Source organism: Dermacentor andersoni, chromosome 5 (assembly GCF_023375885.2).
Source record: "Dermacentor andersoni chromosome 5, qqDerAnde1_hic_scaffold, whole genome shotgun sequence".
Taxonomy (NCBI): domain Eukaryota; kingdom Metazoa; phylum Arthropoda; class Arachnida; order Ixodida; family Ixodidae; genus Dermacentor; species Dermacentor andersoni.
The window spans coordinates 200,331,354-200,449,265 of NC_092818.1; the positions used below are offsets into that span (position 1 = coordinate 200,331,354).

Genomic DNA, 117,912 nt, shown 5'->3' on the forward strand with positions numbered 1-117,912 from the left:
ATTCATCTGGAATATCTCCGCTAAGAAGCATCTGATTTTGGGATAATATGGGGCTTATCAAGCATACCACATACTTAATAGGCAAAACTTTTAACCCGTCGTCGCCACAAGCGACTTGGTGTTTTAAATTTCCTATTATGTTTTCAATTTCATGAGGCGTTGTCGGGGCAAGCATGATTGACTCCACCAAGCTATTTACACGTACGCAGTCTCTGGAGGTGTCATGCCCCGTCCTGAATAAACACCCAATTTGACGAAGGGCCGATTCATTGCTTCTACTAAATCGTTCACAGTTAGAAGCACATTGTCAATGCAGATTTCCTTCACGCCACAGCCAGCTTGGTTTCTTCCTAATATGTTGTTTAGTTAATTTGTTGTTTAGTTAACGTTAAGGGATGAGAAAGGAGCAGATTGGATGAGGGAACAAACGCGAGTTAATGACATCTTAGTTGAAATCAAGAAAAAGAAGTGAGCATGGGCAGGACGTAATGAGGAAGGAAGATAAGCGATGGTCATTAAGGGTTACGGACTGGATTCCATGGTAAGGGAAGCGTAGCAGGGGGCGCCAGAAAGTTTGGTGGGCGGATGAGATTAAGTTTGCAAAGACAGCATGGCCACACTTAGCACATGACCGGCGTAGTTGGAGAAGTATGGGAGAAGCCTTTGCCCTGCAGTGGGAGTAGCCAGGATGATGATGATGATCCCGCTGCCCATATCCGCCGGGAGCCGACACGCTCTCGAAAGAACTAGACGTCGTTTTCCGTCAACTACAAACAAGCACGTTCCCACGCCCCACGAGGCTGCGCGTCATCCACCCCACAACCGCAAAAATATAGCATGTAAGAATCCAGTTATGATACCATGCCTGCCGTGGTGCGACAAGTATGTCCCAAACGGTGGTTTTATATGACTTTTACAACAGTTACCTTGATTTTAATCCGCTAAAGTAGGTTTGCTGACGACGAGTAGTTCATAATATAATATCGAATTTTTGCACTTCTTCAAAGAAACGATCGGCAGTAACACGAGCATTAGCACTGCAGTTTAGATTCTACCAGCACCACTTACTTCGTCAACTGCTTCTCAAAATTAGGTGGTTTTTCACGTGTTTATTTTAAGTGGCGGTAATTTGAAGTAAAGCTAATTGAGGCTTACAGCTGTTTGCAGAATACAAAAAGGAATGTACCAATATATATTGCCGTTTTGGTGTTACACGCTCAACTCACTTGAGCAATTTACTAGTGTTTGTTGCTTGAGGAATATACATGACGAACCTGTTTAGCGAACTGACACAGGCTGCTCGGCCCAAATATTTTAGTGATATATGCCTTATGGACCGTATGGCTGCAGCCAGAAAGAAGCCGAAGCGTCATCGATTAGTAGTATGGGACATATTGAATATGTCATAATTCGCTGCTGAAGAGTCAAAAATCAAGTGAAATATGCAAGGCTTGTGGTGTCTTCCTGTGGGGGTATTCTTTAGGAGTCCACCTAGTGGACTGTCCATTTCGGCCGCTGCTGATTGGCTAGGGCCGCTCGTCTCCTCCTCGCTCGTACAACTACATCCAGTCAGCAGTGGCCGAAATTGACAGTCCCCTAGACGAACTCTTACAGTATACCCCTCTATGAAGGTTCGCGAGGTTTTCTTTTATGTACTCGTCAAGCGAATAGTTCTCCGTTTATAATTAAACAGTGCTAGATCAAGACATGGTGAGGAAGAAGGTGCTTGCTTTTTTTCTTTTCTAGGCACCCTACGCTGTGCTGTAGTACCTCGAGTATACTTTAGGCATTGAATTGGCGCTGTAAAAAACGGTTTGGTGGTTTCAATTCGAAGTTGTAGTTAACTGATGGCTTTCGCGAACAATGCGTGCCTCGCCATAACGACAGTCGGTTGCTACAGTTGCGTGAGGGGTGTGCCATATTTTCGATAAAGCCTACTGAGGGCCACCATGAAACAATTCATGGCTTGCAACTGATTGGCTCTGCATCTTAACCACAAAATTTTCTTTCAGGTGATTGCCACTATGGCATTTGTGAATTAACTATACATGTAACTACTCTATATATAATAAAGTGGCCATATTTGACCATAAAAACTCACCAGAGTAATAAGAATAATGATGACAGCTTCGCTGGGCAGTGCCTTTCTAACACGGATAACACGTAGACACCAAATACCAAGATTTTTCTTCCATGTAGAATGCAATGTCTCTCATAGCTAAGTACTAAGGAAATGTTAACTGTTTAGCAAAGCGTCATACACAACTTCGCGTGTTGAATTTGGAGACATTCCTTTTACGCAAAATTTATGGACAGACACGGCGCATATATGCATTGCAAAACCAGTAGACCCCTTCAACGCTACATAGCTTGCGATATTGACGCCGCAAATTTTCTCGACTCACGCGCTTTTGAAGAAGGAACTCTGGTTCAGGCATGGCAGCAGAAAGAAGCCGACATATCCTTCAATATGTATGGCCCAAGCCGCCAATACTCCTAGCATACACGAAGGGAACGAGCTCGCATGGCAGCCGAGCGAGCCGGAGCGAGCGGCGTCCTGGCCGTGATGTCACTCGCGAGAGGGCGCCACTCCAAATTTTCTACGCTAATAGATCACCCAGCGGAAGCGGATGGTACGTAAATACAGCAGTGGGTGTATGCTCGTCGGAGCTATTCTCACTTTGCATTGGTGAGTGGTAACAGCGAAGAAATGCTGACGCACACGAACCTCGTTTAATCAAATAATTAGAAGTAAAACTCCGTATGTCTTGTTTAAAAAAAAATAAGTTATCGGGTTTTAGGTGCCAAAACCACGATTTGATTATGAGGCATGCGGTAGTGGGGGGTTGCGGAATAATTTCGATCAGCTGGGGTTCTTTAATGTGCACCTAAATCTAAGCACAAGGGTGTTTTCGCCCCCGTCGAAATGCGGTCGCCGTGGCCGGGATTCAATCCTGCGACCTCGTGCTTAGCAGAATAACACCATAGCCACTAAGCAGCCACGGCGGGTAACGCATGTTTTGTTACGTGAACGTGGAATCGTTGTAGCAAGATGCTATACTTTTTCCCAGCTTCCATTCTTTGCATTAGCATGCAAGGTGCGTTGAAGTGTCATCAGACCCATCCTCTATTAACAAACAAATAAACAAAATACAAAACACCAGCACCTTCTGTTCGATAGCCTATGGTCGGGCTGCGTTTAAAGGGACCCTGAACCACTCTTTGTCGAAGGGGACAAATGAATTTGAAGTTAAAATAGGCTATTTCAGAAATACTCTGCCGCAAAAAGTACTAGAATGCGTTCAGCAGAAGCGGAGTTATTGTCAATCAAACACGCCCTTCGCGGTGTTTCCGCTCCTTCTTCAATGCCTTGCACTGCGAAGGCTACGGCGGAGCCGGTTGTGCCTACAAAGTTCCCCTTACTGATCGTCACCGTGGCGCGCACTTGAAATTTGATTTTGGATGTTAGCGTACATACGCTACTACTTCCGATTTTGGGGCCTACGACGCGCCAAACGTTATCCAAACGTAAGCCAAGCGCTTAGGCGCAGTCGTATCCAGTTTTTCTGGACACAAGGGTTTAGTTCGCGTGAGTGCCACCACGTGGCGTACTGACCTTAAACTTTTAAACTTCCCGCGCTGCCGCGTGATAACGTCAACCAAAAAAACAATTAAAAAAATAAAAGCTATCCCTGCGCATTGAACTTCGCCACAGTGCTTGTCCCGCCGGCGTTATCAGTGTTCTTGATAAAGCGTATTTCCTCGTCGCCAAACATTACTCGTCATCCTAAGAGCGTTTAGTCGCGACGAGCAATGGTTGATACTGGGCTTTTGATGCGGTTCTCTTTTTTTCTTTTTATTCTTTTCCTTGTCTTTTACTTTTTTTTTCATGCTATGGAGCAAACAGGCTAGCCTAACCGTCAGAAGCACTTCGGGGCAGCCTTTCTTCAGTCGGTACACATTGTTAACGTCCGAACATCGCACAGCGTCTACTAGAAACGCCGTCGTGGACGGATTTTGATTTTCCCCTCTCGAATTCGTGAAGGTGCCCACAATTATTTCACTATAAACTTTGCAATGCGCACTCATGGGCTACCGCCGCAGCTGCAAATCTAGATGTGCTTAAGTATTAAGACATATACATGGATGTGTTGGTGTTTTACCTTGACACAAAAGTCACGGCACAAGAGTTGGGCAAACTGTCCCTGTGTCGTCGCAGGGCATGAGACTGGGCTAGTTGGTATTCCATGCTAAAGTGACTAGTGAAAGAGTTGACATGGGACACTAAAGAGACAAGGATAAGCGTAAACTTCCAACTGGGCGCTTGTCCTTGTAGCCTCTTTAGTGTCCCCTGTCCACTCTTGCGCTAGTCACTTCAGTCTGTGTCGTCGTCCGTTAGCGTGCTATGGTCGAAGCTGCTCGCAATATTACGTCACATTTACTGGCCACCAGGCCAGGTACACCCTTGTGTACGACATATACAGTACTTGCAGTTAGTTTCAAAAGTTGTCTGCTATGGCGGTTATCCACGTGCGTGAAGCAAGAACGCTATTTAAAGTTATTGTGCAGTAATATATGCGGGATTTGTATGTTCTCCACATTCTCTACCATGTTGCCGTTCCACCTTTATTATATAGCTGCAATGTAGACTAGCAGCTATCGAACGCTATAAAGGCTACCCACATACTCAAAGACCTCGGGCACAACTCCTGACGCTTAATTGTATTCAAGAGTTGTGCGACTGCCCAGGACATCCTTAACGAATGTTACATAACATATAATGAGGTTTTGCTTGCCAAAACCACGATTTCATTATGAGGCACGCCGTAGTGGAGGATTCGGGAATAATTTAGACCACTTGGGATTTTTTTAACGTGCGCCTAACCCTAAGTACGCGGGTTTTCACATTTCACGCCCATTGAAATACGGCTGCCGTGGTTGGGATTCGATCCCGAGACCTCGTGATTAGCAGCCGAACCCAATAAAAGCTAAGCAACTACAGAGGGGAAGGAATGTTGGCAGTAGGAGGAAGGTGACAGCCGGCACGTGAGGCAATTTGTTCCGATCCTCATTGCGCGAGAATCGGTACCATCTGTCCAAGAATGACGCCGTAGAATGCACTGTATTCAATGTGATGGAGTCTGCGTCCAATATTTCAGACCCGAATCATACTGTAACTAGTGACGACCAGGCATCTCGCTAATACGTGCAGTCACTTGACAGCTGCCGAGCGCTGGCGTCAGCCACAGGACCTACTTGACCTTTGTTCAACACTTGCCGACATTCTCGCCTTATTTCGCACCATTGCGTTTCAGCTGAACTGCTTCAACAGCCAATTTATTTGTGCCAAAATTTTGCCACACTGTCAACGTTATGGTTTCTTATTTTTAAGTCATCTTTTATATTTAGGCTAATCCTGTCCTGAAATTTCCAGCGCTTTCACCTTTCCCAAAATGCCCGCATTTTTGTCGGCCTCTGTTCATATTTTAGAGGATCTTTAATAGACATGGAAACCAGTGCGTGGCCCCCTGACCAAGCTGCTCAAAAAGTCGTTTTATATCCCTGAGGTCTTGTGCAAGCTTCTGCCTTCTTGCCGTTCATCAACCTCCTGATTCCCCTGTCAACTGTATCCCATTTCGACGACTCCAATCCCACGGAAGTTAGCATCGATATAATGTCCATGGGATTAAAGCCATTTGAATCAATTCTACTGTGGATACGACAGTCGCTTTTGGTCACTGTGAATAAAAATATTGCGTTAATGAGCGCCATTCTTAAGCATTTAAATTGATAGTCAAAAAATTATGCGGATCCCATGTGTGTGCGAATCGATGTAAGCAAAGCTTTCTGTGTTTGTTTTCATTGTTATACGTAATCTCCACAGAGTAGACAGGCACTCTCTAATGAAATGCTGTCAATGTTTGCCTGATGACGCCTGCCATTGTGATGCAAATAAACGGAACTTCAGCTCATTTTCTCAGAAATAAACGCTGAATGAAATGCTGACGTCATCCTAAACAACATCAACAAGTGCCGTAGTGCTCGATCTTAGGATGTCGCTATTCGTAAGCTTATATTCGTGATTTTTTTTTTTGGGGGGGGGGAGGAGGCGATGTGCTCTTGTACCCTAGAAATGTCCCTCGGACGTCTCCTATGTGCTCGTTTTTATTCTCAAGTACCCAATGAAAACTCTAATCGCCGCAACTTCACGATGTCCTGGTGGCAGGCCACCATGGCGTGTCACGCAAGTATGACCACGCTGATTCATTTGGGTTGACATATACTATTTCGTGCGTCGTACTTCGCCACATTCATTTTTCAAACTATGCCAGAGCTCGAAAAGGGCGGCCAACTCACTACGTCCTTTTCCTCTGTTTACTTCCGCAAAGTGTGTGTTTATCGCTGTGGTTACCAAATACGCCCAGCGGTATGCTTCCACTCAAGCCTTTCTGGCGGGTGAACAACTGAAGTCGCAGGGCTTATTCAACATGGCGTCGGCGTTCAATATGGCTATCCTCAATTACTTTCCGCGGACTTCTCTCACCGCCTCCTCGCCAGTGTCATCTCTTACACTACTACCTCCTTCTAGACACAACACAAACACGCAACGACCTTAATGAAGTATCAATTACACGCTAGTTGACGTGGTGTCGATGTATATTTCCGCTGAGCATGGTCCTGTCTATGGTGACATTATCCGTCTAGAGCCTCGCTCAACAACACCGCTCGTTACTCATCACGTTTTTTTCTTTCTTTTCTTTTTGTCGACAAGAGCATAGTGTATTTTCTCTGAATCTGACGACCGTTGTCGTCAGGATGTCGCCTCATTCTGAGCTTCGCAGTCACCAGAGAGCACAGAAAGCTGTCTTCACAAACAAACCACCGGGATTTCTAGCCCATCTCCCAAATGCACCATCTTGCATTTGGGAGATGGGCACGCTAACCGTTACGCTACCACCTGCCTCCGCCAATTTCTGTTTATCTTCCTTCCCACTTCACGTTTTTGCCGCAGGCGCAGGCAGAACGAATGCAGAAACGAAAAAAAAAAGTAAGGATTGCTTGAGCCGCCAGCTGACACATGACCTTAAGTAGAAGTAGTAGTTCCTTTGTAGCACTTGCTACGAACGGGTGGATGTCTGATTTTGCCTTTATTAATGACCTTAACTTTGGCAGGTTATTCTCATTGGAGCTCATGTAGGCTCGCGGCTGCGTGCAGATTGTGGGTAACCTCAGCTTTATTGTAAATAATCTTTCACCGACTCTTTTCAGCTAGAACTGAAGTGCCGGACAAAAATCACACCTACCGTTGAATATTTTTTTCTTGTTTTCTAGGTTTAAACCAAAAGCGCTCGTTTACACAAATAGTGATTTTTTTTAAGAAATGGCATACGGATACTATATTTCGCGATCATGTCGTTGTGTCAATACGGGCCGGCACCGCGTATCGACGAAAGGGCATCACAGTGCCGATGCACGCAGCAGGTTACTAAATGAAGAAAACAGGAAACGACTGTTTTTCAGTTCTCGCAACATATTGTACACAAAACACAGGGCACCCACCACCATGACATTTTATTTTTGACAACAGCGACACACAATGGCGGACTGATATACTTCCTAAAGGGGTTTCATTTTATTTTTTCATCGCAGAACCGCAAACACAGGTTTCGTCGCGCATATACCGCAGCCACGTACTGTGGCCGCGCTCCTTTTCCTCTAACAATGTGGCCCCCGGCGGCTTCACGCGCTCCCGTAGGTGGCGGATTGGACTGTCACTCCAGAAGTTTAAATACATAACCTCTTTGCATAGAAGCGACGGCATGATTGTTAACATATTGTTGGCTTGGATATGTTTGGCACGAGGCCCAAGACCCTGTCTTCTAACGCGTTATGTTTGCGTTCGTGTCTCTCTCTTGAACGGACGCGCACCGTAACATGCTGCAATGGTGCTTGCGTTGAGCGTAGGTAAGGCGAAAAACGCGGTTCTAAGATGTCTGTTCACTAATTTGTGCAGTAAACCCATGTTTATAGTATTCGCACAGAATAGTAGTAGTATAGTAAGAGTCACGAGTATGGCATCCGTAACCGCAAGCGTCACGTTATGGTCGTCTCTTGTCAGGACAGCGTAGTTGTAATCCACAGACCCTGCCACGAAGGAATACGTGGCTAGGCATGGCTGATGAATAAGTAATTGCGAAGATTGGTTTTCAGTAAAGGTTTGTTACCAAGAATGGCGGGAGCTTATACTGCCGCAAAGGACGGATGCTGGGCGGTAACTCCAATCATTTACTAGGCACATCACACATCTACACTGGAATTCAACTGGTTTCGCCAACTCTTGCTTATATTCTCTCGCCCCTAAGCTGCGATTTCGCCTGCCACCCGCGCCCCAGCTTTTCCTCTTTGTCCCCCGCTTCTTTCCCAATCTGCTGACACGTGCTTCCACTGATGCTTGCTCCTCCTTTTTCTCAATAAATGAAGGCATTCATTCATGCATTCCTAAGTTACTGCAGAAAATAGCGTGTCTTTATCTCCATAACCACCCTGTCTCTCACCTGGACTCTCCCATCGCAAAACAGAGTTGCTGTGTTGGAAATGGCTGGGCGTCACATATACAATTTTCTAGGAATGGCCAGTAGCACGGCGGGCAATTATCGGTGGGTGACGAGACAGTATATAGAACACCTTTTCTGCCATATCCACACTCAGTGCTCTGCTTCGTGAGCTACTATTAGCCGCTACGACGAAGTACGAAATGAAAGAAACCTAGCTGGGCTGGTCGCGGGCAGCTCTTTTTGGATTCGTGATGCGTCGATTTAAAATATACATATTTCTTATCCAAGCCTAAATGACAGCGATATAGGCGAGGTGAGCTACGGTAGCTCGTTGGTTTGGACTAACGACGCTCTTCACGCAGTACTTTTGTCTTATGCGTGTTTGCGAACGGGAATGAAAGACAGGAGAGTAACACGCCTTCCTGAAATGAAACATTCGGAATAACCCTTTGTTTGGCGGTTGGACATATGTCGAGGGTCCCCGATACGAACCACCTGCAAGTCTGTATCACCTTGCAAAGGGGAACTCAGATGAAACGTTGTCAAACGGATAGGCTTTTAATTATCATAAGTATATCTTTATTGAAATTCCTTACCATGAGGTGAAAGCCGACTAATAAGCATTAAAATCTTCTGTGTTATTAAAACATCTTGTTAATAAAGGGTTGCTGTGCTTTACAGCCCCCTAAATTAAGAAGTAAGTTATGAAAAAGAAATTGTTGCGGTAAATGTGTAAGCGCAGACGCAAGAAAAGGCCTAGTCCGTTTCCCAGTATTCACTCAATGAAGATGGAGCACCTCTATACTCTCACGTTGTAGTAATGTCAAGAACAAAACACTTCCAAAAGAGTCAGTCACGAATGTTACTCATTATAAGATGAGCTTGCGCTGGAAAAGAAAATAACACTCAAAGATACCGATGGCTGCGCGCAAAGTGCTTCCTCTGATTCTGATCTAGGGATCAAGGCGTCGGTTCGTCAGATTGGAATGCTCGTACATTGCAGCGCAATCTCGGGTCGTCAAATGTGATGGAGAATGTACGCCAGTATTCGCTTCACGCGCGCCATCTGATAAGATAACGCTCTTTCGTTATTGAATCCTTGACAACATACTGGATATTAGAAACACATGCAGGCGCATCATGAGCTAACTGATAACTTTGGAACTGTGGTTAGACGCTAAAAAAATCCCCCCCCCCCCCTAAAAAAAGAATACAGGTGCTTTCAATATTAGCTGAAACATAGTGCTTGTGGTTTAAAAAGGGCCCCCAACACTGCACAGCGGTGCCGACATACAGGAAATTTCAAAGACTTCTCACCGGCAGAACGGTGGAGCTCAGAGCCGATGACCTGAAGACTGACGAGAAGACATTAGGGAGCCAGGGCACTCCCCAAGACTCCGTCATCTCACCCATGCTATTTAACCTTGTTATGATTCAAGTTGCCAAGAGACTATGCCAGCTTGATGGACTGAAGCACACGATATACGCGGACGCCATTGCGCTGTGGGCGGACGGGGGCAGTGATGCCCGCATAAAATCCACACTACAGACGGCCGTCGACACGATCGAAGAAAGCCTGGAAGGTACGGGACTGCGTTGCTCCCCAAGCAACTCGGAGCTCCTGCTTTACCAACCGATCAAAACACACAAAATCAAGAAGCAAAGGATACACGAAAAGATCAAGATCCGCACCAGGGACGGTAACACAATACCGACGGTAAGCAAGATCCGAGTCCTGGGCATGACGATCGAAGCACCCCGCAGGAACGGAGGCACCGTCACCCGCATCAAGGGTAAGGCGGCCAACGCCACCAGACTGCTCAAGCGCGTCACCACCAAAAAGGTAGTCATGAAGGAGGAAAACTTCATCAGACTTATACACTCCTTCGTACTCTGCCACATAGTGTACGTGGCAGCCTTCCACAAGTGGATGAAAAGCGAAAAGAACAAGCTAGACATCCTAATCCGGAGGGCTTACAAGACACCCCTCGGTCAACCCGAAACTACCAACACGAGACGTCTCCTCCAGCTGGCCATACACAACACGCTCGACAAGATCGCCGAAGCGCAGAGCCGCTCAGTTGGAAAGACTGTCATCAACAAAGGCCGGCAGAAAGATCCTGTGCAGTCTAGGCATCGGTTATCACGCACAGCAGGGACCAAAATGCCCCGTCCCCGACCACGTACGACGGAACGTGCGGGTCGACCCCTTGCCGAGGAACATGCACCCGGAATTCAGCGAAGGCAGAAGACGCACGCGGAAGACACCGGCGCCAGATACGTGGATGCAGCGAATATGCCGGCCGCAACGGCTTCGCGATCGCGGTGGTCGACTCCGGAGGCAACGTGCGGGCGACCGCCAGCACATCGAGCAATCAAGTGGAGGAAGCAGAAGAAATAGCCATTGCCCTGGCCATCGTAGACCGAGAATGCCACATGATCCTCAGCGACTCCAGACAGGGGGTGAGGAACTACGCCAAAGGAAGAATTGCCCCAACGGCGGCACGCGTCCTGCTCCGACAGGCAGACCGCGACAAGAGGACTCGAATAAAGTGGTTCCCGGCGCACGCAGGACAAGCGTCGTAGAAGCATGCCAATCGCAACGAAACGGCACACGCCAGAGCGCGAGGACTAACCGACCGCGCCCGAGGCAACGGCTGCCCGCTGTGGTTCAGCGCCAAAGACCGGATGGCCAGCTATAACGAACTGACCAAGGCTTTCGGCTGGCCCGCAGACTTCTCCCGCCGCCCTGCAAAGGGCTGAGCAGGCCGCCGGCCGTGCTGTTCAGGCAACTACAAACGAGAACGCTTCCAAGCCCGGCGCTGTTGCATAGGATGTACCCAGAATCGCACCCCCGTGACAAGTGCACAGCGTGCTGCAGGGAGACAGCCACATTCGAGCACATGCCATGGGATTGCTCCAAACATCCAAGCGAAGCTCACTCAGGACGTATACCGCCGCAGCTTGAGGAAGCAACGCGGAGCGATGACCAAGAAAAACAACTTCAGGCCGTCCAGCAGGTCATCGAGGCGCTGGCTCAGGAGCCTGCCGAGCCGGCAACGGCGAGCGGGGATCCTCGCAGAGCACCCGCCACGATGACGACGTAGGCCACGTTCGAAGCGCGCCTTCGCGCTTTACTGCAGGCTCAATAAACGTTTTCCCAATCCAATCCAATTACTTATCCGCGTTTCTCCTGCTTGCGTCTGCGATGAAAACAAGACGCAGGTATGCATAGAAAATCTGAAGTTGTGGCGGCAGGTGGTAGCGCAGAAGTTAGCATGCCCAGCCCCTACACGCACTTATATCTGCATTGACATGGGATCGTGGTAGTGATAGCGACCATAGCTCTACTTTTTCTGCGCGCTCTAGCCATTGTGAAACTAAGGATGTAGTTAGCATGCCCAGCCACTGAATGCAAATTGCAGCAGTTACGAGTGGTGGAATCCCGCTGGGACTGATTGTGAAGAAAGCTCCCTTTCTCTGTCCACTCTCGCGATGGTAAAGCTAAAATGAGGAGAAGGCCTGACGGACACAACGTTGATGGTCACCATAACAGAATGGATGGACGACCTGAGGAAAGGAGAAAGCACACCAAGGTTTTAGCAATTGTCCTAGAGTAAAGCGCTACAATGGCTAGTATGCCCTCATGGGGATGGTAGACCGAACTGCTTCTCACTGCTAACACTGGACTGATACTAAGAAAATACTTCGTTCGCAGACACCTCGCTACACTGAAATCAACAAAACAATAACCGTTTATAAACTGATGGCGGCGTGAGTTATGAAGCGCTCGCAAATCTATGCCACACATCTCGCCTACGCCTTCTGGAGTACTACAACGCCTCATGGATAACTGGGGAGGTTCGTACGGAATGGAAGCTTGCGAAAGTCATTCCTATATTGAAACCAGCGAAGCAGCCAACAAATTACGCCTCCTTCAGACCCATATCTCTGCTTAGCTGCGTAGGGAAGCTATTCGAAAAAAATGATCTACAAACGACTAAATTGGTTCCTGGAAACTGCAAAAGTTTACCCGGAGGAAATGAATGGCTTCCGGCAAAATAGATCCGCAATTGATAATGTCATTGCCTTGGTCTCATCAATTGAAGAGGAATTGGTCTCTGGAAACATACCTACTGCATTATTTTTAGACATTAAGGCAGCATATGATTCGGTCTATCATAAAGCAATACTTGACGCTTTGGAAACCCTTGGTCTTGGAGGACGGCTCTACGCATGGATTGAAGACTATCTTCAAGGACGCCAACTTTTCATGTGTACCCCGGATGGCCCCACGGCGCTTTATGCCGTCGAGAAGGGAGTGCCACAAGGAGCTGTGTTAAGCCCGGTATTATTTAATTTAGTCCTCATCCATCTGAAAAAAAACCTGCCCCCTGGCGTAAAAATCACACTGTATGCGGACGACATCTGCATTTGGAGTGCGGCGCGTTCCCGCAGTACCACCCAACAACGCCTCCAGAGAACGCTAGCAAATATATCGGCCTACCTAAATCCAAGGGGTCTGAAATTGTCCCCCGACAAAAGCGTTGCCATGGCTTTCACGCGGAGGTGTATGGAAAAATACCCACTAGTGTTGGGTGGTCGTGCCCTTCCATACGTCAAGACGCAAAGGTTTCTTGGAGTGACGATCGATAGGAACCTCACATGGTCGCCCCAAGTGAAAAAACTGAGCGAGAAGATTTCCTCGGCGTCGCACGTATTCCGATTTTTAGCCGGATCACAGTAGGGCAGCAACTGTAGATCAATGGTGCTCCTCCATAAGGCCTACGTCGACGGAACACTACGATATTACCTCGCGATCCTGCACAAAATATCTCCCACAAGCAAGAGAAAACTCGAGGCAGCACGAAACAACTGCCTTCGCGTATGTCTTGGCCTTCCGAAGGGGTCGTCCCGCTCAGGGACTGTAGCAGAAGCTGGATGCCTGCCTCTGGAAGTGCTGTGTTCGCAGGAGACACTTCGGATACACCTCCGCCACGTCATTCATACGAAGGCTCACTTTTTAAAGGATATTTCCAGAACCCGTGCTACATCTAGCTTTGGGCAGGCCGTCGGAAGCATATCTATTTCGATTCCTGCTCAGGCGTCACAAATTATGCCGCGAAACATTTCACCATGGACACTGTCCCCACTGGAAATCGTGCCATATACACCTGGAATCAGTGCGAAAAAGAAAATGCCTCAAGCAGCGACTTATCAGATAGCTTTAGAATATATGCACAAAGAATACGCAGCCGCAACGCACATTTTCACAGATGGCTCTACAACTCCACATCGTTCATCATGCGGACTTTTTGTTCCCTCTACAGGGCAACGATTCTCGTTTCGTCTTGAGCGAGCGACATCATCTACTTCAGCGGAGCTATATGGCATTAAGGAGGCCCTTGTGTATGTACTTCGACAGCAACCGCCAAAGACATGGGTGATTTTCACAGACTCAAAAGCAGCCCTACAAAGTATGTGGAACAGGCACAAGCGTTGCAATAATCAACCATCAGCATTTGACATTGCTTATCTTCACCACAGGGTTAAGATTGCTGGGCATTGCATAAAGTTCCAGTGGATACCTGGCCATGCCGGCATTTCGGGAAATGAAAGAGCGGACGAAGCTGCCAGAAATGGACTCCAATACCGCAAGTTCAAAAGAACATATTTTACAAAAGCCGGCGCTTCAAACATGGCAAAAAAATATGCCTATCAAGAAAAAGACCGCGTCTTGAATCTGCCGCTTCACCAAGATAACTTCCTACGTTACATTGACCCAGATATGAGACCGAAAATTCCACGACCACTTCCTCGACACTTAGAGACATTGTACCATCGTCTTCGACTGAACGTGGCATACACGAACAATTATCTGTACCGCATAGGATTAACCACTAACCCATACTGTGATAACTGTCGCAAATTAGAGACAATTGAGCACATATTACTAGAATGCCCCGCGTACCGCGACGAGAGACAATTTTTAGAGCACCAAATGGACATGATTTGCCACGAACCGTTAACGTTACCGAGCATCTTAGGTCCAATGCCCGGCCCTTCAAAACAGCGACGGGTTTTGGATTTATTGTTCAAATACCTGACAGAAATTGGTCAAATAGGAAAGCTTTAAAAATTGCATCCTTCCTATACAAAAGCCTAAATTTACCCGCCATGTCACCTGTAAATATTAGTTTCAGGTCCACTCGGACATTTCATATTTACTTTTATCCTTTTTTTCTCCCACTCTTTTCTGGAATCTTTTCATCCCATTCCCCATCTCTATACAGAGTAGCATGCCAGCGGTTATATACGCGCCGGCAAAATTCTCTGTTTTTCTAATAAAGAGCCCTCTCTCTCTCTCTATAAACTGATAGTGTCAATTATCTGGCGTCCTTGTGTGTGTGGAGGGCATAAAGGTCCTGGCAATGAAATGGTAGTATCTTTGTTTTTGCTGCAGTTGCACACAGACAAAATTCGTTGAAGTGATCGGACAGCAATCTACCAGCGGAGAAGACCAACCCGCAAATTAAAAATAATTGCTGGTTTCAGATCTTCCAATGTACTTTGCGCTTAGCTACTATCTGTAATATTTTTTTTTCTTTTTGTGCTCTTATGAAGAGGAAAACTCCACATTACTACAATATCAACAACAGTACACAAGATAGACTGGCTTTGAAGCTGTGACCACGCACCGCACTTTTGTACATTCAGCAAATGTAGTATTGGGGCAACACGTTTGAGCAAAATGATTAAGCACTGTGACAGGCGGGAAGAAATCGTTGTCATGCCCGGTTGAAACAATACCATCTGAAATCTTATTTACTTATACATATTTTTTGAAAAATCACTATAACCCTTTATACATTTGCTTCGTATGAGTTATATACTAGCTTGCCTCGTCAATCTCAAAAATGTATTCTCTTTGCGGGAGAAGGCTTTCGTGAAAAACGACGCAACGTAACAGTAAAACATCCAGCAAGGTTCCTATCCAGATGATTGACGAAATTGTGCACTGAGAACGTGTCGACTAGCGTGCGATTGAAAGTTGAATTATGATCGTTGCAAGCTTGTGTTGCGTCTAGCACGAGCGAGTAGTGTTAGCGATGACATTGGTGTGAAAACGGTCAGCTCGGTCTGCGATTTGTTCTCGTGGATCTCCACATTGAACGTCGCAGTCGTCACGATGAGAGCACTCCTGTGACATTATTAGCTCAGTGGGCTGGGAAGGCTCGAGTGGTAGCTCACCTTGAGCGGTATTGGGTAACAATTATTAATATACGTACTTTGCGATGATAAAAATATGCAGAAACACCACTGGTGTTGTCTAACTATTCGTAAACAGGCCCCCAAATTTCAATTGGCCCACCCCAAACATTAAGTACGCCAACCCCCAAATTTCAAGTTGGCACACCCTCAAATTTAAGTTGGCCCACCCCCAAATTTAATGTCGGCCACGTCCGATTTTCTTTTCGCCCAGCCTTAAACTTCAAGTTGGCCCAATCCCAAATTTCAATTGGGCCACCCCTAATTTTCAAGTTGGTCCACGCATGAATTTCCATAAATCGTCCTCGAAATTTCGAGTCGACGCACCCCAAAATTTAGGTTGGCCCATCCCCATATCGCCCCCATATTCAGATTGGCCGATCCCAAACATTGCCCCCACATTTAGGTAGGACAAACCCCACCCCAAATACACATTGGCCCACCTCCACAACACCACCAAATTTAGGTTGGCCCACTCCAATACCACCTGCAAATCGAGGTTGGCCCACCCCCATATCCGCCCCAAACTAACGCTGGCCCAACCCTCGATCACATGAAATTTAGGATGGCCCACCGCAAATCACCCACCAGTTAAGGTTAGTCCACCCATATATCACCCCCAAATTGAGCTTGGCCCAGCCGCACAACATCACCCCCATGGTTAGGTTTCCCCTATTCATTTTTGATTGCCTTACGCCTGCCATACCTAGTTGGTGGTGCGGGCTTCCCCACTTTATTTTTCTTTCTTTTTCTTTATGGGGACACACAAAGCCATGGTTAGGTTAGCCCGTCCCCATGTCACCCCCAAATTCAGGTTGGCCCACCCCCATATCATCCCCAAATTCAGGATGGCCCACCCCCATATCAGCCCCAAACTTAGCCTGGCCCACCCCTCTATCACCTCGAATTTAGGATGGCCCACCGCAAATCACTCCCACATTTACAAATACAAATACCTTTATTTCAACATCAGGGATGTTAGGGGTGCATCCAAAAAGCCTATGACTGGCTTGACAGAGGGGCGCGCCCCCGTACATAAAAACCGGCAGCAACAGAACACGGACAGAATAAAAAAAAAGAAAAAAAAAGACTACAGTGCATAGGTAAACATCATATTCAATAAAAATTAGTGAACATCCTCTTGCAATAACAAATAAATGAAGGCGGCAGAATTACCACGAAACGCTCAGGAACACTAAAGAATGCAAAACGAAGAATAACAATAAGAAAAGAAAAAGGGAGAAAGGAGGCGCAAACTTGCAGTAAAAAAAAAAAACCGTATCGTTAGGTTTTCAGTGCTCATTGCGCCGATTAAGAGTTGGAATTATATGTCGGAGCATTTGACGACCGTAATTAGTTCGAAAGGATGACACATACCAGACGTCGTTGTTACGTGTTGGGTACTAATTAGCTTTGGGCCGTAAGTTAGCTGTTTAATCAAAGAATGCGTCATGATTTTTTCGTTTTCTTTCATATCGTTGACGTAGCAATAAATTATATAGGTGACTAATTGGTGTTACTTTAATGATGCGAAAAGATTTTAAGTTTAGGTCTACGTTTAGGATTTTAGGACCTAAAGAAATTTAGGTTAGCCCATCTCCATATCACCCCCGATTCAGCTTCGCCCAGCCACATATCGCCCCCATGGTTAGGGTGGCCCACCCCACATATCCCCCCCCAAATTTAGGTTCTCCCACCCCCGTATCATCCCCAAATCCAGGCTGCCCCCCATATTCCCCCAAACTTAGGCTTACCCACCCCTATATCACCCCAAATTTCGGTTGGGCCACTCCCATATAACTACCAAATTCAACTTGGTCCATCCTTCTATCACGCCCAAATTTATGTTGATGCCACTTCCAATTTCAAGTTGGCCACCCCAACCCTTTTTATAAAGACCTATGTATTGATATGGGAAATGCGTCAAGTTTTTTGGCGTTACAGACACGATTTTGCACGATTTTGCTACCAAATTGCTGGGGTACTGGCCAAAGAATGCTTCGCATTAAAAGCAACTGCACCGAACGAGCGACGCCATATGTTGATCCTAAATACTGACGGCTAGCCAAGCTAGCTTCTCTGTAGAGCGACCGGGGCACACACAGCACGGGACATTTATTCAAATGGTTTTTTTACGGCCACACCTACGGATTCATACCACTTGGCTGTAGGGAACACAATAACAGTAGCTATTAATCCACACGCTACACATCTTCTCCTAGTTGGTGCATTTCTTATTTGGATGAATCTAGAAATTATTAACGTTCGGGCAGCAACTCAGCTTAGCAGACCCTTTGTTCCGCACGAATGTTGCATACGAATGGCACTGGCCACCGGGTGGCATTGTGGCCCAGGTGGACCTGATTCGCTCGGAGTATGTGCCATGAAGGACAGGCGAATGTCGAAGAAAACGGACCTTCCAGAATAGCGCAATAAGAATAGCCATTTTGTTCTCCCAGGTTCCACGCTACAAAGCACGAAAGCTTTTTTTTGCATAACACAAAGCTATGCGCAAGCTTCTAGTTATAATGTCCAATTAATAAAATCTTCATAAATGCGATGACTTAACAAATGAACACGACACTGCTATGTTTTAGGAAGGAAGAACCACTGAAAAACCAGAACCGAAAGCAAATGTTGGGTTTTGTGTTTCTGCCATCTAGTGAGAGCCTACAAAACTAGGTCCTATGCAGCTTAACAAAAAAGTGCGAAGCGGTAATCGACCCGCGGCCACCGCGACGCGGGACTAAAGGTGCGCGCGATTCTACCACTCGGCCACGGCTTCCGAGGCTTCGCACAATCGTACGCTCATGTTTTTATAGATACCACGTGAATTTTCACGACAATGTTACAAAAAACGATTTTGGGAACAGTGTTACGCCATGTGTGGAGAGTCGAGATAGGCATCAATCGAAAGCTGAGTCTCCGGACTACATACGCTGCACTGGATATTACGATAGACGCCGTAGTTTAATCACAGGCACCGTTCTCGCCTCGAAAATCGAGTACAAATTTTCGTCGTTTCCATAGGCTTCCATTGCTAAATCTTTAACCGCTGTGGGAACAAAATTATTCGTGCCATAGAGTGATCACTACATTTGGCTCGTGTGGATTGTCTTCCAGAACACGTCTGCCACCTGCCTTTTTCGATAATCGACCTGCAGTTTTTGTTATTCGCGAAAAACCCGCTCGTTCCATTGAAAACGCGCTGGCTTCGTGCCGGGGCCGCTTGGGGCGCTAGTTTGTACGTGTCCACTAAAGCTGGATATGATAACGCGCTTAGCGCTTCATTAGCGCTTATTACGCGCTTAATGCGCTTAGCGGCCGCGGTATTACGGTACACAGCAGACCGGCGCCTATTCAACTGTAGTGCGCAGTATTTGCTTTGTGCACGCCGGGGCTTGAATACGTGCTCGCGCTCGCATAGTCGTCTCGCCGTGCTACGTTAGGGTACGTGGTGCGGACCGGCTTTGACCTTCACCAGCTTGTCCGACGGATAGTAGCCACATCCAACTTGCGCGTTTTAAAGCGCTATCGAATAAGTTTGTCCAGGAGTCTAACCAGGACCACGAATGAGCGCGGGCTGGCAAGAGCTATAGTGCGTGTGGTCTGAACTTGAAGTTTCGCGTCGTCCGGGGCTGGTCGAGCGTTCAAAACGAGTCGAAATTAGCAAGACCCGACGGCTATGACGCCGATTCCTACACGGGCGAACGCGGCCGAGCGTGGGCTTGGCTTCTTCCGGAAGTGCGTAATTATTATTAAAATTTCAAAGATTTTCCTTTACTTCAGCCTGTTTATTAAAACTTGGTGAACTTATTCAATAAGTATATACACGTATCCCGGCCACGGCGGCCGCATTTCGATGGGGGCGAAATGCGAAAACACCCGTTGTACTTAGATTTAGGGACACTCTATGGAACCCCGGGTAGTCAAAATTTCCGGAGTCCCCCACTACGGCGTGCCTCATAATGAGATCGTGGTTTTGGCACGTAAAACCCCATAATTAATTTTTTTAAATAAATATGCACAGTAGCAGTAGGAAAAAATACAATAATCCAACCACCCCTCTTGATTGACGTCAGCTATTGGCCAATAGTAGCTGCATATGGGAATCCGCTATATTAAGAAATAAAGCAACATGATTCTGTTGAAAAGAGAGCGTTTGAGAGAAAGGGGATTTCGCGTTCCGCTTGCGAGTTCCACGCGCTGCGCACGACTGCAAAACTTGGCTGCGATGTTCACAACAGCGTATGCGATCCCCGGACTGTTCTTTCAAAGCCCGAGGGGTGGTTCGGGAGCCTTTTAAGGAGTACAACGTGCTTACATTGCAAGTTGCATGAATTTTCTGTGCTTCCTGGTTGATTTTCCGGCCTTTCTTGATGGTCTTTCTCTATTTACGCACGATTTCAAGGTTGCTGGTCGTTTAAGCGCCGATAAGAGATCCCGTGCGTCTCTACATATATGTCAGGGTCTGAATACACTCTGCCGCTGACAAGCGGCGCTTGTGCTGCGCCCACGTTTTCTTCGTCCGCGTGTCTCGGCACAATTGCCTCGAAAGTGTGGTCTCCACGAACGCAGCACCGCAGATTGGCCGGCCTACACCAGGACGGAGCCGATGACACGCTACTTCACCGCCCGCCGGACGGTTACCAGGCGTTGGCCCGGAAAGTGCAAACCTCGCTTCAAGTGTTACCCAGGAAAGGCTCACGCCGACTAGTCAGGTGCTAGAGCGAGGCCCGTTCCGGCGAGCGGCCTGGCCCTCTGCTGACTCTCGGCGACAGATGGTGCCCCAGTTTCGGGCATGTTGTTGCAACTGTCACTTAACGATGCCATAGTAGGGAGCAAGAAACGTACAAGGGTCACCATGGTCTATTTGTGAACACAGCACTAATACGCAATTTTATCTCGTCCGAAACTACATATCTCTTATGTGATAAACGCATGCATTAAATAAGTTATTGTGATCACTTACGCTTTCAAGGGTGTTTTTATTTGCACTAAAGTAAGACTAGCGATTGGTTCTGCTACATTATGAACTGTAAGCGTGTTCCCACATTATGGAGCCATGACGCCATTACCGCATTCAGTCTACTTGCTTTCAGTGACAGTAGCCGCCTTTGCAGTCTGAGCAGCATGTAGCAGTTCTTTTTTTGTTGTTGTTGTTGTTGTTACGATTTCTTCTCTCTTATTAGTACACGCTGCTGCTACTGAAGCTCCTGCACAACAGTACATTTGAGAAGATGAAATAGAAATGATTGTCAGCATTTGTTCGACGACCTTGCCTTACTTTTTTAGGCCTTACTTTTTTGTAATCGTGTTTTTGTTGCTAAAATCTTTTGTATTCAAATACTTTGGTGCATCGTTTTAAAACTACGAGTGTGATCATCTCGCTAAAGAATCCGAATGCCTAGCCGGAATGTCTTTTCTTTCGGTGTTGGTTGGACCGTCATATTGGCACACGAACGTTGCTTGTGTTTCCGGTGGCCCTTTTTCACCATCTCACCACTGTTACAACGTTGTCGCTCGGTGCGGCACTCAGGTACCTACGCTCATCCGAAATTTCCAGAATGCTGGTATCGATTCTATGGTGAAAAAGTCTTTGCGATCCGATTGAGCACGCAACGCAAGCAGCAGCGTTCATTCTCGAACATGCACAACCGCTAGCGATTACACTGGAATGTACGATGGGTCATGTAAAAGTATATAAATAGCCGACGCACTTGACCCCCTTAAATCAGATTTTGACGAACGACGAGTGTTCTAGTCGCTGCCATTGAGCTTTCTTTTTCTAGGCAAAAGTTCGCCTAATAACGATTTAAATCCGTCATTAACTGTTTCGGTAAGGTGTGGTTCCTAATCGTCACGACAGCGTGACAATATCCTTAAATAAGGACGTCATACTGACGGAAAGCATGACATCGTTAAGCATGAGATATTCATGAGCGAGTATTCGATGTTACTAGTGCCTGAACTAAACTGAACGTTACATCAATGGAGAGTTTGGCTTCAACCAAAAAAGGTAGGCAAGTCAGGGAAACTCGAAGTAAGAAACGCTTAACGAATGGGGCTTAATTTATACTTCTGGAGCGGCCTATGTGTGGATTACAGGCTGCTGAACATTGAGCGTTACTTCGGAACGTAGGTGACCTGCAGTGTGTTCCGGTCTGCTTGGCGTGGCCTGCGTTCGATTGCTGAGTTTCGGGATGGGAAAGTAAGTACATCGCGAAAACTGGCTCCGTGGTTGCGGTCGTATCAATCAATAGTTCAAGTGAAGCCGAGTAAGACAGGCTAATAAGCTTTATATGGTGAGGCAAGGGCACAGTAAGACTACGCCTCTGTGAGACGTGTTAGGTCGATTTTCTTTTTCTTTCTTGCACTTGATGTCCGATGTCGCTGCGTACGGTTAAAATTCAGTTTTTTTTTTGAAGGTACCGGTCACCCTGATGCCACTGGTTGTACATAAGGTGATCAACATGGACTAACTTGCTGCATGACACCCTTTACTGCGTAATCATTTGGCCTCTGTTCGCCACTGCCTGAACCAACTTCCTAAGCTTTTCTCCGAGGTCAATCGTGTCAACGCGGTTTCTTACGACCTTGGGAATTAATCCAGAAAATGTTGGGTACTCTCGTCCATTTCAAATGCGAGAGCAAATTTCAAGATATATGGCATATCGCACGTTTACGAGATGCCTTCAAGAAGTCCGCTCGATCCATCGAATACGCGAGAAAGCATCTTAATGCTAACTGCATCGGTGTAGCCTGCTTCGCTTAAAGGCCAGGACAATGAAGTACCCATAGGTCAGTGGATGGACATCGTCATGTTTGAAATACGGATATGTCATATTCGACTCGTCATTGTTTTTCCTCTTTGCCTTAAGTGAAGGTCCAGACCCTCTAAGCCTTAAAAATGATGCTGGTAAGCGCCAGGGCGCCTCGAATAATTCGCTACTTGATTATTTTCCGCCTCATTTTCCGTACCCACGAAATGGTTGCATCATGACGTCACAACACACTGGATTGCTCTGTTAGTGCATGTTATTCCTGGGACTTCCACGCGGCTTGCGAGCTTACAAGCTAACCGCCGGTGAAGACAAAGTTCCAAGTCTGGGTCTGATCTCAATCATGAAAAGCAATCAGCCCGACTACGCTTTCGGCAGTCGATGGCTTGATCGAAAATGATGTGCAATACGAAGGGCGTGCCAGAGCCTTCGGAATCTATCGCGAATTTGCAACTCTCGCTGTCGGCAAGCGCTCCCGGACGGCGAGCAACAAGGGATCCACTCCTTACTCAGAAAAAAAGAATAACGCCATTGTGCCTGCCTACAAAGAGAGCGTCGCAGTGGTCCTCGGCCGTTCTACATACTATAGCCCAAAATGGAGACGCTACTTAGGTATAGCGCTTAATAAGCTAAAGCTGACGAGGACCCGACTAGGAAGGTCAAAATGGGCCTGCAAAAGCTCATATCAAATAGCATCTAGTTAGGAATTTCCCTATGGATAAACAAGCCTCTACCGTATTTACTCCGAAGTGCTCGCACCCCCAACATTGGCCATGAAAAAGTTTGAAGTGATGATTTTTTTTTTTTTCGTCGAGCAGTCATCGCACCTTCGAAAATTGCTACAGGGACAGTAGTCTGTTTGTTCTACGTGAATGCTGATACCGACTCTGCATAGGTAAGGCCGGAGCCACATTATTTATCCGTTCAGTGAGTCTAGGTATAGCTAGCGGCTACAAATAAGTCATTTGCAGTACTTGCTCGTGTACAAGCTGTGAAAAAGGCAAGTACCATGCGAAAATAATATTTTGGCTGCGTTCACAGCGGCCGTTACGAGAACCCGTTTTTCTATTTGGCAACTAGAACGTTCGCAGCCCCGAACTTTTCCGCGAGAAAAGGGCAAGAATATGCGAGTACATACCAACTGCTGTGCACCAATCGTTCTCCTCCCGCTATCTACGGCTTGCCAAAAGAGACCTTCGCAGATGTACGCCAGTGCGAGCAGCTGGTACGTCAAGAACAACGAGGCTTTCTAACGGAGTTCTCGCACCCTTCAAATGGTGCTCCTTGGGGGTAATCGGGTGGCACATGTTTCGACGCCGTCCCCGCAGGTCCGCCAGGAGATAAGCCGGCGATGGACTGAGATTAGCAGCGACCCCGGCGCACCCGTGCGCGCCGAAGGCAACGCTGATGATGATACGCTGGCGGGACGCTGACCGCACGGGAACATGAACGCTGAGGTGCTCGGTGTGCTTCAAAGCGAAGTTTATGGATACCAATCACTAACATATTTTTGAGGCTCAGAGATGTCAGCTGTCCAACACTAAGCTAGTGTACATAATTTAGGACTCATCGGAAAGCGGTGCTTTTGCGGGAAGAAAACGCGTTGGTATTAAAAAAATACGAACATAACTTCGTGGACAGGGTGGCCCTTAATAATGTACGACTGAAAAATAGTGCTTGCCGCCGCGAATTTCAACGAAACGGGTGTGCCTTAAAAATACGTCGACACCATTGAGCTTGTGTGCTGTAGGCAGTGCCATATAATCGTGCATTCACACTATAATCGGGGCCGGGAACGCAGCTCCTTGCGTTTGTTGTCGGTGGGCTTCCGCGTGGCGACGGCGTCGCCAAATTGCGTATTGTCTACCCGGGCAAAACAGCCTCCGTCTTTCTTTTCGCGTTTGAATATATTTTTGGTGACACAGTACCTGCGGTAAACCAAGTGAGCGAAACTCTTGCTCTTAGGAAGCGCGGTTCAGGCGCAGCCGCAATATTACGCGTCGTTTGCACGTTGGGTTCTCGCTTCTTGATTCTTTTTGCATACGTTATCTATTGTGAGCGTGAAATAAGGTTAGCGAAAAGTTCGAGGCACTGTAACCTGAAAGCGTTTCTGTGACCTTGAGGTTAAAGCTTTGCAGCTCACTTCTCCTTCGTCGCCTTTAACACGGCCTTTGACTGCACTGCTACAAAGACGGTGTTCCGCTCCTCCTACCACAGCACAGGCGAAGTTCTAACTGCTACGTATTCCTGGCACGCGCCACTTCGGCACTTGGACGAAAGCGCTCACTGCTGCGTTCCGCTTTCGTTTCTTCTCTCCAGCCAAGGACAGCAGCGCGCAAACACGTTCTCCAGATACAGCAAACACCGCTTGGAGCCTGACAGGAGCGCTTTGGCGAAAACCTTGTGTCACTGCGTTTTCGCGGCACGAATGGCAGAAACTCGATCGACCTCGAACCACGCCTGTCACACGATAGGGGTGGCATTAAAGAACTGATTGTATCTATGGCGAGGTGGGGGCAGAAGCAAGACGTCGTTTGGTTGCACGAACTGTCTTCGTGTGGCGCAACTTCAGCATCTATTCGAACCATCACTAAACTAGGAGCACTAAACACTGCCGTACAGCCGTATTTTATATAATCATCAGCAGTCGCCTATTTTTTAAGCCCACTGCAGGACGAAGGCCTTTCCCAGCGATCTCCAATTATCCCTATCTTGCGCTAACTGGTCCCAACTTGCGCCTGCAAATTTCCTCATTTTATCACCCCACATAATTTTCTGCCGTCCTCGACTGCGCTTTCCTTCCCTTGCGACTCATTCTTTAGATCTAATGGTCCACCGGTTATCGGCCCTACGCATTAAGTGGCCTGCCCAGCCCCGTTTTTTTTTTCTCCTCATGTCAACTAGAATATCGGCTATCCCAATTTACTCGCTGATCCACACCGCTCTCTTCTTGTCTCTTAAGGTTACGCCTAGCCTTTCCTTCCGTCGCTCTGTGCGCTGTCCTTAACTTGTTCTCGGGCTACTTAGTTAACTTCGAAGTTTCTCCTCCGTATGCTAATACTGGTTAATTGTAATGATTGTACACTTTTCTTTTCAACGAGAGTGATGAGCTCCCAGTCAGGATTTGGCAATACATGCCGTATGTGCTAAAACCTATTCTTTATTCTATAAATTTCCTTCTGATGGTCAGAGTCCCCTGTGAGCAATTGACCTAGGTAAACGTATTCCTGCGCCAGCTCCATGGGCTGAATAGCAATCATGAATGCCTGTTTCCTTACCAGGCTATTGAAAATTACATTTGCCTTCTGCATACTCATATCCTACCTTACCCTTACACTCTCTCGCATAAAGACATGAATTATATGTTGCAATTCATCCCCAGTATTGCTGAACAGGACAATGTCATCTGCAAATCGAAGGTTATAGAAATATTCGCCGTTGATCCTCACTCCTAATCCTTACCAGTCTCATAGCTTGAAGACGTCTTCCAAGCATCCAGTGTATAGCATTATAACCAGGCAAGCAGACACAGTCTGCTTGCCTGAACCGTTTTTTGATAAGTACTTTTCCACTTGTGGAAAATTAAGGTAACTGTGGATTCTTTCTGGATATTTCCCAATATAGTCACGTATGCTTCTTGTACTCTCTGCTTGCGCGACGCCTCCATGACTGCTGGTATCTCTACTGAACCAAACACCTTTTCAAATTCAGATTCATATTTATTGGTTACGAAAAAATAGTTATAACATCACAAATATGCAGACGAGGTTCCCAAAGTAAAAGAACTGTAGTGGGACCCTCGGTTAATCATACAACAGTACGTTTACTAAACATTGAGGGCGATATCTACACACAGCCAATAAATGCTATTATCGAATAACATCGACAGATTAATACGTTACTAGATATTTCATTTCAAATCAAGCAAACATGAAAAGCGCGGCCTCAAATAAACCCGAGAATAAGCATGGATGAAAACATCAATGAAACACAAAAAGTAACATGTTAGAGGGAAGTCTAAAATACACCACCAGGATCGTGGTATAGTTATCGCAGGACATTAGACACATTAATATATACAACGAAAAGCAAAAGACCTAGAACTGAGCCTTGTGGTACAACTTGGTCAATATATCATTTTACAGAGAAAGTATTTGCTACATGCACTGTGCATTGCCGGTCAAGTAAGTAATTTTTTAAGAATGTTAGCGCAGGACCGGTTATAGTATAAGACTCAAATTTATTAAAGAGGACTGGATGGTTAACCGTGTCAAAAAGTGAAGTCTGAAAAAACAGATCCGAATAAGTTTCCCGAATCAATATATTTTTCTATATAGTCTGTTAGAGAAAGCACAGCTAGATTAGCGGAACTTCCAGGGTGGAAATCAAATTGGTTGTTTTTTAGCAACTTAACCTTTAAGTAGTCATTACGACGCTTAACAAATTACTCAACGAGTTTAGTAAGGCACGAAAGAATTGCACTTGGTCGGTAATTAGTAACTGTTTGTTTGTCGCCTTTTTTAAAAGCTGGAATAATCTTAGCGTTTTCTGAAAATGAAGGGGATGAGCCGTGTTTAAACGTAAGGTTGATAATGCTACCGAGCGTGTCGGAAACTAAACGTGCAACCAGTTTTAAATGCCTTACACAACCTTTATCTAAGCCAGGCCCTGTATCTTTAATATAAGCAATCGTGGAAAACATTTTCATTTGCATGTTCAGCTGGTAACAGGAAGAATGATTGTGTCGTACGGCGTAAAGTATTATACAACCGCATGTAGGTCGTTATTAGTATGAACGGAAGAAAAGTAGTCCGAGAAAGCATTAGCAATTTTGTTGGGCTCAGAAAAAGTGAGATTATTGTAATTTATTTTGCTTATAGTTGTAGTGAAATGAGCTCAGTACCTGCCACTGCTTTTTGAGGTTATTCTGGTCAAATCTATTTCTGTAGTGCCTTTTCTTTCGCCTGTTTAAGTAAATTGTTCAATAATTTACACTACCTGTTATATCGTTTAGCCAGTCTAGCATAAAAAGGCTCACGTTTACTTTTTGTACGTGTTTTTATTCCTCCTCAAATTTTTTAAGAGACCTTCTGTCATCCATGGGTTTTAAAAAAATTATGGGGTTTAACGTGCCAAAACCACTTTCTGATTATGAGGCACGCCGTAGTGGAGGACTCCGGAAATTTCGACCACCTGGGGATCTTTAACGTGCACCTAAATCTAAGTACACGGGTGTTTTCGCATTTCGTTTTCGCACGTGTGGCTCCTACCCACGATGGGGGATTGGCCAAGAAATGGGTGGATTATTCCAAAATTATATAGAGCATAAATTTCCTAACATTCACTCGCGCCAAGGGCACAGACCCACTTCGTCGTCGTTCTCGCGGCGGCTCGTCTCTCGGGTATCTACCGATAATATCGTAATACTACCCCCCGGCGGCAAAAGCGCCGTCACGGTGCTTTTAAATATCCAAGGCACGTGGAGAGTTGTAGGGCTTGAGTTGGGTGACGTGGACAATGTCACTGCTTGTCACACCGGAGGACGTAGTAGGCGTGGCTAGAACAATTTCATAGGTGACATCGGTCAGTTGGCGGAGCACGCGATATGGGCCGGTATAACAGGAAAGCAGTTTCTCACAAAGGCCAACTTTACGCGATGGTGACCAAAGCAACACGAGGGTGCCGGGCGCAAAATGTACATCACAGTGACGGAGGTCGTAGCGTTGCTTCTGTTTGCCTTGCGAGACTTGTAGACTAGCGCGCGCAAGTTGGCGAGCATGGTCAGCATGGGCGATTGCATCACGAGCATAATCGCTAGTTGAAGCTGTGGCGAACGGAAGCACAGTATCCAGTGGTAGCGTCGGTTCTCGGACATACAAGCGGTAAAACGGGGAAAAGCCAGCAGTTTCGAGACGGGAAGAGTTTTACGCAAAGGTAATGTAAGGTAGAGCGAAGTCCCAGTCACGGTGGTCGTCTGAAACGCATTTGGATAGCATGTCTGTAAGGGTGCGGTTCAAACGCTCAGTGAGGCCGTTCGTTTGGGGGTGGTACGAGGTGGCAAATTTATGCTGTATTGAGCAGGCACGCATGATGTCGTCAATGACTTTGGCTAAGAACGTACGGCCAAGGTCTGTTAGCAATCGACGCGGAGCACCATGAATCAAAATGATATCATGCAGGAGGAAGTCCGCAACATCAGTTGCGCAACTGGTCGGAAGAGCGCGGGTTACGTCGTAGCGGTTCGCGTAGTCCGCCGCGACTGCAACTCACTTGTTTCCTGATGTAGATTCCGGAAATGGGCCGAGAAGGTCTAAGCCGACACGATGGAAGGGCTCAGCAGGGATGTCGAGCGGCTGCAGGTAACCAGCGGGGAGCTGCGAAGGCTTCTTGCGTCGTTGGCAAAGTTCACAAGCGGCGACGTAACGTTGTACGGAACGGGCAAGGCCCGGCCAGAAAAAACGGCGACGTACACGGTCATAGGTTCGATATACGCCGAGGTGTCCTCCCGTTGGTCCATCGTGAAGGTCTTCTAGAACAGTGGAGCGGAGGTGTTTAGGTATGACAAGTGGGAACTCAGAGCCGTCCGGATGAAGGTTACGACGGTACAGGGTACCGTCGCGGCGGACGGAGTGGCGTAGAGCAGCATCGGCCGGAGAGTGTTCAAAACGGTCGTTGCTCTGATGTAGGCGTCACGACGTTGCTCGTTGGCGAAATGAAGCAGCTGTGATACAGAGAATACTCAAGAAGCACTGGCAATATTGGAGGAGTCAGAGTCGTCAACAGGGTAACGCGACAAGCTGCCAACGTCTTGGTGCAGGCGGCCAGACTTGCACACCACGGTATATGAAAATTCTTGTAGCCTCAAAGCCCAGCGACCAAGCCGGCCTGTAGGGTCTTTTAGTGATGCGAGCCAGCAGAGAGCATGATGGTCAGTGACTACGGAAAAAGGGCCACCGTAAAGGTAAGGGCGGAACTTTGCTACTGCCCAGACAACAGCAAGGCATTCTCGTTCCGTAATGGAATAGTTGCACTCCGATGATGCTAGGAGGCGGCTCGCATAAGCAATAACGCGATCCTGGCCACGCTGAGGCTGGGCTAAGACGGCACCTACGCCCTGACCGCTGGCATCTGTACGCAATTCTGTAGGGGCATCAGGGTCGAAGTGGGCGAGAATGGGTGGTGAGGAGAGAAGAGTGACGAGACGAGAGAAGGCGGCGGCTTCTGCAGTACCCCACGAGAATTGTACGCCTTTCTTCAAAAGATTAGTGAGGGGTGTAGCAATTGCTGCAAAATCTTGAACAAAACGACTAAAGTACGAGCATAGCCCGACAAAACTTCGAACGCCTGCGGCTGTCTTCGGAACCGGAAAGTCTCGGACAGCGCGAGTTTTGTCGGGATCAGGCTGTACTCCGGAAGCATCAACGAGGTGGTCCAGAACAGTAATTTGGCGGTGGCCGAAACGACATTTCGACGAGTTAAGTTGCAGCTTCGCCTTTCGAAATACATCAAGTATAGCTGTTAGACGCTCAAGGTAAGTGTCGAACGTGGGCGAGAAGACGATGACGTCGTCGAGGTAGCAGAGACAAGTGGACCATTTGAAACGACGGAGCAAGGAGTCCATCATACGCTAAAAGGTGGCAGGGGCGTTGCATAATCCAAACGGCATTACTTTAAATTGGTATAGACCATCAGGTGTGATGAACGCGGTTTTTTCTCTGTCCATATCGTCAACAGCAATCTGCCAGTATCCAGAACGAAGATCGATAGAAGAGAAATAGCTGGAACCGTGGAGGCAGTCAAAGGCGTCGTCTATACGTGGGAGCGGGTAGACGTCCTTCTTAGTAATGTTGTTCAGATGGCGGTAGTCTACACAGAAGCGCCACATGCCATCCTTCTTCTCAACCAACACTACAGGTGACGCCCAGGGACTCGAAGAAGGCTCAATGATGTTTTTGTCTAGCATTTTGTTGACTTCGCTGTGAATTACTCGGCGTTCCGACGCAGAAACTCGATACGGTCGTCGGTGAATAGGAGTAGCATCGCCAGTAAGAATCCGATGCTTGACCGCGAGCGTCTGGCCTAAAGGACGATCCTCGAAGTCGAAAATATCTCTGTACGACGATAATACTTGGTAAAGGTCTTCAGCCTGCGCAGAAGACAGGTCCGTCGCAACCATTTTCTGTATCTTGGGATCGGCGGCCGAGGCTGGCACGATGGGCCTGCTAAGCTCGCAAGTAGCATCGGTTGATAACGCTGCCACGTGATGGTCGCCGAGACAATCAACGTTGGCAAGGCAAATACCTTGCGGCAGAATTTGCTTTGCCAATCCAAAGTTAAAGATAGGTATGCGAGTGCGGTTCGCAGTAATAGTAAGTATACTGTGAGGCACGGTAACGTCATACTGTAGTGGAATGTCGGGCAGAGGAGTAACGAGGTACTCGCCATCAGGGACTGGTGGGGAAGACAAGAGTTCAATATAGGCTATTGATTTTGGCGGCAGGCGAATAAAGCCGGTGGGGCGTAGGGGGCACTGGGGTGCGTCAGAAGGTTCTGCGAGAATCGGCAACTCAAGGCGAAGGGTACTGGCAGAGCAGTCAATAAGAGCAGAATGCGCGGAGAGAAAATCGAGGCCGAGAATGAGGTCGTGGGGGCAATGAGCAATCACGGTGAAGAGGACAGGAGTGTCGCTGGTCATCCTTCCTCACAGAGTGGAAGGGCACTGAGATTTTTTCAATGTTACACGATACCTCTCGATGTTCAACTGGCAGCGTGCCAAACATCTGAAATCCTGCTCTCCTGTCGAGCTTTCTCTACCGCGCGCGGGCCTGTCGCCTCGCATTGTAGGCGCAAGGGGGAGCCTGGCGACACTTGCGTTTCTCCAACGACTGCGGCCTCAGAGAAGCTTTGCGATTAACTCCAGCTGGGCACGCCTTAATTGCCAGAACGAAGCCGCAGATGCGCGAACACGACCCATAGCGACACATGGGTGAGGTTTATTCGGGGAAAAATTCTCTCCACTTCCACGTACCGCGATATATGGTGCCGTAGCGTACGCGTCGCTACTAAGTTTTGTGTCAACTCTTCTGTCAACTAACATCAATTTCTGTCCAATATCGGCTGTTTAAATTCCTGCGGCGGTCTACTTTTGGCCGGTTTGTTGATCGGCGCTGTGCACGCAGGCACAAATAGGATTTGAAGCGCAGGACTCGAGAACCGTAAAACGTGGCTCGTGTGAGAGTGCCGCACGCTTGCCGCTCGACTGCGCCCGGCGGCACCACGGCCGCCAACGCATGAACCCGTCGGCGCTCGAGCGAAAACGGCGTGAACGCAGCAGCAGCGGGGGCCGCTTCGCTTCGGAGGCCGCCGGGCTGAGCGGACCGGAGCGGAATTCCGGGCCTTCAGGGGCGGACTGCTGTGTCCCGCACGCACAAAACAAGACGTAACATCGTGCGAACAAATGCCTGCGCACATGGGATTGGCGCTGAAGTGAAACGACTCTGAGCGCCTCTGTGCGTGCTGCATAAATGTGAGCGAAAAGTTGGACTCAGAAATGATGTGGTGGACAGCGGTTGTCGCCAAGCCGAGGAGAATCGGCAAGCAGCGCTTTCCAGCCATACGGTAATTTGTTTAGAGGGGCGCGAGTATTCACACTTTCAGATACGAATTTGGCAATATATTCATTCAAGTATAGATTACGGCGCAACCTATGGCACCGCGCCGCTATTTTTCACAACCTGCCTGCCACGAGTGCTCATGTGTGTCCGTTGTAGACCAACTGTGAACTGCAATGACTATTCACTTTTTCCCTAAACTGTCAAGCTATCCTCTTGATCAAACTTCTGAGTAGCATTGCACGTATTCGATGAACTGAATAACATATTTTCTGTTTCTATATTATTCCCTTCCGGGTTTCGTTTTTTGCTACATGTGGGGCCCGTTGCTTTGTCAAGCTGCCATTGCGACTGCTTTCGCTCCGGCCCCAAATACAGGGTGTGAAGAAACTGCCAACTTTAGCCTCATTCCTTTCGTCAACGGGCAACCCTGTGCTCCTCCGAACTCGCTCGGCAACGGGCATCACTATCGAAATAAAGTTTAGTTGTTTTGTTCACCTCAAACGAAGCAGTCGGTTCTTTTTTGACCTACCATAATTTCCTCAATATTTGGTGCCGAAACCCGGGAGAAACGATCGAACTTACCATTGAGGCAACGAGGTCAACAGGCGTCGACACCACAACGAGCTCGGGGAAAACCAGCAACGATCCTCGGGCAGAAAACGGTCGACGAGGCGCGCCTTCAACAACAAGGCCTAACGACGCCACACCCAACTGAAACCGACACCACGACTCAAGCCCCATCGCGGTAAGCGAACTCTAAACATTGATGCCACGATGGAACGGCTCAAACTGAAAAGAAGTGCATTGAGAGCTCAAGTCACTAAACTGATTTCTGAAGCGGACTTATTCTTGGAGAGTCATGCAGACGAAGGAGCTCTTAATGTATTGTCTGCGAGGCTTAGCGCCCTCCAAATACAGCTAAACGAGGTGGACGCCGCCATCGAGCCCTTAGTACAAGACCAAGACGCAGAGCTAAATTATGTGCGGACCATAGAATACAACGACCGTATCGTCGCACACATGGCAAAACTCCGCCAAGAAGCAGAAAAAGACCTGCTAACAAAACAAGCAGAAATGGCGGCGACGCGGGCGCAGACCGACGGTCCTCCGGCGGGGGCAAAGTGCAAAGTGAAACTGCCGAAGCTCGAGTTACAACGATTTAGCGGCGCCGCCACGGAGTGGCAGTCCTTCTGGGAGCAGTTCGAGCAAGCGGTGCACGGAAACGACGGCCTCTCCAACGCAGAGAAGTTTTTGTACTTGCGATCGGTGCTTTCGGGAAAAGCCGCAGCGGCCATTGCCGGCATTCAAGTGACTGGGGCAAATTACACCACTGTCATCGAACTTCTGAAAGAACGCTTCGGTCGACGAGACGTGCTGATTCAAGAACACCTGACTCAGTTACTCGAATTGCCACCGGTACAGAACGAAAAGGAGCACATCGGCCTACGTCGACTCTATGACCACCTGCAACGCAATATCGCTGGTCTCACGGCGCTCGGAGTCAAGACAGACAGTTACGGCGCCCTGCTCTCCTCCGCACTCCTGCGAATGCTGCCAACGGATCTTGTTGTCGGATACCATAAGGGACTTTCCGCTGCAAGCAAAGATGACGCGATCAGCATCAAGAGTTTGCAAGCTTTTCTTAAAACAGAAGTAGAGAGCCGGGAAAAGGCACTGCAACCTGGTAATCTCGCAGCCAGAGAATCAAAACATCGAGACAAAGAAAAGAGCAAACCTCAGAAAGGGTCAGCAGCTTCTCTTTTTTCTGCGGGTGCTTCGAAGCAGTCCGATCCATGTGCATTCTGTGCTGCAAAAGATCATGCGACTCACAATTGTCAGGCGAAGATCTCATTGGATGAAAAGAAGAAAAGGCTCATTGCAGCTGGCCGGTGCTTCCGATGCTGCATAAAAGGGCACACTTCAAGGGAATGCCGCAACAAAAGAATAAAATGCAAGGAATGTGGCAGAAGACATCTGACTCAGATGTGTGACCCGACATGGAAGCCACCCGAGAATAAAGCCACAGAGTTGCACTCTTGGACAGAAAAGAAATCTGAAAAGGTACCAACTGTGCTGCTCCAAACCGCTCAAGTATGGGCAGAGGGACGAAGAAGAGCGCTCACTCGTCTACTCTTTGACGGAGGTAGCCAACGAAGCTTTGTCACTAAACGACTTTCACGGGAACTGCAACTAGAGGTTGTAGGGGAAGAGGACATCACAATCTACCCATTCGGAGGAGCAGGAAACATTATCAAAGAGAAGCGCAGAAGAGTAAAAATTTGGCTACGAAGTCAATACGACCGTAAAGAGCACTCTATCGAAGCTCTGGAAATACCTGAGATCTGCTCTGATCGGCTTCACGTTCCTGAGGACATCCTAAAAGAGGTGCAAGCGGACATGGATGAACTGGCAGACGTGACTGTTGCGCCAGCCCATTTGATGGGAAGCGGGATCGACATTCTTATCGGTGCTGACTATTATTGGACTTTGGTGTGTGGTGAAGTCAAGAAGCTGCAAGGCGCACTAGTTGCGGTAAAGACCGAATTTGGATGGACTCTACAAGGAGCGATTCCCAGCAGTAGCTCAGCTGCCTACTGCTCAACCGTGGCAGTGCTTCGTGCCGGAGTGTTCGCCGACACAACCAGCTTGTCCAAGGAGCTTAAATCGTTCTGGGAACTTGAGAGCATTGGAATCATCGACTCTTGTGCCCAAACGAACGAAGAAAGCGAGGAAGTCATGAGCACATTTTCGGCATCGGTAGAGAAAATGGACAAGCGCTATGAGGTAGCACTGCCCTGGAAACCCTTGAACATGCAACTCGCCGACAACAAAGCTGTTGCAAAGAAGCGCTTGACTAACCTCACGAAGAAGTTAATCAAAGATGAGGCGACACTGATTAAGTATGACGAGGCTATCCGTCAGTACCTGGAACAAGGGTTCGCAGAACGAGTTCCATCGCAAGAAAGCAACAACGATGTAAGCAGATTATACTACATGCCTCATCGTGCAGTTTTTAGACCTGACAGCCTTTCGACCAAGATTAGAGTAGTCTTTGACGCATCTTCTCACGATGCAGGTTGTATATCTCTGAACGAAGCCCTAGAACCAGGACCGAACTTGAATCCAGATTTACTTAAGGTTTTGCTGAACTTCAGAATTCATCGTGTTGGATTAAGTGCAGACATCGAAAAGGCATTTCTGCAAATTTCGGTGCAACCGGCTGATCGCGATGCCCTCCGATTTCTTTGGTATGGACATCTTCCAACGAAGGAAGACCCGGAGCCTCCTATTGAGGTCTGGAGAATGACACGTGTCCCTTTTGGCGTGACAAGTAGTCCATTCCTCCTCGCAGCCACCGTGCGCCACCATCTGTCCACGACAGAAGATTATCCAGAAATAAGAAAAACCATCAGCGAGAGCCTTTACGTGGACGACCTCATAACAGGAGCGAACACAGTGGAGGAGGCTACAGATTTCTACCGAGGGGCACTAGATGTCATGAATCGAGCAAGCATGACACTGCGTAAGTGGAACTCAAATTCCAAGAAGCTGCAACAGCTGTTCAATGACGAAGGAACCGGATGCGCCCTTGGCTACGTGGAATGTCCAACAACAGGTGTCTCACGGGTCCTCGGACTTGTATGGGATAAGGACAAAGATCATCTAGCATTTTCCATGGAGGCCATCTTAGATTTCCTAGACCGAAACAGCAACACCAAACGATTCATTCTTCAAGCATCGGCTCGTATATATGACCCACTTGGTCTCATTTCTCCGGTCACAGTTACAACCAAGTTGATGTTTCAAACACTGTGGGAACTGGGTATTGAGTGGGACGCCCCTCTGCCCGAAGAAGTCAAAGCAGCTTGGACGCAGTGGCACACCCAGCTACACCATTTAACGGACATAACAGTGCCAACACGATATGGTAGCTTACCCAACGATAGCTGGAAGGAAGTACACATCTTCACAGATGCCAGCCCCAAAGCTTACGGCGCAGTTGCATATTTGCGCATCTCCGCGGTCAAGGAAGCAAAGGTTACTCTGGTCCTCTCAAAGTCCCGAGTAGCACCAATTAAGAGAATTTCTCTTCCAAGACTGGAACTGATGGGCATGGTGATAGGTGCTCGACTGAGAGAATATTTGGAGCGGTCACTGAGCCTTCCAATAGCCAAATGGTATCTGTAGACTGATTCATCTATTGCGCTGCATTGGGTGCGAGGTCCCGCCCAACAATGGAAACCCTTTGTCGCCAACAGAGTGTTGGAAATTCAGCAGCGATCGGATCCAGACATCTGGAATCACTGTTCTGGGATCGAAAATCCCGCCGACCTTTTGACAAGGGGAGTCACACCTCAGGCACTCAAGTCGAGCTCACTTTGGTGGAATGGACCTGCTTGGCTTTCGAAGCCACCTACTTACTGGCCAAGGCATGAAGGCGCCGCTGACATGATCATCGCAGAGGAGGAAAGAAGAACGCTTCGCGTTCACAACGTGACTGTAAAGGAATCTGTCTTGCCTCTGCAGAAATATAGCTCCCTCTCTAGACTGGTTCGAGTGACAGCCTGGGTTTTACGATTTTTCCACAACGCCAGGCACCCCGACCAAAAATACGAGGGACCTATTACGACAGAGGAAGTTCAAAAGGCACATACTTGTTTGATTCTTCAAGTACAATTCGAGGCCTTCCAAGAGGAACTCCAGTGTCTTCGCCGCTCGACACGCATGCCAAGCGATTCTCCGATACGTGATCTCAGCGTCATCCACGACGACGATGGAGTGCTAAGAGTAGGAGGAAGGCTCAGTGCAGCAGAGTTGTCCTACAACGTGAAGCATCCTGCTATCCTACCGTCAAGGCATCCCTTCACAGAGCTAACGATCAGCGCAACCCACCGCCGTCTCCTGCATGCAGGCGCACTGGAGACTCTTACCGAATTGAGGGAAATGTACTGGATCGTGCGGGGAAGGCAAATGGTGAAAAAGGTGCTTAAGAAATGTGTGACTTGCAACCGTTTCAACAGCCGAGCTGCTACTGAGCCAGTCGCTCCTCTGCCTCGTGAGAGGGTGACACAAGCTCCACCCTTTGATGTTACCGGTGTAGATTTTGCTGGCCCACTGAACACAAAGGATCAAGGAAATAACCGGAAGTCTTACATCGTTATTTTCACATGTGCAGTGACCAGGGCAATACACCTTGAATTGGTGACCGACATGTCCACCTCAAACTTCCTGATGGCGTTTCGAAGATTTATCTCGAGAAGAGGAGTTTGTCGAGTGATCTTTTCTGACAACGCCAGGACATTCCAGCGCGCTTCTAAGGATCTAAGGCGACTATGGACTACAATAAGAGGAGAAGAAATTCACAACTTCTTCACAAGCCACCAGATCCGCTGGAAATTTATAGCTGAGAAAGCTGCTTGGTGGGGAGGATTCTGGGAAAGAATGGTTCGCTCCGTAAAAACATCGTTGAAGAAGGTATTGGGAAACAGCTACTGCAACTTCGAGGAGCTCACGACAATCCTAACTGAAATCGAAGCTGTCATCAACTCTAGACCCTTGACCTACGTCTACACGGAGGCGAGCGAACCCGAACCGCTAGCACCATCTCACTTTCTAGTGGGAAAGCGACTGACCACTCTTCCTGACAGTGGCTCCACTACAGAGGTGGCTCAGCCCCCTGGTCAACTCACTCGTCGTTGGCAATACCGACAAAGGATGGTCGACCAGTTTTGGCGTCGCTGGCAAAAGGAGTACCTGACGAGTCTCCGATCAGCACATTTTGCTGTGCCAAATTCGTCAAGCGCACTGAAGAAAGGAACTCTCGTTTTAGTCCATGAACACTATCTACCGAGGCAACTCTGGAAAACTGGACAAGTGGCAGAAGTTCTTCTCGGACGAGATGGAAGAATCAGAGCTTGCATGGTGCGCATGCGTAATGGAACCACATTGAGAAGACCGATTCAACTGTTGTACCCAATGGAATACATGGACGAATGACCTGAAGCTCATTCCGGGGGGAGTATGAAGAAACTGCCAACTTTAGCCTCATTCCTTTCGTCAACGGGCAACCCTGTGCTCCTCCGAACTCGCTCGGCAACGGGCATCACTATCGAAATAAAGTTTAGTTGTTTTGTTCACCTCAAACGAAGCAGTCGGTTCTTTTTTGACCTACCATAATTTCCTCAGGGTGTTTTCTCTTTTTTAGCTGCACCTAATTTTTGAAAATTGCCTGTGGCAGACAGCACAATTCTAATCCCCAATTCTAATTCTTGATCTCAACTACTCGATCAGGCGGTCATTACTTCTATACGACAAATCAAAATACTTACACCGGTAATTCACATGATTACGTTGATTAAAAATTTAATTATCAGGATTATGGCCCCTATTTCAATCTACACTGTAAACGAAAATAAACCCACCTGGAATTTTTAACAGGTGTGCCCTAAGATCTTCCCTCCTCGAATATTTACTCTGATGTATGGGAGCAAAACAGCGCCATTCCCTCGTTTCACTCCGTTGGCTAGCTGCGGGAGTATTAAGGCGACATGGCGCGATTTTATTCCGCATCAACTTCTTGTTCTCCTGTGAAAAACTCCGACAGGGAGTTTTAAAAAACTCCCCTCCTCCGACACAGGTTGGTCACGTGGCGCTTCCCATGAGGCTGTGCGCCTCGCCAGCGAACTGGCGCGTTCGGCATAGTCGGCAGTGCTCATGGCTTACGGTTTGTTTACATCTGTGAAGTGTCGTTCCGTGACATCATTTCGTAAATTTGTTTCCCGCATTTCCTTCTAGAAAATGTGATAAGTGTGCCTGAAGCTCACTGTATCTCAGCTTCAAGTACGTTAGCTCTGATCACTTCTTGCTTCTTGAGTATCGCGTGTTCGTCGGATGTCTTTCAAAGTTCTGCAATGGGCGTTCCTGAAATGTTTATGTACGTCATGATTTATGTGCCTTCATTGCCTTGCTTCGTTGAATTTAACGCGGTCTTGTGCGTATATTTCGAAATTTGAGCAGTGGCCTCTGCGTATGAAAATCTTGGCGCAAACTAACGCGGTACCTTTTTTATACTCCCGTTGCACCTCGAAAAAACTCCGTCCATCGCAAAGCAAAAGCTAAAAAAAGACAGAACAAAGCTCCCATGGTTCCGCGCAAAGATTCCGCTCGCACGGAGTAAAAATTCTTCTCCAATCATACCTCGCATAATAAACTTCCAACCGGGGGGGTCGCTAGAGGACAAGCATTGTACTCCCACCTGGCTGTTATTTCCGTTTAGTGTACGAATTATAGGCGGTGAGTTCGCAAGGCGTATCTACTTGGAACGAATTCTCCGGACTGCACCATGTTTCGAGATATTAATTTTCCAAGTGTCCGGCGAAGTGCATTGGCGTTCCAGTTACTTTTTTCAGGAAAACGCTGTTTTACTCATTCAAGCACACAACTAACTGGAACACCAAAGCATTTCGTCGGATAATTTGAAAATCAATATCTCGAAACTGGAGCAGTTCTGAGAATTCGTTCCAAGTGAATACATTTTGCGAAATCGCTGGCTATGATTCGTGGATTAAAACAGTGTCCGTAGCGTTAATAATTAAAACGTTTTTACCGTAATTATAATAATTTTTAAGTGTTTTGATTTATCGTAGAAGTAATGGCAGCCTGATCGAGTAATTTAGGTCAAGGATTGTAATTGTGCTATGTGCCACAGGCAACTTTTTAAAAAAATGGTGCAGTTAAAAATAAAAACCCTCTGTATTGTAAGACGTCTTGTAAGTAAACATTACATTACACTGCGTTATATTTAGGTGCGTAAGAATACTTGGTATTACCCGTCGTGTTAGCTTAGCGGCTATGGTGTTGCACTATTAAGCACGAGGTCGCGGGATAAAATTCCGGCCGCGGCGGCCGCATTTTCATGCAGGCGAAATTCAATAAACGCTCGTGTGCCGTGCATTGGATGCACGTGAGAGACTGCAGCGTGGGTCTAATTCATCTGGCCTACGGCGCGCCTCGTGGTTTTGGCGCGTAAAGCCACAACAACAAATTAAAACATTTGTTATGGGGTTTTACGTTTGAAGCACGTATTTGTCAAACACGCGTATTCGAGTCGGCTCGAGCTTTTCACGCCACCCTAGCACTACAGGCTTGAGCAGCCTGACAACCACTTGGCGTTCTTCCTGTGCAGACTGGAACACCTTCTCCCACGCCGTCCAGCGCATTTCCGGCCGACAGACGGATCAACGCTTTGCCGGCATTCGCTGCTGCTTGAGCTGCACGGCGGCACCTGCGGTGCTCCATTTGACGAAGCCGTTTTTCCGGCCGTTTCCAACCTCGACTGGCGCCGAAAGGAAACTGTACGACTAGGAGCGCCTTCCTTTCTATCACAACCGCGATTATCGACCATAGTGTTACATACAACGGTGGTAACGCCTTGTTTATGTGCGGAAAATGTCGCTCTTGGACCTCTCAACAAAAATTTCCTTTCCCCGAACATTCTTGTAGCACTTAGCTTAAGAAAGTCACAAAGTGAGGTGGCTACCCAACCTTCAATATATGAGCCGCTGCTCAAGGAAAACAACACGCGCAGAGAAGATGCACGACGCAGCACAGGTAGCCTATTTAATGCGAACGTGAAGTGAACGTGGGTATATGCAAAATAAAGCACGCGCTTGCAAACAACTTGAACACACGCGTGCACGTGAATGTGACATTAGACGCCAGTTCGTAGTCCTCTATGATAAAGAGCTTTGTTGTATGCAAAGGTCGTGTTAGCATGGCAGCACTGTTCTTGAGTCGCACAAAAGCAGGAGGCATTCGTTGCGTATATTTTGCTTTGAACGACTGACTAAATCTTTTCTTTCACTTTTTATTTCTTTTCTTCACATTACACCATCGGGTTGCTCGTAGACGCTGTGGCCTGCATTTCGCCGTGCGCTTCTTCTATGCCCTTACAGATGATAGATTGTCATTTGAATATTTGTTAGAGACAAGTGAAAGTAAGCCATGGCAGCACGCTCACGAAAGGCTGTCAGTCTGCCGTGTCGCTTTAAGACGAGTTAGGCAGGATGGTAATACATTATCGCTAACCAGTACGTGACAAGGGATGTGGGCGCGAGGCTTTATTCTCTTTGTGTCGTGCGTTATGTCAACGTGCCCATCCCATTTTCGCGCATATAGCATAATGAAGTCACGTATAGCTTTAATGGTGCTTTCTCTTCCTCAGTTAAAAGCCTGTAAGCCTGAAAGCACTGTAGGCGGATAGGAGACAAACAAAGCAGCGTTGTGCATTTGCTTTGATTTTGTTTACGATGAGTGTCGCGCACTTTCCTTCTCGTGAAATTGTGCCATTGCATCCGATTGTCCGTTTATATTTGACGTATCAACTTGCTTGAACGACACATCCTTTGCTTCCACGCACACAACTGTTATCATGCTAATCTTCGCAGAGGCCCGTGTTATCACATTTCAAGACAACTGCTGCGCTATTATTTTGCATATAATGCTGACAACTGTGCTTGTTTTCAGATTATTATTCCTGGGATTTTGCAAGAGCTGCGACGCTGCAGACTTCGTACTGTACAACATATAGTCGCCATTCACGTTCTTGTAAATTTTACTACTATTTATCTTACTTTTGGGCGTGTTAAAGAAATAACCACGACATCAAAATATCGAAAGGCTGCAGGGGTTTGTCAAGGCTGCGTGGTGACAGTGCGCACGTGTACTTCCCTACTTTGCCTGACAATGCGCGCCGCACTGTGCGCTGTTGCTCGCCGTCCGGGACGAGAGTCAGAACGAGGAGGCTGGGAAGAAGGCGTTCCGCTTCTTGTGTAAAAGTGCTGCTTTGGGCTACAGCTGCGCTCGCGCTCGTTGACCTTTTGAGTCGCGCGTCTTCTTGGCCCTTCGGTATCGGAACCACGATGATTTACCTTCGGCGTTACTGTAACATGCACACTGATCAGGAGCTGGGCGATCACCACCATGCTATCGCGTAGATCCAGCGAAGCTGTGGCAAATGAGCCTCTCTTTTCTCATCATAGGTTGTACCTTGATATGTCTAACTGTGCGCGTGCGTGCACCTGTGTTAAAGTGAAGATAAATTAACTTAAATTGTGGAGCTTAACGACCCGATATTGCGCAATGGATTATGGTGGACGCATGGTGTAAGGCTCCGGTTGCATTTCGACAACCTGTGGCTCTTCTATGTGTACCAAAAGCACGGTACACCAACGAGTGGTCGTGCGCTTTGACCCCATCCGGATGCGGCTAAAACGGCTATAGGACGGAACCCGCGATCATAGGCGGCGGCAACAGACAGCAAGATTCTGAATGAGCCATCTCTTACTTTCATCTCACAATGTGGTCAAAGTGTATTAGCGATGTCATGTTGATATTATTGGGATGATCTGTCTGTTTTGACGCTGAGGCTTAAGGAGAGACGCCATTCACGGCAAGACTTTTCTCATTTCTAGCCACTAGTCGGCGCCACAACATGAGCGTTGGTGATGCGTTCGCGATGCGCAACACAAGTCACATTCTTGACTGTGTAATGAAGCAGACGCGCCCCTGTGTATGTGGCGTCTGAAGAGGAAGACGAAAGGCCGTGCCGTGATCGCGAGCGACCCCCGTTTGTATTGACACGTGTACTTATCTTTATCGGGCAACCACGTTTCGCCGCCTAACAAATGTAATCGCACAGCATGGGACGCGCCTGCATGTATCCGAAGTTTCTGGAAAGTTATCGATGCTTCTATCCGCTGTCTGTTGTCGCCGAGACTTATGTTATCTGATTTCATCACCTGACGCGAATGGTGTAGAACTTTGTGGAAGGCACGCGGGTCCGAACGATTAGTCTGGAACATTCGACGACTGCTCTATAAAAGCCGACCCGCTTGACCCGCAGATCAGATTTTCGACGATCGCCGACTGTGTTCGCCGCTTTCGTTGTGCTATAAGTGTAGCCTGTTTTGTGGGCACAGGTTCGCCCAATAAAAGCTAGTTTTGTATTCCACCGTACTGCTTCTTTCTTCACCGTCACTACCACGTGACATCTGGTGGAGGTGCTTGTGCGTTCATGTACCGAACGCCCCCGCAAAGCCGCGATCCAAGCCCGAAGCCCGAGGACAAAACCGACATCGCCCAAGACCAGCGTGCTAGCCGCAGACTGCAAAGACTGCCCCCAGAGCACGGACTTCTGCTTGAAACGACAAAGAAGATCGCCGTGGTCAAGACAAACCAAATGGCTGCCCCAGTGTCCCCCGTTATCCTACAGCAACCTCGGGACCCACCAACCTTCCATGGAGCAGCAACTGAAGACCCGGAATCCTGGCTGGAGACGTACGAGCGAATCGCGACTTTCAACAACTGGGACTCCGACGACAAGTTGCGGCATGTATACTTCGCCCTAGAAGACGCCGCCAGAACGTGGTTCGAGAACAGGGAGTCGACAATGACAACATGGGACCTGTTCCGTACCGGCTTCCTGCGCACCTTTACAAGCGTCGTGCGCAAGGAAAGGGCCGAAGCTATGCTGGACGCCCGAGTGCAGCTACCAAATGAGAACGTTGCCATCTTTACGGAAGAAATGAGCCGTCTGTTCCGCCACGCCGACCCGGATATGGCCGAGGAAAAGAAAGTACGCCTACTCATGCGTGGTGTGAAGGAAGAACTTTTCGGCGCAATGGTACGAAGCCCACCGACGACCGTAGCAGAGTTCCTTCGCGAGGCCACCGGCATTGAGAAGACACTCGAAATGCGGAACCGGCAATTCAACCGCCGCACAAGCTCTACCCACTACGCAGGAATTCAATCACTGGCCACGGACGATCTGCGCGAGACCATCAGGGCCATTGTGCGCGAAGAACTGCGCAAGGTCTTGCCTTCGTCGCAGCCTCAAGTGGCCTCTATCGCCGACATCGTGAAAGAAGAGGTGCACCGATCCCTTGGAGTTCCTGAGGTGCAACCAGAACCACCGCAGCCGGAAGCAATGACCTACGCCGCCGTCGTCGCCCGCCGTCAAGGCCCCCCTGCGAGTCCGCGCCAAGGTCCTGCAACACCGCAATTCCGTCGTCCGCCGCCGCCGCCGCCAGCGCGCCCACCCGTCGCCCAGCGCACCTATGCGAGGAAGACGGACATTTGGCGAGCCCCCGACCACCGCCCGCTCTGCTATCACTGCGGAGAAGCCGGCCATGTGTACCGCCGATGCCCATACCGCGACATGGGACTGAGAGGGTTCGCCGTCAACGCGCCGCGTCCACAGCTTGGGGAGCGCCCACGTGACATTGCCGATTACCTAGCCGGCACTCAGTGGAACTCTCGACGACCATCCCGTTCGCCGTCACCAGGCCGCTACCTGTCGCCGCAGCGCCGTCCATACACTGGCCCAGCCCGGGGCCGCTCTGCGAGCCCATACCCGGAAAACTAAAAGCAGCAACCGATGGAGGTGCGGTTGCTGTTCGTCGAACTGACGAAGATCCTCCGCCGCCGACGAAGACGACGAAGAGACCATCTCGACGACATAACGACACGCCGCCGTCCCGACGAAGTCTGGAAGCCAAAACTACACCGACGAAAGACGACTTGACGACGCGACGTTCCAACTTCAGTTCAACACGACGCAGCCGTGATCCAACGCCAAGACCTAACTGCAATGCCAGACAAAGAACAACCGACCTCGACGTGCTTCTCGACGGCCACGCAGTCACTGCCTTAGTCGACACAGGGGCCGATTACTCCGTAATGAGTGGACACATCGCCGCCCAGTTGAAGAAAGTTAAGACCGCATGGGAAGGCCCTCAGATTCGCACCGCTGGAGGACACCTCATCACGCCGACTGGGATCTGCACGGCAAGAATAACCATTCATGACCGGACTTACCCTGCCACCTTCGTTATCCTCCAACAGTGTTCACGAGACGTCATTCTCGGTATGGACTTCCTGGACCAACACGGCGCAATCATCAACCTGAAGTCGAAGTCAGTAACGCTGTCGGAAGATAAAGCAATGCCGCCGGAGAGCCCTCGTAGCCATCACGCCTTGAGTGTGCTCGAAGATCAAGTGAGCATCCCGCCTCGCTGCAGCATTGTTATTTCGGTCAGCACCGAAACACCCGCTGACGTAGAAGGCGTCATCGAAGGCGACCAACGTCTACTGCTAGACCGTGAAATTTGCGTCGCAAGAGGGATCGCTCGACTGCATGGAGGGAAAACTGAAGTGTTGCTGACAAACTTCAGCCAGGAGTTCAAGCACATCAACAAGGGCACGACGATCGCGTACATCGAGGAAATTCTGGAAACAAGTAATGCGTTTGTCCTCTCGGATTCCGCCGCATCTACCCCGACGACCATGGTTCCCGAACCAGACTACGACATTAATCCAAATCTCCCTATGATTAAGCAACAGCAGCTCAGAAGTCTGCTCCGACGATACAAAGGCTGCTTTTCGACGTCATCGAGGATTCGACAAACACCAGTCGCCAAGCATCGCATAATCACCGAGGAATGCGCTCGACCACTCCGTCAGAGCCCTTACCGTGTTTCGGCGCGAGAACGTGAAGCTATAAGAGAACAAGTCGACGAAATGTTGCGCGACGACATCATCCAGCCGTCGAAAAGCCCGTGGGCATCCCCTGTTGTTCTGGTAAAGAAAAAGGACGGAACCCTACGTTTCTGCGTCGATTATCGTCGTCTGAACAAGATCACGAAGAAGGACGTATACCCCCTCCCACGGATAGACGACGCATTGGATCGGCTCTGCAACGCTAAATACTTCTCGTCCATGGACCTCAAGTCTGGCTATTGGCAAATAGAAGTCGACGAAAGAGATCGCGAAAAGACCGCCTTCATCACCCCAGACGGCCTCTACGAGTTCAAGGTTATGCCATTCGGACTGTGCTCGGCGCCTGCAACGTTCCAGCGCGTGATGGACACGGTTTTAGCAGAATTGAAGTGGCAGACCTGTCTCGTATACTTGGATGACGTCGTCGTCTTCGCCAGAAATTTCGGCGTTCAACTTAGGCGGCTGGCAACAGTACTAGAGGCCATCAGGTCATCAGGACTTACTCTGAAGCCGGAAAAGTGCCGCTTCGCTTACGAGGAGCTTCTATTTTTAGGCCACGTCATCAGCAAATCTGGAGTCCGCCCCGACCCGCAGAAGACAGCTGCCATAGCAAAGTTCCCACAGCCCATCGACAAGAAGGCAGTGCGTAGATTTCTTGGCATGTGTGCCTACTACAGGCGATTTGTCAAGAACTTTTCACGCATCGCTGAGCCGCTGACGCAGCTAACTAAATGTGACGTCGAGTTCAGGTGGGAAACGCCGCAGGCCGACGCATTTCAAGAACTCAAACGACGCATGCAGTCGCCGCCCGTACTTGCGCACTTCGACGAGCACGCCGATACCGAAATCCACACTGACGCCAGTAGCCTAGGCCTCGGCGCCGTCCTGGTTCAGAGAAAAGATGGACATGAACACGTAATAGCTTACGCTAGCCGGTCGTTGTCAAAAGCGGAAGGCAATTATTCTACAACCGGAAAGGAATGCCTCGCCATCGTTTGGGCTACAGCGAAATTTCGCCCTTACCTATATGGCAGGCCATTCAAAGTCGTCAGCGACCATCACGCCTTGTGTTGGCTAGCGAATTTAAAGGATCCCTCAGGACGGCTGGCACGGTGGAGCCTGAGACTACAAGAATACGACATCACTGTAACATACAAGTCCGGACGAAAACACTCAGACGCCGATTGCCTATCACGCGCCCCCATTGACCCGCCGCCGCAAGATGACGAGGATGACGACGCCTTCCTTGGAATAATAAGCGCGGAAGACTTCGCCGAACAACAACGAGCGGACCCGGAACTTAAAGGCCTCGTCGATTATTTGGAAGGGCACACCGACGTTGTCCCCAGGGCATTTAAGCGCGGATTATCTTCCTTCACGCTTCAAGACAGTCTACTCGTGAAGAACTTCTCACCAGTCCGCGCCAATTACCTTCTTGTTGTCCCGTCAGGACTTCGTCCAGAAGTATTGCACGCCCTACATGACGATCCGACCGCTGGACACCTCGGATTTTCCCGGACACTATCGAGGATACAAGAAAAGTATTATTGGCCGCGCCTGACCGCCGACGTCACCCGTTATGTCAGAACATGCCGAGACTGTCAGCGACGCAAGACACCGCCGACAAGGCCAGCCGGATTACTACAGCCAATCGAGCCTCCTTGCCGACCATTCCAGCAGATCGGGATGGACTTGTTGGGACCCTTTCCGACGTCAATAACCGGAAATAAGTGGATAGTCGTGGCGACGGACTACCTCACCCGCTTCGCTGAAACAAAAGCACTGCCGAAAGGTAGCGCAGCCGAAGTGGCGAAATTCTTTGTCGAAAACATTCTGCTGCGACATGGCGCCCCAGAAGTCCTCATCACCGACCGAGGAACGGCCTTTACAGCGGAGCTCACCCAAGCCATTCTGAAATACAGTCAGACAAGGCACAGGAGGACAACGGCTTACCACCCACAGACGAATGGTCTTACGGAGCGGCTGAATAAGACCCTCGCCGACATGCTAGCGATGTACGTCGACGTCGAACACAAGACCTGGGATGCCGTCCTGCCGTACGTAACATTCGCTTATAACACGGCGGTACAAGAAACAACACAGATCACGCCGTTCAAGCTGGTCTACGGCAGGAACCCGACGACGACGCTCGACGCCATGCTGCCTCACGTCACGGACGAGGAGAACCTTGACGTCCGTACCTACCTCCAGTGCGCCGAAGAAGCCCGACAGCTCGCCCGCCTGCGAATCAAGAACCAGCAGAGGACCGACAGCCGACACTACAACCTCCGACGACGCTTCGTGGAGTACCAGCCCGGTGACCGTGTTTGGGTTTGGACCCCTATACGCCGACGAGGACTGAGCGAGAAGCTTTTGCGTCGCTATTTCGGACCGTACAAGATCATCCGACGTATTGGCGCACTGGACTATGAGGTCGTGCCAGACGGTATTTCGCTATCACAGCGGCGCCGCTCGCGACCTGAAATAGTCCACGTTGTGCGACTCAAGCCCTACTACCAGCGTTAACGAACTTTGTGGCTTCGCGTAACTGACCTTTGGACTTTATTTCTTTTTTGTTACTTATGTTTAAGAAGTGTCCTTTTGTGTTTCGCTCTCTTATATTTGTAGCATCGGGACGATGCTTATTTTAAGAGGGGGGGTATTGACACGTGTACTTATCTTTATCGGGCAACCACGTTTCGCCGCCTAACAAATGTAATCGCACAGCATGGGACGCGCCTGCATGTATCCGAAGTTTCTGGAAAGTTATCGATGCTTCTATCCGCTGTCTGTTGTCGCCGAGACTTATGTTATCTGATTTCATCACCTGACGCGAATGGTGTAGAACTTTGTGGAAGGCACGCGGGTCCGAACGATTAGTCTGGAACATTCGACGACTGCTCTATAAAAGCCGACCCGCTTGACCCGCAGATCAGATTTTCGACGATCGCCGACTGTGTTCGCCGCTTTCGTTGTGCTATAAGTGTAGCCTGTTTTGTGGGCACAGGTTCGCCCAATAAAAGCTAGTTTTGTATTCCACCGTACTGCTTCTTTCTTCACCGTCACTACCACGTGACAGTATGTACGACCGATTCTAGAATTTGGTTGTGTTTTGTTCTCCGGAAGTGCAAAATATAAATTAAGGCCCCTTGTTCTGTTAGAAAGAGAAGCTCTTCGACTATGTTTAGGTGTTCCTAAATTCATTGCTAATAATGTATTATACCAGGAAGCGCGCCTACCTACTCTTCACACACGATTTCGCATGCTTACGGTTCAAACCTACTTAAGAGCTTATGATTCTTCGCTGCGACGTGGAAAATATGCATTCCTTAGTGAACCAAGTCCATTTTTTGAGACCACGTGGTCACGGTTCCATACCCCGCAAGTTGTATTTGTGCAAGCACAATTAGCACCTTTAAATGTTCGCCTTAGAGAAATAATTCCGCTCCATAGGTCTCCGGGGTCGCTGAAAATTGAATTTGCAGACATTTTTCCACGCAATGCGAAATTTCTGCCCACAACATATTTGAATGACCGTTTACACGATTATTTGGCCCGTTTCAAAATAAACGTAATAGCGACCGATGCTTCTTTGTGTGAAGAGAATGCAGGTGTGGGTATCTACTCACCATCCCTCAAATGGTCTTTTTCACTTCGCCTACCAGATTACACATCAGTTTTTCATGCCGGACTTCTGGCAATAGTTCTTGCCTTGTGGAAATTACCCATTCATATTACAAGAGTTATTATCCTCACAGATTATCTATCTGTATGCAGCGCACTTACTGCGTCTACAAAGTCTACAACCGGAAACACGTTTCATTCATTACCTCCACCTCACTTAAGTTTAGTGCATATGGTATGGGTCCCTGGCCACCGAGACATTCATATTAATGAAATAGCCGATTCCTTAGCACGAGTTTCTTTAGCAGGTCCTGTGCTATTTGTGCTGCCGGCAACTTCGCACATTACTGCAGCCAGATATCGGCAATTTTCTTTGAGCGAGGACAAAAAAGCTCTGTCATTAGCAAAATCTTCAGATTTTTTACACTTAAATTATTCTTGGAACCGGCAATGGTGTCCTAACCGGAAATTTGAAGTTTCATTTACTAGGCTGCGTTGCTGTATTCCAACACTTAATTTTTACTTGCACAGATGTGGTCTGACGGTATCCCCTCTATGCTACCTCTGCAATGAACCAGAAACTATAGATCAGTTTTATTGTCATGCCGGTGGTTTTCTACTCATCGAAAACTATGTCTAGCAATTCCACTTCAAAATTTAGGATTACCTTTAAGCAGCACTGTAATACTCTCCCTTGGAGCAACAGTTTTGGGATATAGCCAAAGGAACGTTTGCCTAGCCATTTGTAATTTTCTATGTGGCACAAAAAGAATGCCTTGTTATAGTTTTTAGTTTCAAGAATTTATTTATTTCTACTGCAGTTTAGAAAATTCAAAATGTAAAAGCACAAATTCACAGTTCAAATCCTACTATTATTCATAATTTACCTTACTCAAGTTTAAGTATATCTTTTTTTTTTAACATTCCTATCAACGCAAGGCTTACTATAGTATTGATCAATACTTTATCTCATGTATTCATAGTTTATTTTGTATCTTGGATTATTTGTTTTCCTTTCTTTTTTCGTGTTATTTATTTATTAACCAATTTATTTTATTTTATTTATTGAATCATATTACCACCCAATTCGTGGCCTATCCCCCTCAGTGGGTTTGTGCCATTAACTGAGGCTTCATCATCATCATCATCACCCCGTGTTTCGGACAGCCCTTGCAGTGCCTTCATTTACCTAGCGTTCCACAACGTTGTGAACGAGAATAAATCTCATCGCATTTGGTGGAGGTTGCTGAGATCCTTCGCCTCGTCCTGGAGCTCCGCACTCGAACCCTGCCAACAAGATCGCCCTGCACTATGCCTGATCCCGCCACCTCGTTGCCTGCACCACCGGCTGCCACTGTCATCTGCGCCGGCATCCCTCGTCAACGCGACCCACCCATTTTCAGTGTGACCGCCGAACACGACGTGGAAGACTGGCTCTCATCGTACGAACGTGTAAGTGCCCATAACAAATGGGATGACCAGTCTAAGCTGACCCATGTGCCGTTCTACTTCGACGACATGGCCAAACTTTGGTTCCTCAACCACGAATCAGACTTTACAAGCTTGTCCGCGTTTAAGACTCTGTTTGCTGAAGTGTTTGATCGCCCAGCTGTGCGTAAGCTACGCGCTGAACAGCGTCTACGCCAGCGCGCAGAGCAGCCTGGAGAGACATGCCCCAGCTACATCGAGGATGTTCTCGATTTGTGCAAGCGGGTAAATCCCAGCATGTCAGAGGATGACAAGATCAAACACATCCTCAAGGGCATCGAGGACAGCGCATTCCAGATGTTGCTGGCCAAAAGCCCAACTAGCGTATCCGTCCTCATTAATCTCTGCCAGAGCTTTGACGAGCTGCGCCGCCAACGTTCCATCGCCCGCCAGAACATTTAGCAGGCCGATAACGTCTCGAGCATCGCGGTTTCTACCGACATAACCAACTCGACCCTCTCGCAGCATATCAAAGATTTTATCCGTGAAGAGGTGGCCAGGCAGCTCTCGCTGCTGCCTCACAGTGACGCACCTACGGCAGCTTTGCCTCCAACGCTGCAGGAAGCCATCCGAAATCAGATATCTGTAGCGCTTCCTGCAACCCCCGCCCGCCCCCCATCCAACCCTATGAGTGTGCCGCTGGCCCATACCAAATTTGCCAGCCACCCTACGTCGCTGCCGCTCAGTTATGCAGCCGTGGTTGCACGGCCACCTGCGCAGACAGCTTCCTTTTCATCGCCCGTGCATCCGGCTTCATTTCCAGTTGCCCGACCGTCACCACACTTTTTTCGTCCCACCGAGACGTGGCGCACTCAAGACAACCGGCCTATCTGCTTCGCCTGCGGCATTGCTGGCCATGTGGCGCGCTTCTGTCGCCGCCGCGCCTCAACTGCTTGTACCAGCTTTGATACGCCCAGCTACGCACCACAATACGCCGCCACGCCTCCATTATCACCGCGACGTCTCGACACTGATCGCCGGCTGGAAACTCGGCGTTCCCCTTCCCCTCGTCGGCGTTCGATTTCGCCCCTGCGTCGTCGAGTTCCCCCTAAAGAGGGAAACTGACTGCTGCAGTTCCTGAGGCAAGAACTGCAAATACATCGACGTTCTCAAGACCTCAATCTTCGCCGCAAAATGTAATTACCGTTTTTGTAGAGGGAGTACCAGCAGTGGCACTAGTCGATACCGGAGCAGCCGTTTCCGTCATTCACAAGGGCCTTTGCCGCAAGCTACGAAAAGTGACTACAGCTCGCTCTGGCCTGGTGCTGGCCGTCTGGCCGTCACGTTGACGCCATCGCTTCGGTCTCCGGCTCATCACCTTCAGTGGGTTTTGACAAGGCCATCAACCCTGCACTTTCCCCATCTCATCGCCGCCAACTTCTCGCTCTCCTTCACAAGTTTGTCTCTTCTTTCGACTGTCATCAGACGTCACTGGGCCGTGCCACCGGTGTTTCTCACATCATCGACACCGGTTCCCACTCCCCCTTGCGACAGCGCCCGTATCGTGTCTCTGCCGAAGAGCGCCGAATAATCACGGAGCAAGTGGACGACATGCTCAAACATAAAGTCATCCGTCCCTCTCAAAGTCCTTGGTCTTCACCTGTCGTATTGGTGAGGAAAACAGATGGCTCCATTCGCTTTTGTGTCGACTACAGACGCCTAAACAAGATAACGAGGAAAGACGTTTATCCTCTGCCTCGAATCGATGACGCTCTCGACTGTTTACAAGGCGCAGAATACTTCAGTTCCTTGGATCTGCGCTCCGGGTACTGGCAAGTTCCAATGGCCAAGCCTGACCGTCCGAAAACCGCATTCGTCACACCCGATGGCCTCTACGAGATTAACGTCATGCCCTTTGGGTCTTGCAACGCGCCTGCTACTTTTGAGCGTATGATCGACACCATCCTTCGTGGCCACAAATGGAAGACCTGTTTATGTTACCTCGACGACATCGTCGTCTTCTCAACCGATTTTCCGACGCATCTCGCTCGCCTGCATGACATTCTGACCTGTCTCGCCTCTGCCGGTCTACAGCTTAACATCAAAAAGTGCCGCTTTGCTGCAAGCAAGCTAACCATATTGGGTCATGTTATCTCAAAAGACGGCGTCCTCCCGGATCCAGACAAGCTCCGCGCTGTTGCAGAGTTTCCAAGGCCCACGTCTATCAAAACCCTCAGAAGTTTTATGGGCTTATGTTCTTATTTTCGTAGCTTCGTACGCAATTTCGCATCCATCATGGCGCCTTTGACAAGTTTACTTTCCGCCAGTAACGGCATAGCAGCATGGTCACCTGAATATTATGCAGCATTTCAGCAGTTGTGCCACTTGTTGACCTCACCACCCATTCTTCGCCACTACGACCCTAATGCTCCCACGGAAGTCCATACTGACGCCAGCGGAGTTGGCCTTGGCGCGGTCTTAGCGCAACGGAAAGCTGGCTATGATGAATACGTCGTCGCTTATGCGAGCCGTACTCTAAAGAAAGCAGAATTAAATTACTCCGTCACAGAAAAGGAGTGTCTAGCGATCATCTGGGCACTAAGCAAGTTTCGCCCATACCTTTACGGCCGTTCTTTCGGCGTTGTTACGGACCAGCATGCCCTTTGTTGGCTTTCTTCCTTGAAAGACCCGTCTGGACGCTTGGGACGTTGGGCGCTTCGCTTGCAAGAGTACGACATCCGCATCATGTACCGCTCCGGTCGCAAGCACTCCGACGCTGATGCGCTCTCTCGCTCTCCACTGACGCCCGATTCGGCATCGTTGTCAGCTTCCTCGTCCACCGTGTCACCGTTCACCATCACTGACATGCTCACAGAGCAGCGCAAGGACCCATCCCTTGCAATGTTACTTGACTACCTTGCTGCTCCGTCTGATGTCCCTTCGACACGAGCACTGCGTCGCCAAGCAACCCACTTTTCAGTGCGGGACAACATTCTGTATCGCCGAAACTACACGCCCGACGGACGCAAATGGCTCCTCGCTATACCTCGTCATATGCGCTCTGACGTCTGCGCGTCTTTTCACTCTGACCCCCTAAGCGCTCATGCCGGCGTCCTTAAAACTTACACAAGATTGCGTCAGCGCTATTATTGGAGAGGCATGTACAACTTTGTGCAAAAGTACATTCAGTCTTGCACTACATGCCAACAAGGCAAGACACCTACACAGCGTTTCACAGGACCGTTGCAGCCGCTACCATGCCCGTCTCGTCCGTTCGACCGCGTCGGCATCGACCTCTACGGCCCGTTTCCATGCAGCGGGCGTGGAAATCGGTGGATTATTGTCGACGTAGATCACCTTACTCCCTACGCTGAGACTGCAGCACTGCCAGCAGCGACCGCCCGTGACGTTGGTTTTTTCATCCTTCACAATTTTGTTCTTCGCCACGGTGCTCCCCGAGAATTACTGAGTGATAGGGGCCGTGTCTTCCTGTCGGAGGGCATCCAAGCCCTCCTCGCTGAGTGCAGGATAAATCATCGCAAATCGACCGCGTACCATCCCCAAACCAACGGTCTGACCGAGCACTTCAATCGCACACTTGGCGACATGTTGCGGATGTATATTTCATCCGACCACTCCAACTGGGACACCGTACTCCCCTTTGTTACGTTCGCGTACAACACCGCGACGCAAGCAACCACCGGCTTTTCCCTCTTTTTCCTTGTGTATGGCCGTCAGCCTTCATGCCCTTTGGACACCATACTGCCGTACCAACCTGACGCTACAGAGTATACTCCGCTTTCCGAAGTCGCCAAATATGCTGAAGATTGCCGTCAGCTGGCACGTTCCCTGACTAGTGAGACTCAAGAACGTCAAAAGACAAGACATGACCGTGCTCATCAACCACCGCACAACTTTGCTCCTGGTTCGCTTGTGTGGCTTTGGATACCAGCCCACATTCCTGGCCTTTCTTCCAAACTCCTGGTGCGTTATCACGGTCCATACCGTATAATCGAGGCCACTTCACCGGTCAACTACATCGTCGAGCCACTCACAGTGTCACCAGACCTGCGTCGTCGTGGGCGAGAGACAGTACATGTCAACCGCCTGAAACCGTACTACGACCCGCTCATCTTCTCCGTGCCCTGAGTCGCCAGGATGGCTACGCTTCGCTCCCGCGGCATTGCAATGAAGCAGACGCGCCCCTGTGTATGTGCCGTCTGAAGAGGAAGACGAAAGGCCGTGCCGTGATCGCGAGCGACCCCCGTGCTTCGGACAGCCCTTGCAGTGCCTTCATTTACCTAGCGTTCCACAACGTTGTGAACGAGAATAAACCTCATCGCAACCGCATCTTTCATTTTGTTTTACCCTCTGGCGCAGTGCAAGAGGGTAAAACGTTGATCTGTCGGCAAGCTTACCACGATTTCGCTGGGAGGCGGTGCATTCGCAGCGGGTCTCACGTGTTACGAACCACGGTAACGTATCGCGCATCATGCAGAGCTAAAGCCCTACAGTAATGGTTCGTTCCCAAACTCATCGTAGATGGCTACTGTGCCCCCTTCGCCAACCAGCTACCATTTCAAGCCCTGTACAAAATGCATGATATAGGCAGAAAAGAAGACAGCTTCGAGGAGGGAGCTACCTGCTTAGCTGTTCATCGAGCAGACGACACAGACGAGTGCTAGAATGGCGAGCTGCGAAATGGAGCGGAATAAAGCAAAGCGCAGTTAAGCTGTGATGAAGGCCCTTGCGTAGCAAGCACGTGATACATTAAGCGTGAATGCTGTTGTGGCCAGAGGCACCACTTGAGAAAACGCAGCTTAAGAAACAGACAAAGAGTCAAATTGCAGTCACCAGTGTTATTAGCACAGGTCGGCGAAATCACTCGTAAGGCGACTATCTCACACTCACACCGACCGGTGAGCTTTAGTGTGATTTCGTTGTGTGAGCGCGAACGAACCTGATGAGTTGAATTTCTGGTGAGTCTGAGTCAGTGCTTTAAATGGAAGCGAACAGCGCAAAATACGGGCGTATAGTGACCACACAGCATCGTGCCTGTCGCTGTGTCGGTGCACTATTCGATTGCCTTCAAAATATGCACCAACCAGCCTAGTTCAGCGCACTCCTGCTGTCGGAGTGTGTCCTTATCTTGTTTATTTTGCCGACGAATGCCCATTACTTAGAATAAAATATATCAAGGAAGTGAATGAAAGGGGAAAATTGTAGCACGAAGGTACAAATTAAACCCACACGGGTTTCTCAGCAGGAAAGCCTCGCAGGTGAAGAAAAATTCGTCCTTGTCCGGGAGTAACTGAATTGTAGCTTCGTGCTACGATTCAGGTGCGCGACAATTTTTACCTTTCATGCATTTTCCTCCACCTTGCGACCTTCCGCAGAATTAATTTGCGAAAACGTATATAAGCTGTACCTGCTGACTGAATACCGCCTGCAGAGTCATTGTTGGCTGCGCGTATTTTGTTTCTCATCTATCGTTTCTTTTCGTGTATTTCTGCAGACGCTGTCTACAAGCTGCGTACTTCGTTGACTTTCTCCAGATTGGCCGATGTTACCTGAATATGTTTGCCCTGTTCTCTGACTTGACGTGCAACTCGTCCCGAACGTGCAACACGGGCGCCCTCCTCCTTCCGTGCGCCGTTCTCGAGGCGGAAAATGAGGTAAACACCGGCGCAGCCTGCCACCCGAACAAAGCCAACCGTGTGGCAAGCGTGCAACTCGTGCGTTCGCGGTCACTTGCCCTGAGCAGCCGCCGACCTTATTCTCACCGGGGGCATTACGCGAGCGCAGCAGTTACGACCGGTGAGCGCCGGCTGCATTGAGGGGGCGATGCCTGCCTTTCTTTCCTGTCTCTCTTTGGCTTCGGCGCACGTTGTCCGCTCTGGCAGGTTAATATGTGCTCTAGGCTCGTGTTATGTGAGGGGCGATGCCCCAGGATCTGGCGACGCATTGTGTTGGCGATCTAGTGAAGGAGCGGTCTATACTTGTCTGGTACTTATCGAAAGCTTGGAGGTGATTTCGATACTGAAAGTTAGTGAACTCGTGATCATGAATAGAGGCATGAGTATACGGACTGTCCGGGATGCACGAACGCGACAGTTCCTTACGTTGCAACATTCGCGCGCGAGTATATCGAGACTGGATGGGCGAAGGGAGCCCGCAGCCAACGCTTTCACAAGGGGACTTGTCCTAACACCTTCTTGGTTCCGGGCTGAGGCTCCGCTTCTTCACCCGCTGTTTCAAGTCTTTCTGGGAACACTTGATTGGACTCCAAGGGTAGAGTTCAAGGCCGGTATAATGTAGCGATTCTAAGGGAAAGAGAAAGCTCTTTACTGAAATACAGAGAATTGTGGTGGTGTATATCAGGGCGCGTAAATGAACGAGAAGAAAGAAGGTTAACCAAGGGGCCCGATTTTTATTAATCTTATCATAAGGAGCCAACAAACAGAGACACCAAATTAACACAGGGGAAATTACTTGTGCTTACTAATTGAAATAAAGAAACTATAAATTAATTGAATTGAAAGTGGATGAAAGAACAACTCGCCGCAGGTGGGGAACGATCCCGCGTCTTCGCATTACGCGTGCGATGTTTTAACCAATTGACCACGGCGCCGTCTTCCCATTCACTTTCTGGGGTATTTATGTGTTACCACTAGAACTAATCCTGGAAGCGTTAGCCAGCGTTAGTAACTCAATTGGTAGAGCATCGCACGCTTAATGCGAAGACGTAAGATCGTTTCCCACCTGCGGCAAGTTGTTTTTTTCATCCACTTTCAATTCACTTAATTTATAATTTCTTTATTTCGATCAGTAAGTACAAGTAATTTCCCCTCTGTTGTCCTTGGTGTCTTTGTTTGTTGGCTTCTTATGATAAGGCGCATAAATGTTACTCTGCATAGAGAATGGGACCGGAGACACAAAGGCCCTGGAGAAGGACGACGGGAAAAGAAAAAAAATACAGTAAAATATATGATCGATGGTATGCAGAGGTGAAACAAATGGGATGTTGTTGATGTAAACGGCCTAGAGATTATCAATAAAGCCATTGTCTTCATGGAATATAAAAAGAAACTTCGAAGCTTGACCTAGATTTGAAGGGGAAGGCATTTACTTAGTATTTTCCCTAGGTCAAGTCGTTCTTGGGAAGCAGAGCCCATTCTGCTGCTTTAATAGTTATCTCGTCTCTGTAACCTTAACATTCCACCAAAATATATTTTACAGTTCTTAGTGCAACACAGCTATCACAATACTTGTTGGTGGTCAGTCCAAGGCGATGTTCACTAATGGTTCCACGCAATGCTGCATTCAGTATTGGTGAGTGAGGCGTTCGGATGAAGTCGATCTTACATTGTATCAAGGTGACGGGGAAAATGGTCGGTGCGTATTAATATTAAGATTGGGTCAGTTCAGTGGAGAGAGCGATTCCTTTCCGCGTGGACGTATTTCTTTCCCATTACTTATCAGTTAGATTTTGTTACATAGGTTCGCTGGAAATTTCTTAAATGTAAGCATCTAGCTAGATTCAATTTTTCATTTCTGCGTAAGCCGCAGTGTCCGGCAATTTACTGGAATGCAATAGCGTGGCCGGTGACAGTAGCTAATGACGAATATAGCCAATGTCTCGAGTCACTGGATGTTGGTTACGAGCCTTGTCCTGTTGCTCATGTATCATTTGCGGTGCAAACCACAGACGCGCGCAAAAAGAAACTGCCTCGAGAACACGGCCACCGAACTGGCAACTAAACTTTATTGGAGAAAAAGAACCGATAACAATGCACCTTGAAGAAAACCACGCATGCGCGATGAACAGTTGATGAAACTAGCAAAAATGAACTAAAGCAGTGATCGCAGCCTCCTGTCGAAAAAACTAAACTCAGTCATAAAACGTGATAGATGGCACGCTGATACAACTATCTTTCTATTTTCTGATGAAAAATTATTCCGTCATTTTTCTTGTTAACTGATCTCTCCGTCTTTTTTTTTTTCTTCCTTCTGCCATTCAATGCGCATGCGTGGCTTTCTTCTAGGGGCGTATTTACTCCTTCTTCTTTTTTAAAGAAAGTTACAAATTCAGCGCCGTGTTCAGTACCATCTTCCTGCCGGTTGCCTAAGAACGTGAACGGCTTCTTTTATGCTATAAAGTTCGGCTAGATGTGGTCGCTGTTAACTATTCCTTTTCGCACTTTATGTGAAGTTTGAGCGGCGCTCCGACCCCGTTATTAAAGGGATCGACCAGCCGTAAATGGCAGATGATGAAACCGAAATAGAACCGAGCAAATGGGATCCTTACATTATACCCACCCAATGGCCATCGGCTGGTGAGTTAGTGGAGAGAATGACACTAAGAAGAATCCATCACTGTTGTCCTCTGCGTTTCCTTCATTGCACTCCTTGGACGCGCTAAACCACCGATGGCCGGGTCCCATGTTTTACTGACGCTTCTTATGGGTTCTCACGGAGCAGTACTGCTCGTTGCAAAATCTTCCGGCTTTCCGGAAATAGATGTCAAGCGCTTCGCCGAAACGTCCTCCTTTTTCTCCTCAGGCAGGCTGATGAACTTTCCGACGCGGCGAAACTTTGCGAGCCCGGGTGTCGGCGTCAAATGAGACGCGAACAACGAAGCGCGTGGCCGAGCATCATCGAACAGCACAATGCGCGCCGTCCAGTCGTAGTACGTCACCATTGACAGCCGTGCAGGCTGCGCGACGCTAAGAGGAAGCTGTAGCTCGGGTGTTCCTATCTAAATACGTATAAAACGGGAACTCCTTTTTCTTTCTCAAATATTTCAAATTGAAATTTGCACCAAATTTGACGAGGTCTGTTACACTTAAAAGAAAAACTTTAAATCTAGTGACTATGGGTTCCGAATTATTGATTTAGGTCGTCAATCTTTTATTAGAAATTGGCAAAAATCGAAAATCTTCAGAAAACGATACTATCAAGCTTGCAACTCTGTAACTCAGCAATGAAAAATGATATCACAATTCTGTGAATTGCATATAATAGTACATTTAAAGCGGCCAGAATTGGTACGTTACACATGAATCACAAGAAATCTAGTAATATGAAAATACAGCTTTTGCAGACCCCTTGTACACAACGAAACAAATTCACGTAAGCTATAAATTGACATATCGAATTTGTCCGCTTTGAGTGGTCTGATGGATGCCGTTTACAGAACCGCGATATCTGTTCTTGATGCAGAGCTATTAATTTGTAAACTTCGTGCTTCTATATGTTTCAAACTTTAGAATTTCCGAATATCTTTTAAAAAAGATTAAGGCGCTAAATCGAAATTCCGCTACCAACAGTCACTAGAAATTAACTTTCTCTCTCAAATGCAACATATATTAATAAAATCGGTAGCGGGGTTATCTCAGAAAAACGTTTTTGTGTTTTACGTGTATTTAATAGGCCGCGTCGGAGTTGGGCCCGAGCTAAAGCTTCCTCTTAATCCTACAACACCAATATTTTTTTTTTCTCTTTCGTGGGAAAGCGAGAAACAATGACGGCGCAAACTGAAGCACGCGCATCGCTGTCGCTGTTCGCGCTTCATTTGACGCCGCGCAGTTTCTCTGCCACTGTGCGATAATACTCGCCCAATACTGCGAGACGCTAGGTGGCGTCGACCAGTCAAGACGCCTTCGCATCGAGCTCCGACAATCTCATGCGTTTCATCGTTTTTTCCTGCTTCCAGCCTATCGACGACATTATCCTCGGACAGGGCTTCGCTCAAGGAACGGCTGGATGTCCTGCCCTCCACAAGTGAGCCCATCTTTTGAATTTTACGAGGGTTTTTTTATCCGACCACATCGCTACGCCTAATGCCGCGTTCAGACTACAGTCGCATCCGCTATAAGTGGCGTATTTATTGCAATTTACGCAACTGCTGGAACGACTGTTTACGCAGTTAGCAACCGCCTACGTTCACATTGAGCCTTTCGATAAGATACGTTTTTTACGACTGGCCAATCGCCGTTCTGGGACAGCCGCGTTTCGCATTTTTTAACATGGCGCCGATCAGCAAGCGGCTGTTAGCGCAGGTCGAGGCTCTTCAAGCCCAAAGTTTTCAGGCGCTGGTCATAGAGTAACGGCCTCTGTCCCACTTCTTCAATTAGTTATTCATCGCTGCACAGCGAAGAAGCTTCCGCACTTAGCATCATCACTAGGCAGGGGCAATGTACACAACACAATGAGACCGGGAAACCGCACTGCACTCAGGGACACCGCGCGCCTTCGGCGCGAACCCGGGAAAACGCGGATGGCGTCGGCAGCAGCAGCAAGGAACAGCGTTGCAACGCCGGATGGCTGGGAAGGCGGTCACCGGATGAAAACGCGGAATATGGGGAGGCCGGAAGCTCCGTGACCGGAAGATGCAAACCGAAACTGCTTCGTGCATTGGCGGCGTCGTAATAGTCGTATCTGTGCCTGTCGTAAAAGTAGCGGGTACCCCAACATTTACGCCCAGGCTGGTTGCGATTGTTGCGTACTTTCCGCTAAATGCAGCAGTAGTCTGAACAAAGTAACTGCGCTTTTTGCGTTTACGCTTACGTTCCGTGCGAGCGATCCGTACGTAGCGCACGTAGTCTGAACATAGCATAACGCCGGAGCTGAGACGCAATCCTGGAACCTACCCCCACTCCCGTCGACGCCAGCCTCGCGCCACCGCGCGCAGTTTCGTGCCACGAGGTGTCGGGTGCCGTAGACGCCAACGTGCAATCGGAGGCGCCTCGCTCACTTATAATGGACCTTACCCCGCCTGCCGCCGCAACGGAGCCAGCCAATGTAATGGACACTCAGCAAACCGAGAACGCTGCTGAAGACGGCTGGACAACAGTTCAATACAAGAAGAATCATCTTACCGCCCCCCTGCACCCTGCTGCGCTCCACACAGTCGTAATTCGACCTCAGAGTGATGTGCACCTCCCTCAGCACAAATTGCACCACATCTCACAGGCCGTGCGGCAACAAGCCCCCCTCAGCCCACACGAAGCCCTGGATCTCCCACTGCATATTAAGCCACGAAGCAATATAATCGTTATTAAGACCCCAAGTTCAATAGCAGCGGAGAAAATCGCTGCCATGTCTCAACTCGCACTTTGACCAACCACGCACACTGTCACAGCATACATAACCGCGCCGGCCAACTCCTGCAGAGGCGTTATCCATGGAGTTGACGCCGGCACATCTTCGGAGCACCTGATGCAGAACTTGGACACTTTTGGACCCACCATACTAGCCTCCCGGATGATGGGCCGTTCAGAGACTGCTATTGTTACATTTGAAGGAAGCATTGTCCCCAGGAAAGTCCTCTATCATCGAGCTATGTTCCGATGTTTGCCACACCACCCCAAAGCAGAGTTCTGTTCCTTATGCCTGATGTATGATCATCGTGCTGACAACTGCCCCACCAAATCAACTATTTTCAGATGTCCTGACTGCACGAGACAACTCAAGCAGGCAGGAGAGGAACACCAATGCTTTCTCCTCTGCCTGCACTGCGGTGGCGATCATAGGACCAACGACCCCATCTGCCAAATTAAAAGGCAAAAAGACCATAACAGGACAGAACGAGCCTACTTACAACGCATCAAACTGCGCAACGAGCAACAGCCTACACTTGGTTCCAGCGCCCCCAACACCGCAACCTCAACTGATTACCGTCGCGAATACCCTGCATTATTATCGCACGGACAGGCAACAGCAAACAACGCAGACGCAACAGCCCCAAAAGAAGCAACAAGACATGCTACCTAACACACCGCTGTCACAGCCGACGAGCTAGAGTCTCGTCTAAACAAGGCAGTGACCCTGTTAGAACGCTTTGAAAGCATAGAAAAGAAACTCGACCGCCTCACTGATATTGTCGAAAAACTTGCCTCAGCCTACGAACGTCACGAAACACGCCTAACCGTGCTGGAACAACGAGTAGACCGCATGCTTAAGCGCCTTCTTCCAGATGATCTTAGCTACGAAAACATGGACCGCATGTCTCATTCGCAAAAGAGGCAACTTCCTGATGACCCAATCGACACCTCCAGCACCCAGTCTAAGACCGCAAAGGTCGCTAATCCATGGCAGAAGTAAGGGACGGAAACTTTTGCGTTTGGCAGTGGAACTGCCGCGGTCTCAGTAACAAAAAAGCAATAATGAGGCAATACTTCCTAAAATTGAAAAACCCACCACATGTGTTACTTCTGCAAGAAACATACAAAGAACAGAACACCCCAGGATACACAGCTACACATTCAGCGCACAATGAATGCGACCTACCATTAATTTCGACGTACGTAAAACATAACATTAAACACTACACGGAAATAGCACCAGACTGCTTAGCAAAGTATGTCTTAATAACCACAATATACCCGCACAACTTACAACGACCTGCCAAGCTGTACAACGTCTACAATCCACCAAAATCCATGTACAACCTTAGTCAGATCTTCAAGCACGCTAAAAAAGATGAGAAGACGCATGACATTTACATCATGGGAGACTTCAATGCGCCCAACACATCATGGGGATACAAGGCGAACACGAAAACGGGCAGGTTGCTGGAAGACAACATAAACAAATTTCAGTACACAGTTCTCAACACTCCGGGAGTAACAACTCGCGCAGGGGCGCAAAATCAAGTTCCTACTACACCGGACCTCGCGTTGCACGAAGGTGAATATGCTACGAGCTGGGAGAACACCCATGAAAACCTAACCAGCGACCACGACATAATAAACATCATTATACACATGACGCCTCGAAAGCGCCGCGCTGCAGTCACCTTCACAAATTGGGACAAATTCCGGAAACTGAGGCAGAATAACACTGACACAGTGCATGACTTGGACACGTGGGCTAAAGGCCTCATAGAAACTAAGACAGCAGTTACAGACACGCACACAACTTCAGCGCCGGCAGACCGGCCCGACCCGCACCTCACACGCGTCTGGAAAAAACGCAAAAAACTATTGAGTCTTATCCCAGCAACCGCATAACAATCAGCTTTGTGAAAAGGTACATGATATAACTATTCAAGCCATCAATCATGCGCGGACGCTCGAACAGACAGAATGGAACCATATTTGCGATAGCATCCAGAATACGTTAGACAAAAAACACACGTGGCATCTTTTGCGTGCCCTGCTCGGCACAAAGAAACAAGTGATCCCTACCATAGAGAAACATGCCAGTACACAAGGTATAAACAAAACATTTGATGAGCTTCGGACCCTTTACATACCTGCGGCACATCAGTCACTGTACACAGACTATACGGGCCCCCCAAACGACAACATCGGTGCCGACTTCACTATGGCACAACTAAACATAGCATTGTTGCAAAACAATAGGGCGACGGCGCCGGGTCCTGACGGCATCATATATACTCTTCTGCGTAATCTGCCCGACGAAGATAATGAAACGCTTCTCTCGCACATAAATGAGCATTGGAACACGGGCACCCTCCCAGACGAATGGAGAACATCACACATTACCATGATCCCAAAACCAGGGAAAAAAGCCACGCTTTGCATCCTTAACATCATGTATGGGCAAAACAATGGAACGGCTTGCACTGAACAGACTAGAAGAACATTTGGATAACACGAAACATTTTCCGCACCAGCTCATAGGCTATCGCAAGAACATTTCCACATAGGACTTATTTCTCATACTACAGAACACGCTTCTGAGGCCAAAGACAGCACAGACCCAAGCCCTTCTGGCAATAGATATAAAAAAGGCATTCGATAATGTCACACATGATCATGTACTCAAATCGGTTCACGACAGTGGATGCGGCGCCAACATGTACAATTACATACGCAGTTTCCTCAAAGGCAGGACAGCACGCTTCAAGGCAGCGCAGTCTCTTTCCTCCCCCATCAATATTTCCCGTGGAACACCTCAAGGATCGATTATATCTCCCACCCCCTTGAATCTTTGCATGACAGCGGTATCAAGGCAGCTATCCACAATCCCTAACCTTCACCACACTTTCTACGCCGACGATGTTACCCTATGGTGCGAAACCGGATCTCCAGGGAACGTCGAAACGACCCTTGTAGGGGTTGAGGGACGGACCTCGGGATGAAAACAAAACTTGGGAGGGTTTATTTTACATTATATGCAGAGAGGTGAGAGTCAAGTAACAGTCGTACAGTCATTACGGGCCGGCAGCAACTCGGACGCTGCGGCCCGCGGCAAGAAGTTCGAGAGAGGTGAATCAGGGTATGCTCTGGTCTCTCTGGAATGTGCTGCGATTCGATGTGGTCCGGGGGAACTCGAAGCAGGCGCAGGAAACAGCTCCATATCTAACAGCTCGTCCTCGCCCCGGTTGTTCTGAATGGCCGGTGAACTCAATTCGCTGGCCATGAGGAAGGCTGAAAGAATTTGCAGGGTATTGGTGTCGAGCCTCGAATGACGAACTTCGGGATCCTGGGCCCTGGAGAACATACGTCAAACAAACAAAACAACACAGCGCTGCACCACGCGTGGGCGCAGGCTCTTCACCCCTGACTCGCCAGGCTATTACTGAGTCAAAATGAACCCTGATCTTTTATTTCCCCAATTTTGACTAAACAGTTCCAACCACCCTTCCTAACCGCTATCCATTTCTCCCCGAATGCCGACAAGACCAGAGTACTATTGTTGTTGCAAAACAAAAGGGTCGCTGACGTTGCAAACAACAAATGAAAACAGCCGAACATAACTTAAGTGGCCTAACTACACGAACAGCATGTTTCCAATCTATCGCAGTGGCGTACTTATCGCACGTATTGGTGCCACTGAACAATCTGGTCAACCTCACAAGTACGTAATCACAAGCGCGCTAGCCTTGTGGTCACTAATCAGAACGCGTACTTTATTTTTATTTATTTTATTTATACAATACTGCAGGCCTCGTAGGCGTCGTAGGCAAACGTTTCATTACGCTTACTCACGTTTCTTCCCTGAAAGTCCTACAGGACACGTGACTTAAACGAACAATTAAATTTGCGGGACTTACACACTCCGCAGAACCCGTAAAGTAATGCGTCTTCTAATAACTCGTTCCACGCATACTTTTCAGAGAAGTCAGAATACGGCTGCCCTCAACACACGAGCAACCCAGTCATAAATCTGCTTCCTTCCGTCCACACAGGACACGCGCCAATGGAACTAAGAACGCTTCTCAGTGCAAATCATGCACTCACTGAAAACCTACGCGCTTAACCTTAGAAAATTCAAAAACACTCAAAAAGAAAGAAGGTTAAATAACACACACGCGCGTTACGATAGGCCTTTCAACAATAACCTTGACCCTCAGGTTACTCACACACACAAAAAGAAAGCCTATGTACTTATTAATGAACATCTCGCGAGACTACAGGTTTACATAAAACGCATCTTTCAAATCTCGGAGCTTCTCAAACGAAAACACAAACAAAGCTCAAACCTTACACATTGAAAGAAATCCTAGTCTCAATTCGCGAAAACTTTCCGATGCCCAAAAATAAAACAAAACAGAATGTGTTACGTCTATGGAAGCTCTCTTTGACTCCCGTTCCAAATGCTTACGTCTGACTCCTACTTTGAGTCGTACTCGAGGCGGTCGCGGTTTGAAAGCTACTCGGGCTACGGAGGAACAACAAAAGGGCTGACTCACTATCAGCTCCCCCAAGACGTTACGGTCTCCTGCCAATTTGCGCCCTGGCGCCCCGCTTTCCTCACAAACTTGATTGACCGCGTCGCTACTCCCCACCTGGTCTCGTCTTGCCACCTTGCGCTTCTTCGTACTGCACGCTGAACTATAAAAAGAACTACGGAACGACGAGGAGTTTAACAGCCCCGTGCCCTTTGTCCGCGTCCGTGCAGAACATGCTTCTCGGTCTCCTTTTGACCGGTGGCTCGAACGTTTTCGATGCGTCAATATCGTCAGTGACGACTGCACCTTTTTCCTCGCGCCCTGCCCTCTTGGGTCTCTCGCCATCTTTGGCGGCGCTACATTAGTTACCGTCTTTCGGTCTTTACCGCGCTTCTTTTTACGGCGCTTTCTCTTCGCACTCACTTTCATGTCGCCTTCTCGTGCCTCGTGCTGGCCGGTACACATTTCGTCGGCCCGGATCGGTCTCTTACCCGCACAGTCTGAGTGATTTACATTTAAATCTACTCTCACTTTGCCTCGACTGGCGGACAGCCCAACCGACTCTGGAACAATGCAGCAGGCTTTACTCGAGTTAGACAACTCGCACTCTTGCGAACTGCCCTCTACTACATTGCCCAGCTCACGCTGTGCATCTGCACACAGCCCGTCGGTATCGATCGCTGTCTCACGCGCACAGTCCGAATGATTAACAACTGAATCATCCCTATCTAGGCTATCTAGACTGGCGGAGAGCCGCACCGATCCCTGAACAATGCAGTTGTTCTCTCGTGAGCTATGGAGCTCGCCACCCCGAGAACTATTCTCAACTGCATCGTCCAGTTCGCACTTCACTTCTGCACGCAGATCTGACTCGACATGGGTGCTCGTGTCTATCGGGTCAGCAGTACCCTTTTCTTCGCTAGCAACCTCGCTAACATTACCAGCGACGCACACGCGCGGTAACTGTGCCAATTTGTTCGCAGCTGGCCTAGCTGTCCCTACAGTCATCTGTTGGCACAGCACCTTGTCGCTCTCCCTGCGGCCTTTAACGGCCTCTGTTGCCACTAAGGCATCGTTAGCAGCTAGCCTTTTCCCTTCACTTATGAACCTGCAGCCAATCTCACAGGCACTACTCTTCTCGTCGGCTTTTGGCGAAAATACGCTCGATGCTGCCTCATTCTTTCGCTCTGTACTACTTACAGAATTCTCAGACAGCCGTTGTCTCTGTGCCATTAACTGATCACAATACTGTATCTCTTTGATCAGTGCTGCCTTCTCTCTCTCACACTTTTGCTCACGCTCACGCTTACGTTCCTAATACTCACGTTCGCGTTCATTCTCACGTTCGTGACGCTCACACTTAAGAGTAAGTTCTTGAAGCTCACGCTTCCGTTCATTCTCGCGTTCTTCACGCTTACGCTCACTCTTACGTTCACGACGCTCACGCTCACGTTCACGACGCTCACGCTCCCGTGGTTCCTGTATCACCTCCCAAGCAAGCTCAATGCTTTTGTCATCATTGCCACTATCGTTAATCGCCTTTATGATAGCTGGCGTTTTCATCCGTTCGTCCGCCTCAACTCCCAAATCGTCGCACACCAACAAGTCTAACCTCGTCAACCTTCTAAGATCCATGGCAGCTGCCCCGACAGGTGGTTAGAACTGTTTTCCTTAATTAATTTGTGCAAACACACAATGCAACAAACTCCCGATTCCCAGAACTATCAAAATGAACACACAACATTTGAGTCTGGCGAATCAAAAGGAAAAAAACCACGCGCTCACTTACGGTTGCAGCACTCTGCCATCCGGTTCATTTGTCCGCTGTTCCCGGTTCCTCCGGACTCCCTGGGTCGAAGGCTCGCTCTTCTTCGCTACTCCCAGTTTCTTCGGACCTCTTTCGACGAAGGCTCTCTCTTCTTCGCTCTTCCCGGTTCCTTAGGATCTCTCTCGACGAAGGTTGATCCGTAGCGCTGCCACCAGCTGTTGCATTCGGAGGCGATCTCACCGCTGCCAACCAGATGTAGGGGTTGAGGGACGGACGGACTTCGGGATGAAAACAAAACTTGGGAGGGTTTATTTTACATTATATACAGAGAGGTGAGAGTCAAGTAACAGTCGTTCAGTCATTACTGGCCGGCAGCAACTCGGACGCTGCGGCCCGCGGCAAGAAGTTCGAGAGAGGTGAATCAGGGAATGCTCTGGTCTCTCTGGAATGTGCTGCGATTCGATGTGGTCCGGGGGAACTGGAAGCAGGCGCAGGAAACAGCTCCATATCTAACACCCTCCAGAAAGGCGTCGAGACCATAGTTAACCACTTACATAAAGCCGGACTCGAACCTTCAGCAGAAAAGTCGGAACTTCTCCTCATGAATCGAACACATTACCAAAAGAAAACAAACGCCCTGATACAACTCACCTTATTAGGCAAGCAGATACCAAAGGTTACATCGTGCCGAATACTCGGATTTATCATAAATCGCAGTAACAATGTTAATTCTAACGTTATACAATATCAAAAAGACTACCGAAATCTCACGCACCTAATGCGAAGGATCATTAGCAAAAAACACGGACTGAGAGAAGAACAAGCAACACAGCTCGTGACTGCGCTCGTGTATAGTAGACTATAGTACACAAACACAAACTCGAAAACTCGAATCTTCACTCAACACCCTTCACAAGGCCGCCCTGGGCCTACCGATATACACCTCGAATGATCGCCTTCAACAAACGGGCCTCTTTCACACTTTCGCAGAACTAACACAACAACACCGAGACAGACAAGTAGCGCGATTGTCTTGTACGGAGCAAGGATGCGACATCTTGAAATGAGCAGGGATCGCCCCTATCCAGTTGACACCAGTTAACCAAAGCCCTCCGCTACCACGCAACATTGCATTTACAAACATACCAAAAAATATGACGCCACACCTACATGACGGTCCACGTCAAGCGCAAGCAAAACATCACCATATAGACAGGAAATGCATCACGATATACACGGACGCCACACGCTCTGACATAGGATCATACGCGTATGCAATATATACACCTGGACAGACAGCACCGATCATCCAAACAGCTGGGCCATTTTCCAACCCTCCCAACATAGCCACTCTGGAGACTCACGCGATAATATATGCCGTACAAGAAGTCTCTCTACTCACTAAGCACCACTCCAGTAACATCAACCTTTATACCGACTCCAGCAAAGCCATTCGCAACATACAACACCGACTGTTGGAAACACACCTACATGACATCTTAACAGAATCCTGTAACCGGAAACCGAACATTGCAATCACCCTGCGTTGTGTGCCTCGTCATGCTGGGATCGAGGGAAATGAGTTGGTTCATCAACGTGCCCGCGAAATTAACCTCCGGGCGCCCTCGATTCCCTGGCCAAATCCAACGACAGTGGAAGACGCTGCCACGTACAAAGCGCAAATAGCTGAACACTACAAGAACATCAAGGAAAACCGCACTATTTTGCCCCAACCTCACTCCTCACTCAGCACGGAACAAGCACATGTCCTTCGTAAAGTTCAAACGAACACTCTTCTCACTAATGCTCTACAACTTCGGTTGGCGTAGCACAGCTCACTGCCCCAACTGTCCGGAGATAAGGGCAGGTGCAGAACACATTCTGTACTCATGTAACACTGCCATTACCTCTCCTCAGTTTCCTTACCCTTCCCCTCCTTCCTGGAGTGCTTGGCTTCACTCGTACTCGGAGGATGAACAACGAGCCTTAGCGGGGCAGGCGCTCTACTTTACTGGGCCTTAGTGCTGGCCTTAAATAAAGTTTTTTTCCTTCCTTCCTTCCTTCCCAATACTGCGATATTGTAGTTAATGTTTTGGTTAACTTTCTCGCTTTCAAGTACGAGAGAACCCGAATAGGAATCAAAATGTCGCAGTCTAGGGGGCGCATCTCGCGCATTGCTGTCAAGCCAGATGTGCTCGCCTCTCAATTAATGGTGATGACCGGACGGCGCGCACTATGCATGCACAGGCATCGTGCAGCACCTTGTGTTCCCCGACGGAGCGGTGACAGCCCGCGAACAAACTTCCCGTATCCTTATCGCTTTCTTAAGTGGCTGGTCGGATAGACATGTGGGGAAACACCACAGTGATTCTGCAAGAGACGCTCGGGTGGAGCAATTGCCGGCATTGATCGCCAGGCTAAACGCGCCTGTTGCTAGATCTCTCCACCACCGCCACCTTCAGTTATGCTTCGGCCACGCGTTCCGCTGTTCGTATTTCATTTGATGCCCATAGTGCCTCACTTTCCCTATGCAGAAGCTCACTATTCTGTCTAGAACGCTCGTGCGCCGCGCTAAGGAACAAATAAAGAATATTATACCAAGGAAGCTGCCAAGTGCCAAGTTCACGGTGCCGGGTATTACATGTATGTGGCTCCCGTGTCCGTGTGGCTTCCACTGATTACAACATATTGTATTTAATATCAAGCACTAACATAAAGAAATTACGATTTCTATGTTCAAAGCGTACCGTTTAAGCGCTGTATATGTAGGATGATTTCCTCATTTATGTAAGTGCCGAGATACCGTTTTGTGTTCCCCCTGTAGCCCTTTCCTATTCTTTTTTCCTTGCATTTGCAATAAACTACCAGCGTGATTATACGTACGCCAGTGAGAAAGTTCCTCCTTCGGAACTCTTTCATGGAGACTTTACCTACACTTTAAAGCAATGCAGTTTTTCTTTTCTTGTAGCTATGCCGTGTTGTATGGCCATCAACGCTACGCGCGTGTTTGTCACTGCGCCCTCGCCGAGTCGTGCTCTTGTCGACTCCATCTCGACGTTTCCGCGAAGTCGTCGCCTCCGGTGAACGCGCGTGCTCAACCGGAGGAAATGGCCGCTCCCCTTTGTGTAAGCAAGTGTGCGTCTTTCAGCGGGCACTTAGGATTTTCCGGCACAGTGAACGCCGTTTTCAACTCCGGGTCGCTGCACGCCACCGCTCCACAGTTATGAAACAAAGTGTCGCCACGTTTTGCGGCGCGTGCTCTGGTCGCGTGCGCACTGTGCGGAAATTTGCACGTGGTTGTACTCAGCTGGCGGGATGGCGGCAAGCGTATATTGTTTCGCACGTTTCTATCCTTGCAAACGTCACACGTGAGGCAATGGGAACGGAGCACTTGTCATTTGCCGAGGTTGATTCTCGCCAGTCCGGCCACTCAGCTTTCCGTGTGTGAGAAATCGGCGGTTCCTGGACGTACCAATCGACAGAAGTCCGTTTTGGTTGCCATAGGCAAAGAAGCTGTGCGGGAATATACCTGCAAGATTTCAAATATGAAGTTATAGGGGGGGATTGCAATCGTGTAGCAACTTCCGTCCAATGATGCCTCTTCATAAAGCTTACGTTGAAGGTTTGTTTAGAGTAGGCGTCAGGCAGCTGTGGCATCGATGTTGTATTTTCCGTCATGAGGTCGCGGGATTGAATCCCGGCCACGGCGGCCGCATTTCGATGGGGATGAAATGCGAAAACACTTGTGTACTTAGATTTAGGCGCACGGTGAAGAACCCCAGGTGGTCAAAATTAATCCGGAGTGCCCCACTACGGCGTGTCTCATAATCAGATCGTGGTTTTGGCACATAAAACGCCATATTTTTTTTTAATTTTCTATGTGTAAAATATTTAGACATTCGTGTGCTGGGTTTGACCTTAATCTTAGGTCTTATTCTATGAAGTGTTTTAGTGATTTCTCCAGTAATAATTAGAATATGTATTCCGAATGTCGTACTGGTCCCGCGTATAAGTTGTCTCTGTTATGCGGTAGGGTGTATATCGGGCAGATGAGAAGTTGTGCTAACGTTCGCTTAGCGTGAACACAAAAACAGCTAGAAATGTGTACCGACCTCCCATCTATCCAGTAATTGCCGTAACTGTGGGTGCGCGGCGGCCATCTGCTACACGACCATAACCGCAAGGCACAAAGACCAACGCACGCGGGGACCTACTGAACTGTTGTGGATTTTAATAAAGCACAAAGTATATGCGTTAACCAGCCTTTTGTCGCTCTGCAGGCTGCTATGTGGACGGCTTGTAACGACCACTTTCGCACGTAGAATTTTCAAACCTCTCGGCACATACGACGCTACAAGAAGGTTGTTCAAAGAAAGCCTTAAATGGCACCCAAAACATTGATAGCTTGCCCGACGACGGCGATGGTGATAACGTTGGCAACGGCGACGACACGACTACTATTACAGCATACGAAGACGACTATGACGGCTTCTACGTAAGGACCCGGGGTGGGATTCTGAGTGTACATAGTTTTCGCACGACGTTTTTTTTTTTTGTGCCATATAACCGCGGTAGCAAACATTATGATGATACGTGAGACAGAGGCCGGAATCTTGCCGGAATGATCCTTGACAACCATCACTGTAAAGTGACACCTTCAACAATATCCGGTCGATGACGCATGTGTACGGCGACATACAGTCAGCCGCAAGGCGATAGATCTTATCCTTCGAGTTCCTTCGCTGCCCACCTGTGCCTTGGCCCTGAGCGAGCAGTCATTAGCAATCAAGGGCCCAGAAGGCGGCGACAAATTTGAAGTATATCGATAGACCCGCACTCACAACGCACGCTCTCGCTATTGCACTAAAGGCGCCGTCTTATACGCCCGCCTGCAAGGGCACGTATATGCGAGAGAGCCCAGTCGCGATCGGGTGCACAGTTCGCTTAGGCGAGTGAACTGCGCGCGTGACGCACCTGGCGCGGCGCGACATTTATGCACTTCCTGCTGATGCACCACATCAGGGACAAAACATCGGGACGACAATCGCAAAACAGCGCTGCACATTTCTTCGCACGTAAATTGCTTTCCTACTACGTCCCTTGTCGCTAAATCATGCGTGTGTGCGACGGCTGAGTTCTTGGGGAATTAGCGGCAACCTCGGCGGCACAGCTCTGCAACAACTTTCTTTTCGCTTTAGTCCTTCACGATATCTCGTGCACCACGTGGCGCCACAATGGGTGCTGTGCCATTCATGATTTTGTTCAGACTGTCGAGGGAAGCACATTTCAGTGGCTGATCGGTGAACAAGAAAACAATGACGCAGAGCGGTTGTTCCTGCTAAAGGAAAAGTATCGCAAGCACAGGTCGAGTTGCACCGAGATTGGACCACCGCATTCGCAATGGTGAAAGAAGTCGGACACAGAGAAGGGTGGAATCAGCTAACATCGGCCAGAAGTGAAGCCGGCAAATTTCAGATTATGGCTGGTATTTTTAGAATCCCACTTCGAGGTGATGGCACGTGTCTGCGGGTGCAATGCCTGGAACCGTCAGCCTAGCGAAATGTACGTAACCACACTTCGCTAGTCACGAGTAGGAAAGAAACGCTTGCTTCTATGTGTACGCGCTGCTTTCTCATGGACGCGAATACTAATTCAAGCGCCTTTGTAGCAGACAAGGAAGCTGTCAGCTAACCATTCAGTTGAGCGCTGGAGCGTTGGTTTCCGCGTCTACGGACGGACGGACGGACGGACGGACGGATGGATGGATTCGCATTTAACAGCTCACTGAGGTAGAGCAAAGAACAAGACAGTACAAAGCTCTGACAAGTGACTGATACTTTGTTTTGACGCATTCCTGGCGAAATACAGAAAGCAAAAAAAAAAAATAATCAGAAGGAAACAACTAGTGGAAAGAACAAGACGAGAAGCACACGTGTGAAAAGCGAGCCGATATATGAGAAGAGAAGCGGGTGGTCATCGACCCCTTTCTCGTCTCGTCCGGTGCCTGTGGAAAAATTCTGCCTGCGGATCGTCTCGTCCGGTGCCTGTGGAAAAATTCTGCCTGCGGAAAAAAACAGTGAGCGCGTGCGTCTTGTAGCTTTCGATCTCAAAGATAAGTTGGCGGTGCATTCATCCTTTGGAGACTATGGAGGTTAATGCGATTAGCGGCACTTCTTATGACGGTCGCGTTATGAGTTATTATTTGTTTTATACGCTGCGAAGACGATTATTGTGATGGAAGTAACGAGACAGGAGCGCGCCCTGGCGCTCCTTTCTCGCGCTTCCTTTCTTCTTTTTTTTTTCATTGAAGGACGGCACATACATACTGCCACAAGTTGACCTCAAAGAGCGGAGCATACCCAGTGGGACATACGCAACATCCCAAGTCTATTCCCAAATTAGAGAGCTTTAAAACTGGGGCCCCAAGAAGATAGCGGGCCACAACTGAGCATGCGCAGAACACAAGGCGGCCTTGGGTGTTTGCGTTAGGGTAAACGCAAAGACCCTAAGCTCAAAATAGCGTGGGTTCCCAAGCCACCTTGGGCGGCTCGCGCGGCCGACGAGCAGTCATACGAGCCGCAGCCATCCAGAGCTCGGATCACTCAGTCAAGTTATGGCGCCAAGCATGACTGGCCACAAAGCTTCCTATGTGCGGTCGCGTTTCACTCAATCTTAAATAAGTATACAACAGTTGGTTGCACAGCAAATTTGCTATGTACCGGGTGATTTTCAGCATGTTTCGAGGCAAGAGACGCAGCGCAGCGCAAGGAGACGCTAGCTGAGGTCGGGGGAAGTATTCTGTAAGGGTCCACCTACACTCTAAGTAATGTTTACACCCTTTGGAGTGTATATCTGGCACACAAGAGTAATCGTCATCTGTCTTGCCCGCATTTCCTTTCTTGAAAACGCTGCGCTCGTTACTTTCCTGTCGGGAATGCTATGTCATGCTGATAACGCGCTACGTTCGTTACTGGAAAGTACCGGGCTCGCCTCGTTAAAGAAAAGAAATGCGGACAAGACAGATGACGATTATCGTTGTGTGGCAAATATACACCCCAAAGGGTGCAACTGTTTTTGGAGCGTAGTGGACGTGTCCATTTGGTCTGCTGCTGAAGGGCTGATTGGATGTGGCGCCTCGCTCCTCCAGGCGCGCAGCCCAGCCCAGCCAATCAGAACTTCAACACCAGACGAAATGGGCACGCCCACTAGGTGGACTCTTACAGAATACCTCCGCCCCCCACCCCCTTTCCGCGACTTAGAAAGGGCAGGAACAAGTCGTACAAATAATAACATAGTCATTATTTTTATTACAAATTTTATTCCAAGCCTTTATTATTTCTCCGAGAAGTGAATTCTTTAAGCCTTTCGCTTGTAAAAAGACTTTGCTTTTTCAAGCTGCTCCTATTTACCCCACTCCCGAGCGCGCAACCCAGCGCTGCTCCTCCGAGCCCTGTCGATCAACCGGCTTGGGGCTCCAATGTCGAAACGCTCTGTTCAGGCCCCAGTCATAGAGTTAGTATAACCAACTCTAGAGGAAAAGCTGGCCCGAAACAGTGGGAACCGCTAGGGCGCCGCCCTGTTGCTACTGGTCAATGTGGCCAGCGCAGTTACTATTGAAAGAGCTGAAAACAAGTATACAGGTCACTTTATGCTTTGTCATTTAAAAACGCTTACCTTATGGCTATATGAAGGTGATACGTTAATATTAAATTTACAGAAAGCGCTTGATAGGTGCGTGACATATGTAAATCACGATGTACGCATTCATGCAATAAGGAATGACACGAATTTCGGTTTCGAATATGTTTTTCGGATGCGTAGTATAGTTTCTTACAGTTTAGATTTGACACGCGATCGCGCATCAACATCGGACGCTATGCCTTTTGCTATGCCAACATCATGCCTTTTGTGCCACCCAAGCCCCGAAGTGCTCTGGCATATACCTTCACATGTAAGTAAACGAATGTATCTTCTTCTTCAGAACATCACGCCAGTAGACAGCTCTTCTGATGCATCACAATCGTTTGAGAAGCGTCACAGTAGAGCATTTTTTTACATGCGGAGCGGTGTTTTTATTTGCAGGTTTTCGTTCAGTATAAAATTGCTGGACAGGCGGACCAGCGCACCAGAATTGTACTGGAGAATCCACAGGCAAGTCATAGAATCTGTGTAACTCTTGCACTTTGAACAATCATGCTTCTACAAAGGCCACAGTAGAAAAACAGCCCGATGCCGAGTATTTCTGTGCCACGAAGCAATCAACAAGCGAGTGCCGAATACGGACGCAATTGAGTGCATCAACCCACATATTAACAGCGTAGGCGTTTTATTAACTGTGCAATATTTTCAATACTTCCTTGCATGCCATTTCATGTGGCATATCTTTTCTGGTCGCAAATTTGTGCAGCGAATCTATGTGCATGATCGATTCCGGGCCTGTGGGACCATTCACTTGCACTTGATGCTGAGTATTTTACATGTATCCATAAACTGCAGGTATGCACATCAGATCCGTACGAGCATTTTCAAAATTCAATTATTTTAAGCAACACGCACATATGCAATACTGACATATAATCTCAAACACCACTAAGCAGCTGGGGCACATTTTTGTTGAGTATACTCGCAGGTAAAATAGGTGGATCATGTGGACAGCTCCAGCTCATTTTCCTTAAATCAGTGTGTACAAGGGGTATGCAAAAGTAACTTTTTTCTCGCGCACCGATTATTTTGCTGTATAAGCAAGAGAAGCCACCACGTTAGTGTAACATATGTTGTACATCACATTAATATGTGCTTGTATTTAACAAGGGAGATGAGTTACTTTTATGGCTCATTCAGTCAAATCACACTGCAAGCTGCTTTCATCAATCTTCTATTGGATATTGCATATGTTTAATGAAACATGTTTCTCTGTTACGCAGATATGCAATGGCAAGCCCTTGTGTGTGTTCCAAAGGTAAAATTTAAGTTCTAAATTAAAGAAGACATTTCTAGTCAGAAACAGCAAGCAAAAATGGTGAATGCATAGTATCAGAAGCCCAAGGTACAGAAATTAGGAGAAGTGTCGAATGATTTTAAGTAAAGAATGGTATTTGAAATTGCAAGACTCTTTAGCGGAGGTCAAGCAAGCCAATATAGGTAGAATGCTCTGCAAAATTATGCGAGTGATGGGATGGCACACAATGGGTCAGGAAATGCGTTGTTTTTCTGCAAAACAAAATCTGATGATTGTCATTACATAAGTCACTTTAGCATCATGAGACTGCTGCTTGATAAACTCAGAACCAAAGCAAAAAGCAGGAGACGCAAAAATAAACAATTTAATGATGCTCGCTCCACACTGGGATAAATAAAAAACGGATCACATCTAATGTGGACATATCGGACGCCTTGTGAAACACTAAAGGAAAAATTTAGTTTCGAGCTATGGCCTTACCAATAGTGATAGTTACCACTTCATTTAGAAATTGAAAGCATTCATGCAGACAAGGATGATTCTTTATATTTTTGGCCACCACTTCAAATGCCTCCACCAAGTGTTACAATGCTGCACGCAGCCATACTAAGGATCTCACAGCAGCACCCACAGGTAAAAAGCAAAAGCAGTCAAAGTGCTGGTGTATTCTGGACACTGTTTGAAAACTTTTGGGCAAGAAGAGTCCAAGAAGCAGACATAAGAACTGCAATTATTTCCCTAATTCCCCATTTGAATGGCCTTTTCTTTTTGCTTAGACAATGCCTACGCCTAGCAACAGCAGCTCTCTCATACAGACTCCGCAAGCCAAGAGGCCGTGGAGGCAAATGCAGGTAAGAGGCAAGAAGCAATAGCACCGGTATTGACATTCATCTAATTTCTTTCTTTTTCTTACATTTAGGCAGCCAGCACACCTCGAACAGCCACCTTGACTGTGGGTGTGTCACCCTAGTCGCCAAGGAAACATTTGAGGGAAAGCGACAGGCAATGTGAACAGCCACTTCTCCATGTAAACGATACTCTTTCACTCGGATGACTACTACGCCTCGCCACGCCAGCTCATATCTGCAGACTCCACCAACAAAGATGCCGCGGAGGCATGTGCAGGTCAGAGGCAAGAAGCAGTGGCACTGGTGTCGACATTCACCCGATTTCTTTCTTTTTCTTACACTGAGGCAGCCAGCACATCTCGAACAGCCACCTTGACTGCGGGTTTGTCAGCAGATTCCTGTTGTACATATGCTCATAATATACTTCAGTAAACTTGGACTTAATAATAAACGTGAAGGCAAATGGGACATTGATGCATTGCTTTTTTGAACATATAGTGTGCACGTACAATATGTGTTATAATTTGCAGTGCTACAGAGCGTATTTTGAAGCTTCCCTCTATATTTTGCACCTTTAATTACGTATGTGTTGTGTGGTCCTCAATGCAGTTCATGTTGTAGCAGCTGCTTTGTCTGTGTATTGCACATTGGATTAAGCTTATGATATCCACATGTGCAAAAGGCCTATACTTTTCTCACATATACAAACTAAGGTTCCATGTAGTTCTCAGTGTTACAATAAAAAATAAAAGTAAACAATCCGATCGTGGTATTGTATTTATTACATTAATTCCTATGACAGTTATTGACAAGTTGACAACTTCAAATGTTCAATCAGTCATGGAAAGGAATTGTATGTATACATATAGCGGAAAAAAGGGGGTATATGTGTGTGTTTGTAGGGGGGGGGGGGGGGTATAGGATTAGGGCGGTACAAAGAAGCGTACCTACACCGTCCTCTAGACCCATTGCTTTACGGTACCGTAACAAAGCGTGTTATGCATAAAGTTCATACAACTAAATCCGATATTACTACACACACAAGGCGACGCGAGCTACATTTGCCACGACTCGCATTCGCGACTGCACTGGATGGCCTCCATATTATTCTGGTTAATCGTGCTCACTGCACCGAGGCAAAAGAACGAACATGGGGGCAGGTGGCTTTAAAGTACCTCGACCTTGCGAGGTACCGCTGCGCGTGCCAGAGGAGCTGTCCGTGCGAACACTCCCTGGAACACACCTGCCTCGGCGGCCCCAACCTACGTATCGTTCTGCTTCGAGCTTTGATCCCCCCACTGTCCCTTGGGTGCCCGGGAGTTCCTGCACCGCCTGCTTTATTACAATCTCAGGTGCTCTGCCGAGACTTCCATATGTCGGTTACATGTGTCCTACAGCTGGATCAGTACTTGTAATAAAAAAAAAGGCCCCGATCTATCGTCGCGACGATAGATCGCGACAGCAGCTTCTGCAACATACCGCGCCCGTGCGAAGAGAATTACGGAACGCCAACGAGGAATCTGACCACAGCTTCGAACTTTAACCTCGTCGAGTGACACTCCTGCCAACAGGCGTGACCACTGAAAACCGCATACCGCCAGAAACTTCAACAGGATCATCCTTCGGTTGCCTAACTGCCACCTGTACGGCCAACATGGACCACACCCACACCACCCCGCAACATAGAATAAAGAACCAACTTATAGAGCCCCAAACACACGGTTGCACGTACACACATCAGCACACTACAAGAGAGACGCCATGCTGCTACGCGATACGCTGCTATGGTTTACAGGTTAAAACTGACTACTGTCACCAAGTCTAGCAAGCGTCTCTAGAACTGGCAACCTCGGCGCGTAGCAACATGGCGGCGCTCTTGCGGTTCCAGATTTCAATGTATGGGCCCTATGGGTAGCTTGTCCTCTAGAGTCAGTATAGTAACTCTATGTACCCAGTGGCACGTATACCCAGCGACCTAAGCTGGCGTGGAAGAGGTTACGGACAGGCACGTAGAGGCAGATCCGGGAAAGCGCATGATGCAGCTTATGAATGCAATCGCATGGAAACATCGACGATGGATACGGAATAGGGCTACTGATACAGCTATCTCCGCGCGGTGTCGCCGGCCTGTTCTGTTGTCAGCTGATTTCGTTGCTTCGATAAAACGTTATTGTTTGCCAATTTCGGGGCGCAAACTCCCGGATAGAAACAAATACTCTAAAGTGTCCATGAGGCGCCTTTCGCTCCGCCGCACAAGTTTCGCTAACGGTTCGAAGCTGCTGCCTAGCAAAGCATGCCTTCCTTAAAGAGAAGGCTCCTTCGCCTACACTTTCAGGTTCTGCGTCTTTCGCTGCCGTCTTGCCAAATAATGAGGCTGATATAGCTCTGAAATCTGACCGACAAAATACTGCTTGTGATCGCAGCTATGTCTTCGTAATGAAATATTAGATCGCGACATAAATCCGTTACACCTAATGGTTTCTTTCATTTTATTAAATTTGCCATTCTTGGGGCAGCCGGTTATGTTGGTTATGTTCCAACGAATTTTCCGGTTTACATGCCGCAAAATATTGACCGCCAAGTTTGTCAGTCAGTCACTTAGCACTCCTTTGTTCGTGTGCTGAGACCACGATCTGATTGTGGCGCACGCCGTAGTGACAAATTCCGGATTAGTTGTGACCACCTGGGGCAATTAATAACGCACCTAAATCTAAGCGCACACCCGCCGTGGTTGCTCAGTGGCTATGGTGTTGGGCTGCTGAGCACGAGGTCGCGGGATCGAGTCCCGGCGTCGGCGACCGCATTTCGATGGCGGCGAAATGCGAAAACACCCGTGTACTTAGATTTAGGTGCACGTTAAAGAACCCCAGGTAGTCAAAATTTCCGGAGCCCTCCACTACGGCGTGCCTCATAATCAGAAAGTGGTTTTGGCACGTAAAACCCCATAATTTTTTTTAAATCTAAGCGCACGAGCGTGTCTGACTTTGTCCCCTTAGAAATGCGGCCGCCGCAGCCTTGGTCGAACCCGCGACCTCGAGCTCCGCAGAGCAGCGCCTTAACCATTAAGGCCACCGCGGCGGGTCTCTGTAATCAGACAACAAATCACGACATAAAATCTGTGCTTATATGGTTGGGTTCAACAGATAGCTCTAAAGCACGCAGACTTGGTAATGGAATATAACGCATGACATTCAACGGCTTCGTTGCGTTGTTTCAATTTCTTAAATTAACTGCCCGTTCTTGGGCAATGGGGCATACGTGCCACTGAGTATGTTCTCGGCAAATCTTTAGGAATACGTACATCACATTGTCACACAAGGGTGTAGAAGCCTTAAATGTATTCACATATGTGTTGTACGTCTCTGCGCATGCACCTGTCATGACCACTCTTCTCTCGACAAACATCATACATCGCGCCTCGTGACATCACTGCGTCGTACACTTCACGCTTAGTTGTATAAAGCATTTCACGAACGGCATTACTAAAGCTTCGCTTCAAATGGATTCCAACATGTACATTTGATCTGCATAATTTTCTGTCATACTTTTGCAATTTCTGCTTCTGGATTCATTTTACTGTTTCTATAACGAGTAAGTTTAGCCTTTGTCGATGTCACCCACTTTTCGGTATTGCTATAATTTTGTCATTCTTACTTTAATGCTGTCATTTTAATTTATGTACCAGATTCTTGGTCTACGAGATTGACATGAGCGTTCGTAATTTACAAAGGCTACTACAACAATGAGGGGACCTTGGCAGAACAAAAGGAGCACTCAACGCTTACTCGGGTACACATTTAGGCGCGCTGATGTGAAGTCAGTCTTAAGCATTGCGGACGCGCGTGGTGCCGACAGTGTACGCGCACTACTGGAACGCCCTAGAAAAGACGCACAAGTGTGCAGATGCGCAAGAAATGAAGAACGCCAGATCATTCGTGCTAGCCCATCAGAGTTTCGAGTGCGCGTACCCGGTTTCTGTAGTCACGTTTCCGTCAGGAAGATATCCTCTTCCCCTGTCGTAATCAGCTACCAGCATTCCTAAATGTCGTCGAGTACCTCGACTCGTCGGGGCTCTCGGCGAGACTATAGGAAATTTCTACAAGGACGGATGGCCTAACGGCCATCCCACCACCTCGGGCTTCCTGATCCGCCACTACTCACTTCTACTGGGCCACCTCCCATACGGTCTACCTCCAGCCTACTCCTCCGGTCGAACCCACTGGGCCCTACCGGCCGGGCTGCTCTGATACTGCTGGGACGACCCTCTACCTTTCTCCCTCCTACCCTCTCTTTCTGTTAATCCCATCGCCCCCACACTGCTGGCGCTGAGCTGTGCTCCCGCATGGGCTGCAGAAGATAGTGCCAGCCTTTCCTCCTTTCCCACAAGAACCACTTCTCTCTCCGTCAGGATGTCACGCAAACGAACAAACTATGGCGCTGCCACCTTCCTTTAACTCTTGTTTCGAGGCACTTATTGTCGTTGCAGGTGTCACTGGCGCTGCCGTTGTGACCGAATATTGTCCGCCCCTCTCTATTCTCTGTTTCCGTAATTTCCTCCTCCCTGTGACATGACTGGCGCGAACACTCTCCTCCTTGACTGATCCAAGCCGTGGCCCGGTTGTCACGAGCACGCTTCGCAACCGTCAGGCAGCGCGCGCCGACTCGCTCGCAGGAAATGTCTCGCGTTTGTTTCCTTCCCCTGCGCGCTGTTTCGGCGCATGTCTGCACAACCGAGCAGAAGTATGCTTTAGGGAACCTTTTCGAATTTTATAATTGCTATGGCCAGACGTGGCTGCGTGCCGCCCTGATTCGAGGCGTAATCATTACGTTTCACAGCGACACACATTCGCGCAGGCCCGCGACAGCGAATGCTGAAAGCAACAAGTCGCTCCCGCAGTCTCATTTTCCGGTTCTCGTTTAGGCACGTTTTTATTTTTATTTTCAAAGCATGTATACACTTTTAGAACCGAGAGAAGTGGGCAAAAACAAGACAAAGAAATAAGGCATCATTCGCGTTGTCTCGAATGGCGCCGACTGGTGGTCTGTTGGGGATGGCAGCGGTGCTCTAAGCAGCTCGGGCCTGTAAAGTACACTCTGAACAAATATTCCTATACGAAACTAGGGAAAAGAAGATAGAACCAGACGCAAATTGAAACAGCATATGGCAGCAGTTCATTGTCTTTCTTTCTCAACTCTTTTTCATCTTCCGCTCCCTGAGCCTCCGCGGTTCAGTCGATTTGAGACAGCCAAGCGAGAAAGACATTGCCGCCGTAAGCGCACTTCCTGGAGCGATCGGGGAGCGAGTGCAGTCTTTTTCTTTTTTCCTCCTCTCTCTCGCGCACGCAGTGTGCAAGCGGCAACCGAACGAGCGTTCGTGCGCGGCTGGACCACTCGACTCGCTCTCTCACGATGGTCGGTCGCGATGCTTTTTGCCGTCGCCTTAAACCGGGCGCTGCAAATTTTGCCCTTGTTCGTTGTTTCCTGCTTTGTCCGGGAAGAAAATGCCGTTCCGGAATCTTCGGTCCGACGCCGTCGTGGCGCCCCTTTTATCTAGCCGTATAGGGACACCTTCTTCGACACGACGCTGACCGCGGGCAGCCAGCCGAATGAGGTGGATGGTAAAAAACTGGCGCACAAAAGCACCACCGGTGAAACCGGCTGCGTTGAGCTTTTCAGGCAACAACTCACATTACGCAGTTATGGAGAGCGCTGAATAATCGATGTAGACCTCTAATGACGTATGAAAAAAAAAATTTAAGAACCCCATGACCCCTGTTGGATTCGAACTTAAGTCGTCCGAGCTTGCAAGCGGCAGTACTACCAAACTATGGATAGGTGGATGTAAAAGCTTTATTCAGGTTAATTAGGTCGTGCTAGTTGCCTAGCCCAAGCGGGCTGCTCCCACGTTGGGACCGAAAAGCCTAGCCTTTCGGCCGCTTGCCCATAGCTGTTCTTCTAATGTGAGACTGCGTATAGCTGCGTCCCACCGTTCTTCAATGTTTTCTTTGTCGCTGCGTAACGCGGAGCAACGCCAGAGCGTATTACTAAGATCCATGGTATCGCTACTTTTATCGCATACATGTTGTAGGTGTAGAGAACTCCGGATAGACCTTGTGGATTAATAGTGCGGGTTCGGAAAAGTTCTTGTTTGCAAGAGCCTTGGCGTAATGGCCTGCGCTCTATTTAGTTTACTTTGCGGAGGGGGAAGACACTGCGTTCTAGGTAGAAGCGCTTGGCTAGCTCGAACGTGAGGAGCTGGTCCCTGCGATCGCGAACCTCAGCATCTTCTTGCCTTCTGGCTGCACGGTCGGCAAGTGCTCATGCATCATTGTGGGCTAATTCGTTGAGGTTCGCGGGAGTACCGGTGATTTCTCCCACATCAGCAGGAAACCAGATTATCGTGTGGGGTTTGACGACCTTTCCGTCGAGAATTGCCAGGGCCTGTCTAGAGATGACTCCTTTGGCTAATGTTCGGACGGCTGCTCTAGAATCACTGCGGGTCCTTGATCTCTTTGAGCCTAAAAGTGCCAACGATATGGCTGCCTCTTCTACAATTTCTGGTTGTGCGGTGTATGTAAAAAGCCGAGTTGACGACTTCACCTTTGCCGTTCAGAAAGACCACTGTGAAAGCCCGTTTATTGGACACGAAAGCCGCGTCGACCAACGAGCATTCTACAGCCTGATTTTTAGCTTTCTGAAGTAAAGCTTCGGCTTTGGCTTGCCTTTTGCCCATATTTCAATGGGGTGAACATTCATTGCAACAGGCATGAGTGTGACATTCTTCCCGAGATCTTTGGGAATTTCTCTATGGTCATTATGCATTGCTGTAGTTGTATACCAATCCCTCTGAGGATGTTTCTTCCCGATCGCACGGTCTCTTTCCTGTGCCTCGGCTATTTCCTCCAGTGTATTGTGCAGCCCTAGTTGTATGAGTCTTTCTGTTTCCGTGTACATAGGTAGGCGCCGAGTTTTATAGGCGACGGAAATTTATGATTACTCATCTCATCTACTTAGGTATGGCAACAGATGTAAAAGCGCTCTATTTCATGTATGTTGCAGTGTAGGCCATTTGTATGAGCGCGTGCGTGCTGGTCGGCTTCCGAGCTAACTTAGAATGTCGGCGAGCTGGTCAAAAGCGACAAAGAAGAAGCAACTCGAGTAATTTTCTGGCAGCGACAAATAAGGCGAAGAATTGAAACGGCAATCGGCATCAAGTTCGTGTCCGTTTCAGCTGTCGTCGATAAATGTCGTTCTAGCCGAGCGAAAGCTTCGACCGAAACTGCCACGGCGTTCACCCAGCTGCGTACAAACTGCATACAGAAATATGCAAGACACATCACAATATCCTAGTGCATCGGCACGTTTGCGTAGGCAGCCCGTATACCTTTAGCAAGAGCGTGTCTGTCTCGGGCCCCTTGGAAGTCGTAGTCGTGGAAGGCAGGCCTGCTCGTCATTTTCAGTCAGGGCAAGAAACGTACATTTCGCTTGGTCTTCTTCGCCGTTGCAGCATTTCTGCAATCACGGTATCACGAAAGCGAGGGAGCTTAATATAATCAAGCGGGCGGGCCAGTCTGCGAAGTGAGTGAGACAGGAAGGTAAAACGCGGTGTCGCAAGCCCAATAACAGAGTTACTACAGTTGAGTACGCTACTCTTAAAGGCATCACGGGGAGAAGACAGGCCTGCTAATCTTTTTCAGTCATCGCAAGAAACGTAAATTTCGCTTGTTCTTCGCCATTGCAGCGCTTCTGCTATCACGGTATCACGAAAGCGAGGGAGCTTAATATAATCAAGCGGGCGGGCCAGTCTGCGAAGTGAGTGAGACAGGAAGATAAAACGCGGTGTCGCAAGCCCAATAACAGAGTTACTACAGTTGACTACGCTACTCTTAAAGGCATCACGGGGAGAAGACAGGCCTGCTAATCTTTTTCAGTCATCGCAAGAAACGTAAATTTCGCTTGTTCTTCTTCGCCATTGCAGCGGTTCTGCTATCACGGTATCACGAAAGCGAGGGAGCTTAATATAATCAAGCGGGCGGGCCAGTCTGCGAAGTGAGTGAGACAGGAAGGTAAAACGCGGTGTCGCAAGCCCAATAACAGAGTTACTACAGTTGAGTACGCTACTCTTAAAGGCATCACGGGGAGAAGACAGGCCTGCTAATCTTTTTCAGTCATCGCAAGAAACGTAAATTTCGCTTTTTCTTCTTCGCCATTGCAGCGGTTCTGCTATCACGGTATCACGAAAGCGAGGGAGCTTAATATAATCAAGCGGGCGGGCCAGTCTGCGAAGTGAGTGAGACAGGAAGGTAAAGCGCGGTGTCGCAAGCGCAATAACAGTTACTACAGTGGAGTACGCTACTCTTAAAGGCATCACGGGGAGAAGACAGGCCTGCTCGTCTTTTTCCGTCCTCGGAAGAAATGTAAATTTCGCTTGTTCTTACATTCTTCGCCATTGCAGCGTTTCTGCTGTCAAGGTATCACGAAAGCGTGGGAGCTTAATACAGTCAAGCGGGCCAGTCTGCGGAGTGAGACAGGAAGGTAAAGCGCGGTGTCGCAAGCGCAATAACAGTTACTACAGTGGAGTACGCTACACTTAAAGGCATCACGGGGAGAAGACAGGCCTGCTCGTCTTTTTCCGTCATCGGAAGAAATGTAAATTTCGCTTGTTCTTATATTCTTCGCCATTGCAGCGTTTCTGCTGTCAAGGTATCGCGAAAGCGTGGGAGCTTAATACAGTCAAGCGGGCCAGTCTGCGAAGTGAGTGAGACAGGAAGGTAAAGCGCGGTGTCGCAAGCGCAATAACAGTTACTACAGTGGAGTACGCTACTCTTAAAGGCATCACGGGGAGAAGACAGGCCTGCTCGTCTTTTTCCGTCCTCGGAAGAAATGCAAATTTCGCTTGTTATTATATTCTTCGCCATTGCAGCGTTTCTGCTGTCAAGGTATCGCGAAAGCGTGGGAGCTTAATACAGTCAAGCGGGCCAGTCTGCGAAGTGAGTGAGACAGGAAGGTAAAGCGCGGTGTCGCAAGCGCAATAACAGAGTTACTACAGTGGAGTACGCTACTCTTAAAGGCATCACGGGGAGAAGACAGGCCTGCTCGTCTTTTTCCGTCCTCGGAAGAAATGTAAATTTCGCTTGTTCTTACATTCTTCGCCATTGCAGCGTTTCTGCTGTCAAGGTATCACGAAAGCGTGGGAGCTTAATACAGTCAAGCGGGCCAGTCTGCGAAGTGAGTGAGACAGGAAGGTAAAGCGCGGTGTCGCAAGCGCAATAACAGTTACTACAGTGGAGTACGCTACTCTTAAAGGCATCACGGGGAGAAGACAGGCCTGCTCGTCTTTTTCCGTCCTCGGAAGAAATGTAAATTTCGCTTGTTCTTACATTCTTCGCCATTGCAGCGTTTCTGCTGTCAAGGTATCGCGAAAGCGTGGGAGCTTAATACAGTCAAGCGGGCCAGTCTGCGAAGTGAGTGAGACAGGAAGGTAAAGCGCGGTGTCGCAAGCGCAATAACAGTTACTACAGTGGAGTACGCTACTCTTAAAGGCATCACGGGGAGAAGACAGGCCTGCTCGTCTTTTTCCGTCCTCGGAAGAAATGTAAATTTCGCTTGTTCTTACATTCTTCGCCATTGCAGCGTTTCTGCTGTCAAGGTATCACGAAAGCGTGGGAGCTTAATACAGTCAAGCGGGCCAGTCTGCGAAGTGAGTGAGACAGGAAGGTAAAGCGCGGTGTCGCAAGCGCTATAACAGAGTTACTACAGTGGAGTACGCTACTCTTAAAGGCATCACGGGGAGAAGACAGGCCTGCTAATCTTTTTCAGTCATCGCAAGAAACGTAAATTTCGCTTTTTCTTCTTCGCCATTGCAGCGGTTCTGCTATCACGGTATCACGAAAGCGAGGGAGCCTAATATAATCAAGCGGGCGGGCCAGTCTGCGGAGTGAGTGAGACAGGAAGGTAAAGCGCGGTGTCGCAAGCGCAATAACAGAGTTACTAGAGTTGAGTACGCTACTCTTAAAGGCATCACGGGGAGAAGACAGGCCTGCTAATCTTTTTCAGTCATCGCAAGAAACGTAAATTTCGCTTTTTCTTCTTCGCCATTGCAGCGGTTCTGCTATCACGGTATCACGAAAGCGAGGGAGCTTAATATAATCAAGCGGGCGGGCCAGTCTGCGAAGTGAGTGAGACAGGAAGGTAAAACGCGGTGTTGCAAGCACAATAAGAGAGTTACTACAGTGGAGTACGCTACTCTTAAAGGCATCACGGGAAGAAGACAGGCCTGCTCGTCTTTTTCCGTCATCGGAAGAAATGTAAATTTCGCTTGTTCTTATATTCTTCGCCATTGCAGCGTTTCTGCTGTCAAGGTATCACGAAAGCGTGGGAGCTTAATACAGTCAAGCGGGCCAGTCTGCGAAGTGAGTGAGACAGGAAGGTAAAACGCGGTGTCGCAAGCGCAATAAGAGAGTTACTACAGTGGAGTACGCTACTCTTAAAGGCATCACGGGGAGAAGACAGGCCTTCTCGTCTTTTTCCGTCATCGGAAGACATGTAAATTTCGCTTGTTCTTATATTCTTCGCCATTGCAGCGTTTCTGCTGTCAAGGTATCGCGAAAGCGTGGGAGCTTAATACAGTCAAGCGGGCCAGTCTGCGAAGTGAGTGAGACAGGAAGGTAAAGCGCGGTGTCGCAAGCGCAATAACAGAGTTACTACAGTGGAGTACGCCACTCTTAAAGGCATCACGGGGAGAAGACAGGCCTTCTCGTCTTTTTCCGTCACCGGAAGAAATGTAAATTTCGCTTGTTCTTATATTCTTCGCCATTGCAGCGTTTCTTCTGTCAAGCTATCACGAAAGCGTGGGAGCTTAATATAATCAAGCGGGCGGGCCAGTCTGCGAAGTGAGTGAGACAGGAAGGTAAAGCGCGGTGTCGCAAGCGCAATAACAGAGTTACTATAGTGGAGTACGCTACTCTTAAAGGCATCAAGTGGAGAAGACACGCTTGCTCGTCTTTTTCCGTCATCGGAAGAAATGTAAATATCGCTTGTTCTCATATTCTTCACCATTGCAGCGTTTCTGCTGTCAAGGTATCGCGAAAGCGTGGGAGCGTAATATAGTCAAGCGGGCCAGTCTGCGAAGTGAGTGAGACAGGAAGGTAAAGCGCGGTGTCGCAAGCGCAATAGCAAAGTTACTACAGGGGAGTACGCTACTCCTAAAGGCATCACGGGGAGAAGACAGGCCTTCTCGTCTTTTTCCGTCACCGGAAGAAATGTAAATTTCGCTTGTTCTTATATTCTTCGCCATTGCAGCGTTTCTTCTGTCAAGCTATCACGAAAGCGTGGGAGCTTAATATAATCAAGCGGGCGGGCCAGTCTGCGAAGTGAGTGAGACAGGAAGGTAAAGCGCGGTGTCGCAAGCGCAATAACAGAGTTACTACAGTTGAGTACGCTACTCTTAAAGGCATCACGGGGAGAACACAGGCCGGCTCAGTCTTTTTCCGTCATCGCAAGAAATGTAAATTTCGCTTGTTCTTATATTCTTCGCCATTGCAGCGTTTCTTCTGTCAAGGTATCGCGAAAGCGTGGGAGCTTAATACAGTCAAGCGGGCCAGTCTGCGAAGTGAGGCAGACAGGAAGGTAAAGCGCGGTGTCGCAAGCGCAATAACAGAGTTACTACAGTTGAGTACGCTACTCTTAAAGGCATCACGGGGAGAACACAGGCCGGCTCAGTCTTTTTCCGTCATCGCAAGAAATGTAAATTTCGCTTGTTCTTATATTCTTCGCCATTGCAGCGTTTCTGCTGTCAAGGTATCGCGAAAGCGTGGGAGCTTAATACAGTCAAGCGGGCCAGTCTGCGAAGTGAGGCAGACAGGAAGGTAAAGCGCGGTGTCGCAAGCGCAATACCAGAGTTACTACAGTGGAGTACGCTACTCTTAAAGGCATCACGTGGAGAAGACAGGCCTGCTCGTCTTTTTCCGTCATCGGAAGAAATGTAAATATCGCTTGTTCTTATATTCTTCGCCATTGCAGCGTTTCTTCTGTCAAGGTATCGCGAAAGCGTGGGAGCTTAATACAGTCAAGCGGGCCAGTCTGCGAAGTGAGGCAGACAGGAAGGTAAAGCGCGGTGTCGCAAGCGCAATAACAGAGTTACTACAGTTGAGTACGCTACTCTTAAAGGCATCACGGGGAGAACACAGGCCGGCTCAGTCTTTTTCCGTCATCGCAAGAAATGTAAATTTCGCTTGTTCTTATATTCTTCGCCATTGCAGCGTTTCTGCTGTCAAGGTATCGCGAAAGCGTGGGAGCTTAATACAGTCAAGCGGGCCAGTCTGCGAAGTGAGGCAGACAGGAAGGTAAAGCGCGGTGTCGCAAGCGCAATAAGAGTTACTACAGTGGAGTACGCTACTCTTAAAGGCATCACGGGGAGAACACAGGCCGGCTCAGTCTTTTTCCGTCATCGCAAGAAATGTAAATTTCGCTTGTTCTTATATTCTTCGCCATTGCAGCGTTTCTGCTGTCAAGGTATCGCGAAAGCGTGGGAGCTTAATACAGTCAAGCGGGCCAGTCTGCGAAGTGAGGCAGACAGGAAGGTAAAGCGCGGTGTCGCAAGCGCAATACCAGAGTTACTACAGTGGAGTACGCTACTCTTAAAGGCATCACGTGGAGAAGACAGGCCTGCTCGTCTTTTTCCGTCATCGGAAGAAATGTAAATATCGCTTGTTCTTATATTCTTCGCCATTGCAGCGTTTCTTCTGTCAAGGTATCGCGAAAGCGTGGGAGCTTAATACAGTCAAGCGGGCCAGTCTGCGAAGTGAGGCAGACAGGAAGGTAAAGCGCGGTGTCGCAAGCGCAATAACAGAGTTACTACAGTTGAGTACGCTACTCTTAAAGGCATCACGGGGAGAACACAGGCCGGCTCAGTCTTTTTCCGTCATCGCAAGAAATGTAAATTTCGCTTGTTCTTATATTCTTCGCCATTGCAGCGTTTCTGCTGTCAAGGTATCGCGAAAGCGTGGGAGCTTAATACAGTCAAGCGGGCCAGTCTGCGAAGTGAGGCAGACAGGAAGGTAAAGCGCGGTGTCGCAAGCGCAATAACAGAGTTACTACAGTGGAGTACGCTACTCTTAAAGGCATCACGGGGAGAACACAGGCCGGCTCAGTCTTTTTCCGTCATCGCAAGAAATGTAAATTTCGCTTGTTCTTATATTCTTCGCCATTGCAGCGCTTCTTCTGTCAAGCTATCACGAAAGCGTGGGAGCTTAATATAATCAAGCGGGCGGGCCAGTCTGCGAAGTGAGTGAGACAGGAAGGTAAAGCGCGGTGTCGCAAGCGCAATAACAGAGTTACTATAGTGGAGTACGCTACTCTTAAAGGCATCAAGTGGAGAAGACAGGCTTGCTCGTCTTTTTCCGTCATCGGAAGAAATGTAAATATCGCTTGTTCTCATATTCTTCACCATTGCAGCGTTTCTGCTGTCAAGGTATCGCGAAAGCGTGGGAGCGTAATATAGTCAAGCGGGCCAGTCTGCGAAGTGAGTGAGACAGGAAGGTAAAGCGCGGTGTCGCAAGCGCAATAGCAAAGTTACTACAGGGGAGTACGCTACTCCTAAAGCCATCACGGGGAGAAGACAGGCCTTCTCGTCTTTTTCCGTCACCGGAAGAAATGTAAATTTCGCTTGTTCTTATATTCTTCGCCATTGCAGCGTTTCTTCTGTCAAGCTATCACGAAAGCGTGGGAGCTTAATACAGTCAAGCGGGCCAGTCTGCGAAGTGAGGCAGACAGGAAGGTAAAGCGCGGTGTCGCAAGCGCAATAACAGAGTTACTACAGTTGAGTACGCTACTCTTAAAGGCATCACGGGGAGAACACAGGCCGGCTCAGTCTTTTTCCGTCATCGCAAGAAATGTAAATTTCGCTTGTTCTTATATTCTTCGCCATTGCAGCGTTTCTGCTGTCAAGGTATCGCGAAAGCGTGGGAGCTTAATACAGTCAAGCGGGCCAGTCTGCGAAGTGAGGCAGACAGGAAGGTAAAGCGCGGTGTCGCAAGCGCAATAAGAGTTACTACAGTGGAGTACGCTACTCTTAAAGGCATCACGGCGAGAAGGCAGGCCTGCTCGTGGTTTGCGTCATTGGAAGAAACGTGAATTTAGCTTGTTCTTCTTCGCCATTGCAGCGTTTCTGCTGTCACAGTATCATAAAAGCGTGGGAGCTTACTGTATTCAAGCCGGCCAATCTGCGAAGTGAGTGAGACAGGAAGGTAAAAGGCGGTGTCGCAAGCGCTATAACAGGGTTACTACAGTTAAGTACGCTCCTCTAAAGGCATGCCGGGGAGAGCTTTTTTTTAACTTCAATATGGTAACCACTCTCCATTTCTGTCTCTGGTGATTTCGAGAAAGAGAGATTTAATGAGAAGCTGCTGTAATTGACTGGCGGCCTGGAATGCCACTCTGTGTGTACGCGAACGGTACACGACACATATAAAGCTATTCACAAGGACCCATATACTGTAGGAGTAAAATTGTTATGAACACATTGGTGTGGCACTGTCTTTATGTAAATGTGGACCTTCAAGAAGAGCTCCGAAAATCGAGCGGACGCAAAGAAGTGTTAACTGTGCAGGCTAGCCTAGTGTTAAGTGAGTGAAATGAGAAAGTCAAAAGTTTCTTTGACTGTGCTAATTAAAGGAGCAAATATTTCACCGGATGTACAGGGTGGATGTTTGATTTAGACAAAAAGTCAATAGCTATAGAAGGTACAGCGTGAACTGTATGAGTAGTGGGGGACACGACCTTACATAGTTCTTGATTCCTCCAGGCACAACTTAGAGATCCCGAATACTGTCCGGTGTTAGCCATGATCTCGCGTCGCTTTAATATAGCTTGTCGCAGTTGATACTCAGCTACACACGAACGGTGGTGATTGAATCAGCTTCTCCAGCTCGAGCATTATTTCGTTGCTCACCTGTCAGGATATACTATAAGCCAGCAAGTACGTTTCGTCTCACATGGGGTTATCCCAAAATCAACAAAGCAAGGTCACTTGCTGGGCGTATGTGTTTGAGCAGGAAAACGAGAAATCAACTAAGTGCATTCACTTGCTCAATGTATTGGGGTTGCTTTTTGCTGGCGTTAGGCAACGGATCATCGTCTAGTAAATCCTGATTAATATTTTCCCTCTTCCCAACAGTTCCTGGTGATCACTTTTGGTCCCACACATTAATGCGGCCCTGAGGTCCCGGCGAACCACCCGACTGTGATCACATGCTGTTCCTCATAGCGAATGCTTTCTAGGAATGGAAAAAGATCCGCGCAGATATAGGATGTAGAGTAGGTGGGTTGCAGTAGCGCGCACTCGTTTCGAATGCACCTGATAGCGTTAGTTATACTGAACGATTAGCGATATAAAGAAATAGTTATATCGCTTTCTTTTTTTGTGTGTGCCTAAATCCATCAGAAAAGCGCGGAGACAGATCGCTTTGCCTGTTTTCGACTTCATCCCCCTTCCTTCGTGCGATTGTTTCATTTTTGAGCTCCAGTCCCTCGTTTCGTAGCTGTTCTTCGTGTATCGCGACCAACAGGCGTGCAAGCGCGTGACTGTTGAACAGTCAGTCATGTTTAGATACCTCTTGGCTCAATGGTTAAAATATCAGTCTCAGCGTTTCTATTGCGAAGCTCGCAACGGGAAAACAAGCACTTTGTGCGAGTTCCCTCCCGCCCGACGCATGCAGTCGGCGGATGCCGGCGTGTCCGCGCCACTCAGGAATCGCTACGGCGAATACAGCGCTCCTCCGCGAGCGACTCTTCTTTCCTCACTCGCGCACGCGCGCAATCTCGCCTATCCACGACCCCATCTCTTGGCGGGCTCACGTTAAGGTCATTGCTGAGTCCCTCGCGGCGAAATTTCCTTGTCTTTTCCCAGACGCTCGTGCATTCTTTTGCATATCACGCCTCGGTGAATGCCCGTATGCACGCAATATATATATAACGCCGCCAGACGGCGCACTCCAAATAGACATCCTCCTTCTACCGGAGCGATAAACCCTAAACCAGGAGAGAGTTATAGGCCGGAAACCACGGTAGCAACGAAGACCAAGCGGGGCGGAAACTCCAGCATCGCCAGCCGGCCAGTGCGTGCATGGCTGTGGCTCTCGCTGGTACAAACATGGAGCTAATGGCAAACTCGCAGCTTCCGTGCCCCAGGTGTATTCTCGTCATGCGTTCCATTTAAGGCGTTCCGATACAAGATGAGGCGCCGGCTCGCTTGTCTTTGGCTCGGAGCTGGCCAAGAGGCGGTTCCACGCTCGCCCGGCGGCCGCCAAACGGCCCGCAACCCAACCGGCCCGGGCCGGTCAGCTGCGCGTGCGAAGGCGTTATTTGGAGGAAAAATCTGTCAAGGCTTCACAGTGGACCGGTATCCATGCGGCGCTCAGCTTGCCCGGACCACGTGTGGTGTGCACGTAACACAAATATAGCCGGCTTTTCTTCGCCGGGTTCCCGTGGACAAAGCGGGCAGCCGATACTCTCCCCACTTCCGTTGAGCCGCCTTGCGGAAATAAAAAAATAAAGGAGAGCGGAAATGCAGCGAGGAGAGAGGGAACCTGGGAAAACTGGAAACGAGCAACGGACAAACAAACTGTTGCTCGGGAAAGGGCGGTGATTGCAGAGTCTAGCGCGAGGCGCTCTTAAGGTGGCAGCCGAAGTCAATCTTCCTAGGAGAGTTGAAGGAGAGGAGGGGGAAATAGCTGCAAACGACAGCATGAAAGCGAGAAAGGGCGAGGGGGTGTGAGTACGAAGCATGGTCCACGTGGTCTTCTACTGACACGCCGATGAATTTCCTTACCAGCAGCAGCACGGTGCATGCACGGAGTGAAGTTTCGGAAGGGGCCAGCATTCGTGGTAGCCCTCGCCGCTCGAGTGGCCCATTCAATTGTCCGGCCGGCGCCGCCACGAGGCTTCGTTCGTCAGCAGCAGCGACAAGTGCTCGCTCGCAGCGGCCCTCGCCCATTGCGCAGACCAGACGACGCGCTCTCCCTCTCCGGGAATGAGGTCAACCTCGCACCACCCCCGCTTATAAGCACAGCGCCGCACTCGGAGGGCCTTGTTCTCCCCGTGCAAACCTCCATTTGGATCTGTTCAGAAACGCCATCGTCGACGACGCCACAGCAGCCTCCTGTCAAAGGAACACTCACAGCTCAAAACATGCACGTGAGTGGCGCCTCTTCCTTGGATTTTGCTTTCCCCAGCGGAGTATATTAGACGGCGTTTTCGCTTCCACCAAAACGTCAAGGCATCAGCTATGTTGATCAGTGGACACGCAGTAGTACCAATGGTTTGGAAGCGGTTTACCGGAAGTTACACTCAGCAGAAACTACCGCATCAGCTTGCTCTACCCGAAAGCTTTCAAGTAGCTCGTAGACTTTGGTCGTCCTGAAGGTGATCGTGACAACGGAAGTTTCTGCCGTAATTTCTTTCTTTCTTTAATATGGGCCGGAGCGTCATCAGAGGTCACCGTAGGGTACGACTTGCACATTTGAGTCAGCCAGCACAAATCGGTAGTGTGAGGTGCCACCCCCATTGGAGTATCGCCAGAAGGAATTCATACATCTGTAAGCCTGAGCCATGAAATCTGACGCTTTTCATTTTGATTAATTAATTAATCAATTACTTAATTATGGGGTATTACGTACCAGAACCACGCTCTGATTATGAGGCACACCATAGTGAGGGACTCTGGAAATTTGGGCCACCTGGGGTTCTTGAACGTGCACCTTCATCTAAGTACACGGGTGTTTTCGCATTCCGCCGCATTTCGCATGAAATGCGGCCGCCATGGCCGGGATTCGATCCCGCGGCGGGATTTTTTTTTTTTTTTTTACAACTGTGTAGCAACCAACGTCGTATGGACACGGGCAGGGGCGCCAAAATAGCGGATATTCATAAACGATGCCAGCAATAATCATCAATCCCAATTAAGAGCTTTTACAGCTGCATAATGAATTACATGTTAAACCTGCCGTGACGATTATTCTGCAGATTAGTGACTGTTGTTCGATTGTATTTATTATAACAAATTATCTTGACTTTTCATCAAGTGTTGACGAGGCTGGAGTAGTCCTGGCACCTTAGCGTCGGAGACATGACGTTCAGTATTAATCATTACTTTTCCTTGCCCAAAAATGACTGACGCGTGAACAGTCTTTCTAATGTGTAATCGCTGAAAGATTCTTCAGTTCGCGAAATTAGGCTCTCACTAATGACAGCTTGATAGCGCTTCCTTGGGGACATGGTGCGGCACGTACAAGTGGCAATTTATTCGATGTAACAATCCGTGTTCCCTTTTCCGCATAAATATATGCAACGTCGTGTTCTGCTCCCACTGTATCGAGAGGCTGCGTCGTGTACGAGATGAGCGGTAAACTGCAAGTGAGTTAGAAACGACGTGGTGATGACCTGATGACTCTCTCGGGGAAGGCACGTACTGCAGCAGCATTTGCCTCGAGGCGTACCGCATAAGTGACAGGACATCACGCTAATCCGCCCTGTAGAACATTGGGCTCGCATGGTAATTACACGAGCCGCAGCTCCGGTTTCTTTCCACCTGTAGGCGCGCGAGGGCACTGCTAAATGTGCACACGCACAGCAAGGCACGGCTCAGTGCGCCGCTTAGTGCGCGTACCGGTTCGCGCCGCTATTTAAGGCGACGTGGGCGCAAGCTGAGTAACAGAAATAGTATGAGGCAAACGCGGCCTAACTGGGAAATGGTGCTCGCCAGTAGCGTAGCCTCACGGTCCAGCCAGCTATAACTGGATTTCACGCGCCCTGTATACGTCTGATAGCGGCGCTGTACTTCGCTTCGCGGGGGTATTTTAATCATGTGTTCTTAAGCTGACAGAATGAGAAGGAAGGGAACCAAGGGGCCCGGTTTTTAGTTATCATATCATAAGAAGCCAACAAACAAAGACACCGAGAACAACATAGGGGAAATTATTTGTACTTACTGATTGAATTTAACAAATGATAAACTAATTGAAATGAATATGCATGACAAAAAGAACTGGCTGCAGGTGGGGAACGATCCCACGTCTTCGCGTTACGCGGGAAATGCTCTTACCCACTGACCCACTGCGGCGCCGTTTTCCCCGTCCACCTTAGGGGGTATTTTATGTGTTACTACTAGAACCCTGGGAGCATCAGCCAGTGCCACCACTCACAAACCTTTAGCTGGCAGGTGAGATCAAGATTGATCCTACCTGCGTGCATGGTGTTTGAATAGCAACCTGCTTGGTTCAACCACTAACTCGGCAAGAATAAGTAGAAACACATGCCTAATGAAGCTGACTGCACTATAAATTATTATCGTATAACCTCAGACTCATATGCGTGAGCACGACAAAAAATGCAAGAAATAAGGCTCAAAATACGATCGGGACAATGTCGCTGCGTTCGGGACATAGGACACCAGTGTCCAGTTTTTCGTGACTGGTTGGTCGCGCTGTGCAACATCTTGACCGCAGAGCCGATTCGCTACTGTAGCCGATGTGCAAAACTTGCGAGGCAGTTTCTACTTGCGAAGCTGATTTCCCAGCGCTTAACTTTCTTCCAGCCGCGAGCAGCCGTCGTTCACGCGCTTTCTTCTGGCTTTGTCAGTCGAATGTGGGTGGTTTGTGCGCACTATGAACTGCGCCAAGGACGGCAAGGTAAACGTTTACAAGAGACTGTATGCATTTCAATAAAGTTGGCTAGCTCACAGGACCTGTTTCCCAGCTTGTACTTCACTTCAACAACAATGTGAATGGCAATAAAGTGCGCCTAAATGAGGTGAGTCGAGTGGGATGTCATGAATATATCCTGCACAGTGAATGATCCCGCTGCAAGTTGCAAACTACTCCGGAACAACGACACTTGCCTCCGTGCTTTGTTACACAGCGTGACACATGGTAGACATTCAATGAGCGATATAAAAATAAAGCATAACAAACTTGAGGCTGTTACGAATATTTGGGAATGTTTCCTTGCAGATTTCTCTAATTCAAATATTTTACCTTAACCCAAACCTCATATGTATTAGTACCTCCTGAAGTACACGTATATGTTGCCGCTCATAATGACAGTTATCACATAACCCAGCTCCTCAGTATTATTATTATTTTTTTTGCTGATCCATCAGAAACATCACATACGCATTTGCTACAGCTATTCCGTTCGGGAATAACGAAGAAATTATGAAGGGAAGAAAAATGTCCGCTGGACAGTAGCCCTGAGCTCGCCTTTGCACAAACACGTTGATTCACTTAGTAACGATTTGCAGAATCTTACCCATAGGATGTCAGTTAGCCAGCTATATATACCTGTAATATTTTTCACATAACATCGAATCTCCCAGTGGGGGGGATCTGCATTTTTTTTTCTTCCTTCAACTGCAAAGCTTTGTTTCGAGAAACGTGCCTGGATGGGTTTCCTCAGTCGCTAACGGTACTGTCGGATGGATGACAATTTATTTTCCTTTTTCATCGAATCTTTTCTACCCAGTGGACTTCCGCAGAATTGATTTGCCGACGATGAACTCAATTCGCAACATTGTCGCAACGTGTTGTCCTATTCTCTTCGCAGAGGAATCTATACAGCATAGTGCTGCTCTGCGCTGGCTTCTCGGCGGTGCTTGCCCAGCTAGGTTACGGCGGAGCTGGCGGCTACGGCGGAGCGGGCGCCGGCGGAGCTTACGGTGGTGGCGCCGGATCTGGAGGCTACGGCGGAGCCGGTGCCTACGGAGGTGGAGCGGGGGCCTACGGAGGTGGAGCGGGGGCCTACGGAGGTGGAGCGGGGGCCTACGGAGGCGGAGCGGTTGCATACGGAGGCGGAGCGCCCGGCGGCGGAGCTGCCTACACCGGGTCGAGTTAGTATTTGTTAATTGATGGGGCATCAACACCTCAGAGCTACGGCTAGGCTGTGATCGAGAAACACCTTATCAAAGGAGGAAAGACCCCGTATAAATTTTACCAGGCTGCTCATGAAAGCAACTTCATGACAGTCGAACGTTAACTGGCTTGATTGTTGAGAGGAGAGCTCTGAGCTTCTGGTCCTCTCGGTCACATCCATCATCCTGAGTAAAGTGAGCCCGAGACACCTCAATTGGGCAGAAACGGTGCGAATAAGGGGTGAATCTGCGCGCATCGAGGCATCCTAAGCGCGAAGTTCTCAGTTCGCGTGGCTGAAGGAAGGCTTGCGTTGGCCAGACCAACAAAGAATTATGGGAATCGAACTTCTAGCCTCATGTTGAGTAGGAGAGAACCATGGTTCTGGAGCCTCCGCTACACCCTGTTTTTGTAGGTCCCTCAGTATACGAATAGTGCTCATCACGGCGACCAGTGTTGACAACGGAACAAGGAACATACGAGCAAAACAGTTATGCGCGGCTTTTTGTCTTCTTGCATACGCCGCTTGACTTCTTTTCGAAGTCGAACATTGTGTAAAAGACAGAGATGGCAAGCTTTGAGACACAAAATCACAATGTCTAGGTCACTTGCTCAGCTGGCCAGGAAACAGGATATTGTCCCGTCGTGTGCAGTGTCCGCCATCTAGAGACACTTCCATGTTCGAGCTCTCGTGGATGACGTCATTGCGTATATTTTGACCAAGTTGTGAGGCTTGTGCTCTATTTCTCCTCCCGCGATAGGTGTCGCTCCTGCCGGAGGTTACAGTGGAGGCGACTACGGCGGAGCCGCGACAGGCGGCGCAGCAGCCTATGGAGGAGCTCCCGCAGCCGGTGGAGCGTACGGCGCCGCGAGCCCATACAGCGGCTCCTTCGACTTCACTAACAACGTGAACCACGCCGGTTACGGTGCGGGCGTCGGCGGTGTCCAGGCAACCGGCGGATACGGGGGTGCCCAGGCGACCGCGACCCAGGGCTACGCCGCCTCCGGAGGACTCGGCGCCCAGGGTGCTAGCTATGGTGGAGCGGCTGGCCTTGGAGCTGGCTATGGCGCTGGAGCTGGCGGAGCCGGACTCGGGGTGTCCTACGGAGGCGCCGGTGGCTATGGAGGAGGGTGAGTGCAGAGCTGTCGGGGCTAGAGAGAACTATACGGAGGAACTACTTTCCTCATCCGTTTCTTGAACTTGGGGAAATATTCATCCGTGGTGTTGAAACCACTTGAAGTGCTCTATAGTGTAAGACTCCGCAATCGTGCCGCAGCTGGTATACAGCTCAGCAGTTGAGCTCAGATGGAGGTACGCAGCGTGGGGTAAGACTTAAGCTTTTGTCTCAGCCTTCGGCCGATATTCCTTACGTTCATAACGCATTTCATTATTTATAGTTAGAGAAGTGCTCTTAATAGATATAATTTGAAAAGCGCTTTTGTTACCGGCTGTTTTTCCTACTAGTGCCGTTGCGCTGTCGTGCATGTCAGTAACGTAATGTCCCGAGTTTGCGTTTCTCATTTCTGATTAGGGTCATTCTTCCCAATGCTAGCGAAAACAATAAACCTCAACGGTGTAATATTTTGTTGTTTACGAATAAAGAATTTCCTTCCGTAGTACTTCTGGTGCTACAATCGCCCGCTACTGTTAAGTGTTTCGTCACCGAATCTCTCGCGTCCATTGCGCAGCGCCGGAGGCTACGGCGCAGCTTCCGGTCTGGCTGGAGCGGCCCAGGTGTATGGCGGTGGTGCCTCAGGAGCCGGTGGATACGGAGGCGGATTTCACCAGCAGGGCGGCGCCGGCGGCGGATACTGAGCGACGTCAGTTGGAGCCATCACGAGTGACACAAGCCACTAAAGAAAAGACAGAGAGAACATGCCGAGCCGACAGGCGCGGGTCTCGCAATCTTGCTGGTCGCGGTCCTCTGCTAAAAACGAGTCATTCTTTGTCACTCACCCCTTCCCCCACCCCATTTGCACACTTTGTTTTCTCGTTCCTTTCCGCTCCACGTAAAAGCCACGACTCTTGCCGGCCCTTTTTTCTTTACTAGGTCTTGCTTCCTTTCTGTCCTTCAGACGTTCAGCGGGATATTCGAAACTACAGCACTTAGCCCAGAGCACCGCGACTCGAAACAGTGCCGGGCAATGCTCACAAAGGCAAGGAACAGCGCCAAGTTAGTTTGTTCTATTGGTAAAGGTGCGTCTAGAGAGTAACCGTGACCTTCAGATAATTTCCGCAGCTGATAGGCGTATGGAGCGTGGTCGACTTTGTCGAGCCAGGTGAATTTACCTTTTCAATTCTTCGTTCCACACTTGTAACGTTGAGCACGGATTTCTAGCGGCGATGTGTGACTTCGCCTGTGAATGCTGGAATTTCCGGCCATTTCGAAACAGTCATCAAAAGTACAAGTCAATTTGGCTTACGTCGCTCAGTCTTTTCGCGACAGTAGCAAAGACTTCACCTTTGTTTATACATTATTCGCCGATGCACTGCAAGATGACGCATCTTTACTCGAGACGTTTCTACGTGACAGGCGTAGTCTTTCTGTCACGTTACGTTGTGGGAGTTTGGTTTTGGAGGGAGAACGCGGTGAGTGTTACGGATAGATCCTGCAGTCAAAATCCCACGCAGACCTGCAATTGATCACATCGTGGGATTATCGTTCTCGTTTGCTGGTCTCAACAGACTTTCGCTCGTAGGTAGTAAATGTGCGCCTCTTTCCAAAGACCACGCAGTGTTTTTCTTCGTATAACCATATGGAAGTCAGGCATCAGCACAGAGTAGCGCTGGAGGTAACCTACTTATAGAATGCGTGACAGCGAATGAATATGATTCATTGTTTAGATTAGGAAAAGTGCCAAATGTTCAGAAATAGTTCCTGCTTTAAAAAAAAAAAAAAAAAAAAAACGAGACATGCGCGAGGAGGCGCATGGGAAGAACGGAGCCTTGGAGGCACCGTGGGTTTCGGTTGGCGCCTTGGGCGCGTTGGATTAACTGGACACAACACTGGAAGGTGCAGCCACCCAGTGTTGTAGTACATACACCATCGTTAACGCAGCTGGCTATCTTACACCTTTGGTGCCATTCGGTTGACTTTTATTAATTACATAGGATGTACTGCTTTCAATTTATTGAACCTTACAATCAATCTGCTGGTGATTTCGACAGTGGTGAAATAACTAGCGTTGACCTTTCCTTTGTGACCGTGCGGTCCTCGACATGTTCTCTCTACCATGTACAAACTTTGTATATAGAAATAGTAGTCCAAAAGATTTACTGTATGCGCTGTGATCAAATCTCCCGATAACTATTCTTTATATACTTATTTGTTCTAATTTATGAGCTGCCAGGGTTGCGAGCTCACAAAAAGAGCTCCTGCGCTTGCCGCAAGTCTCACATAACTACCGCCGTCGACGTCGTATGTTGTATATGTGACCTCTGTGCTAGAGCGGCAAAAGTTTGTTTGGTTTCAGATAGCGAATAAATGATGCTATTTTTTTTGCCTTAATTACGCATTCGCTGTTCAAGGTTGCTAAATTTAAGTCAGGGCGTTGGATATGGTGGCATGTATCTTGCCAGCGTGCGTACAGCTAGCTGCTTAGGGTAGTTTTATAAGTGCGGATGTCAAGCAGAGAAGAATAGAATAGACCTTTATTCAACGTTAAAGTGTACATCACAGACATAGTCAGTGCGCATAAGCCGTGTGGCTTGTGTGCGTGGCTGGGCAGTGTCGGCATAGGAGTGCACTGACCCAGCAAGGAAAATCAGTTTGTTGTGGTTTCGGTGCGTAGCGCTGGAATGGTAATGAGTATTGCGCAGGGCCACATTCAATTTCTCGTGGCACGCCCAGGAGGCGAGAAAGCGCCTCGCTCTGTCACTTCCGTGCTCTGGCAAGCTCCGCGAGCAGCTCTACCTGTCAAGTATATTGGTACCTTGTTACCAACGAAATTGCGATTGAAAAGTAATAATGTATTTGCCAGCTTAGTGGGAACACCTGGACCGCGCTGCTTCGATGCCATATTGTGGTCGTTCACCTCTCCGGCAATATTTGTGTGATTGCGTTTTGATTTGAAAGTGGTCTGTGAAATGTTACGGAAGTGTTAGACTGAGCCAGTTTTTATTTAATAAAGATCTCGACAAAATATATGTACGTGTACTTTCTTGTAAACGGCAAATTAGTTGTTGCCTTTGGTGCGAAGGTAAACAGAGAAGTAGCGAACGCATGAAGGTTGGCCTGCTACCCTACAACAGGCGAAAGAGAAAGGAGCAGCGAAAGAGTTAAGAACTGGTGTGAGCGCACACACGACCCAGTTGGAACGGTTCTCGCTGCACTTGTTGCGTTTAAGAGGTGATATGGGCACTTCACCATGATAGCTTAAAGTATTCATGATCCGTTCACACTAGATGAGGTGCAGATGCATCGTCATTGCCACGAATAAAATCTAACCGCAAATGAGTTCGGTGAGAGAGAGAGAGAGAGAGGAAAGGGGAAAGGCAGGGAGGTTAACCAGAGAAAAAGATCCGGTTGGCTACCCTACGCTGGGGAGAGAGGGGAGGGGGAGGTAAAGTGGTAACAAAGTAGAGATAAGGAAAGGAAGGAATTTGGTGAGAAAGCTGTAGAGTCAAGGCAACCACGCATTAACAAAGCTGCATGGGTGCCGACACGCTGAAATGTCTTGAGTCGAAATCTCCTATTTCCTACCTCAACGAAAATATCAAGTATTAATGGAAGTTTCAAAGAGCAAATCGTAGTCGTCGACCAGAGGAGTAGCCACTGCCCCCAGAGCAGCACATGCACAGACGCTTGGCTCGCGGTATTGTTCGTTCTCAGCCCTGCTGTTTCGTCACTTATCATTGCAGGACATCACTACGACTGTCTGCAGGCAGCCGGCGGCTCATCGCCACGAAGGCGTTCGTCAGCAATGACATTTGCGGCGTGAAATGACATTTTACTCCGCGTCTATGCTCCCTGGGCAAATGTCCTTTAGCAGCGTCGCAGTCGACACACCAGTCCCTCGAAGCCCGACAGACGACTTCATGTCCCCTAGATGACCGCGACATGCACGTCGTGGGCGAAGGTTGGCTACACCCGGAGCTGAAGGCCACGCCTGAGCGTTGCCTGCAACCGCAACCTGCAATATGACGGCGGCGTATGCAGAAGTTGCCTGGGCCCTTGATGACCATCACTGTAAGCGTCCCGCCCCTTCCACGCTCATGTACCGGTCCATCATGAGTTTACGTGCTCATGGAGGAACAAATGCGCGCTGGGAAGATGAAACATATATATCTGACTTTCATCGTCAGAATACGTTTCAGGCGGCAATATCTATAATTCAACCGATGCATTCCGATAGAAGCCGAATATGAAATTGCCCGATGACGGCTTTCTAAGGCTTATATTGTGTCAAGGGTTCGGCCAATCATATTAATACTATGTGTATGTGTGTGTGTGTGTGCGTATCTACGCATGCACGCATATGTATGTATGTATGTATGTATGTATGTATGTATGTATGTATGTATGTATGTATGTATGTATGTATGTATGTATGTATGTATGTATGTATGTATGTATGTATATATGTATGTATGTATGTATGTATGTATGTATGTATGTATGTATGTATGTATGTATGTATGTATGTAGCGCCTTCATATAGAATATCCCCTTCTTAGGTGAACCAACATCTGCAAATTTGCTTCTTTAAGCAAATCTTGAGAAGGCCAAACGGCAGAAGGCCCAGGCCGGTCGATCAGAGCAACGCTTGCTACTCCACGTCGAAGACGGAGAAAGAGAGACAGGGTAAGCAGAGGTGAAGTCGCAATTGCCGCAGTTTGAGCAGCCAGCCAGAACACGTTTGTCCCTAAAGGTGTAGCTTTAACTGATGCATGAGTGAAGACGAGAAATCTTTTTCACCGGGACAAGAAGCCCACTTGCGAAAATATACAAACAGTGGGGGCTCAATGCTTCAAGGGGAACTACTCCGTAACAGTATCTCGTAAACATTACTAGCGCCTGCTTCCTTGGTAAGGAAAAGCGGACACCGACTGCGGCATTGGAACTTTAAAAGAAAACAGACGAGATGTTTCGGCTCCCGTACCTTTCTAAAGCTACCGTGAGTACACTACAACGGAGAATTGTATGTTGCATTAAGAACAAAAGCGGACACCGACTGCGGCATTGAAGCTTTAAAACAGACGAGATATTTCGGCGCCCACACGTTTCTAAAGCTACCGCTAGTACAGTACAACGGAGAATTGTATGTTGCATTAAGAACAAAAGCGGACACCGACTGCGGCATTGAAACTTTGAAACAGACGAGATATTTCGGCTCCCATACCTTTCTAAAGCTACCGTGAGTACACTACAGCGGAGAATTGTATGTTGCATTAAGAACAAAAGCGGACACCGACTGCGGCATTGAAGCTTCAAAACAGACGAGATATTTCGGCGCCCACACGTTTCTAAAGCTACCGTGAGTACAGTACAACGGAGAATTGTATGTTGCATTAAGAACAAAAGCGGACACCGACTGCGGCATTGAAACTTTGAAACAGACGAGATATTTCGGCTCCCATACCTTTCTAAAGCTACCGTGAGTACACTACAGCGGGGAATTGTATGTTGCATTAAGAACAAAAGCAGAGACCGACTACGGCATTGAAACTTTAAAACAGACGAGATATTTCGGCGCGCACACGTTTCTAAAGCTACCGTGAGTACAGTACAACGGAGAATTGTATGTTGCATTAAGAACAAAAATTGTGGCTCTCAAACGAGTGGTTGTTCGTCATGTCTCTCACTATATGAATGACAGAAACAGCTCCTGAACTTACAAAAAAAAAATCTAGTTGGCTACTCAGCCCATATCGTTGAACGATTAATATGTCCGGGGAAATACGAAGCATTCCTCATAAACAAGTTTATGAGGTTTTCACCAGTAGTAATTTGCGAAGGTGGCCGCAATTAATTTTTGTCGATCAATGGAAGACTTTAAAAAGCCGCAGTTCATGACATTTGTTCGTTAACATAGCATACTCGACATAATCATCAACGAATGAGATGCATCAGAGCCATTGCCCCAGCTGCTAAATCTGGTTTTAAAATAAAGAAATGCGAGGACACCTAAGCACTTCTTATGAGTTGTGAATGAGACCGCATTAATGTCACATTGAAGGCCGCTGAACGGTCCTTCGATCTAGAACTTCTCGCGGGCCAGTGAGCGCGTTGAGATACGTGGCATAGCAGAAGGCCGTTGCGTTTCAATCCGTGACATCACGTTGGTTTGGTCCAGTGAGCAAAACACTCGGCTTCGAAGCGTGCATACGCAGTTTCGAAACTCGCTACCACCAATATTTCTGAATTAGTATACTGTTTTTATACATTAATTTCTTCATAGCGATTACCAAGGTGACGCCGGCGAGAGCTTGCGCTGACAAGAAAAGCGCGGACAACACAGAATTCCGAGAGTGAGGGTGACGTGGTGTCGCGGCCATGCCCTCACCGTGGATTCGTCTGGAGCATAGTTCGTCACTTCTCTGCATCATGACGCAAAAGTGACGCTATGCTCAGTACAACGGTTCTCAGCGGCGCATGTCGTTTGGTGCTTGTGGCAGCCGGCGCACAACAAATAAAGTATGCAGAGTGAAAAAAAATGAAATTGTCAAATGTGCCGTTTAAAGAAATCATCGCCCGAGCACTCCATTCACATGGCTAGACAGCGAAGCTAAAACATGCGGCCCCGGTGCTTATCACTGCGTTAATCCCGACGGCTCATTAAATGACCGCTTGGTAGGCTACGGGATGCTCGATACGCAGTTGCTGATTGCGCTCGTCTGCACCAGCCTGTTCTTGAGCCCGGGCTGCAGCGTCGGCAGGGCGTAGACGAGCTCGTTTCCGGTTCTGCTCGCGGAGTTATTGATCGAAAGCTGCCTGCTCCGAAGTAGTACCATAAAACGCTTGACCTACCAATTTCGGAGCCGGAGAGAAACTGCTGCGCGCCTGCTCGGCTGCGACGGAGCAAAGATGTCATTACTGGCACAGCAAATAGCGCGCCTCTCTTTCACCTTCTCTTTTCGCGCATGCGCATGGGGTTGCGCCAGAGGAGTTTTCGGCATACAGGCGACAGACGGACGGACGAATCGGCTAGCCATATACAGCTTCGCTGTAAAACTGTCACCTGTAGCCGTCATTTTGGGCAATCAGCAGATACAGGTCTCTGTTATTGCGTGTTTGCGTGTGCTAAAATATGTTCAAACTTCTACGACGAAGTGGTTAGCAGCATGGTTAGCGGGAGCTCATCTCCGATGGCGAATAAAGGGAGTCCGCACCAAATAGTGGCGGTATTTCTGCTTCAGAGACGATCAGCAAGCGCACTTATTTCTTCGCTCTGAGCAATAAATCACGGGGGTCGAATGCAGCAGTGGACACCGCTTGTGGGCGAAGCACGCCTTTAGGAACGGTCTCTCAAGCGCGACTTCACCCATGGTGTCGACTAAGACACGTTTACCGAAGATGCAATAATATGGTGATTCCGCTCATCTATATAATATGATTCCCGAAAAAAATAACTGCGAAAGTTATTGAGGCTGTGATCACACAACGTGATTATGATGCCAAACCCGGATAGATAAGAAAAACAAGCTGCGAATGAACCGTGCGAAAATTACGACGAGAAGATTTCTGTACCGGCGCTTGCGGAGCTGGTCATAGCGTACGTGTTAAACCATGCTGAAACACTGGATCTAGAAGTGGAAGGTTCCACAGCTGCCGCATTTTCTCTTTGAGAGAAATTAGTTTTTAACATCATGCTCAATAAAATTCAATTGGACGCGCGTGAATTTCTGTGCAAGGAACCGACGGCCGCACCCCATAACGCTGCAAGAAAGGTAAGTACGCTTGTTTCTGAATATATATACGAAATATTGTCAGCTACGGCGTATACGGGTGCAAGGATATATTACTAAGCTTTAGGAAAGGCGAACGACGACGAGACTTTGCCACAGGAACTGTAAATTCAGCAGCAAGTGCAACATCGTTGCTCCAAACGGAGTCCTTACTCGCCGGGATGGCTCAGATGTCATCGTGGTGTTGCTGATAATCGTATTACTTTTGTTCTCAAAGCCGAGGGTGCGAAGAGCGAGACGCCTGGCTGAAACGGTCGGCGTGTGTTGTTTTCACGTTGAATTGTTCAATGTATAATATTTATCTAATGTATTTCTGTTGATCTCTTACTTTAATGCTGAGTTACCTATTGGTACGTTTGCCGCATTTTTTGTGTTGCCATTCATGCTGGTATTTTTTACAGTACGTTTGTTGAGACATCTAATACGCATACATTAGTGCTGTACCCCGTTTACTCTATTCTTTGTATTTTTAGCCTTTCGTGCGATGTATTACGCTATTCTTATTTCTGTTGATTTGTTACTTTTAATGCTCCTGTTACCCACTTATAGGTTCACGGTTTGTCATGGAGGTCAAGGTCGGGCACCGCCTGTACATGAAGTAAAGTCCTCCTTTGTATCCGGTTTCTGGGCCTCTGTCAAGCTGCTGACCACAGCTTTTAGGCCTAGAAACCATTTCAAACATGTCTGGAAAAAAAAAAAGACTTTGAATTTGACATTGTTACGGGCCATAAGCTTACGTTCTTTTCAGCGGCAGCCAATCGGGGCATGTGTGTTATTCACAAAGTGAATTGACCTCCGCGCATGCATCAGTAAGTGGAGCATGTGGAATGATCCAGCGCTTTCCAGAGAAGTGAGTCGACCTGGCCGCGCTTAACGGGTGTTGCGTGTGCGGAGACATGCGTGGCCGGCAGGAGTTATGGACCCCGCTTCACGCCGAGTCACAGGCGAGGAGAGCTTTCTCGGCGAAGAAGTCTTTATGCAATGCTCACATAAGCTGGTGGTTACAAGGGGAGCTCAACAGAGCAGCTGCAAGCTGCTTAAATAACACCTCTGAGTCCTCAGATTCCCCGGACAGTTCCTAAGGACAAAACAAGGTCGAGGGAGCGAGCAGCCGCCGTGGTCCTAACGCCACTTTCGGTGGCCGGCGCTTCGTGGAACCACGCTGCGGCGTCAGGCGGATCTGGAGGTCGGTACGAGTAAATCCAAACATCGGAGCAACGCCACACTGCGGTGAACGAAGCAGCTCTTTCCTCTACGATTCGCATCCGCTTCGGGAGCACTTCTAGATTCGCTCTTGTTACTCAAAGGAAGTCGTGGCTCCATGGAAGTAGCTTTGACGAGTGCAAGTATTTAAACAGCATTTGTTGGGCTTAAAATACCTGGGCAGGCTTTACTATTTTACAGCGAAAGCTGTATATGACTAACCTTCCGTAGCTTTTTCGGCGTCTGGCAACAGAAACAGACTTAGCGATTTCTTACAAACCCCTACAGATGCAGTGCGGCTGCGCAGATGTCAAAATGCGGCACATATTAGAACGCTCGCCGTGAACAATAGGGTCACGTCAAGGTTATCGCAATATATAAGCAGGAGAGCTATCGGAGCTAATAACAGCTGTGTTATGAATGGCGCGCACACGTATAGTTCGTACACCCGACAAACAACGTGCGTACGAGGAGCGCCGTAGGGAACCGCAACGAGAATGTAAAAGGCGCCGTCGCGAAGCGACCACCAACGAAGAACCTTCCCGCGATGCTGAACGAAAACGACAATCGCGAGCCCGGGCCTCACCGACCGAGCAACGACGCCAGGCTGGCAACGTAAAAGATGGCACCCATTCAACTCTGTGAACATGGAATGACAGCGAAAACACTTTGCTTTTCGTTTGAAAGCTTTGAATGACGTCAGCTTTCGCTGGCACCCCATCTTCAAAGAGTGGAATGGTTGTCATTTTTATTTAACATATACAGCGACTTAAGACCAACCATGAGCTTGCTTTAGTTGGCGAACGCGAGCCAACGGGCTCCTGTAGTGGGTGACACTTAGCATTTTGGACAGAAACTAAGCCTTTTCGCTTCTGGGTGCCGATGGCTGTGTCGTCGGCATGCGGGGAATGGCGTGCGCCCGAGCCGGCGGGGGCCGTGGCTTTTTTCCTCCTGCGGTGGTCGGCACCTTAGTTTATTGGTTTTTGTTTGGTTGCATTTCCTTCTCTCTTTTTCTCTGTTTTTGTTTTGTTTGTTTGATCCAAAACAAGAAATGATTGTGCTCGTGTCTGAATCGTTTACTTTTCTTTGTATAACTGCATGGATCCATAACTAGCCTATGGCTAAGGATCCAGACGTTGTCGCATACCAGTTTTGATTATTTGAATTAAACTACTGTTGAATTGAATCAGCCCTCCGGCCGCGCAGCTCCGTCTGCTTGCAATGGTGGAAGTCCTCGGGATTCGTTGACACCCAACGAGCACAAATCCGTCATCACCGTCCATACACACACTTCCTGTGACGCCAAATGTCGTACTTTAGAGAATATGTGCCCTCGTCTTGAATTGGCAAAAGCATATTTACTCTTAGCCTCAGGAATAAAGGAGACAAAGATTGGCGATGGCTGGCGTGCCGCGAGAGCCTCGGTTCAACGGCAACAAACAGATACGGCCACGCTGGGTGCATAACTTTCCGCCTGAGTCATAAATAATTCACTTCCATGACCGTCTTATTTATAATTTTTCCGAGAAACATTATAGTGTGCCTATTCCTTTACTTGTCGCGTAAATCGGCTTCGACGCGTGCGTGGAGACTGATGTATGCGAACAAGTGATTTCAAGAGAAAAAATTTACATGGCTGAAACGATATTTTCGTGGGCTTACTGTTTCTTGAAAATTTTCGAGAAACATTATTCTGTGACTATTCGTTTACTTGTCGCGTAAATCGGCTTCGACGCCTGCGTGGGGACTGATGTATGCGAACAACAGGAAATTTCAAGACAAAAAGTTTACATGGCTGAAACGATATTTTCGTGGGCTTACGTTTTTTGAACTTTTTCGATAAAATTATTCTGCGACGATTCATTTATTTGTCGCTTAAATCGGCATCAGCCAGTGCGTGGGGAGTGATGTATGCGAACAACAGGTAACTTCACGACAAAAAATTTTACATGGCTGAATTGATGTTTTCGAGGGCTGGCTTACCATTTTTTCCTTAACTTTTTCGAGAAAATTATTCTGCGACTATTCGTTTATTTGTCGCTTAAATCGGCAATAGCCATTGCGTGGAGAGTGATGTATGCGAATTACAATCGATTTCCAGAGAAAAAAATTTACATGGCTGAAACGACATTTTCGTAGGCGATAGGCTTACCGTTTTTTTAACTTTCCCGAGAAAATATTCTTTGCCTATTTGTTTATATATCGCGTAAAGTGGTATCAGCGGGCGCGTGGGGATGATGTGTATGAACGAAACAGCGACTTCGAGAAAAAAATAATTTGCGATTCAGACGATATTTCAAATTTACCTTTCTTTCTGACAAAACCCAATTTGCGAAATCAGCGATTTCATCGTGTAAAGAGACGGTAACTTGCTGTAGCCGTGAGAGTCATGTATGTGACGGTAGTGCACCTTCCAGACAAGTGAGTGGATCTGCCTTCCAGAAGCCCCTGTTACTGCACCGGTGTCTTACACATCCATTGCAAACAGGGAGGCAACGGAGGCAGCTGAGAGAACCAACAGACGCGTCACCACGTGATCAAACATGGCAGCACCCGCAGGATCGCCAAAAAAAGGGTCAATAAGCTTACCATTTTCTCCGCGACAGCCTATCAAGGCATGTGCGGCTGTTCATCGGGCGAATGATTCTCAGCACCATGGTGAGGGCACCGATCCAGCGCTTTCCAGAGAAGTGAGCGGACCTGGACGCTCTGACGTTATAACGGATACTTACCCTTTGCTTCGCAACCGGCAATCGGCTCACGTGGTTTGCGGATAGCGTGATTAGACGTCAGCGCGTGAATTTATGTGGGGAGGGCACCGATCCATCGCTTTCCAGAGAAGTGAGCGGACCTGGACGCTCTGACGTTATAACGGATACTTACCCTTTGCTTCGCAACCGGCAATCGGCTCACGTGGTTTGCGGATAGCGTGATTAGACGTCAGCGCGTGGATTAATGTGGGGAGGGCACCGATCTATCGCTTTCCAGAGAAGTTAGCGGACCTGGACGCTCTGACGTTATAACGGATACTTACCCTTTGCTTCGCAACCGGCAATCGGCTCACGTGGTTTGCGGATAGCGTGATTAGACGCCAGCGCGTGGATTAATGTGGGGAGGGCACCGATCCATCGCTTTCCAGAGAAGTGAGCGGACCTGGACGCTCTGACGTTATAACGGATACTTACCCTTTGCTTCGCAACCGGCAATCGGCTCACGTGGTTTGCGGATAGCATGATTAGACGTCAGCGCGTGGATTATTGTGGGGAGGGCACCGATCCAGCGCTTTCCAGAGAAGTGAGCGGACCTGGACGCTCTGACGTATAACGGATACTTACCCTTTGCTTCGCAACCGGCAATCGGCTCACGTGGTTTGCGGATAGCGTGATTAGACGTCAGCGCGTGGATTAATGTGGGGAGGGCACCGATCCATCGCTTTCCAGAGAAGTGAGCGGACCTGGACGCTCCGACGTTATAACGGATACTTACCCTTTGCTTCGCAACCGGCAATCGGCTCACGTGGTTTGCGGATAGCGTGATTAGACGTCAGCGCGTGGATTATTGTGGGGAGGGCACCGATCCAGCGCTTTCCAGAGAAGTGAGCGGACCTGGACGCTCTGACGTTATAACGGATACTTACCCTTTGCTTCGCAACCGGCAATCGGCTCACGTGGTTTGCGGATAGCGTGATTAGACGTCAGCGCGTGGATTAATGTGGGGAGGGCACCGATCTATCGCTTTCCAGAGAAGTGAGCGGACCTGGACGCTCTGACGTTATAACGGATACTTACCCTTTGCTTCGCAACCGGCAATCGGCTCACGTGGTTTGCGGATAGCGTGATTAGACGTCAGCGCGTGGATTATTGTGGGGAGGGCACCGATCCAGCGCTTTCCAGAGAAGTGAGCGGACCTGGACGCTCTGACGTTATAACGGATACTTACCCTTTGCTTCGCAACCGGCAATCGGCTCACGTGGTTTGCGGATAGCGTGATTAGACGTCAGCGCGTGGATTAATGTGGGGGGGGGGGCACCGATCCATCGCTTTCCAGAGAAGTGAGCGGACCTGGACGCTCTGACGTTATAACGGATACTTACCCTTTGCTTCGCAACCGGCAATCGGCTCACGTGGTTTGCGGATAGCGTGATTAGACGTCAGCGCGTGAATTAATGTGGGGAGGGCACCGATCCAGCGCTTTCCAGAGAAGTGAGCGGACCTGGACGCTCTGACGTTATAACGGATACTTACCCTTTGCTTCGCAACCGGCAATCGGCTCACGTGGTTTGCGGATAGCGTGATTAGACGTCAGCGCGTGAATTAATGTGGGGAGGGCACCGATCCAGCGCTTTCCAGAGAAGTGAGCGGACCTGGACGCTCTGACGTTATAACGGATACTTACCCTTTGCTTCGCAACCGGCAATCGGCTCACGTGGTTTGCGGATAGCGTGATTAGACGTCAGCGCGTGGATTAATGTGGGGAGGGCACCGATCCATCGCTTTCCAGAGAAGTGAGCGGACCTGGACGCTCTGACGATATAACGGATACTTACCCTTTGCTTCGTAACTGGCAATCGGCTCACGTGGTTTGCGGATAGCGTGATTAGACGTCAGCGCGTGGATTAATGTGGGGAGGGCACCGATCCATCGCTTTCCAGAGAAGTGAGCGGACCTGGACGCTCTGACGTTATAACGGATACTTACCCTTTGCTTCGCAACCGGCAATCGGCTCACGTGGTTTGCGGATAGCGTGATTAGACGTCAGCGCGTGAATTAATGTGGGGAGGGCACCGATCCAGCGCTTTCCAGAGAAGTGAGCGGACCTGGACGCTCTGACGTTATAGTGGTGACTTGCCCTTTGTTCGGCAACCGGCAATCGGCTCATGTGCTTTGTTCATAGCGTGATTTGACGTCAGCACGTGTATTAACATGGGGAGGGCGTTGATCCAGAACTTTCCAGAGAAGTGAGCTGGTCTGGCCGCTCTGACGTTATAGCGGTGACTTGCCCTTGGTTCGGCAACCGGAAATCGGCTCATGTGCTTTGTTCATAGCGCGATTTGACGTCAGCACGTGTATTAACATGGGGAAGGCGTTGATCCAGCGCTTTCCAGAGAAGTGAGCGGACCTGGACGCTCTGACGTTATTTACGGTGACTTGCCCTTTCTTCGGCAACCGGCAATCGGCTCACGTGCCTTGTTCATAGCGTGCTTTGACCTCAGCACGTGTATTAACATGGGGAGGGCATCGATCCAGCGCTTTCCAGCGAAGTTAGTGGACCCGGCCGCTCTGACGTCATAACAAAGACCCTTTGTTCCACAACCGGCAATCGCCTCATGTGTTTTATTCATAACGTGATTTGACGTCAGCACGTGTATGAGCATGAGGAGGGCGCCCATCCAGCGATTTCTATGGAGAGAAGTGAGGACCTGGCCGCTCTGACATGATAACAGGCTATATATTTACCTTTTTCCCGCGGCAGCCATTCCCTGCATATGTATTTTTTTCATCCCGCGAATGGGCGTCAGCACGTGCATTAATATGGGGAGCACGCCGATCCAACGCTTTCCAGAGAAGTGAGTGGACCTGGCCGCTCTGACGTCATGACGGGCTATAGATTTATCTCTTTTCTCGCGGCAGCCATTCCCTGCATGTGCATCTATTTATTCATCCCGCGAATGGACATCAGCACGAGCATTAACATGAGGAGCGAGCCCATCCTACTCTTTTCAGAGAAGTGAACGTACCTGGCCACTCTGACATCATAACGGGCTATAGATTTACCTTTCTTCCCGCAGCAGCCATTTCCCGCATGTGCATGTAGTCTTCCCACTAACGGACGTCAGCACATGTGTTAACATGAGGAGGGAGCCGATCTAACGCTTTCCAAAGAAATGAGTGAACCTGGCCGCTCTGGCATCATAATGGGCTACAGGTTTACCCTTTTTTTACCGCGACAACCATTCGGCACTTGTACGTTAATAGCGTGAATTGACTTCAGCACGTGCATTAACATTAGGAGTGCGCCCATGCAACGTTTTACAGAGAAGTGAGTAGAACTGGCCTCTCTGACATTATAATGGCCTTACCTTTTTTCCCGCGACCGCCAATCTGCGCATGTGCGCCTATTCATCCCACGAATGGACATCAGCACGTGCATTAACATGGGGAGGGTGTCGATACAGAGCTTTCCAGAGGAGTGAGGGGACCTGTCTGATCTGAGATTATTAGTGCGCCATAGGATTACGCTTTTTCCCGCGACAGCCAGACAATGCATGTGTGTTATTCCCAGCATGAATTAACGGCAAAATGTGCATTAGCAGGGTATGCCCTATATGCGCCGAACCAGCGCTTTCCATAAATGTTATTGGAACACGCGTCATGGTGGGGGCTTAGCTGCTATGGTGTATCTATGATGCACGTGAGGTCTACTGATTAACTCCTGTAGCCGCGGCGGCCGCATTTCGCTGGGCGAGAAATGCAAAGACGCCCGTGTGCCGTGTATTGTAGGCACGTTAAAGTTCCCCTCGTGGTCAAAATTAATCCGGTGACCCCCATTACGGCGTGCCTCATAATCAAAGCGTGGTTTCGGCACCTAAAACCTCGCAATTCAAGTTATTAGAAAGGGTAGCACTGATATTGTAACGGGCTGTATGATTACATTTTCTTCCGCGAAAGACAATATGCGCATTCGGGTTTATTCAGTGCGGCAATATACGTCAGCACATGCACTAGCATGGTTTATGCCGTATGCGCCGAACGAGCGCGTTGCCTAGAAGTGATTGGACCTGGCTGCGCTGACATTGTAATCATTGATTCACGTAGCTATTATCCAGGAAGTAATTCAACATCTCAGAATGCGTGACGCACATGAACATGTGCGTCACGATATTTAATTCTTACAGCTAGGGCCACACTTATAGCCAAAAAAAAAAAGCCACAGGTCGCCACAGCAACGTCAGAAACAGTCTCGAATAACTGCAAGTTATTAGACGTTTTGGTGCTCGTACTGTGACCGCAGACGGTGCGTAAGCGCGTGCATAACTAATTGACCCGTACGAGACCCCGATACGTTCCAATATACGGGGGCGTTAGGTGGACGAAACAAAGATTGAAAGCATCAAATGCCTACTTCGTTTTTATGCTGGTCGGTGAATATATTTATAATCGCGGTACTATCGCCACAACCACCTCAAAAATGTATCCGAAGGCTTGTCAGTATACTTATTAGGCGTATCGGTGCTCGTACTGTGACGGAAGATGGCAGGTGCGTGCACGTGTAATTAATGAGCACATGTTATGTCAAGTGTCCCCTTTTCACTTTTGGTGTGCTTCGCCGGAATACACTGCCTAAGGTTACTGAATAACAGCGCTGTATTGTAAAAAAGCTAACTTTAATGAAGCAAAATGCAAATTAAGCAATGATTCCTAACTAAGCCCATGCCCGTAATTGTACTGCTTTCAGCCTTGATGTGCGTCGATACACCCTCTTGAATTGGGCACGTTGATCTTCACCAGTTCTCGCTCAATTAACTGAGGGTGTCTCTCATTTTCTAGGTGCATTGTACTTACTGGCCATTTCCTTTCTTTGCTTCCTTTAAATATGTCAGCGCAATCTCATCTCCGTCACGATGCTCGTCCACTGAAACGAATCATGCTTCATGCGCATGACTGGATATGTCGTTGACGCGATTTCAACTGACCGTTGTTTCATCGGTAGTTGGCGCGCCTAATGGGTGGAAGAGCGCGCATTGAGATGAATGCGCGAAGTCCTAACAGCCAAAGGAGACGTCGTCTCTTACCGATCGCGTATCTGCGGGTACCACGTGCTAAAGTTGGGCGGAAACTCCCCGGCCCCTCTCTCATCTCATTATAACCTGTCCTGAACGCATCCTTACCAGCGTCCGACACGATCGCTTTGTCGGACGGCAAATCCTGTATCCTCGCATCTGAGATGTTGATCCATCACGTATTCATGCAATCCTTGTTACGACGATTTGCGTGACTTCTCACATGATTAAAGATTGATCCTCAGATCATATCGTGGCTACAAGTATTGTTATATAACGTTAAATAAGACGTAAGAACAGTTCATAAATCAGTCCATGAATTCACGTTGTATTTAAGAAACAGATGGAAATGAAGGGATTTGCTTTGAAAAGCTATATGTACCGTTGTATTATACCCCTGTCAAGCCGGCAAGTACACTTACGGAGACTGCACTCGGTTTTAAGTGAACTTTCCCAAATCTAAACGTCGCAAGCGGAGTGTACTCGCAGAAGAGTGCAAAAAAATTAAATTATGGGGTTTTACGTGCCAAAACCACTTTCTGATTATGAGGCACGCCGTAGTGGAGGACTCCGGAAATTTCGACCACCTGGGGTTTTTTAACATGCACCTAAATCTAAGCATACGGGTGTTTTCGCATTTCGCCCCCATCGAAATGCGGCCGCCGTGGCCGGGATTCGATCGCGCGACCTCGTGCTCAGCAGCCCTACACCATAGCCACTGAGCAACCACGGCGGGTGCAAAAGAGTGCACTCTGGTCGGAGTGTGTTCACGGAACGCGCTTTGCTGGTCGAGTGCGTAGCCTCGCCGCCAGCGGTTTCACCGATACGAAATATGATGCATATAAAAAGGACACAGAAGTTCATTCTAGCTGTTGAACAGCTTTTAACAAAATAATCAGAACAGAACTCGCTGATATTCTGTTCTAGCAAGATCAAATGACGCCTCGTCGCAGGCCAGCATCTCGTTCTGGATTGGCTATAGGCCTTCGTCTTGGCCGGCCTTGACTTGTAACTCTTAGATTAAAAATATTTTCGTTTTCTGTTGAGTAAATATAGATTAAGATTGTTTTATTT

General features: G+C 48.6%; 2 protein-coding genes across 4 annotated transcripts; both read left to right on the forward strand.

Moving 5' to 3' along the window:
• Positions 1-33,294: 33,294 nt before the first annotated feature.
• Positions 33,295-36,408, forward strand: LOC140218599 (uncharacterized). Its single transcript, XM_072288407.1, has 3 exons — positions 33,295-33,904; positions 34,415-35,137; positions 35,573-36,408. The coding sequence occupies exons 1-3, from the start codon at positions 33,295-33,297 to the stop codon at positions 36,406-36,408; spliced, it is 2,169 nt and encodes a 722-aa protein (XP_072144508.1).
• Positions 36,409-56,350: 19,942 nt separating this feature from the next.
• On the forward strand, positions 56,351-103,092 carry LOC126532259 (uncharacterized). 3 transcript variants are annotated; one of them, XM_055071526.2, is made up of 5 exons: positions 56,351-56,504; positions 60,545-60,612; positions 98,646-98,928; positions 99,709-100,078; positions 100,637-103,092. In XM_055071526.2, the coding sequence occupies exons 2-5, from the start codon at positions 60,595-60,597 to the stop codon at positions 100,761-100,763; spliced, it is 798 nt and encodes a 265-aa protein (XP_054927501.2). In that variant the 5' UTR covers positions 56,351-56,504; positions 60,545-60,594; the 3' UTR covers positions 100,764-103,092. The 3 variants fall into 3 exon arrangements, with proteins under 3 accessions (XP_054927501.2, XP_054927502.2, XP_054927500.2); XM_055071527.2 differs by lacking the exon at positions 56,351-56,504 and having other exon boundaries at positions 60,492-60,612; XM_055071525.2 differs by lacking the exons at positions 56,351-56,504; positions 60,545-60,612 and adding an exon at positions 94,617-95,240.
• Positions 103,093-117,912: the final 14,820 nt, after the last annotated feature.

Bases quoted from the DNA above. Each gene is read 5' to 3' on its own strand.
- LOC140218599 (XM_072288407.1), top strand. From the start codon at position 33,295: ATGGCGGCGACGCGGGCGCAGACCGACGGTCCTCCGGCGGGGGCAAAG. The intron at 33,905-34,414 runs GTAATCTCGCAG...AACTGCAACTAG, and splicing joins GGAAAAGGCACTGCAACCTG to AGGTTGTAGGGGAAGAGGAC. The intron at 35,138-35,572 runs GTCAGTACCTGG...TCCTCCTCGCAG, and splicing joins TAAGTATGACGAGGCTATCC to CCACCGTGCGCCACCATCTG.
- LOC126532259 (XM_055071525.2), top strand. From the start codon at position 94,893: ATGCACGGAGTGAAGTTTCGGAAGGGGCCAGCATTCGTGGTAGCCCTC. The intron at 95,241-98,645 runs GTGAGTGGCGCC...TTCTCTTCGCAG, and splicing joins TCACAGCTCAAAACATGCAC to AGGAATCTATACAGCATAGT. The intron at 100,079-100,636 runs GTGAGTGCAGAG...TCCATTGCGCAG, and splicing joins GCCGGTGGCTATGGAGGAGG to CGCCGGAGGCTACGGCGCAG.